Genomic DNA, 144179 nt, shown 5'->3' with positions numbered 1-144179 from the left:
TGGAGTTTGATCATTAAGTATGTAAGATCATTTAGTGTATGTAAAATTATATACATCCTAGAGAAGTGAGTGCAAGTCATCCAAGATATCAATGAGATCTATTCGTATTGACATTTTCAGTGTATTTTGCATAGATCCCCCCCCCCCGATTGAACAGCTGGAGATACTAAATTCCCTTTTAGAAAAAGACGGCTCAATAATGATTTTTTACAGTGAAATCTAAGGATAAAGACGTTATTGTACTACTGGATTTATTTTCCAGAAACAAAATGTAACTAACTGACAGGATGGCACTAACCACATATTATGGTTGCCAAGTGGCACCATAATGTTGGCTGTTGAAAGCAGCTTTGCTTAATCTTTTCGACCACAAGTATAGGTGGGGCTTTTCCTCCCCCCAAGCAGTTCCAAAGTGGCTGAGACTTGGGACACTGTAGGAAATCCAGGCAGGCAAGGCAGCTGCAAGGCTTTGGGAACCTCCAGAAGAGCTGAGGTCAGCAGTTTTCCTTGGACTGATCTGCCCCTGAAATTGTGTTTTGGCAGGGATATGAAGAAAGGACCTCCTCAGCAGACTTGGAAACTCTGGCCTGAGGTTTTTGTTTTTTTTTTTCTCCCCAATCTGCTCCCCTTCCCTCAATCACCCAGCAAGTTAACTGTGGAGGAGGCTGATTATTTAACCAGCTTCTGAGGCTGGGTTGGAAGAGGGAGGAAATGAATCACCTCTGTATCCCTGATACCAAAGGTTAACGTAAAGCTGGTTGTTAGGGAGGACTAGGTATTTACTGAACTGTAGAGCCCTAGAGGGAGGGAGGGTTTGCTGTTGGCTGACTTTACTGAGGTCTTGCTTACTGCAGCTGTGAATGTGAGTGTCCTGGACGGCTGAGAAATTATCCACTACAGCTTGAGACAGTTTTCCACTTGGTCAAAATTATTGCTCAAGATTGGGAAATAATACTTGCACATAATTTTGGGGGGTATTAAATGATAACATACAACCAGAATGAGATTTACAAATTGGCCACAGTGTAGGGTTTTATTTTAAGCCTGGAAGAAGTCACCCCCAACCTATATGTCTCCTAGATTTAACTGTGTGTCTGCCTCCAACCAGAAATGAAACTATTAGTAATCTATTACCAGAAATTACTTACTGCCTCTCTAAATTTTTAGTTTTTCAAACTATAAACGTTCCTGGGAGTGGTAAAGGCTAAGATAAAGACAATTCAGCAAATGAGTTTATGAGCTTGATTTATCAGCCAGCTGCTAAGATTTTCTCAAACAGGGAAGGCTGGCACTTCAGAAGGTACTAGGTTATTGAAAAGTGGACAATGGGAGGAAAAGGGAAGACAATCAAGGGTAATGGAAAGGGAAGTTTGCTGACTTCACACACCATGACCACTTCTTGACTAGAAGTGTGTAATGCACATGTTCCATACCTAAGCGACAATCTACAAACATAGCTATGCACAGCCCACAGAGTGAGAAGTGCCAATCAGGTTAACTTTTCTGGCTTTGAACTAGAGCAATGTTGCTGCATCTCTGCAGGCTACAGGGTTGGTTGGGATTTACCATCACTTTTCCTGAATGTCTTGCCTGAGAGGTGGCTCTGATGGGAGATTCAGTTCAATGGTTGCAGAATAAGCACGTTTTTTTTGTTTTTTTTTTTTTACCACCCCGCCCCCAAGGCTTCTGAAGGATTTGTAGTCCTATTTGCCAAAGCCAGAGAGCAATTTGTATATCAAGCAGAAACCTATTTTTTAATTGTGGATCACCATTCATGAGAATGAATAGCATGGACAGTCCGAATTTGGTAGTTCATAAGATGATTTTCTCCAAAATGTATAATATACGAAAAAAAATGAGGTAAGTTCTTCTTGACTGGTTTCCTCATGGAGCTAGCCAATCATGTTTCAACACATCTCAAGAGGAAGTCTTTTTAAAAAAACTTCTTGTTTTGAAATATTTTTATATTCACGAGAAGTTATAAAAATAGTATAGCACATCTGTGTGTACCCTTTCCCCAGCTTTCCCCAATGATAAGATCTTTTGAAACTCTAGCACAGGATCACAAACACAAAACTGACATTGGCATAATACTATTAACTAAACTACAGACCTTACTTAGATTCTGACAAATGTTACATGCACTAACTTGTGTATGTTTAATTCTGTGACATTTTATGACATGTATATATTTGTGTAACCACCACCAAAATGAAGATTCAAAATTATTCCATGGTATGTCACAAAAAAGAAAAAATGCTTTTGGGCTACATCTTTACTTCGCAATTCCTCCCATCCCTAACACTCTGACAACTACTGATATGCTGTTCTCCATCTCTACAATTCTGTTATTTTGAGGATATTACATAAATACTACCTTTTCAGATTGGCTTTTTTATAAAATAATTTTACTTTCTTGCTGTTTTAAAATTTTTGTCTTTGATTTGTACTGTTTTACTGTAATGTTTCTTGGAAGAGATCTTTTGGGCTTCAAATTTAGGGTGACCTATTAACTTTTTAAACTCAATTTTCAAACTTTTTCCACATACATGAAGTTCACAGCCATCACTTCTTTAAATAAGCCTTCGACAAAATAGCAGAAAAATGATTCTCCTTCTCCTTCTGTGATGCCAATTTATGCATAGATTGTTTCTTTTAATGATATCCAATAATTCACAAAGGTTTTTTTTTTTTTTTTAAACTCTTATATATTTATTTTTGCTCCCTTCTCAGGGTGATTTCAACTGTTGTGTCTCATAGTTCACTAATTCTTTATTCTGATTGATCATGATTGGTACTGAAGCTCCCTATTGAATTCTTTAGTTTAGTCAGTTCTTCAAATCTTGCATTGCTGTTTTGTTTTTTAATTTTTTGTTTAATTTCCTTTGGCTGATGCATTTTTAAAAGTGTCATATAGTTCACTGAATTTCCCTAAGGGGATTATTCTGAATACTTTTTCAGAAGTAGGCAGTTCATAGATCTCCATTTCTTTACAGGCATTCATTGACGTTTTGATTAGGTTTTTTGTGTGTGTGTGCAGTCATGTTTCATTGATCATTCATGATCTTTGAGGATGTAGGCACCTCTTTGATTCTTTATAGACTGGCTTTGGCAGACAAATTGCTTTACCAATCAGCCAATCCAGAGATTATAGTGGGCTGTCTGGTAGTGTCTATGGGTGGCCTTGCTACTGATGTTTTTGAGCCTGTAATTCTGGTTATTGTGTCAGTAAGTAGTTAGGCTTGAAGTATGGGTACACGGGAACCAGTCTGGTAACTGAGTCTGGCGGATGGGGTACAGCAGAGCAGGCCTAGCTCTCCAGTCTATAGTGATGGGCTTGAGCCTAGTGTCTGTGCAGGTGATCCTGGATCCTGGGTACGAAGGAGTCTAATGCTAGGGACCACAAGGGTGGGCCCCATGTCTGAGTGCAGGGATCAGTCCAGTACTGAAATGGGCTTATGGGGAATTACTGAGAGCCTAGGTATGCACAATGGGTTATGGGAACTGGCTGGTCCTGGAATGTAGTGGGATCCTGGATTCATACCTCTGGTTTTATTTTGTTTGTCAGTTTATTTTGTTCATTAGATTCCATATATGAGTGAGATCATATGATATAGTCTTTGATTGGTTTATTTTGCTTCTGCACTGCAGGTGGGAATGCAGATTGGTGCATCCACTGTGACCTAATATGGAGTTTCCTCAAACAATTTGAAATGGTCCCCTTTTTTTCCACATCTTACTAGCACTTGCTGTTTATTGATTTATTGATGATGGCCATTGTAGCAGGGGTGAGGTAATATCTTACTGTGGTTTTAATTCTCATGTCATTGATGATTAGTGTCATTGAGCACCTTTTCATATGTCTATTGGCCATCTGTATGTCCTCTTTGGAGAGCTGTCTATTTAGGTCCTTTGTCCATTTTTTAAATCAGATGGTTCGTCTTCCTGATGTTGAGTTGCGTAAGTTGTTTATAGAGTTTGGAGATTAACCCCTTGTCATATGTATCATTGGTAAATATGTTCAGCAATCCCACTTCTGAAAATATATTTTAAAAATCCTGAAATGCTAATCAGAAAAAATATATGCACACCTATGTTTATAGCAGCATTATTTCCAATATCCAAGATTTGGAAGCAGCCCAAGTACCCATCAGTAGACAAGTGGATAAAAAAAAGCTGTGGTACATTTACACAATGGAGTATTACACAGCCATAAAAAGAATGAAATCTTACCTTCTGCTACCGCACGGATGGACCTGGAGAGCATTATGCTAAGTGAAACAAGTCAGTCAGAGAAAGACAAACACCATATGATCTTATATATGTAACAGATAGACACAGCAGTGTGGTGATAGCCAGAGGGAAAGGGTGCAGGGGGTAGAAGGAGGTGAGCAAAGTGGGGGTGGCAAATAGGAACAGAACAAAACTTTGCTTGGGCTGATGCAGTGGTGTACAATGCAGTGTGCAGGTGATGTTTTATTGAGTTTGTACACTTGAAACCTGTATGGTTTTCAAACCAATGTTACTCTAAGAAATTCAGTTTTAAAAAAAGCTAATGAAAAAAATATTAACTGAATGTTTTGTTTGAACTTAACTGTTTTTGTTTTTGACCACAAAGGAGAACATTGGGATTCTGAGAGGACACATTTACTTTTCTATAAAACGTTTTTTAGAAACATTGTTTATGTAAGCCATAAATCAGTGGTTCTTCTGAAAATTAATGATGATTTTTAAATTGAATCAGTTAAATATGAATGTTTCAGGTAAGTTTATTAAGTGTTTCTTAAAGGTCAATTGTGGTAGAAAAAACTATTAAGAGCTCAACTTTTCATTATAGCATTAAGAGAACTGCAAATTTTGTAAAAAAATCCTTATCTTTTTCTAAAACCAAAATACAATGGAATATTTTTATCTTAATTTTTGTTTTGTCTTATTTTTTTATTCCATGTGATCAACACAGGAGAAATAATGGAATGTAGGTAAATAGACCAGATTGTACTACACAGTTATGAAAATTAGGTCACAAAGACTTTGTGTGAGTTTCCTCATTCACAGCGGACAAAAATATATTAATGGCCTTAGTCTATTTGGGCTGAGATAACAAAAATACCATAGACGGAGTTGTTTTAATAAAATTTATTTCTCACAGTTCTGGAAGCTGGGAAGTCTCAGATAAAGATGCCATCAGATGTAGTGTCTGGTAAAAGTTCACTTCCTGGTTCATAGACTGTGGTCTGCTCACTGGTGGGAGGAGCAAGGGAGCTTTCTGTGGTCTCATTTTTAGAACGGCACTAATCCCCTGATGACCCAATCACCTCCCAGAGGCCCTACCTCAAAATACCATCACAGTAGGGATTATGTTTCAACCCGTGAATCTGAGGGGAACGTAAACATTCAAACATTTAGTTTATGGCATTAATTAAATGATTCACAATATTTGTTAGGAGATAATACATGGTTTCTCAGATAACACACACGCCTTGCTGGTCTAAACAGTGCATTAGGCAAGTGGTTTTCAACACATGGTCCCAGTATAAATTCTTGGGCCCTAACTTAGACCTACTAAATCAGAAACTCTGTGGGTGGGACAGCCCTCCAAATGATTCTAAAACATGCTCAAGTTGTAGAACCATTGTATTAAAAGTGGGAATAATAAGTTCTGTCTGGACTGATTTGTGACTAGGTAGAGGAAGTTGCTTTGAGATGGACCTTAAAGAATGAGTCAGAATTTTATATGCCATACTTCTTCCTCTAGCTAACAAGAACGTATTTAGAAAACCAATAGATCTGACATTGTGGTGTTATGGGGAAGAGTATCAGCTTTGGAATTTCATGTAGGATGCCTACCTGAAGGCATTATACATCAAAAGCTTAGATATTTCACTTTCAAGAGCTTACTGAAAGGAAATAGTTCCTCAAATGTAAAAATATGTGTGTACAAGAATGTTTATTGAGGCATCGTTTCTAAGAGTGGAAAAATGAGTATAAAGCTCAGTGTGCACTAGGTAAATAAATTATGATACATAATTCTGGTAGAATTCTAAGAATGCATTAAAATGATTTTTTTGATAACCTATTTAATGACAAGACACTATATTCATAATTATGATAAAATACAAACTGATTATAAAATGTATTGAATGAGTCAAGTTTAGTCAAAATATCTACACATGCATTTATTTATAGATCTATAGGCTTAAAAATAAAGTAGAGTGTTATCCACCAAAATGTTAGCAATGGAAATACTGGTGATAGATATGTATATATTTTGGTTTGCTTGTACTTATCTATTTTCTAATGTGAAACCCTATTTCTTGTGTGAAAGATATAAAGAAGGTTCAAAACAACCTAATCTAAGATGTTTAATCAGATTTTGCACAATCTTATCTTTAGGGACTAGAAATACTCTGTTTTTTAAAAACACTGCATTTGTCTTAGAATATTTGGAAAGAACTAATCCTTCTTGTAACAGTTCACTGTCAAGGTTAGTATTTGAAATCTGGCATAGGTTTATTTCTGAAAGTTGTATTATTATTATATAATTACAAAAATATGGTTTTCATATTACAATTTCTTGGAAAAATAAAAATTGCTCTGTGGCTTTGCCAGTAATTTTCTATGTGAATTTGGAAAATTTAATTTCCCTGTTTTTTTGGCCTTTGTTTTCTCATCTGTAAAAAGTTGCAAGATCAGAAGATCCTGATGGGCTTTAACAGCTCTACTATTCTAAGAATATGTAATAAATTTAGGAACCAACCTTAGAGAACCATATAAGAAAGTATGGAGGCTGAAAAGAATCCAAACTCTTTAAAATACCCTTTAAAGAATTCTTCTTCAGGGGTTACACTGGAGATTATTGATACTTCTCTCTTGTAGTATGGTTTCTCCCTTAATTGAATTTTAAAACAAATTATGTGTTAAATATCAAGATATTTGAATGTTGGTATACTTATGACACCTGGTGGTCAAATCAAACATCACAGCTAAATTCTAATTCCCCAGATACTCATCCACTTCCTCTCGATGGGACGATTTCCCTCTTCTTTATCCATTCATCATGCATCCAGTTATTCACTCAACAAACACTTGGTGGATATCAGCTATGTTTAAGACACTTACTGTGGAGGAAAGGAAGAAGTAATAATGAGGTTTTGGTATGTATGAGATTGCAATCTATTTAGGGTAACAGAATAGACTCCATGGAATTAGAAGTCAGGGAGGGCTTCTTGGAGGAAGTGGACCTTGCTTTTCTTGGGGCTTTTGTTTCCCCACCTGTAAAAAGGTGGTACTATTTTATTGTTACATGGGATGGCTGTGAGTGACTAACTACCAGATTGTGCATAAAGTACTAAGTATAGCACCTTGCCTGGAGTAGACACTCAGTGATTAACTGTTATTATAATAAAACCAAAAATAATCACGGATGACTTCATGTATATTAACTGTTCTCTAAACTTTATTTCAAAAATAATTCAGATCCAACCTTATATAATATTTTTAAAACTGACTGTATAGAACATGAGATCAATTATTTTAGTTAGTTCAGTGGATAAACAAACCACAAAAGAGATAGTCACAATTTGCTAGACGAAGTTGTCAATTCAGCAAAATGTTCAACTCAGTTAAAATAGCATTAAAAGTTGTTTACTGAAATGAGCTGATTGCTTGATTTTAATGAAATGTCTGCTATTAAAAACGGTCTATTTGAAAATCCCTTATAGTCAGTGCAAAAGCATCAGACACGCTGTCTGGCATTATGTGAGCTGTGTGGGGGTTAGCTGAATCTTAATGCTTTTTAATTGGTTGAGTTTGGGGTGAAGCAGGCACTTCCTGAGACCCTCTGTTGCTTTCAGTTGTCAAGGTTGAGTCTGTCTCATTTTCCCTTCAATTACATGAAATGTGAAGCACACTAACTGTCTTTGTGAGCACTAAAAAGTACAAGGAAACATTGAAATCTCGTTTACTTATTTTTTCTACAATGAAACACATAAGTCGTGTTTCCTAAAAATATCAAACTTTTGGGTAGTTAAACTGCCATTTTCAAGGTTAAAATAAAGAGGAGTGTCGTGGCTTTTTGCCAAAAGTAATAATGTTCTGATAAAAAAACAAAACAAAAACAAAAAACAAGAACAAGGACGATGCCATTTTAGAAATGAATGTCTTACCTGAATAAAGGGAAGATTTGAGAGAGGACAGGATTACTGTCTTCAGATATTTGTTGTGTTTCATGTATAACAGGACTTTATTTGGCTCTGGTAAGCAGAACTAGGTTGAAATGACAGCGATACAGATGTTCACTTATTAGAGAAAATAACTTATGAACAACTACGATTGTTAAAAACTGACATTTCTCCAGAGAAGACATGCAGATGGCCAACAGAAATGAAAAGATGCTCATTATCACTAATCATAACAAAAATGAAAATCAAACCCACAATGAGATATCACCTCACACCTGTCAGAATGGCCATTTATGAAAAAGTCAACAAATGACAAGCATGTGGTGAAGATGTGGAGAAAAGGGAACCCTTGTGCATTTTAAGTTGGTGCAGCTACTATTGGGAAATGTATGGTGGGTCCTAAAAAATGTGGAGAAAAGGGAAGTCTCACGCACTGTTGGTTGGATTGTAATTTGGAGTAGCCATCATTGGAAAAAAGTATGGAGTTCCTAAAATTATTAAAATATTAAAAATAGTTATTCTATTTCTGGGTATTTATTTAAAAAAATGCTAATTCAAAAAGTTACATGCACCTTGATGCTCCTTTCAGCATTATTGACAATAGCCAAGATAGGAAAAGCAGCCTTGGTGTCCACTGGTTGATGAGTGATTCAGGAAAGTCTGATACAGACACAGACGCACACACACTGGCATATACTCAGCCATGCAAAGAATGAAATCTTGCTATTTGCAACAATATGAATGGACCTAGAAGGTATAATGCTAAGGGAAATAAGTCAAATAGAGAAAGAAAAATACCATATGATTTCACTATGTGGAATCTAATAAATGAAATAAATAAATGAACAAACAAAATATAAACAAACTCACAGATACAGAGAATAGACTGATGGTTGCCAGATGGGAGAAGGATTTGGGGGGCTGGGTGAAAGGGTTAAGAAGTACAGATTGGTAGTTGCAAAATTTTCATGGGGATGTAAAGTACAGCATAGGGAATAGGGAATAGTATTCTAATAACTATGTATAGTGCCAGGAGAGTATTGGACTTATTGAGGTGCGTAAATATCTAATCACTATGTTGTACACCTGAAATTAATATAATATTGCATGTCAAGCATGCTTCTAAAATATTTTAAAAATGTAACTATCTACATTAATAAATGTTCACTGAACTTGTCCTGAGAGCTGAAGTAGAAATAGCTCCTTTTGTTGAATCTACCACAAGATACGCTCTAGTACTTCCCATACTCTGGTAGTTTCTTTTGAAATGGTTGCAAGGATAGTCTCATTTATGTGAATGTCTGAAGCCACTATAGTTCTGTAAATAAACACAGATCATTAAAGTTACAGAAGCTTCTAGAATCTGCCATGTTATGAGCAGAACTAATTTTCCCCTCAGCTGAATTCTGAGAGAGGCCAAGGTAATGTGAGTTTCACCTTCTTTTCCAAAGCCCCTATCCTTCTAAAACTGATGACCTGACAGCCATTTTCCAGGCTCTTATCCTATGCTTCATTTCCAGAGGTTTATATACACTTGCCCTGGTAATCACTTGATCCTTGATGGAATTGAATTTAAAAATGGATTAAATTTTCTCTTGCTCAGAGTTGATGATAGGGAAATCAACTAGATTTCAAATTTACAATAAAGATTGAGACAACTGTAAAGCTGAAATGTGGAATTCCACAAGAGTGTTGGAATGTTTGTTTGGGGCTATGTTTTAATGAGGTTTTGTTTGTTGATTATCTCTACAAGTTTGGTACTCCCTTGACTGAAAAAGGGAAAACCTGACTGAGGTTATTGCCAAAAGAGTGATTTTTTTTTTTCATTCCTAAAAATATTTCCCAAAACATTGTTATCCATTTATAGATTGTCATGACATTTTTAGTTTACATGCAAAAGGCTGTCTGAACTTATGAAAGTTCGTAGTTGCCTACTTCTTTAGTAGGAAGCAAATATATTTGTATATCCAAATATAGACTGACATGCCCTTGATGCTACTTTTACTCTGTTTCGTGCAGAAGTCATCACTCTGATGCTTTTCTTAAGAAAGGAACATAAATCCTCAAGATGAGAAGTAACAGCACGAACAGTACAAGAGCAAAGTGCACTGACCTCCAAATGCCATTTCAGTACACCCTCTATGCCACCACCTACATCCTTATATTCATCCCTGGTCTTCTGGCCAACACCGCAGCCTTGTGGGTTCTGTGCCGCTTCATCAGCAAGAAGAATAAAGCCATCATTTTCATGATCAACCTCTCCGTGGCTGACCTGGCTCATGTGCTGTCCCTACCGCTCCGGATTTACTACTACATCAGCCACCAGTGGCCCTTCCAGAGGACCCTCTGCCTGCTGTGCTTCTACCTGAAGTATCTCAACATGTACGCCAGCATTTGCTTCCTGACCTGCATCAGCCTTCAGAGGTGCTTCTTCCTCCTGAAGCCCTTCAGGGCCAGAGACTGGAAGCGTAGGTACGATGTGGGCATCAGCGCTGCCATCTGGGTCGTCGTGGGCACTGCCTGCTTGCCACTTCCAATTCTGAGAAGTACTGGCTTAGCCAACAACACTGTGTTCTGCTTTGCCGATTTAGGGCTTCAACACATTAGCATGGCTTCCTCCATTGCCATGGTAACTGTAGCTGAACTTGGAGGGTTTGTGTTACCTGTTATAATTATTACCTATTGCACATGGAAAATGAGAAAATCTTTACAGGAAATCCAAGTTCCCCTTCAGAATACCAAAGAGAGAAAAAGGGCTTTGTGGATGGTCCTTATGTGTGCAGTGGTGTTCATTGTGTGTTTTACACCTTACCACCTCAACTTCCCACTTTTTATGATGGTGAAGCAACATGTCTTTTCAAACTGCTCCTTTATCAAGGGTACGCTATGTTTCCATATCATTTCCCTGTGTCTTGCGAATCTGAATTGCTGTCTTGATCCAGTTGTATATTATTTTATGACCTCAGAATTTCGTGATAGATTTTCGGAACACGGTGGCCCGGTTTTCCAGTCATGTGTGAGATGCAAAGACAGTGTTTTTGAAATTCATCACAGAAAGGAGGATCTTCAAACTATCTCTCTTGAATTTTTGGATGATTCCAAGACAACGTAATCAAATAATTAGTAAGAATGACCTATATGCTCTATCAGTTTAGCTATGTCACCCTCAACATTTTTCTTTAAAAATGGTGTTGTTGACTGCTTTAACAAAACATGGCCCCCTTTCCTTCATTCTCAAAATTACTCTTTTGAAAGAGCTATTCATGACTATATTTTATGTTCAAATGCAAACATATTGTCCTATGGAACACATAAGAAAACACAGAAACTGACAAACAACAGAATGAGTTGTCCACTTGTTCCTCAGCAATGGGTCCAGTCTTTTCACCTTCTCTTACAAAAAAAAAAAAAAAATGTACGCTGAAAACAAGTAGATATAGGTGAATTTTTGGAATGTTTTAAAATGTCTATGAGAGTAATTGATTCTAGCTTTATTTAGAAACAACACACTACTTGAACAACGTAGACAAGAGGAAAGATTTATTAAATTAGTAGGAATTATGAGAATTAATATTCTTATAACTTAAAATGTCTGAGACTTTTTCTTTCTCCCCTTGGAGAAACAGTTCAGATTCATCCCAAATATCTCAAAAATATCAAGAGATTCACACACGATACATACACCTTAAGCACAAAATAAAATTGTGTTCTAACTTATTCCACAAAGTTTAAGGTTTCAGGGTTTGCAATAAAAACTCTTTGCTTGAGTGTCTCTGAGTATATATGATGTAATGAATGCTTTTATATATTGGCACTCATTCAGAAAATATTTTGTTTATTTGTTCATTAAAATCAATTGTGACATGGTCTGCCTAGATTAATTCACCTACATACAACTTCAGTTACAATTATGCTTGATAGATTTAAACAATGAAGACTCACACACATGCATATAGTTTTTCAGGTGGACCTCATTTCTCACTGGTAAAGATATATGTAAAGAGAACATTGGTGAATAGAATCTTACTGTAATTGGAAAATTAAAAAATATGTTAAAATTACTGTGGTTAAATCATTTTGTAATACAAATCACTGCCACTGGAAAATTAGAAACTTAAATTTTCATATATCAGTTTTTATTAAAATAGTATTTTAAAAAGCAGTGGTTAGTTTTATAAAATTACAATCCTGCACTGAATAACAATGTTTCAGTCAATGATGGACCAGCTATAATGGTGTTCCCATAAGATTATAATGGGGTTGAAAAGTTCTTATTGCCCAGTAACATCATAACCATCACAATGTCATAGTGCAACACATTACTCACGTTTCTTGTGATGCTGGTATAAACACACCTATGTGCTTCCAGTCATATAACAGTATCATCCATATAATTATATATAGTACATAATACTTAATAATGATAATAAATGACTGTATTACTGGTTTATGTATTCACTACACTACTTTTATTATTGTTTTACAGTGTACTCTTTCTACTTATGAAAAAAATGTTTGCTATAAAGCAGCATACTCTGTTACCTGGCAGCATGCTTATATATCTCATGTTTACCATGTCTCTTGATTGCATTATTTTCGCTTACACTTGACTTAAACATGTGTTGTTCTGTGTTGTGTTGTGACATGCTATATAGGCTTGTAACCTAGCAGCAATAGGCTATACCATATAGCCTAGGTGTGTAGTAGGCTCTATCATATAGATTTATGTAAGTGCACTCTATGATGTCCCCACAATAACAAAATTGCCCAATGATGCATTTCTGAGAATATTTTCTTATCTTTATATGATTGGAAATTCACAAAATATTTTATTTGTGTGAATTTATTTTGCACTAGTGATTGCCTTTCCAAACAAAAAGGGTAACATTTACCACAGGGAGATTAAAGAAAACAGGAGAACTCAAGTTCTCTGAGGTCCTTTAGGTATCTAGATTTTAGACAGTTGTGTCCCATAGAAACGATCGAGTATCTCTTTACATACCTAAATATTTAAAACACCATTGTAGGTGGAAATGTTTCTAAAATATATTATTTCCTACCCACTTAGGCAGTTTGTTTTCAACAAGAGGACATGGTGTATGACAGAAGTAGTCATCCAGATTCAGAGGACCAAGATCTTAATTTCAGGTCTGCCGCTGATAAGCTATGTGACTTTGAGCATGTTACTTCTCTTTGGTTTTCATTTTTATTACCTGTTCATGAGGGAGCTGGACTAGATGACCTTACTATGAGACATAGTAGAATGTGCTTTCTAAAGTTCTAAGAGCTTTACAAACGATTATTTTTGTAATTATTAGTATTAACGTTGTTGTTACTATTTAAGAAGAGCTTCAACTCTAACACTTAATGTAATCTTTTCAGGATGACTGAGGGTCATTATTATAAACATCAATTATTGTAATTGTCCACATTTGCTTCTCTCAGGGCTATTGAAACCTGTAGAATTGCTCGTACCTACACTAACTTGGCCCTATGAATTTTTCATTCTTATATATTTGATTTATTTTTCCACCATTTTAGGCTATCTGTTCTTACTTGTTGTCATTGCCAATAGTATTCTCTAATAAAGTCCTTATAATTTTAATTAGCACTTCCTAGCATTTTATAGCTCTGAAAATACAATAATCAAGCTAGTTATAAAAGAGCTTAACAAAAATGAGTAAAAGTCTGCTTATTTTATTTTATTTACAGAGGGTGAGCATGGAAAAGGGAACATCTCCTATGGAACAAAGTGTATGGGTTTTAGTTTATGGACTTTATGACATCTATTTTGGCTATGTAGAAATATTTTGCTTCCTTCCTGGTCCTGTCAGCTGTGTTTGGATAGCTGAGGTTGCCACATATTTTAGTTCCACTTCACTGAGGTGTGACTAGCTGTTTATAACATCAAAAATTTCTTGGAACATAAATATCACCAGCTTTATATATATATTATATATATGGTGTATATATAGTTCATCTATATTATAAAAATTTCCAAAACCATTACTTGTTTCCCTTATAGAAGTTTTACATTTTCTATAAATGTCTTAATAAAATATCTGCCCTCTCTCTTTAAGGCCACTTGGTAGAAATTCCTATATATTTGAAACTTTATTTGAGACACATTAATTCTTTCTTTTTTTTTTTTTTTTTTTGAAATTGGTCTGTTGTTATCATTAGTAATAAAAACTATACAAAATATTTGGAGACATACATAAAACAGACTGACTTACCAACTCACTTCAAGTTACCAAAATTCTCCAATTTACTCCTCCTTCCATAGGAGGGGTGGAGGTGCTACATACACTCATGTTGATGCAGTATTTCCAGGGCTAGGCAACTACCCAACTGAATCTCTCTACTTCTTGTTCCCCGAATGTTGTAGGGCAGAAGTTCCAAGAATGAAAACCTTGAATTGGCAGCTGATTGATAATAATTAGGTATACTTGGGTTCTAGTACTATCTCTGCCCTTTATTAACTGTGTGACCTTGAGCAAAACATTTCACCATTCTGCAGCTGTTTCCTGATCTGCAGTATGGTGATAATAATCTCTGCCTTTTCAGCTTCACAAGACTCTTGTAAGAAGATCCAATAAGAAATATAGAAGAGAATTATTTTTAAACTATAATGACTATTTAAACATAAGGAGACAGGGAGAGGTAACACTGAGAAAAGAATCAGGCAAGGGAGATAAAGTGTCCCCTTCAATTCATAATAACACAGTGGTTATTAATAAAGATTAAAAAAAACATGTTAGCATAGAAAAAATGAAGGTTTGAACTAGTTCCCAGGGTTAAGACAATAGTGGCTGAGGCCCCTGAGGGTAACAGAAGAAGCCATTTACCCAGTCTCCCAGCATGAGTTAGTTAGATCCAAACTTTCATAGAAGTGAATTGGGATTACAGTTAAGTGTCTCTGAAGAAATCAAATACCAGAGATTGACAATAGTCTTGAGGAAACAATGAAGATAGAATAGGGCACAGGAAATGTCTCCTTTGAATGAATTCTGTAGATGAAAGGGAAGGTCTCCAGAACTTTGGGAAGGAATGCATTAGAAACACATCTAGAGAAACCTACAGTTGTCAAAGGGAGGCCTGAAGACAGGACTAGGTTGCCTAGCAGCATTGTTTGGACATAGATATATTTGTTGTGGGGCATTTAAATGTTCAAATAAGTTCATTTATTGCAGATCTACAATCACTGATTTGGCTAAGCATATTACTTAATCAAATCTGCATAAATAGTAAATAAAAAAAAAAACTCAGCCTCTTAAAAATGTTAAACATACACGCTTCTGCCTTTGCTCACACTGTTTCTCTGTCATGTATGCCTTTGGTTCTCTTGTCTCTCTAGCCTCACAAATTATTTGATATTCAGCTTAAAATCTTTACTGTAAAAACCACATCATCTCCTCTATACAATAAAGTCCTTAAGGGTACCAATCAAGGACAGTATAATAAATATGTTGTGTTCTATAAGATAGTGAAATTGAACCTAATTGCTTATATGGATGTTAAAGCTTTCGTAGTTATTTCCTTTTGTTAGCTTAATTAAGGCTTGCATATTTCTTTCTGTATGGGAGAATGCATTCTGAATATAAACTATGGTTAATCTAATTCTATCAGCATCATGCAAATAGTGAACGCTCAATAAATGCTTGTTGCATTATTTAAAAGAAAATATGTAGTGATTAGCTAGATGTCCAAAAGAATAGTTTCTATAAACTTGACATCAATAAATGCCACAAGGTTTATACTCTTCCTCTGTCTTTAATTACCATGATAAATACTAGAAGCTCACGGCCTGAGAGATTATTTTCCCCAATTTTATTGAGAAGTAACTAACAAATATAATTATGTATATTTAAATTATATAACATGATGATTTGAAATACATATCCAATGCATATATACCACTGGGGTCACTGTATGTTGCAGGGTCATTGAATTTGTTGAATACAAATGAGACCAAAGTCTGGCTGGCTCTCAGTTAACTAGGTAACCATATTACAGTACTCTGACTTTGTAGCTCTGTAAAATATGTTTGCAAGTTGTTTATTAAATATTAAAATATTTAAAATGTTTCTGGAAATTCGATTCCTTTTTGTTTTGATGTTGTGGTTGTTGCTATTAACAAAGATCCTGCTCTTTTCTCAGTAGGGAATTGAAGATTTGAAGGAATAGAATGTCACAAGATCAGTTACTCTTTCCCTCTCTCATCTATAGTCCCAATTCATTCTTTTACTTCCAATGGATTCAATAAGTTGTTGATAAAGTCAGACCTAGTGAACCTCATCCAAATTTTTTTTATAGTGCCAGAAACCTGCTCCTGCTCTTGCTACCACCGCAGCTTGGCATTCTCTAGTTGTTCTGTCTTCTCTGGGCCATACTTCTTGGCCAGTGGTGGTTCTTCACTTAGGGTCTCATGGTATATCTATTGGTTTTTCCCAACTGGAAGTCAATGAGATTTACTGCCTTGACCATTTCTGAAATGGGGCTAAATAGAAGAGCCACTCTGGGAAAGAGGAAAAGGCCATAAAAGACCACATCACCCTAGCACCGGAATGAGAGAGGAAACTTAACCTTTGTTATTGGTTATCACTAGCTTATAGTCTGGTTGCATATGGACCTCAAATTGCATTTAGTATCATCTCTTAGTTCTCTACCTCAATATATCTTCTGTGGTATCCATTGCCAATGGCATAAAAACCCAGACTTCTTTACCCAAGCTCACCTTCTTTCATTTCTCCACTCCAGACAAATTAGGTTTTTCACTCTTTCCAAGGTATTTCCATTTATTTGCCTCCTGACTCCTTTTCCCAGAAGATACCTTCTACTCTTCAGCTTCCCTTACTTTACATCCCGCCTGATTCAAGAATGTATATCTGTTCTTATCACAGTAAATAATGTCTCTTCCCTTTGTGCCCCTGCAGCAGCAATTGGCTAGGCCACACCCATTATTCTCGCATACTTGGCATAGACTCTACTCAGAAAGGACACTTAGAAATTGCTCCTATGTAACAAGAGTTTAAGAGTGACAATGCAGGTGGAAAGAGTCAGAGACTGGAGGGGAGTTTCTTAGGACCCTGACATTTGCAGAATCAAGAAAATACTGTTTGTCAATATTATAAAATGAGGGAATAAAAACTAATGAAAAGAGAGAGAACTGAGAAACCCCCTCTCCCACCCCACCCCATACCATTCCTTGATGTAGCCACTGTCAAATGTCCTTATTTCAGAGGAAGAGACAGCCAAAGTATTGTCAGAGCCTTGTAGTAAGTGATCTCACAGTAAGTGATGTTAGAATAGGAACTCAAATCCAGATATCCAGATTCCTACTCCTTTTCTTTTCCCACTGCCTTATGGTAACTTTTGAGTTTTTAAATTCAACTTTATGCATATACTATTATTATTTTAATTAATTGTCATTTTTCTATTACAGTTGTCCCATTTTTTTTCCTGATTGTTCTCCCCTACTCTGCCCACCCCCTTCCACAGTCAATCCCCACCCTGTTGTCCATGCCTATGCGTCATTCATACTAGTTCCTTGACTAGACCCTTCCACTTCCTTCTTCTTCTTTCCCCTCTTCCCTCCCCCCTTGTCACTGTAAGTCTATTTCTTGTTTACATGCCTCTGGTTCTATTTTGCTCATTGATTTGTTTTGTTAATTAATGTCCTGTATTAGATAAGATCATATGGTATTTGTCTTTTGCTGCCTGGCTTATTTCACCAAGCATAATACTCCCCAGTTTCATCTATGGTGTTGCAAAAGGCTGATGAGTGTTAGAATGCTCAACAAGATACTGGCAAACCAGATCCAGTAACACATTGAAAAGATCATGCACTGTGATCAAATGGGATTCATCCCAGGGATGCAAGGATGGTTTAATATTCTCAAATCAATCAACATAATACACCACATAAACAAAATGAAAGACAAAAATCACATGTCATATCAGTAGATGCTGAAAAGCATTTGATAAAGTACAACACCCATTTATGATGAAAAAAATAAGCAAAATGGGAATAGAGGGAACATACCTCAACATAAAAAAGGCCATATATGAGAAGCCTGCAACCAACGACATACTCAATGGGCAAAAACTGAAAGCTTTCCCATTAGATCAGGAACAAGACAAGGATGTCTACGCACTCCACTTCTATTCAACATAGTTTTGGAAGTTATAGCCATAGCAATCAGACAAGAAAAAGAAATAAAAGGCATCCAAACTGGAAAAGAGGAAGCAAAACTCTCATTATTTGCAGATGACATGATAGTATATGTAGAAAACCCTGTAGACTCCACCAAAAAACTACTCAACCTAATAAGTGAATTTGGCAAAATATCGGGATACAAAGTCAACATTCAGAAATTGAAGGCATTTCTTTACACCAACAATAAAATTGCAAAGATAGAAGCTAGAAAAAAAGTACCATTTACTATAGCAACAGGAGAAATAAAATACTTAGGAATAAACTTAACTGAGGAGGTAAAAGACCTATACTCGGAAAATTACAGAACACTGAGAAAGAAATTAAGGAGGATACAAATAAAAGGAAGCATATTTTCATTTTTTTACTTAAATTCTGAGTTCCCCATTGGAAGGATCTGAGTCATATTCATTTCTATTTCTTACAACATAGTTTAGTACAGGACTTGGGCACTAAGTAAGTGATCTATAAATACTTGCTGATTGGTTTATTTGTTTTTCAAGTATTTAAATGATTTATTTATTTTTTTGCTTTATAATTATTCAGCTTCTAGTAATTAAAACATATGAAAAAACTCTAGGAGGCAAAATAGGGTGTTCTTCAATATATCTATACCAGCATCGTGAAGCAAAGATCATCACTTAACTATCTTTGAAACAATGGGTTAGTCACTATTCCTCTCTAGGCTTTGATTTCTTCATTTTGAAAACCGTGGGGTTGAGTTCATGCTTTCTAAGCTCCCTTTCAGTCCTAACATTCTAATAAAGCTAATTTATCATTTTAAATTGTTTTTAAAATATCATATTTAATACTTCAAATTACCAAGATATGGCATAATTGCTATCTTAACAATATGCAAATTACAAAGTTCACATTAGATCGGGTTTAGCTGATCAAACACTCAAATGATGAATCAAACCTCTCTCTGCCAAACAGGTTAATTTCACTTTATCTCTACTATTTTTGTTTCCTAATACTGAGGGATTATTTATGTCTACTGTTCCTTGGGCATTCAATTTGGTCAGTCCTGAGCTTAAACATCAGCTTCACCATTAATGATTGGACTTCAGGCGAGTTAGTTGATCTCTCTATGATTTGGTTTCCTCACTAGGAATTGAAGCTAAATATTCATACCTTGCAGGATTGTCATGAAGATAAAAACATATATACATGAAAACCCATGATACAATGTGTGGCACCTAGTAGTTGTACAAAACATCTAGTGATGGCAATCTATATCATGTGTAGTTGGTACTACTAAACAGTTGGCTTTTTATTGCACCTTTCTTGTGTGATTCTAAGACTGCATCTCATCAATCTTCAGTTAAGTTTGCAGGTTGGAACCTGGAAAAACCTCTTTCCCTGTCATCACCCTTGAGCCTCCTAACTCCCAGGCCAGTGTTCTTTCTTTTATAGCAGCAATACTTTCTCTCATACTTATCAGCAAATTCAGCTGCCAGAACATGCTCATCAGTAAAAAGTCAGGACCAGAGAGGACACAGAAAGAGGTTAGAACACAGATTTGGAGGACCATAAACAATTTATATTGTCACTGGGTTAATTTATTGCCATTTATCTAGCTCAAGATTATTTTGGGCTCGTGTGAGTTGGTTTCTTTCTACAGCCAGGCCTCCTTATTCATCCTCCATTGATTTGGACCATATAGATCATAGGAGAAGTGCTGCAATGGAGGGAAAGCTAGTGAGATGCAAAAAGGGACCAGACTCGTGTCCAGTTAAATTAGGAAGTAGAAAATGCATACCTATCCTCTTCCTTTTCTCTTTCCAGAAAGTTCTATTAAAATTAGCTTCAAAACATTAATACAAAAGGCAGGTTGCAAAACAATGTCCATATTATAACTTTATTTTTGTATATATAAGAAATAAGAAGCAAACACACTAGAGTCATAATAGTAATTATATCAGAGCAAATATAATTTTCATTTCTTTTCTGTGCTTTTATACACTTTTCAAATTGTTTTACCATAACTTTTGTAATGGATTTCTCTCTCTATTCTTGATCACTAGAACTGATTATTCATTAAGATCTCAAAATGTCTTTTTCTACAATTATGAATCAGGTCATGTAAATCTATAACTTGTAAGTCATCAGTTTATTCCTAGCACACTTGTAACACAATTCAAGTTCTTTCTTTACTACAGTAAAAAAATGGGCAGGGGACATGAGTTGACATTTCTCCAAAGAAGACATACAGGTGGTCAACATATACATGAAAAGGTGCTCAACATTACTAATCATCAGGAAAATAAAAATCAAAACCACAATGAGATATCACCTCACACTGTCAGAATGGCTATTGTCAATAAATCAACAAACAACAATTGTTGATGAGGATGTAAAGAAAAGGGAAACATTGTGCATGGTTGGTGGGATTTTAAAATGGTGCAGCCGCTGTGGAAAAAATTAAAAATGGAACTTCCTTATGACCCAGCAATTTCACTTCTTGTTATTTATCCAAAGAAAATAAAAACACTGTTTTGAAAAAAAACAGACTCCTACGTTTATTGCAGTATTATTTATAATAGCCATGATATGGAAGCAATCTAGTTGTTCATTGGTAGATAAGTGGATAAAAAAGGTGTCACACACATATGCACACGCACACACACATGGAATATTACTCAGCAATAAAAAATGAAATCTTACCATTTGTGACAACATGGATAGACATGGTGAAATAAGTCAGAGGAAGATGAATACCATATGATTTTACTTATATAAACAAAACAAACAAGCAAAACAAAAACAGACTCATAGAAACAGACATCAATTTGATGATTGCCAGAGGGGAAGGTGTGGGAAGATTGGTTAAAAAGGTGAAGCGAGTTATTGTCAATGATATTATAATAGCTATGCACGGTATCTGATGAGTACTACATTTGTTGGGTGATCACTTTGTAAGTTACATAAATGTCTAATCACTATGTTGTACATGTGCACCTGAAACTAATATAATATTCAACATCAGTTGTAATTGAAAAATAAAAATTATTTTAAAAAATGTGAAGGAGAACATAGTTAATAATATTATGGTAGCATTGCATGGTGACAGATGATAATATAAATGTTGAATCACTATACTGTACACTAAAAACTACTATAATATTGTATGTCAGCTATACTTTAAAATAAAGACCCCATGCCCTGACTGAGCTGCTCCGTTGGTTGAAGTGTAGTCCCATACATCGAAAGGTTGCAGGGAACATGCCTGTCTCTCTCTCTCTCTCTCTTTCTCTCTCTCAAATCAATAAATATATCCTCAGGTGAAGATTAAAAAAGAAAAAACACTCCATGATGCAGCCCTTTCTTCTAGGAAGTAAATTTCCTATCACTTTGTCTTCCTGCCTACTCTATTTAAGTTCTTCTTTGAACTGAAGCCCACTTCCACCTCAAGACCTTTGCCTACAATGCTCTTCCTGCAAGTTTTCACATACTTTATTTTCATTCTTATTTTCAGTTTCAAAGTGAATGAAACACAGAGGATGCCCCTGACCGCCCTCCCCAATTTTAATTAATGTCACTTGTTCTACTACACAGTATGCTATACTCTTCCTATATAACATTTGCATAATTTATAATTCTATTCAAATATAAATTTATTTTATTTCTCTATTCCCCCCTACATGGGTAGGGGCCATGTCTCTCTTGTCCACCCTTATATTTCAGTGTGTAGCACTATACATGGAACATATTAGGTCCTCAATAATGTTGAATAAACAGCTGAATAACTCAATGAATCAATATGTATTACTTTTTCAAGAACAAAAATAAAAAACACAAATGTGTTGAGGATTCCAGTTCTACAGTGCATCCTTGGTAGTTTTTGTCCCCAGTATATAGGACAAAACCATTTCTGACAAAGAACTGAATTCAGATAACAGATTTTTTCTTAACAGTGTAGTTGTTATATTTTTGTGCATCCTCCGTGTCTAGATCCTCTGAAGAATTGTTGCTGGATTCATTGATTCTAACTACCTATTATACCTATTTCTTTTTTAAAAAAAGATTTTATTTATTTATTTTTAGAGAAAGGAGAAGGGAGGGAGAAAAGAGGGAGAGAAACATCAATATGTGGTTGTCTCTTGCACACCCCCGACTGGAGATCCAGCCCACAACCCAAGCATGTGCCCCGACTGGGAACTGAACCAGTGACCCTTTGGTTCACAGGCTGGCACTCAGTCCACTGAACCACATCAGCCACGGTTATACCTATTTCTTAATTTTATCTTTCCTTTTTATTAAATTTATTAGGGGTAACACTGGTTAACAAAATTATACAGGTTTCAGGTGTACAACTTACCATACTAATCAGTGAGCGGGCCATACTTTTGTTGAGTTTCTGACAAAGTGAATTAATTGGATAGGAAGAATTGAAGTTAAGAACCCTGTGAACTGGACTTACGTTATTTTTTGTTACAACAAATGGCAAAGAGGTTAGCAATGCCAGCCAGGCTGTTTAAGAAGAGCCCCAAGGTCCCACAATGCCTTTGCCTTGCTCTCTATACTCAAAGTCACACTGGAAAGAAAATTGATTATCTGGATTTGATGATAAGAAAATGTCTTTTAAGAAAGCCTTTCTCTGAAAGACAAGGAACCCATTAGCATTTACTCACTTCAGAGGAGGGAAGTACATTTTTGTGATACCTGAAGCCAACATGGATAGGATGCACAATGAAGTGCCACTTGTGGAAAGCACAGATATTGTGACTCATGAGAGGGATAGGTTAATGTGACCCTTGCAAGGGTACTTGCTTCTGTTAAGGACAGTAGTAATTTCTCGTTTTGGAGGCTTTCCAAGCAAGAGGCACTACCACTGGGGAGGGAAGGCCTTGGCTAAGAAAGCTATCCTAATAGGTAATGTTTTTAAAAACACTCCCTTCTGCTCTTATAATTCTGCACAACTAAACTGTGCACCCCCACTCCTGGGGAGCCTCTATTTTGATATAGATAAATACTTTCAGAATTGTAGGGGTAGAATCATTTGAGGAAAGAATTACAAGAAGGTTATATTTGAGAGGGATAGGATATCTATTTCATGTTCCTAAGGTTATTTTAAAAGTTTAACCTTTTATCCTCACAACAGATTTTAAGATAAAGAGCCAGGGATCAGAGAGGGTAACTCACCAATTTTCATACAGAAATTAGTTGGTAAACCTGGATTATGAAATTAATTTTTCTGACTTCAGAGCCTGCATGTTTGGCCATAAAAATTATTCTGGTAAAGGGGCTTTTCAGTGGCCCTGATATGAGTGGACAATGAGAGTCCCATCGAGTATGTGTCTGGTACATTGTTGTCTTCAAATAAGGAATGAATATAAACACTTGTACACAGAAGGAAAAAGGAGGTGAATATGAACTACGTTCTGTCCGTCTTTGACAGAAGAATGTAGTGGAAACAATGACATTTTAATACCAGCATGTCTGACAAAATAATCCCTTGTAAAACACTGATTACAGCATTTCTCTTACATTCTGTAACCAGCTGTCATGTAAAGTGCACACAGCAACTCCCTGTGCCAGAAGAGTTCATCTGTTGACCAAGTACTGAGGGACACTGTATGCTTATAGTCTTTGAATTATAGTATGAATTCAACAATGCCAAAGAGCACATGTTTTAAAGTCTTATTTTGTTTTTTACTTCCTCTATCACACTGTTTGTTTTGATGTAATATCTCCCTATATGGAAAAATATCTAGAGGTTGGGTGATTAATCGTATTATCAGCTTTAAAATCATTTACAGATGTCATCTAAAGATCCATTTTACCCCTCAGATCTTCAAGTCAAAGTGGTTATTAACTCTGGATGCCTCTTTACAATTATTTGATAAATTGTTTCATTTCATTTTTTTATTTATATAGTTTTATTTTTTTTAATTGAGCTTTGGCCTTCCAAGCTCAGGCATTCTGATATAAATAGCCTTGAGTAGAGCCCAATAATAGGGTTTAGTAAATATAAATATTATTACATAATATAAAATTAACAATTCTAATCTGTACAATTTGAAGGCATTTAGTGTATTTACAATATCATGCAACCATTCCCTCGATCAAGTCCTAAAATTTTTTATTACTCACAAGGAAAACCCATACCCATTAAGCAGTGACTCTCTCTTCCTCGCAGTCCCCAGCTCTGGCAACCACTTAATCTTCTTTGTGTCTCTATGTCACATACATAGAATCACACAATATGTGACTTTTCGTGTTTGGTTATACTCATTTGCCATAAGGTTTGCTATGTCCATCTATGTTGTAGCATTTTATTCTTTAAAAAAATTTATTGATTGATTTTAGAGAGAGAGAGTGGAAGAGAAAGAGAGATCTTCCACTTATTCATGCATTCATTGGTTGATTCTTGTATGTACCCTGACCAAGCATATGGGGACAATGCTCTAACCAACTTAGCTACCCAGCACCTGGCCAAGGCTAGTATTTTATTCTGTTTAATAGTCAAATAATATTCCATTGTAAAAATATACCCTCATAGATTGTTTATTCATCAATTGATGACATTTGGGCTGTTTCTATTTGGGGGTTATTGTTAATATGCTGGTATAGACACTCTTGTGTAAGTTTTTGTTTGAACACCAATTTTCCGTTTTGGTAGTGTATAATAAGGGTAAAATTTCTGGGTCATATGAGGTTCTATGTTAAACTTTTTTGAGAAACAGCCAAACTATTTTCCTTAGTAACTGCATCATTTTATTTCCCCACCAACAGCCTCTGAGGGTTTCTATTCTCCACATCCTTCTCAACACATTTTTAAAAATATAATCATTAGTGGATATCAAGTAACTTCTTATTGTGTTTTTGGTTTCCATTTCCCTGATGCCTAATGGTGTTGTGCATTATTTCATGTCTTTATTGGCTATTTATATATGTACATCACAGAAATGTTTATTCAGATCGTTGGTCACTTTTTACTTGACTTTTGGTGTGTAATTGAGATATACATGGTCTTCATGTATTCTACAGTAAAGTTCCTTATCAGATATTATTCATGAATACTTTATCCCCTTCTTTCACTCTCTTGACAGTGTTCTTTGCTGCCCCCCAAAATTTTAAGTTTGATGAAGTTCCATTTATCTATTTTCTTTTGTTCCATGTGCCTTTGGTGCCATATATAGGAATCTGTTGTTAATTCTAATGCCATGAAGGTTTACTCAATGTTTTCTTCTAAGAGGTTTAACTCTTACATTTAATACTTTGATTCATTTTGAGTTAACTTTTATATATGGTATAAGGTAGAAATTTAACTTCATTTTTTTTCATGTGTATTGCACATTTCCTAGAACCATTTGTTGAAGAGACTATTTTTCCCCTATTGAATGGTCTTGGCATCCTTTTCAAGGATCAATTGACCAGACACAAAGTTTTATTTATTCATTTTTAAGTATATTTTATTGATTATGCTGTTACACTTGTCCCAATTTTTTCCCTTTGCCCCGCCTCCCCAGTACCCCCCTTTTGTCCAGCAATCCCTTCCTTTAGTTCATGTCCATCAGTTGCATATGTTAAGTTCTTTCCTATACTATTCATAACATCCCCCTGTCTATTTTGTTCCTACCAATTATGCTTCTTGATCCCTGCATCATTTCTTCCCTTCTCCCCTGCCCTCATCCCAGCTGATAACCCTTCAAATGATCCACATACCTATGATTCTGCTCCTGTTCTGATTGTTTGCTTAGTTTATTTTTGTTTTTGTGTTTTAGATTCATTTGTTGATATTTGTGAGTTCATTGTCATCTTAATGTTCATAGTTTTGATATTCTTTTTCTTAAGTAACTCCCTTTAACATTTCATGAAATAATGCCTTGGTGATAATGAACTCCTTTAGCTTTACCTTGTCTGGGAAGCACTTTATCTGCCCCTCTCTTCTAAATGATAGCTTTGCTGGATAGAGTCATCTTGGATGTAGGCCCTTGCTTTTCATCACTTTGAATACTTCCTGTCAGCCCCTTCTTGCCTACAAAGTTTTTTTTGAGAAATCGGCAAATAGTCTCATGGGAACTTCTTTGTAGGTAACTCTGCTTTACTCTTGCTGCTTTTAAGATTCTCTCTTTACTGTTATCCTTTAGCGTTTTAATTATTATGTGTCTTGATGTGGTCTTCTTTGGGTCTAACTCATTTGGAACTCTCTGTACTTCCTGGACTTGTATGTCTATTTCCTTCACCAAATTAAAGGAGTTTTCTTTCATTAGTTTTTCAAATAAATTTTCAATTTCTTGCTCTTCTTCCCCCTCTCGCACCCCTATGATTCAGATGTTGGTATGTTTAAAGTTGTCCCAGGGGGTTCCTAAGCCTCTCCTCAATTTTTTCAACTCTTGTTTCTTCTTTCTGTTCCAGGTGAATGTTCATTTCTTCCTTTTGTTCTAAATCATTGATTTGAATCCTGGCTTCCTTCACTATCACTGTTGGTTCCCTGCACATTTTTCTTTATTTCACTTTGTATAACCTTCACTTCTTCCTTTATTTTGTGGCTGTACTCAATAATTTCTCTGAGCATCCTGATTACCAGTGTTTTGAACTCTGCATCTGATAGGTTGGCTATCTCTATTTGACTTAGTTCTTTTCCTGGGGTTTTGATCTGTTCTTTCATCTGGGCCATATTTCTTTGCCTCCTTGATTTGGCAGCCTCCTTGTGTTTGTTTCTGTGTATTGGGTAGAGCTTCTTTGATTCCATGTCTTGGCAGTGTGGCCTAATGTAGTAGGTCTCCTATAGGGCCCTGTGGCACAGCCTTCCCTATCACCCAAGCTGGGTACTCAAGGTGTGATACTCATGTGGGCTGAATACACCCTCTTCTTGTAGTTGAGTCTTGTTTGCTGTTGGCAGATAAATGGGAGGGATTTACACAGGCCAGTCAGCTGCAAGGACTGGCTGTGACCACTGACCACCAACTTCCACCTTCTGTGGAGGATTTGCTATGCAGGGGCAGGGTGGTGTTCCAACGTGGTCTGTAGCTGTCCACTGGCTGTGCTGGCCCTGGAGTTTCCCCAGTGGTGCAGGCCAAGGTCATCCCCCACCTATGTTTTCCCTGGGGCACCCTACCTGAGCTACTAAGCAATCTGAAGTGGCTGCTAGTTGTGCTGGGCTTGGAGATCCCTAGGCAAAACCAAGCTGTGAATCTAAGCTGGCTGCTGGTAGTGCCAGGCCTGGGGCTCACTGAGGCCAGCTGTTGCTTATTTGAGAAGATTTAGGAAGTTGTGTAGCACGAGCAGCTTGGGTGGACCCATAAATTGGGTGAGGCGGAGTATCTGGGGATCTCCAAGACAGGTCAAACAGAGTTAGCCAGGTTGATGGAGTCTCAGACACAGCACCAGCCTGCTGGCTTTGTTGGGGGAGGGCCCATAAAAGAGACAATGGCCTCTGCTCTCCTTGATGCCAGACACTTCAGTTTCTCCCTGTATACCACTATTGCCTTTCAAGCTGCTACCCCGGTGCTGGAGCTCAGAGGGAGTGAGTCTGAGGTGAGTTCCTATGTGGGTTCTTAAGATGAACTGCTTAGGGCTCCAGCATTTTCTTCCACTGACTCAATGCCCCCTGGCTTTTCCAGCTAGAAATTGTGGGGTCTTATCTTTGTAGCACTGGAACCCTGGGCTGAGTGAGTGGCCTGATGTGGGGCTGGGACTCCTCATTCCTGAGATATCCCTCCAGAATTTTTACCCACCACGTGTGGGTGAGGGACCAGCCTGTTCCGTGTCTGCACCCCTCCTACCTGTCTCAATGGATGTGGTTTCTTTAATTCCATAGTTGTCAGACTTCCATTCAAGTTTATTTCTGATGGTTCTCGCTGATGGTTGTTCCATATTTTAGCTGTAATTTTGATGTGATTGTGTGAAGAGGCAAGCCATCTCTGCCTACACTGCCATCTTGGCTGGATTTCCAGAGTGTTACTTTTGAATGCTCAATTCTGTGCCATTGATATATGTGTGTATCCTTACGCAAATACTACACTGTTTGATGGCTGTAGACTTATTATAAGTTTGGAAATTGAGAAGTGTGAGTCCTCTGAATTTGTTGCTCTTTTTCAACTTTGCTTTAACTATTCAGTGTCCCTTGCAAGACCATACAAATTTTATGGAATACTACTCAGCCATAAAAAAGGAAGGAATCTTACATTTTGTGACAACACGGATGGACCTGGAGACTATTATGCTAAGTGAAATAAGCCAATCAGAGAAAGACAAATACCATATAATCTCACTCATATGTAGAATCTGATGAACAAAATAAACTAACAAACAAAACAGAAATAGATGATATATAGAGAATAGACTGACAGCTGTCAGAGAGGATGAAAGTTGTGGATCTGAATGGAAAAGGTGAAGGGATTAAACAAAAAAATATCTATTTGTGTATATATGTATATATACATAAAATACATAGACACACACCAATATATGTATATATACACATACAGACAACAGTATGGTGATAGCCAGAGGGAAAGGGTATAGGGGTAGGAGGAAGTGGACAAAATGAGGGGAAATGGGGATGGAAGGAAATGTTGCTTGGGGTGATGGTTACACATTGCAGTGTGCAGATGATGTTTTATTAAGTTGTACACTTGAAACCTGTATGGTTTTGCAAACCAATGTCACCTCAATAAATTCAATAAAATAAAATAAAATGATGATAGCATAATATCTACCTCAAAAACTGAATGGAGCAATGCATATAATCTATCAAGCAGAGTGACCAATACATTGTAATGAAGTTATTATAAAGTTCAGTTATCAATAAAGGCATGATTGATTAATCTAACTCAAACATTCTAAGATATGAATGTTTTGAAGCAAAGATTTTTATATCTTTGTTTTTAATTATGATTTAATAATTATTGCCATTACAACATTGTTAGGATGACAACCAATCTTTGAATATTTTATTTCGCATTATTTCAAATCTTTTGGCAGCCGGGTGGCTAGTATGCTGCCTTATAATTAAGTCAGTGGTACTATATGGAAAAAGTTCTAAATCAATCATCTTGCTTGTTTCAGGTTACAGACTCATTACTTGGCTGAGCAATAAACTTTGGTTGCTATTCATAAACCACTGGCAAAAACAGGATATAACATCACTTCCTTGGGTTTAAAACAAAAATCCCCTACAAGAGTAACTGGTACAATCAAAGGGAATATGTGAGATCAGACTCTTAAAACTCATTAGTATTTAGCTGTTAATGAAGAAGAGTACAGGTTTGTGAATTTGTCAGGTAATAAATTTATCAGAGGCATGACATTATGAAGAGATTAATCCAGATCTCTCAAGCCTATCCTACTTGGACTACCGTGCCCTATTTAAAGTAAGACTTTGTCTCAACTTTTGATAGAGTGGGTAAAGTTAAAAGGGAAGGCAAAGCAAATCCTCACTATATACATTAAAGCTTAAAATATACAAGTTAGCATGCAGGCCACTGGGATAAACCCATGCTATGCTATTTGGAGCCTGTAACTCCACAAAGTGCGTCTTCTTGCTTTTTACACATTTTGACCATGTTTGTTTGTTCAGTAATTTAGTTAACCAATAGACTTTGAGTTTATTACGGCCTGTGCATGTTCTTCAAGATCTACTTGCCATCTAATTAGGAAAGAAAGTATACCCAGAAAAATAATAGTGAACACTACAAACATTGTATATGTGGATAAAATAATCCTAAGGTCTAGGAGATTGATAATTATTGGACTCAATGGAAATTAGGAAGTATCTTTAAAGGATAAAGGACAATTACGCTTTGGATAAGCAGAAGAATGTATATTTTCCCATTTCACAGACTATTAGAATTAGTTGATCAATGTGTTGCGCATACACTAACTGTTTTTTGTTGTTGTTTGTTTTTCCCTTATGCCTCTTCATTTACATGGTATATGCACTACATGAATCTAAACATACAAGCCTGATAGACAAATAAAAAAAATGTTATTTTCTAAGTCGCAAAGTTTTGCGAACTAAAATGAACTTATGTTAAACTCTAAACACATACAAAACTAAACAAAGAAACCTTGCCTACTCTCTCCAAACCGGAGTTTAATTTTTTATGCTTTAATCCTTGATATGGAACTCCTTGAAAACATTCTCTATAGCACTCATCACCACCTGCATTTTACCAGTCTCTTCCTCAAGCACAGATGGGCACTCCACTAAACAATCTTCAACCTTGGCAAATAGCTTAAACACAGAAACAATTGCCTCTTTAATTTTAAAATTAGCAATAGATTGAGCACTCACAGAGACCTAATTGCAATTTGAGAAGCTGCAACACTTCAAACTGTTTCCCAGAGGCTCAAGCCTGCAATTAGAGAACTCTGAGCAATCAACCAACTGAGCTCTCCCAGAGAGACTATGAGAGTTCAGGCCAAAATATGAAACTCAGTAAGTGTCTTACATATCAATTTTAAAACCTTGAAATTTCAAGGTTTCCAGTGCAGTAACTCAGAAAAATTTTATGTCTGGGTAAACAAGATAAACCAAGTAAATTCCGTGATAATGGACTTTCTGGAAATTCCTGAAAATTATTTTAAGAAGTTTAAGAAAAAAATTATCCTAATGGTTACAATCACCCTGACAGGAATTTCATTCCCTTCAATGAGCCATCACACGACACAAAGGAATCTTTAGAAAAACAAAGTCAGAATATTTTCTCTAAGCTCCATCTCCCTTCCAAAAACAAACAAACAAAAAAAAAAAACAAAAAACAAAAAAACAAACGAACAAACAAAAAAAACCTCAGAAAATATGCATTTACATTAATTCTATTTTGCTTGCAAAAAGCCTGATATTTGAGGTATGTTACCTTCCCAGTCACTACCTAATTTCAGAAGGCTACAGTTGTATCTTTGCTCTGGTCAATGCTCTAGAAAACCATGCAAAAATATGGTTTTCCCTTCCCTCAATTTTCAGATTTTTATCCCATCTTCCCTGTTCCCATTAAGTTACTCTTGCCCTCCTGTTCTTAATCACTTAAGAAAATCTTGCCCATCAAAGGGGATTGTCATTTCAATGCACACACACACACACACACACACACAATTTCTATTTAACATTATTGTATGTATTATTGTATGTAAGGTCTATTGCTTCATTTGCACTGAGATGAAGGCTTTAAACAAAGGCATAGACATTGTGTGTGTGTGTGTGTGTGTGTACACATATGCAGGCACATGTGGGCACACACACACAGAATGTCTTACTTGGGTATGTTTCAAGTACTGAAAGCAAGTTGAAGAAATATTTGTGGTGTCTTTTTGGTGAATCTGGCCACACACCTTGGTAGTTCTAAAAGAGGTCTACACTGAAAAGATGGAAATCCAAAATTTGTGTTTCTGAGAATTAAGGTTTTTCTCTTATCATTCACTGTGAGATTAAAAAAATAAGCTTTTTCTTTGTACTGATACATTGAGTGGCTTCTCCAACTAAAAGGATTCCTCTCTCCATTATCCCGATTAGTAACGGCTTGAGGTGCCAAAGTTATTTGTGCTATCCTAGATATACAATACAGGTCAAGACGATCCCTTTAAAATATTGTCAGAACAATAGTGACAATCCATTTTATTGCCGTTTGTAATCATGTTGAAAGCATTTACTACACACACGGTACAGTAGCGAATACTTTTAAATTTGCATTCACACCATTAACTAAGGTTAGCACACATAATTATGGAGTGAAAATAAAACGGGTATTATTTTCTGCATTTGATGGATGAGAAAATCTCATTGATATTTTCCACTGCAGAAATTAAGTGTGTTGTATCTGAGACTATTACACATACTTCAATAGCTTAGCCCTTTACATAGGATCTTGAATAAGACTTGTATTAGAATTAACTGTATGTATCGTCTATAGTTTCTGCAGTTACTTGATAAGCAAGACCCCCAAACCACATACTCTGCTTTAAAGGAATGCTTGGTGTACAGTTGAAGCAGGAAGATGCTGATCTAGACATATACGTGAGGCTTTCAGCTTCCAAAAAGTGTAAATCCTGAAGTAAAAATGAAGGGCCTATGAGGACTTGCAAGAGTGGAAAAAGAAAGCAGCTCACAGCTGTGGGAGAAATGTAAGGTTATGCATCAAGCTTGGAATTTCACAGCTCTGGGGCCAAATTTGCAGACTGGCTCCAACTGGGTAATGGGAGTGGAACATGGTGAATGTATGCTTTGGGATCTACGTGCTTCTGGAAAAATTTGCCCCAGGTGGGAAGCCCTTCCAAACAAAACTCACCCAAAGGACACAGATGAAAAAAACCTCAAAGATTTAGTATACCTCAGAAACTTGTGTAAGTTGAAAGTGGCCTCAGAAATCATGTAATCTAATGCTTTCTTTTTGCAGAGAAATAAACAGGCCTAGGAGGATGTAGGTAGGGGTAACTGAGTTCGTGGGACAGCTGGGGAAAGAGTCCAGCTCAGCACTCCTTGTCTGTAGTTATTTCTATTCACCCTACATCAAAGAGAGGTACAGCCTGGTGGCAAGAAAACAGCAGTCTGAGCAGAGGTCCTCTGAAGGTGAGGGGAGACTCCATTAGAAAAGACTACTGTCAGATTTCTGATTTATAGAGTATCTACAAAATATGCTTCCCTACTTTTCAGTTGCCTGGTGAACCTGAAAACTACACGTAAATGACATAGGTGTGCCTGAATGCAGAGGCGAAGAGTACAAATACCTAGGAGAGGATAAGAGAGACTGCTGTAACAAGGGAAACAGCAGTGTACAGCTGTGGGATAACAGAAGAGTTACAGATCATGCTTGGAATTTCACAGCTTTGGGTGCAAATTTGCAAGAGCTGTATCCTACCCTGGGAACAGTGAGCAGCATGTGGGAAACATACCCCTGTGTGCCTGAAGCATCAAGGAGGAGAGAGGGCTATGAGGTTGGTTGGAGGGCACCTACCGAAAGCTAATAAATATCTGACTCTTCAGTGGTCAATATTCTACGAGTCTCAGATAAAAATGTGCATTTTCTTGTAAATTGCCTGAAGGCAGGAAGCATTATGTTGAAAATATAAAAGTCAGCAAGCAAGGGTGCAGGTACCTCTCAACATGCTTTTAGCTCTTCAGTGAATCTCTTCCATCACTCCACTTACACTTCATATCCTCATGTTGCCCTTTCACAAGCCAAACTTTCCTTCTTCAGCCCTTTATCCATTTTGTCCTTCTGTAAAATGCCCAGAATTCCTAGGTACTTCTCAGATCATAGCTATAAGCTCCCAGATCAGAATTCCCATTCTTTCACAGCAGCTGATTATAGTAATCTATAACAACAGGATTTGGATCACTGGTCAAACAAACAATACCCCCGCAGCCCTCTAACTGGCTTGCATCTTAAATGTGAAGGCTTATTGATTCAAAGGAATGTCTCTTTAAGTGAGAAGTTGACAAATAAGACCTGATGGTCACAGATTTCACCAGTTTAGTAAAAAACATTAGTCTTCACATCCAAAAAAAAAAAAAAAAAATTAAACCCTCAAGATAAGGTTAACACAAAGAAATCCACAACCAGACACATAGTTAAAAAATTCAAAGCCAGAGATAAAGAGAGTATCATGAAAGCAGCAAGTGAAAAGCCATCATGTATAGGGAGCCACACTATGGTTAACAACTGGCTGCACATGAAATACGACGAAAGCCACAAAGCAGTGAGATGATATAGGCAAAATGTTCATCCTTTCTATTTCGATGATGTCTGTGGAAACTTCTTTCATTTCTGATATTTTTTTATTTGAGTCTTTTTTTTCCTTAGAGAGTCTAGCCAGCAATTTGTCAAGTTTACTAATATTTTCAGAGAACTAGCTTTTTGTTGCATTAATATTTTAGATAGTGTTTTTTTTGGTTGTTCTCTGTTTCATTCAATTCTGCTCTGATTTTTTATTATTTTCTTCTGCTGAGGAGGAGCATCTTTTGCTCTTCTTTTTCTAATGTTTACTTGAGGTTTCTCTTGTTTTTTGAGATAGACCTATAATGATATAAACTTCTCTTCTATTATTGCTTTTGCTACATCCAAAAAATTTTGATATGTCAGATTGTTATTCATATTTCTCTCCATATATATCTTGAGCTCACCTTTTATTTATTCTTTAAGTCAGCAATTTTTTAGTAGCATGTTGTTTAATCTCTACATATGTGCAGGTTTTTAAACTTCTTTTTGCAGTCAATTTCCTTTTAAAAATATTTTAAATATTTTTCCCCCATTGCTCTCTGCTGCCCCCCTCTCACAGTCAATCCCTGCCCTGTTGTGCACGTCCATGGGTCATTTATACTAGTTCCTTCACTAGAATCTTCCCCACTTATCCCCCCCCCATTTTCCCGCTCCTAGAGCCCTCCCCTCTGGCCACTGTCAGTCTGTTCCTTGTCTTCACGCCTCTGGTTCTATTTTGCTTATTTGTTTGTTTTGGTTATTAGGTTCCTGTCCTAATTTCTAAGCATTTTTGTCAGAAAATATGCTTGGTGTGATTTTGTTGCCAATGGGAATGGGGTCCTTCCATGGAGACACAAGAAAAGCATTTCCAGGAACCCATGCATGGGAAGATATAGTGTAGTGGTGAGATTTATTGGGTAGAAATAAAAGACTGTCCCCAGGTTCCTGCTGTCTCATCTCCTTCTGTCCCACTGTGGAAGAAGTTCAAACTTGTCTTCATCAAGCCCGGAAGGAGGGCCATGGTCCAGAAATTCTGTGCTATTAGTTCATAGTCCAGTTCAATCTTTGTCCCCATCTGACTGGCCCAGCCTCTGTTCCCAGCTGCACTCTGGCTGGCCCAGTCCACTGGGAGCTTGTATGGCTGCTGCCGAGAGAGAATGTGTGAGTGTATGAACATGTGTTCCCAAGCAAGAAGCCTTTGTTAGGCTCTGATTATATTATCTAGGGTTTGGGAGGGACCAGACACTCTTTCAAACTAACCAACCAATCTTCCAATCTTTTGTTGGCTTGTTCTGGGCCCTCCTCCTAACCAATTCGTTTCCTGGACCTTCTGGGGTTCTGTGTCCTTTATCCGATCTGATTCTTTTCCCAGGCTACAGACTTTCCCCTAATGGTCATCATCTTGGCTCCTACTATGTATGCCTCATAGTAGAAGAGGCAAATGACCTCCCCCTGTGCCATCTTGGCTTCTACTACACATGCACCCAGTGGAGGAATTGCCCCTGCTGTTTTATATCTTTCTCTTGGTAATCCCTGCTAATGGCTAAGTAACAAATCCTTTCTGTCCACTTCAGAGATTAGGTCCTGAAGGTGGAGGATAAAAGAGTCCCCCAGAGAGCTTATGAATGCTGCAACTTCATAGCGAAGCAGGATTATTGTGCAACCCATCTCCTTATTGTGTTTATTATGTTTAATGTTTGATTCCTGTTGCTCTCTTCCTTTATAACTAACTACTTATGCTAACAATTTCAATCCTCTCAAATTTGTTGAGACTATTTCGTGTCCCAACATGTGGTCATATGGTCTATCCTTGAGAATGTTCCATGTGCACTGGAGAAGATGTATAATCTTATGTTCTTGGATGAAAGGGCTCTGTTAATGTCAATGATGTCCATTTGGTCTAAGGTGTCACTTAAGGACAATATTTCTTTATTGATTTTCTGTTTGGGTGATTTATCTATAGTTGTAAATGGGGTATTTAGGACCCCAATATGATTGCATTTTTGTCAGTTTCTGCCTTTTGTTCTGTTAATAGTTGCTTTATATATGTCAGAGCTCACTGGCTAGGTGCATATATATCAAGAAGCGTTAGGTATCCTTGATGTAGTTTCCCCTTTATCATTATAAAATATCGATCTTTGTCTCTTGATATTTTTGTTATCTTGAAATCTATTTTATTATAATTTAAGTATGGCTACACCTGCTTTTCTGTGGATGTTGTTCGTATGGGGAATCATTTCCTACCCTTTTACTCTGAGTTTATATTTCTCTTTGCAGCTTAGATGTGTCCCCTGAAGGCAGCATATGGTTGGGCTTCATTTTTGAAATCAATGTGCAGCTCTGTACCTTTTTCTTAGTGAATTCGGTGCATTTACATTTTGGGTAATTATTGATATATGAGGATTTCCTACAGTCATTTTATCTTTGATTTTCTGGTAGTTCTGTGCCTCCATTGGTTCTTTTCCTTTGTGTTTCTGTCTGTTTTGTGTTTGGTGGTATTCCATACTTCTTTCCTCTGTTTCCTCTTTTTTTTAAAGTTATGTGTCTCAGATTTAGTGTTTTGTTGGTGTGTGGTTATCATTAGATTTATGAAAAAGAAAGTTTCATACATACAGTAGCCCTTTTTCTTTTGAATGCATGTGATCTCCAGCCCCCTTTGCAAACTCAGACATTTACTGCCTTCTCTTTTATGTTTTTGTTGTCACAGATTATTTCTATTTACTGTGTGAGTTTTTTGGTGATCTTAATCATAGTTTTGTGACCTTCTGTTCTTTGTTTCTGGTAGATTAACCCCCTTGAGTATTTTCTGCAATGGGGTTCTCCTAGTGGTAAGTTCTCTCAGTTTCTATATGTCTTGTAGAGCCTTTATTTCTCCCTCATATCTAAAGGATAACATTTCAGAGACTTCCAGCCAAGACGGAGGCTTAGGCTGACAGGCTCGGTCTCCCGCTACAACTAAGAAGGAATACAACTACCTCAAAACAAAAGATAACTAGAAATTCCAGAAAATAAAACTACATGGAAGCCCAACGTATGAAGTTATAAACCAGCGGTGCTCATCTGGATGGGTAGGAGGGGCGAGATCAGAATCGGAATGGAAGGGTCGGGATGAGCTGTCTGCAGTAGCCTCGGGAATAGCGGTGGGACTGTGAGAAACTCCAGGGGAGCAATCCTGGCTGCAGTCGAAACCCGGCAGCTTGCGATTCCAATGCTGGGGAAGGCAAACCCCCCATTGCCTTGAACCCTGAGGCTGTGGGGAAGGAGCCACCCGATCTCTTGGCGGAAAGTAATGGCAGGAACCCATCTTGGACCCCCGCCCCAACACAAAGCTCCACAGAGTGGCGAAAAAGGTTGCCAATCGCCACCAGCTGCTGATCGCTGCCCATTGCTGGGCAGTGATGAGTGCTCGGGGCTCCGCCCCCTATAGCCTGCCGGGAAAGAAAGCTAAACACAAATCTGTTAGAATGAAGCAGACAACTATTGAAATCCCGGTGGCACAGCTCACCAGGCAGCAGATGAGAGACCTCACAGATGAATAAATAGGAAAACTTTCGGAGGCTCAGTTCAGAGCTATAGTTATAAGGTGGCTTACAGAATTAACAAAAGATTTGGAACAAGACAGGGAAGGAATGAAAGCTACTCATACTGAAATTAACGAAAACACATATGAGGCAAGTGGTGAGGAAAGGAAAGTCAGAGATCAAATCGACAAACTGGAACATAGGGAAGGAACAAACAGTCAACCAGTCATCTACTTTTTAAAATAATTTATTTATTTGTTTATTTGTTTATTTTTAGAGAGAGGGGAAAGGAGAAAGAGAGGGAGAGAAACATCACTGTGTAGTTGCCTCTCACTCGCGCCCCCAACTGGGGACCTGATGTGCAACCTAGTCATGTGCCCTGACTGGGAATCGAACCAGCGACACTTGGCTCGCAGGCCAACGCTCAATCCACTGAGCCACAGCAGCCAGGGCTTGGATAGTAAATTCATGGATCTTGTAAATTGCTTTAGGAGTATGGTTATTTTAACAGTTTGATCTTTTCAATCATTATGCACAATTTATTCTTTAATTTTCTCTTGTGTCTAATTTTCTCAATGTCTTAAAATTCTGAGAGTACATGTCTTTTCCTTCTCTGGACACATTAATTCCTAAATATATAATTATTTTTCATGCAATTGTAAATGGAATTATTTCCTTTATTTTTTTCTGATTTTAAAAATTAGTGTATACAGATGTGACAGATATCTAGATATTAATTTTGTATTTTACTGCTTTACTAAATTCTCATATTAATTCTGTTGAATAATAGTGATGAGAATGTGTATTCTTGTCTTTTATTGATCTTTAAAAAAATCTTTCATTTTTTCACAATTGAGTAAAATGTTAGCTGTGTGGTTGTCCTATATACCCTTTATCAATTTGAGGTATGTTCCTATATCAGCACTTTATTTAAGGGTTTACATCATAAGTGGATATTAAATTTTTTCCAGTGTTTTTCTGCTTATTTTGGATAATCATATGACTGTTATCTTTGGTTTTTTTGATTTGATGCATTATAATAGTTTTTTGGATGTTGAACCATGCTTGCGTCCCTGGTTTAATTTTTAATTAATCATAAAATATAATCCTTTTAATATACAGTTGAATTCCTTTTGCTAGTATTTCATTGAGAATTCTGGCCTCTGTGTTCTCTTCTTTTTTTAAATAAAGGGAGGTACACATTTGTAACATTGTCATGAATTTGTATGGTGACAAGAACTGAATAAACTTTGTGGGGTGATTTCATTGTAAGCAAGGTAAAAGTTGGATTGCTGAATTGTACACCTGATAGTAGCAAGCTGTTGTATACCAGGTGTACTTAGAAAAACAATTTTTTTTCCTACACTAGAAAAAAACTTTTTAAATGTTGAAAAAAAAAAAACCCTACAAGGCAACCAATTGGAAGATATTTGCTAATAACAGCTCTAACAAGGGGTTAATATCCAAAATATATAAAGAACTCCTATAACTCAATGCCAAAATCGCCCCAATTAAAAAAATAGGCAGAGGACCTGAACAGACACTTCTTCCAAGAAGATATGTGATATATATGATATATATTTGTGGCCAACAGATATATGATGAGATGCTGAACTTCGCTAGCTTTTAGTGAAATACAAATCAAAACTATAATAAGACCCCATCTCACACCTGTTAGAATGGCTATTGTCAACAAGGCAAGTAGTAACAAATTGTGGAGAAAAGGGAACCCTCATTCACTGCCGGTGGGAATGTAAACTGGTACAGCTACTATGGAAAACAGTATGAAGTTCCCTCAAAAAACTATGACTATAGTTACCATTTGATACAGCAACCTCTCTTCTGGGTATTTACCTGAAAAATTTGAAAACAGGTTTTTTTTTGCAAGGATATATGCACAACTATGTTCATTTTAGCATTATTCATGGTGGCCAAGACATGATAACAACTGAAGTGTCCTATAAATCATTGGATAGACAAGATGTGGTACATCTATACAATATAATACTACTCAGCCATATGAAAAGATGAAATACTGCCATTTGAGACAACACGGACAGACTTTGAGACTATTAGGCCAGAACAAATAAGTTAGATGGAAAAAGTACCATATGGTTTTACTGATGTGTGGGATATAATACTGAAATTAACAAATGAATAAACCAGAAAAAAGGACGAAAATTATAGACACATACAATAGTATGGTGGTTATCATAGGGAAGGGGGTTAGGGGATAGTAAAGGTAAAGAGGTCAAATATATGGTGATGGAAGATAATTGACTTTGGGTTATGTGTACACAATGCAATATATATTTTATGTATCACAGAAATGTACACTGGAAACTTATGTGATCTTATTAAATTATATTAAGTCCTTTAAAGAGAGAGCACTCTGATGTGTCTTCTTCCTCTCCTTATAAGGGCACTGGCTGTATAGGGTTAAGGCCCCTTTCTTATGACTTCATTTAACTTTTATTGCCCCTTTGAAGTCCTCATTAAACAACAACAACAATATGTCACATTGAGGATTCAGGATTGAACATATTAATTGTAGGGAGGATGCAATTTAGTTCACAATAATTCTCATTATGAATAGTCCAACTTCTGCTATTGTACCTCCACAGTGGCAGAAAACTCATTTGGTTGTCTAGGCTGTCTTTTTTTAACTTTTGACATCAATAATTGCTTGAATGTTTTTTTCTTACATTCAGCAAGCATATGTCTCTTGGAAGTTTGTATCAACTGCTTCCAGTTCTCCCTTTAGGGTTGTGTTTCATGTAAAGGGTTTGGGTCTGTAGCTGGTGCATAGTCGTCGTCGGCAGCCGTCCGTCTCGAGAGACGATGGTGTAGCTTCTTAAGAGTCTATCTGCACCGCCGAGAATGGCTGTGCAGTCCGACTCGGGAGTGACACGGTATCTGTCTCCTCCCGTGTTGAATCGACATCATGCGATGACGCTGAAGCTACAGAGCCTGGGCAGGGTGATATGGAGGGTCTGCTGTTGCCCATGCAGCAGACCCCCCCTCTCTTCGCAGCTGAAGGGTCCAAGGGAAAGACGGAGTCAATACAGCTTGGCTTCAGGTGCGCCGCAGGAGTTGCCGGTGTTGACTACAACGTCAAACCGCCTTAGGGACTCCGGCTCCGGATTTTCTGTCGGGGTTTACTCCCTTAGCCTTTCCCCTGAAGAGGTATGCCGCAAGGCAGCGGAGGTTTTTTGGAGTCAGAGTTTTCCTTCTCTGATGTGCCCTGACTGGAAGATCGAACCAGCGACACTTAGCTCGCAGGCCGACGCTCAATCCACTGAGCTAAACCAGCCAGGGCCTGGTGCATAGTAATTACTGAATAATATATTATTATTATTTTAACAATTATCATATTATTATAATAATATAGTGTTATTATTTGTATAACAACCACTGACTTATTTAAAGGTAAAAAAGATCATGTGCTCCATTCCAAACTCCCAGGTTTTTCATACTAACATCCTCAGTTTTTTCAATCATTTTTATCTTGTAAATAGTTTTTAAAAATTTTAGATGTTCTCTTTTCATTGTATTCTCTCCTCAAATACAACTGCCTAAATATCATAAACTATATTAGCAGTTGTCTGACTAGCTCATATTAGAATATAACTATCACCTCCCTCATTCTAGACACTATATTTCCATTAATTCAGCCTATATTTTGTTGGTGGTGGTGATTTTTGCTCACTCTTTACTGATCCTGAGCTGTCAACTGAAATTTCTCAGTCTTTTCTATATGGGATACTGCTTAGCCACAGTGCTCCTGTTTTTTAAGTGGCTGATCACCTTTTCTTTTGAATATAAGAGTAAAGCAAGGCATTTTTCCTATTTAAAACTGATTGGATTAGAGCCAACCCTGTTTATGATCCTCCTGGGTCTAAAATGATTAATCTTTCCGAAGCTCTGACACAGTTCCTAGTTTGCCATTCGGGATCTAATGCATCACAGAGAACTCCTTAGCCAAAAATAAGATATATATGGTGTGACCAAGGCATGATACTGCCTAACGCTAATTGCTTTAGCAACAATTGAAGTAAAATATATGTCTGAAAGGATGTAAGGTATCTGATATTATCCATCCAAACCAGCTATGTGTCCTTTAGCAGTCCTCTCAAGTATATAAATCCCGTGTTTCACTTTCTTCATGTATAGGAAGAGTATAATAATACCTGCTTCACTTATCTTGCAGGCATATTGGGAGTACAGCTTATCCTCACTTGTGGAAAAGCCTACCTAAGAATGAAGCCAAACCAGAAAAAATTAGAGACAAAATATGACAAGGAACATATTTCTGCTTCCATTGTCTAAACACCTAGATCTGGTGATGCTTGAAGTCCTAGCAATTTCAAGTACTTGAGTAAATACATGTTTGTTTGTTTTCCCCTAAACTTAGTTTGAATTGGGTTTTAGTCACTTTCATATGAAAGAGTCCTGACCAAAACACCTGGGGGAGAGAAGAGGGTGATTTAGTTAATGCAATGGTAATCCTTGAGGATTAAAATGTCTATAGTTCTTTCACTTACTCAAGGATTATGAAAGACAAAGAGAAAGGAACAGTAATGAGACACATGGGGAGGCTCCACAATTGGGCAGATGACTCAGCTCTAACCTACTGAGTATTTGATTAATTACTTGGTATGGAGTATGGCCTTTTTGGATGAGTGACTAGAGACTCAGCTGCACCATACATAGCTGCAGGTAGAGCAACTTAGTCGCTACTACCTCACTTGGGTCTTGCTGGGCTAACAGAGAACTAGATTGGTGCTATCCTTGTTAACAGTTCAGTTGATGCTTATGATGAGCTGAAGATGTGACCTTTGTTTAATGAGTGATATACAGGAGATTTTTTTTTAAGGCACTGAAACTTCTATATGATACACTAATGGTGCATACATGACTCTATACATTTGTCAAAACCCACAAGACTTTACAGCACAAAGAGTGAACCCTTACATATACACACTTAAAAAATTATTTAGAAGATTGAGGGATCCCAGAATGGAATGCAGAGTGTGGCAAATGAATGTCAGTGTATTACAAATATATAATGAAAAATTATATATGTCACTGTATGGAAAATATAAAAGTATTATATTTTAACTCAAACTAAAAAAAATGATGACAAGCAAAAATAAATAGGCAATTGCTGATAAGTATTTTCAGGTACTTTTGATCTAACACAAACTAGAAATCAGGTCAACATTAAAGAGTCTGTTCATTTGAAAATAAACTAATGAGCAAAACAGAACCAGGCATATGGCAACAGGCAACAGACTGACAGCTACCAGAGGAAAGAGGGTGAGGAGAATGGTGGAAAGAAGGAGAAGGGACTAGACAAAGAACATGTATGAATGACCCATGCACATGGACAACTGTGTGGATGGACTGTGGGAGTGGGGGATGGGGCTGAATGGAGGAGGGCAAAGGTGGAAAAGTTGGGACAACTGTAACAGAATAAACAAGAATAAAAATTTTACAAAGAGTTTGTTCTTTGTTGCTGAGCGTAATTTCCAGAGCAAAACAATTGGAAAAATGCACTCAAAACATGCAGGCACATTCTTGATGGGAGAATGGTAGTGTGGCACATGAAATCTACCCAGCCTAATTAAGAAATATTGATAGCTCATGTGGGTGTGGATATTCTGCTCTGATAGATTATTTCAGATTAACTTCCGCTTCCCCATTCAAAAAACAATTTCAGCAAACCCTTCATAATAGAAATGAGTGATGAAACCAATTTAGTCCAGTTCCCTACAGGGAAAAATTCCTCCTTATTGATCATTCTTGATTTTCTACTGTATGCGAGTAGTCTATGGAGACTACACCTATAAAAAACTTTTCCATATTTCCTTACAAAGAGAAGCATCTTCATAATCTACCAGCCTCTGTCTTTTTAAGTCAGAATTGGGGTACAGGGCAGGAAAATAAATATACTGTGTCCTCTAGCTGACTCCATTTCCCTGGTCCCGCAAGACCACTGTCTTTTTCAGAGTTCAGCCCAAACACAGAGAATGAGGCCTATGAAATTCTCATACTTTACTCTGGCTGAAACATGTCTCCTCAACACCTTCACCTTTAATCCATCTTTTGTTCTTTATTTCTCCTAAGCTTCTAGCCTGTTTGTATTCCTTTTATACCTAGAATCCAATGATCTATTTCCATTCTATTTACTCTGCTGTTAATTTATTTTTACCTCACTGTGCTCTTGAACCAGCAACCGGCATTCCTGAGCTGGCAGGGTCCCACCCATTAGTTTCTTCCATATCCTGTTATAGCTAATTCTCTATGGGAACATGCAGGAAGGAGCACAGACTGTTTCTAAAATAGTAATTCCAGTTTAAGGGTTGGAGACATGGCTTTAGAGTATTTCACTTCTTTGAATATTTATCTTCTTAATTTATTTGGCCTAAAGTAAAATTTCAGAGTTTTATACTTACACCAATTCACTATTAAGTTAAATGGTTTAGGAGTGTCCTAAGGGGTTTCAACGTGTCATTTTTGGTTTTAGGTTATTCTTTGAGTGACTCTTATTTTCCAACCTAATCTAGCCCCCTTGCGGGCTGTGAGAAAAAAAAAATAGTTCACCAATCTTACCCCTCCTTGGAAGATATTCTATATTGGGCCACCTAATACCCATTCTAACCCTTTTCTAGTTTGGTTTCCTGTACTCCTAAGTGTGGAAAACTAACATCTAACTAAAACTAATAAATATATGGCAGCTGGAATACAGGCCTGTGACCCAGGTTTGGTTAAGCAAATGAAACTAAATAATACTTAAAAGTAGAAGAAAGCAATATATGAGGCTACAGCCATATTTGGGAGTAGGTCTTCTGAAAATCATATGCCAGAGGCATCTGATTCTTTAGAGAATATGGACAAAGTGCCATATCCATCTAGTCCTTAATGTCATAAAAACAGAGTGGTGGATGGTGACCACACTGGTGTCTCTGATAGAATATGCTCATGGTGTGACTGGGCATTGCCTGTCACCACTCTTGGCTGAATTGCCCCTGGCTGTGTCGTATCTATGTCTGGTTCTGTGTCTCTCCTGCAGATCTCATGATTTATCTAATAATCTAATATATTTTTAGGTTTTTTTCTGTTTAAGTGGACTTAATTTCAATTTTGTTTATTTAATGGTTCTAGAGAGAGAAAGGAAGGAAGGGAGAGAAGGAGAAGGGGGGAGAGAGAGAGAGAGAGAGAGAGAGAGAGAGAGAGAGAGACTGAGAGATTAAGAGAAATTTGTTGTTCCACTTATTCATGCACTCACTGGCTGATTCTTGTGTGTGCCCTGACCAGAGATCAAACCTGCAGCCTTGGTGTAACCAACTGAGCTACCTGATCAAGGCACGGAGAGTTAATTGTAGAGTGTCTATAACTAAAAACTTAATCTATGTATCTAAAATTTGTTACCCCAACCATAGTAGCTAGATCTATTTGAAAATATCTTAGTTGAATGATTTAGGGCTCAGAAGACTTCCTTGCACTCATTTAAAAGACCCTTTCATTATTGGGTCTACAGTGTTCTTAGTCTTGATTATATCTGACCAGGTATTTCCCATAGGTATTAAAGTGGGGAAAGACAAAAATGCATCTTATTTGGAAAGATATGGTGGAGAAAGAGATTGCATGGGACAGTGGTAGTGGTGATGGTTGCAAAAACAACGTGAATGTACTTAATGTTAGTGAACTTTTTGAACTGTACACTTAAAAATTGGCTAAATGGTAAATTTCATGTTAGGTATATTTTTCTTCAACTAAAAAATAATAAAAATTTTTAAAAATCACTAAACCAGAATTGAGAGGTTCCATTCTGCTTTTGGCTTTTCTACTTTCTAGTTATAAGTCCCTTACCGTCTCTGGGCCTTCGTTTTCTTCACTGAAAAAATGAGGTCAGTGATTTTTAACTTTTGTGGGGGGAGTTGTGGACTCTTAAGAAGCTTCTGGAAACTTTTCCAAGTAAAATGTATCCGCAGAGTCACACATACACACGTGCTAAAAAAAATCATACAGTTTCAAAGATTCTCTAAGCTGAAGAACTTGCGCTTTAATATCTCATCAAATATCTTGGTAAAAGCCCTGTTAGTCAACATTTCCTTACCCTTTTTACTACTCCTCCTCTTCTGTCATTACTGAAAATACCAACATAAGCCTGCATTCAACACACTTAGCACCTTCTTTCCCACCCACCCACGATGAAACATCAAGGAAAATAGAAATGGGATAAGAGAAGAACATCATCTCGGCCCTGGCCAGATAGGTCGATCACTTGGTTAGAGCATCCTCCCGATGGGCAGAGCTCATGGGATCCATGCCGGCACATACACGAATCAACCGGTGAGCATGAGTGGTTGGAGCAGCAGGTCGATGATTCTCTCTCTCTCCCTTTCTCCCTCTCTCTAAAAACCAAGCAATAAAAAAAAAAAATTTTTTTAAGAGATCATCCATCTTCAGATTCAAAATAATTTATACTGAACTCATTCTGATTATACTGTATTGGACACTCTCTGGACTTCAATTTTCTCACCTGTAAAATGAGGAAGTTGGACAGATCAGTGGTTTGTAGCCATTTGGGTAAACACTATCTAAAAACCCTCACTTGCTTTACCTTTCCTGCCAGATCGTACTTCCTGATAGCTCGCTGAAGTGGCAATACTCATTAGTCCAGGGGTTCTTAGCACTGTTTGTTTCCAGTCCCTTTCAATAAACAAATTACAATGTAGACTTTCTCCCCTCAAAAGTGCACACAGAAAATATAAATATTTCAGATATTCCAAGACCTTCTGAAGTCCATGCATTGCTCACCAGTAAAACCTGATGCACAGGAAGATGTCTAAGAATCCTTTTATTTAAAAACTGTGACTCTATGCGGTCAGCATGTTTGGCGCAAGGCAAAGGTTTTGGTAGATACTTTCTCACATTCTTCCCATTCCTCTTCATTCTTTTCCTGTCACTTGTCTTGAAACTTCCAGGATCTCTACGGAGAGTAGATTTGCCTGGTAAATTCACACTAAGTAAGGAATTGAGCCTTCTCAAAACAGTTTGCTTTTGCAAAAAGGACACAAAAGGGCAAGAACCAAAAAGAACACACATGAAATACTGACTTTTCAAACCTGGTGTCAGGTATGTGAGCGGGCTTTTGAGGGATGTAACACTTGCCCCTAGTATTATATTGTATGAGATAAGTGACCCTCTAGTTTGTGTTTGGAAAAGGGTATTTCTCTGTAGGGATTTGCCCACACACGTATACCTGAATAAGACTGTATAATGTGACATTTGTGGGTTCTAGCTGAATCCCCTATCACCAAGACTCTAGTAAAGTATATATCTGCACTAAATGTTTATTGCTAATGATCACTTAAAATTGGTAAAAATGAATCAGTAACAATAAAACCACTCTAGCATTAGATTCTGATCTGAGCATATAGATCCAAATAGCACCCCTTTTCTCTAGTCCCTTGAGTCCTATTTTTTTATTGGGAAATCCAGTGCTCGTTTTTACATTGTGATTTTATATAATGTTCTCTGGACATTTCTGAAATAACAAATTAAGCTCCTTTCAGGACCCAAACGTGTTCCAATACATAATAACACAATTATTTCATATTTTGGACACTGTGTGCTGGACCATTTAATTTTTCCTTTATTTTCTAGATAAAGAATAAAAAGTCAATGAACAAATTCAACTTCTTCACTATATTGCTTTTGCAAATGAACATGGTTTTGTGTGAACTGGCTTTTTGTGTTTGACCACGAGGCCATTTGTCAGGGATAGAAAAACAACTTTTCACCAATTCCCCTGTACTTTCTTTCTGAATTCAGTGAATTTCTGTAAAGTGAATTCTGTCATTCCATTTTCTTCCATGATCAAGTCAGAGGCTCACCTTGAAAGAAAGACAAAACATGCAGATGGATATAATAAAATGGTCAAAGAAAGGAAGGGAGCAGTTTATCTACCCTGAGACTACTTGACATTTTGGTAGTGAGAGATATTTTGTAGTCTATTTGGGACTATGTGGAAGGTCCCTAAATATAAAATCTCTCTTATGTTATATTATCATAATCCCAATGCTGTGAGGATTTTTCTCTTGAATCTACATTTACAAGTTCTTATTTTAGTATCTGTATAATGATTAATATAATTTGGTTGCAATATTATACTATATACTTTACCAATAGGTCAACAATAATAGTTTCTGTCTTGAAATCTTTTTTTTTTTACTTTATTTTTATTGTTGACACTATTACAAATGTCCCCATTTTCCCGTCTTTGCTGCATACACCCAGTCCCCGCCCTTCCCCTTCCTCTGGCTGTCATCACACCACTTGTCTGTGTCTATGGGTTATGTATATATGTTCTTTGGCTGATCCCTTCCCCTTCTGTCATTCAGTGCCCTCTCACCCCCTCCCTTACGACAGCTTCAATCTGTTCTATGTATTCATGCCTCTGTTTCTATTTTGTCCCACAGTTAACTTTGTTAATTAGGTTTCGTATATCAGTGAGATCTTTCTTGAAATCTCAATTTCAAAAGTTCAAATCAATCGTCAGCATTCCTTGACTGTCAAAGCTGTATAACTTGGGAGAAGTTACTTAACAAATCTGAGCTTCATTTTTCAACTATAAAATGGGAACAAGTAGTACTTAAAACACAGGGTTATTCTGAGGAATAAAGAAGATTAAAAATGCAAAACTGGTAGTACAATAACTAGCACATTGCCAACTCACAGGCCATAAAATATTCTCCTCTTCCACAAGAAAAGTAATTTACTTACAAAAAGGATGAGTACAATTAGTGCTTTAAGTAGTAACTACTCAAAGAAAATAATTTAGATAACCTATTTTTTAAAATGTTTTTAATCCGTTAATTGCAACACTGTGATATTTTATTGATGACGAAGTGTTAATTCTGTACAATTACATAACAAGGCATAAAAGACTTTGCAGATTATACAGTGTTAAACAAATGCTAAACATGATTAAATCATGACCGATAAAACTACAGAAAATTCTTGGAAAGGGAAAATCCATGGTATTTACTTATTTGTATTTTTTTCATGTTTACTTGTCTCTTACATCTGTAAAAATGTCTTAAAGTATTTCTCTCAATTCAGGATTTCAGAGTCACACATCCTAAATTACAAATTAAAATTAGTTCACTTGTACTTATAACTTTGCCCAAAATTTAATGTAAAATAATTTTACTGAATACTAGAACAGCTTATTTTAGAAAGACACTGTTGAATATTTGTTCAACACAAGAAATATTGTTTTTTTCTCAGCATCGCCTTGAAATATCCTTTCATATTATTTAGTTTTTTTATGTATCTTATCCTATGGGCAAACGAACTGTTTATCTGAAGGCTATTAATTCATGAATCCTGTGGGGCAAATTGTAGGTCTGATGGGGTCAATATGTTTACAAACACTATATTAATGATAATCTGTATTGTACCATGTAATATTTTATGTACAACACAACAAAGAAACTAGGTTGAAAAAGCAATTTTGGAATCATACGTAAACATTAAGTGATCGTGCAACATTTATTAAAAAGATAATTATCTCCTCAAACCAATAATAGATTCTCAAATTTTTCCTTCATTTCCATTTTAACACTACTGAAACAAGATAAGGAATCATCTTGGTCTGTATCCTTAATTTGAATGGGCTTCACATTTTCCTTTTTAAGTAGATCTAAATGAGACAAAATGTTCATTCCTTTTATGTGTAAAGACAGAAACATAGACCTTAGCTCTTGAGTCTATTGGTATTTGACCTTTCCTCTGTATCTAAGATGAAGTCTTGTCAGCAATGATAATAACTGCAAATAAATCATCCATTTCATAGATGTTAAGATACTGCTCAGATGGAAATGACTTTGGTGAGGGTATTCTTAAAAGTAAAGAAAGCTGGATTTAGATCCCGGCTTTATCATTAATTCACTGTGATACATAAACCCAGTTCCTTCTCGCTTATCTTCCTCATCAGCTCTGATGTACTATTATTATCTAGCCAGTTTGCAGTGGAATTTAACACTATTGCTATAGGGGTATTCCTTTGATTTTAATCAGGCTAACGTTCCTTGACCTAAAAAGGAAAGATAAATGCAGTCTAGCTCAGGAAATTTCACCATGGGGTGTTTTATTTCAAAATACGTGATCATTGTCTCCTAAAGCAATTTGGGGAAGCAGAAAGGAAGAAAAGGAGAATACTAAAACGTGAGCTTGTACAAAGCAGCAACACTTATGGGTTCTTAGAAATCTGAATAATGTTGCTTCCTTTATGTATTAAAATCCTGCTATTCTTAACAGGTTCAGTGCAAACTCTTCTCCTAGAAGACTTGCTTGACTTTCATCCCAAAATTTCATTCCTTATCTCAGTCCTCCAGGATCTCTGACTTCCTTTGTGAAATCTTGTAGCACTAAGGGCCTAACATTATTAGGCCCTTATCGTATAGATGTTGCCTTATATTTGAGATAATTGCACAATGTCTTCTCTGCTTATCTAGATTCTGAAAAGCCGCTGGGAGGTGACACCCTTTGTTTCACCATCGGCCCCCTCCCACAGTTTTTCCTACGGCCTCTCCTCCCCAGTTGTATTTGACTCACTCATCTGCTTTTAGCAGTTATTCATAGGGTTTGCTGAATGGAGCTAAGGCTGTGTGAGGGGAGAGAACATCACAATAAACTCTAGACACAGCAAAGGCAAGTAGGAAAAAATATTTAAATAAACAAAACATCACCCACATATTCTGCCAGAACTTGGGCTACAGAATAAAAAGACAAAGCTCAGGCATTATCATTTAGTCTATTGTCAACATATCTGACCTGATGTAAATTAAGATTAATTGAAGTTTTCCCCATATGTTTTACCCCACTTGCTCAGCATAATGTGCCTAATACAAAATTATTAAAGGTTGCTTTGGCAGTTCAGTTTTCCTATCCTAGGATCTCTTCAATGTTCCTTTATATCTGCTCCCACCGTCTACTCCCATCTTTCCAATTTTTAATAAACCCAATCACACCAAGGTTTTCAAGTAAGTATATTTCTAGGAGCATCAGGATTTGAGAGTCAAGATTTCAGGAAGAAGGGAATGCTTACCTCCAGATCACTGATGTTTCAGGTATTAGTGAAGGAAGTATTTTGAGGCAGAGAGCCTTACAGATGTTCTCTATAACATACAACACAGATATTTCCTGGCATGAGGCTGGATATACATTGACACATACTTCTTTGTTCCATGGCCTATTTGAAAAATACTTTTGTTCTAATCTAGAGATACTACTCAAGTCTTGACGATTGCCTTCGGCTGCCTTCTGCTCATCTTCTAGCAGTGCTGGTGGTGGTAATGGTGGTGGGGTGTTAGGTGGCTTAATACAGTGTAGCGCTGGACTCTGGGTCTCAGAGGTTGCTTGGAACACCATCTTCAAGAGGCTGTGGTCTAAGCTACAGGAAACCAGCTTATTTTCACTCAATCCTCCCTAACCACTGAGAGGAAATGGGAGCTTACCTACACTTCCTTGTCACAGGGACTCTGAGGGGAACGCAGAGTGAATGAACAGGAAGTGGGAGGTGAGTTTTTTTAGTATCTCAAAATTCCTTTAAAAAAGTAAGGTATTAAAAAAAGTAGGGTATTTATTTCAATGTTAGGAACTTGAAGGTCTGTACATACAAGAATGCCCTAGGCAGAGCTCTATCCCGCCTTGACTTCTTGTAGTGGAAACTACCTAAGGAACATCCTTAAATAAGGAATGTCCAGTTTGCTACCTAAGCACAACAGAGGAGCTGTGAAGAAAGATCACAGTGAAGATTGCAGTGGTTCACTATGGAAGGGGCCAGAGGGTACTTAGCTTAAACAAAGGGCTCCACAAATAAATATAGGCTGTGTATTATTACAAACTCACTGCTGAGTGCAACCACAAGATTGGAAGACAATATACTGTAGCCCTATAAATAGAAATGAGACTTTCTTTGCTAACTGTGAAGATTTTCAGGCTCAACGTACAGCCCATAATGTAGCCCTGCACCCTGAATCATTAATGAGGGAGAGGGGGAGAGAGAGAGAGAGAGAGAGAGAGAGAGAGAGAGAGAGAGAGAGAGAGAGAGAGAGAGAGAGAGAGAGAGAGAGAGAGAGAGACAACGAGAGAGCGAGCTGCCCTCTGGAAAACGGAAATGTTCAGTGTGCACAGAGTGGCTTGCATATTTCACTCTGACATCTCACTACCATGTTTTCCAACATGGTAGTGGTTAGGTAATGCTGAGAATTGTATTTATTTTTTTCCCTTTTGTTTTCTTTATTTTTCTTTTGGCTTCCTTTTTTGTTTTATTTTGCTTTGTTTTGTTTTACTCTTTCCTCACTTCCTCTTTTTCTCCCTTGTTCACTCCTTTCTTTCTCCCCGCTTTCTTTCTTTCTTTTTTTCCCCTCTGGTAGTAAAGGGGGATTGGATTGATTGTTCTCAGAACAGGGAGCTGGAACTGATGCACAGATCAGTTGCATCCTTGTTGCAGTGGCTGTCAAATGAATTCTTCAGAGATCTGTGGAGAAAACAGAAAAAAAAAACTAAAACGGTAGGTTCCAGTTTTCAAATGCATAATTACCACTTTCTGTGCTTTTTACCTTTGTTATCTTGAATTGGGCTCTTCACACCAGGTTCTGGGTAACCTGACAGATCTACGGGTGGTGCGAATATATTGAACGCGGACCATCCCCGTATGTCATTTCCTTGGCATTTGCACAAACAAACATAATTATATGGTTGGCTGCCTGAGATGGCAGAGGGGAGGTAACTTTGAACTTGGAAAAATGTAAGTTTGATACGAAGAGGTTTTTCGTGATGTTTCGCTCAATTGATATTAAATAAAATAGTCCTGTGAACATTTGTAATTTAACCAACTCTATTAAGTAGACTTACTTGCATGAATGTGCAGGATGTTATTTATCTACTGTTTGCTGTAATTCTTTAATGTTAATATTTTTATTTGTGATGTGATTAAAATGGTTAATTTTATACTGTGTTATTTTAAAAATAAGCTCTGATTTTAAACAATAAGAAAGCTCTAATATCCCAGGACCTTTATGAACATGAATGCATGTTCTTAACAGCCTGCATAAGTTACATATTTTTACTGTAAAAGTGAATTGTGATTAATGTTAGCTGTACAAAATCTGCTTTCAAAGAAAGAAATCCAGAAAAAAATATATTAAGATAGAGAAGAAATAAGAAAAACGGCAGACATAGTTGCTCTGTTTTTCATTGATAAGCTGTATCAGAATAAATAATTACTATATTAAAATGCTATTAGATTAAATTCACATTTTTAGATAGTTATAACTGACTTAGATTACTTTATTAAAATGTAAGTGAAATAATTTCCTGGTTTTCATGTTGTTTCTCTTTTGTGCTCAAAGAGAAAATATTAAGGAAGGTGCCTCCTAACTTTAAACCAAAAGATGAGGTTACCAATGTCATGTACCTGCTAAGGGCTGCATTCGGAGATTAGGAAAGGAAAGAATGGATTTCCATGGTACAACATGACCAAAGATTAAATCTAAAAGGATTTTCCTGCTCCTTTCTCTGCTGTCAACAGTGGTGTGCATGAACTTTATTTTATACTGCTCTAATCTTTCTAGGGAAGAAAAAGTTACAATATTATGCAATTAGCAGAGTTACTATTTGTTAGAGAGCTTTGGGTCATTCAGCAAGGGGTATTTCTTTCCTGTAATCTCAAGTGTGGTGGCAAAGGCATCGATCTTATAGATAGGATTCAAGTTTTTAAGCCCAGAGAAAGATTCCACCAGCCACACTAGCAAATATTTAGATTACATAAAAGCCATCTTCCAAGAAGTTTGTGTAAGAGGGAGGATTTTTCCTTTAATTATAGAAAATGTTCTTTCTTTGTACTTGTGAGCACATGCACTGCTCTGCCTTGCTAAATGCTTACAGTAATATTTCTGTGAGACAGGAATCATCTAGTGTATCTACTCCATTGGGTCCAGTGTAATATGGTCCTAAATGTTGTAAAGGTGAATAAACACAAAGTAGGACATTGACTCCTACAAAAAACTAATTGAATTGCCACCTAGAGACTCTTAGGAATGAACCAACTCAATCATCACCATTTGCACTAGGTAACTGAAATGCTTTTTGACTAATCACATAGACACTTCAGGCACAATAGGATGCCCTGAACCAAAAAAGAGAATTTAACTCCTCTGACCACTACCTATTCCTAGGAGAAGAGACCACAAATAGTCCTTTTTCCCTTGCCCATTAAAGTGACTTCCCAAAAGTGTTCCTCTTGTGCCCCAAGTCTCAAGAATCAGTCTCCAGACCCCTAGTCAGAGAATAAAAAATGATTAGAAACAGACTCAACTCCTGCCACTCAGAGGAGCAATGGCAAAAAGAGTCTGAGACTCTTTCTTCTATGCTTTGGGAAGTGACATAGATTGACAATTTTTATTTTACAATTGGAAAAACTGAGGCTCAGAGAGCAGAAGTGACTACATCAAGTACCTCCATGAATCTGTGGCAGAGAAAAGGCTAGAACCTAGATATCTTGATGCCTCATCCCGTGCTTCTTTCATTTCTCCTTATTGAATAACAGTGCTTGAGGATTAAGGGAGACATGCATTATTCATTGGGAAATGTTAAAAGATGTGATTTTGAAATAACTCAAGAACCTCTCAATACCAGGGCATACTTCAGGCTGTTCCTAAGGGCCCTGATAATGTAGCAAATTGTGATTTGGAGATTTCAGCACTGTTTCCTTGAAAGAATAGGAGAGAATTATTCCTACTGTGCCTGCAGAAAAAAAAAATTCCCAAATGCAAATCAATCCACATGAAGTGCTGTAATACAACCATAATACAGACCTGGCCATATACTGGATGCTTATGTGTTCTGTTGAGTGACAGGGCAATAGTTTGGCCAAGCTGTAAGAGAAGGGATAGTATTCCGGAAATCCTGAGGTGTACGAGATTTCAGACTTCAGAAGGCAGTCAGGATTACAGGGTATGGGCCTAGCACAAACCGGGATATTGGGCTTAAGATAAAGTTTGAGGAAACTTGATATTATAATAATTGGTGCTATGCTATGTGAATCCCAAAGAGGATGCAGTAGTTAGTGGCTTGATTCTTTTTAATGTTTATATGACAGGGTAATATCTGGGATTAGAAAGTTAAACTGGCTTCTCTTAGTATAGTCACTGGAAAGCAATTGGGAGTGGTGAGTGTCCTTCGGGGCATCACTTTCATTTGCAGCAATGGTTGCATTAGCATCAATCAGGAGCTAAGATGCAGACAGTGTTCCTGAGAAATAATCAAAAGTGCGGGATATTAACCAAAATTAACTTTGTATAGATTCTGGATACTTGGGTATGGACCAGAAACTTCACTAACTCTAATTAGCTACTGAGGGAACCAGAGTTTAAACTATTGGCCATAATCAGTATGTAGGTCACATAGAGGCATGTCTTGTGCCCAGAACGTGAGCCAGAGCTGCCCATTCAGGCTTAGTCATATTTCAAACAGCGTGATTACTACTATCTCACTAGGTATCTAAAATGTATGCAAATGTCTGCCAGCAAGTCTAAAGCCCCTGAACTCATTTCTTACTTTTTGGCAATATATGTGTTTCTTCCAAAACACTTTTGTTCACTCTCACACTATTTATGGCAGAGAATGGAAAGATTTTCTCTACATTTTCAGCAACAGAAGGAATACTTTAATATTGTTATAATTTAAATAACTTATCTAAAATTACTTTTAGCTTTACCTGGCAGATCAGATTTGAGTATTTCTCTTAAGTTAATAAACATGTTACCAGATATTTTTAATACACTGATGACTTACTTTTATATGATAAAATGATTTTTACAAGTATTTTATACGGTAACAGTAGTGATACTTTTTTAATGTTTGGAGTACTTAATATTTTTAATTGACAGAAGGTAACCTATAAATTGGTTCCTTAAAACTAAAAATGTGTTACCCTGTGTGACAGCTCTATTTGATTTAAACAATTTTTAAATATATGCTTATCTTTTAAAAATTTTTTTGATTTATGTAATGTTTTTCTATTACAGTTGTCCCACTTTTTCTCCCATTGCTCCCTCCTACCCAGCCCACCCCCTCTCCCATAGTCAATCCCCACCTTGTTGTACATGTCCATGGGTTATTTATACTAAATATATACTTATCTTTTTACATTTAATATTATTTTGTATTAGATTCAGGGGTACAGCATACCTGTTAGAAAATCATATACTTCACAAAGGGTTCCCCCCAGTATTTCCAGTGGCTACTCTATTTTGAAGTGTCAAACCAAATAATGTGCTAAAAAATGAATGACATACAGAAGACAGACTGATTTATTATTTATCAGGTGTGTGTGTTTTAAAGACATTTGCTTTGAAAACTGAAAAAGAAAATGTGCTCTTTGTTATGATTAATATCACATCAATAAATATAATAAAACCAATCTGATTAGACGCAAATAAAGTAGTAAGAAGATGAACCACTTTAGAATAGAAATATTTGTTTTTTATCAAGAGCAGGCCCAGTTCCTACTGATTAGTTTCTCATTGGTGGATATAAAAAAGTTACCTCGATAATGATCTACCTACCTGAAGCAGAGTTTGAATATGGCAGACTATGAAGTGGCCAGTCTTGATAACCAATCCAGATTAATCAGGGAAAAAGGATTTGGGGCCCAAGTTATCCAGAGTGGCGAGTCATCCATTGAATTTTGGGCTATTCAACTTTGCTCTGGCCACTTGCTTAAAGGTCCTTTTGGTTACAGAGTATACAGTAAATGTCCCTCTGTTTTGGACTCTGAAATTTGATTAGTCAAAACACTATGAAGACATTTTTCAATCTGCAAAGAGAAAAGTGCTGTTTCTCAGAATTCACAGAGTATGAGCTGCATCATATTTGACATAGAAGTACTTGTTAATAACCATTTTGGTTCTAAGTTAAAAATGTAAGAATTAAACATTGAAAAATATCATCTGTGTGTCTGATTCTTTCCTAGGAGAAAAATCACTCAGGAAATTTAAAACTGCCTGACCTCTGGGAATCAGTAAATTTGAAAATCCCTCTGACATGGTTCAATAGGGAAAAGATATTAAGGTTGATTACCCTGGGTTCTAAGTTACTCCCTTCCTGGGACTTGGGCCAAGCATATATAATCGGAGTAAAAACCTCGGTTAAACCAATATCTGGGGAATATGGGCATGCTGACTTCTTCTCAAATGCTGTTGGATCTCCAATATGCACGTTGCTTTAATATAGTGGCTAGAGGTGCAGTCTTTTCACGTAGCGCTACATTTGCAAAATTTTGGAAATATTTCACATATACATAAAATGCAAATTGATGCTGAACCACCCTTATACACTCCCTTCCAAAAACTGTATGATGTTGCTTGGGACATTTTAAATCTAATGTAACAATATTTTCATGCATTAACCTCCTTGTCATATTGGGCCAAAAATATTAAGTACTTTTAAGAAGTGGTGATCAGTTTATTACCTTCTGTAAAATTTCAGCATACTTATTAAAAAAATGAAATTGATTTATTGATTCATTTTCATATCCAATATGTGTTTTCAAAATAAACTTTTAATTTGCATAGCCCTTTGTGAGTATGGAATTATTTTTAGATTTTAAACATTTATTTTGGAATCTAAATTAGTTTGATTTGTTCAGTCTTACTCCTAAGCATGCTGACTTCATTTTCATCATTCAGAACCTTTGGCCTTGTTCTATTCTCACAGCTCTGGGAGGCCAGTCTGCTTTTTTGTAGCTCAGGGAAAATAACTAGAATTCTCCAATGTGACTCAGGGGTTTAGAGATACATAGAGTGGTTCTCAAATCCTCCTTAAATCTCAAGGTGTGAACTTTAACCAGGGCCGAATTCCTCCCATGGGCTGCAGGTCAATGTTAGGTTTTAGGCCATCCCTGAGCTGTTGATTTTCTCCCCCAAAAGAACTTATGCCTTATTCTAAATTGAGTATCTTCCTAGTAAGGACTCCAGAAAAAGCTCTTAAATATCTAGTCAGCTGTAATAACATAATCAATAAATTATAATTTAAAAATCAATAAATAAATGTCTAATGAGCTACAGAGAATTTAGGATTCACCGGGTTTTTGGAGCATATTGAATATTGGCTCTAACTTTGATTTTGGATTTCCTAACATTCAAAGATAATAATGATTCTTATCTATTGTACACGTATGAAGTACTAAGCATTTGGTGAGATCTCATATTGTGACAATAACTGTATTTAATTTCCTCATTTTATAGATGATAGATGAGGAAACCAATGTTAAGTGAATGAATAACTTTCCCAAAGGTGCACAACTGCCTTTGTTGACTTTCAAAACCAGTTCTGTTTTTGCCAAGGCTCATTCCATCATGCTATGCTGTCTCAATATGATAAAGCCGTATTTCACTATTTTGTCCTTTTCCATTTGAGAATCAAGAGATTTTATAACAGAAGGAGTCAAAATGCACTGATTTAAAAATAAGTTTTGTTTTTATCAGATTTAGTCTGGGTGACCTAGGAAATGAGGGGGTGATAAAAAACATACAATACAGGGTAAAATGGATAAAATGGGGAATCATAGAAAGCATAGATAAAACATTTTAATTTTTTTAACCAATATTTATAGTATTTTTATTACTTTCCAGTACAGAATGGGTAATATTAGGAATTATATAATGTATAGCTCCAGCCCTCATGGGACTTATTCACTTGGGTAGGACAAAGTAGAACATATTAAATCTGACTATAAAATAGAGATTTAGAAGAAGAATGTGACTTAATAACATCTTTTGTCTTAGAGAGTCACTATCCCCATTTACAATAAGTTGATGTGATGCAAAAGTTGAGCTTTTGCAAAAACAGTTTTCATATTTCTAATCTCATATATATTATGCTAAGATTAAAACAAACTTTCTGAATTCTACATATACGTCTATAGCAGAGACTAGAACAGAGTATGTAATTTTAGATGAAGGTTAAATTCAACACCAAGCAATGACTACAAGAAAGTGTGTGTAAAGACTCTCCTAAACAGATCTGGGGAAATAGATTTACATGTATACTTATCAACTGGCCACCTACTGCACTCTATATTGGCTCTATGGCATCAGAATTGGAGGGTAAATAATGAGATCCTTTATAAACAAAATTGATGTCACACACCAAGCGTAAGAAGAGAGGAGAGCTGTATTTATATTTGTGTCATTTTTTTTCATTAGGACCAAGAACTTGGAGATATGGGATGCCTGTCCCAGGTTCAGAGTACAATCCATGGGTATATTGCAGAGGCGATTAACTTGAATCTATCTTACATACTTAAGTTTAGGAGCTCAGTGTTATGACTATCTGACCCAGCCAGATACAGAAATCTGTGTTAAAAACTAAAACAAACATAAGAATAAGCTTTTAAGATTGTTTATCTCCTTGTAATGTGAGTTATTCCCCACATCCTCCAGCTCTACAATCTCCCCACCCCTATCTATCTTCCTTGTCCAAGAGGAAATAGAGGAGGGCCCTTGGGACGTCCATTTCTGAACTCTGTTTTAAATTATACTTTTAGCAGGCACCAGTCACAAGCTTGAGCTTCAAGTTGTGCTTTTCTGGGACTGGCTAGGGGCATAAACCTGAACAAGGCAGTAAGTCTCCTCATTGTGCAGTTTCTCTAGAAGTGAAAATGGTGGGATTGAGGACATCTCTCTATCAAGGGTATGGATCACCGTGCTAATGCCTAATAGTTGCTTTGCATTCCTTTGGTCACAGTTTCTCTATACGATTTGCAAAATGCCATTGGCAATTGTATTTCAATCACACTGGGAAAGTTAAGTTGCACCTGCCTCACACCTGCCAGATTTCCTTCAGCACATTGGAGCATTAAGCTTGGTCAAGCTTGCAGCTTAAATGCATATAAGAAGCATAATAGTTATAAGGCTTACAGCTAAATAAATGAGAAAGAGAAGTATGAGTTTTATGGATTAGTGAAATCACTGCCTTTAGAAATGCCAGATGGACTGTCCCAGCCACATTAAGGTTTGTATCTTAAATATATAGCAGCTTTCTATAGAGCTTAACATTTGACTTTCTCAATTTAGAAATTGATTTTACTCATTTCTCTCTTGCTTTTTGCGTTGTGCCACTGCTGCTAGTCTGCAAGTTTTCTAGGAGAGAGGTCATATCTCCTGTCTTTTTATCTCCAGTGATATCCAGCAGAGTGACTTGATTTACAACAAGGTATTACTCATCTCATCACTTCATTCCACCCCCCCCCAGATTGATTGTTTAAAAAACTGTAGCAGCAGGAAAGGGGCCAAAGAGGAAAAAGAACATTTGTCCCATTTTGTTATTTTCTCCCAGTCTTGCATGCCAGTGGAAATGAATGTCTGTGTGTTTGTGTTTCTGTATGTAAGGGAGGGTGGTTAGGAAGAGAGATGGGAAAGAGGCAGAAATAGATGTTGATTTCTTTTTTTTCTGCACATAGTAAAAACACTGGCTTATATGCCATTGCAGAAAGAAAAATGAAGGCCACTTGTTTCTAGGGATTTGTACACTGGTGTTGTCTTAGGAACTCGATAGCACTTAGTAACATAAATAAAGCTTAAATCCAAATGGTATGACTATAGGTGGGAAAGAGAAATATCCACATACATTATTAGAGAATGTGTAGTTGGGAGGAAGTGTGATGTGGACAAAGGAGCACAAGGCTTTTGAGTTAGTACTTAGATTCTAGTCCTCCATCTGACATTCACTTGATATGTAACTCAGGATGAATTCCTTACTTTCTCAAGACCTCAGTTACCTTGATTGTAAAGACTAAGACATCAAAATAGATTAATAGATTATTAATAAAGGTTTAATAAATACTAATGGAGTCTAATATTTGTTTAAAATACTCAGTTATGCCAGCAATTGAAACATTATAAAAAAGCTCATTGAATCATTATCAATGCCAATTTTGGGCTCACCAATGAAAACAGCATTTTGTTCCAGGTATTCAATAGGCATGCTCTAACTGAACTTTTCTATGTGTAGAATGCTGAGCAGGCTTGTGTATATGAAATGAAAGATCCAACCTGTTTATAATATCTCCCCTACTCTCCTCCCATAGTACTGTGATCCTTTTTGTTTGGGTCTGCAAGGGTCCCCATGAATTCTTAAATAAGGCTTCTGGGAATATGCCTGCACACTGTCTTTAAAGGTCTTGGCCAGTACCTTCTACTTCTCTGTCAGTAATGCATTAGCTTGAACGCACTTACTAAACCAGCAGTTTTGAGCTTAAAAGTACACACGTTGGCTCTAAGGAATGTTTTAATGGGGACGTGACAGGAACAAATCTGTACCAACCAGGAAGGGCTTCCTGACACTATGGGTCTTGGATTGGATATGGAGACTAGGCATTTCAGGTTGTGGTGTGAGAATCTCTCGTCAGACCTGAGATGATAAAGCATTGGAAAGGAAAGATGCAGGATTTCGTTATATCTTTTCCACATTTTATCTATAATTGTGCCTATTTACCTGTTCAAAATTTCTACTAGACTTAGAACTTAAAGGAAACTCGGGGAAGGCTTAGTCCAGTGTCGTTTTGCAAGTGGAGGACTGATGCCCAGAGATAGAAGGGACTTTCCCAAGGTAGCACCACTAATTAATGATAAGGCCAAGAGTAGAAGCTTATGTATTTGACCAGTGCTCATTCCCCCACAGCCTGCTTTCTATCTGCTTTCTACTAAGTGGCCTGTCTTGGGAGTTGGGAAAAACAAAACAAAAACGCAAGTAAAACACAATGGGTTTAGTAAGTGTATTGGCTGTTCCAGAAGAAATTGGTAAAGTGACCCTCTAAACCAAATACCAGTTTTTGAACTTGCCTGACTCCTATCCATGAAATACAATAAATAAAATGACTTATAGGTTATTGACAGGACAGCTTGAAGCACCTTTATTTAGATGACAACTGTTATGTTTGTTGCTTGCCTTCTATTCTATTTGCCTTCTCCTCCCCTTTCTAGAACTCCCTGCCAACACTGATGATAAAATCTGGCTTTTCAGGTAATCTTACTATGTTGTACCACTTGAGATTGTTCCACTCAAGGGTCCTCTACTTCCCTCATTTTACCAAGTAAAATGTATCAGTGTAAAAATCATCCTTGTGGTATTTTCATTTTATTAAAAGATAGACAAAGTGCCTTACAGTATTGTATTTATAATGGAATCTTTCAGGCAAGCTGGCAAGCCTGGAAAAGAGATCATTGGGTAGAGTGGAGCAGAGAGGAGTGAGGTGTAGTTTTTTGATGCCCCTAAATGACCGCACATAGGAAGCCATCTATAAGCATTACAGGAGTACCTACAAGGCAGTTTCATGTAGAAGATAGTTAACCTCTTAGCACCAGCTTTGCTGAGAGCCAGTGGCCAGCTGAGTCTCTATCCATGTATATTCACTAACCAATGAAACAGCTGAGGTCATGAGAACTCAGAAAAGATCTCCAACTGAGAAAAAGTCAATTTCTACCTTCCAGTTGTGCTATGAATTTGATTAGAACTGTGAGATTTTTCTCAAATAGCTCATCATAGTTAAGAGCTCCTGGTCACCAGGGAGTGATTTGTGAACCCTGCCATTGACATTCCTACTTTCTCTCACCCTTTCCAAAGGCTGACAAATCAAAAAAGAAATGTCAAATGGTAAAGGAATTTCCACTCATTCTACTTTGCTACTGCTAAGGGCTAAATGTAACTCTCTCCATACTCTCTTTTGCCCATGGTATTACATTTGGTGGATCTCAGCTTCCACCTGTTGTAATTTCCCAGCCCTCTACAAAAATCTCCTTCAAGATTCAATTGGTCACTGTTCTTCTATTTGTTATGCTCTTTCAGGCATGAATAAATTGATCCAGCCAGATTCCCCATGGCTTCCTCAGGAATCCCTATCGCTCTGATTAAGGAATTCTACCAGTACTGGAGAAAACAGTAAGTAGTCAAATATATGGTCTTGACCTCTGTTTTGGTATCGTCCCTGAGAGAGTGCTCTTTCACTCTGTGGGCCCTGGGAAGATACTAAGAACCCTCACTGGCTACTGGTCACACATTTGCTTGTCTACTTGATGAATTCCCAGGTAATGGCCAAATTTTCACAGCCTATGAATATCATCCTATAGAATACAAAAGCCTGTTATTTCTGGAATATTTGGTAGAATGTGGTATTTATTTAATACTGTCCTGTCAGTTGTATTAGAGCACAGGGGAAAAGGAAAAATTAGTCCTACTGACCTTATCTTTATTTACTGTATTGATATTATGTCCGTTATAGATTTACATTAATTTTGGTTTAAAAATACGGCAACTCCTTAAAATTTTGTGCCACATATCTCGCCCTAATTCTTTATTCCCATTTTGAAAGTAAGTCTATGTACAGATTATAGTCATTTCAGTGTTAAACTTACACACACACACACACACACACACACACACATTGACCACTCTAGTCATACAGTAGAGAATAACGTGTGTGTGTGTGTGTGTGTCTGTGTGTGTGTTGAGGAAGGAATGCCATTTGCTGAGAAGGAAGATTACAGTAGTTATAGATGAATCACATGAATTTTAGGCAAGTGTCTATCTATTGATTAGTAAGCTAAAAAGTCAATGAGTCTTAGGTTAAGTACAGATTGGAAAGATGTAGATTTTGGAGAAGGAGAATTGTTTGTTATGTTTACTTTTGGTTCCATTGTATGGGTGCCTATTACTTAGAAGAAATATATTACTGTTGCATCAACCTAGATATCTAACCATTGAAAGGGGACATTTCTAATACTTAAGCTTAGTTTTAAAATTCATAAACAAAATGACTGCAGAGAGCACTTAAACCTGGAGAAAATAATCACATTCAGTTATATCCCTAATCAGGAGGTCAGGGCTTTAATAATTAATACACTTCCTTATAGTGCAATGCTCCCTGTATGTGAATATGGAGCATTCATGTTTAAATTAAGTATTTAGTATAAGGGCTCATGCATATCTGGAAGCCAAATTAAAGCTACTTCATCCTTTCTTTCTGCTTGCATTTTCTCATAAAAATGAAAAGAGCCTCTGTTCAAGACCACTTGAGATATTTCCCCCCTGATGTAATCAGGATGAGTGTAGTTGGAGAGCTCAGTGAAACAAGGAGAAAAAGATCAGGCACCTGTTTAAAGCATATTATGCTTGCAACAGTCATAAATTAGTGATTAATAATAGATGGAATAGACTACAGAGCTAATAACATACTTCTATTGTCAAAAGTAATTATAGGTTAGCTCAAGTAAAGTACTATACTGCCTTTAGAGGTATTAACAAATGGAACTGCTGATTGAGCCTGAATTGCTGTTGTGATATGAAATTCAAATTAATTGGGGGAAATTCAAATTCATTTTAATTTATCGGTAGCCATGAAAGTTCCTAATTAAGATACAACCTCTAACTTAAGAGAAAGAGAAATACTCCTCCACTACTACTACCAAACAAATAAAAAAGCTAAGCAAAATAAAACAATAAAAACATTTTATTAATAAAAATGTAAATATACCTCTGTAATTTGTTTAAATGATTTCCTCCAGGAACATTAGCAGGAACATTTGGCCACAGAATTTATGTATGCATATAATAATTTTACACTGTTTAAAATGCTGAGAATGCATTCATTTTAGTTAATATATTTATATAATGCTAGAGAAACTTAGAAATATTAACTTATTAAAAATTTAATGCTTATAGAAGTAGGCACTGCTATCTCATTTTGCAGATGAGGCAGTTGAGATATAGAAATGTTTATTTTATTATATTTTATTTTTCAATTACAGTTGACATTCACTATTATTTTATATTAGTTTCAGGTATATGACATAGTGATTAGACAACTATATGATTTAAAAACTAAGCTCCCCAGTAATTCAAGTACCTCCTGACACTATACATAGTTCTTAAAATATGATTGACCGTATTTCCAATGCTGTACTTTACATCCTTGTGACTATTCTGTAACTATTGATTTGTACCAAGTAGCTTGCTCAAAGTCACACAGGCAGTCAGAGTCAGAGCCTGAATTTGAATCCAGATAGACTGGCTCCAGAGTTCATGTACTTGCCAATTACAAATGAGGTGTTATTATTTATAAAATATTTGCATATTATCCTATAATTATATATATATGTAAATAGAAACATATATACAGTATGAAATACCAGGGCTATTTAAAACTCAAAGAAAAATGACAAAATATGGGAGCTAAAACAGCCCTTAAAGGTTATTTGGTTTAATCTATATATTTTAAAGCAGAAATGGGTGACCATGGAAATTGACTTGCCCAAGGTCATAAGGCAGTCAATGGCAGAGGTGGAGCATCTCAAGATTTCTCTCTCTCAATCTCATATTTTCTTTACACCAAGTTGCCTTTGTTACAACTAATTTAAATAAATACATCAAAATTTTTACTTTAAGTACATTTTAACTTCAAATGGTCACTTTCCAAAGATATGTGCTTACCCTAGTGATGCTGTGTTTCACCAAATGTTGCCATAACTTGTTATTTGAAGTTATCTTTGAAACCGGCTTGAGCTTATCAAGTTAAATGAGTCGACACAGTATAGCCCTACCTTAACATACCTTGCTTTTGACCAAAAATGGTATTTTAAAATTGATCCTTAACTTTATCATTCAGACTTAGTTTTAAATGTCATTTGATTATTTCCCAAAATCCAACTTCCCTTAAAATACAAAAATTTGTCAGCATGGTGCTTTTTGTGAACTATGTGATGCAGGCATTGAGTACAATTTTAAAGGAGAATTATGAAATGTTTCTGAACAATAAGAGTATGATTGAAATAAGCATGTAGCTTTCAAAGTGACATCTTAAGGAGGCCAACTTATTTGAATGCTTGCTTTCTGATGTTTATTTAAAAATATTATCACTGTGAGCAATTTCATAGTTACATGTGGAATCTAATAAACAAAATAAACAGATGAATAATATAGAAACAGAGGCAAGGATACGTGGAACAGACCGACAGCTGCAGGAGAGGGCAGAGAAGAGAGGGGTTGGATGAAAGAAGGTGAAGTATTAGCTAAAGAACATATATGCATAATCCACAGGCACAGACAACAGGGTGGTGATGGCCTGAGGGAAGGGAGTGGTCAGGCTGGGTAGAGGTGGGCAAAGGGGGATATAGGAACATCTTTAATAGTGTCAACAATAAAAACTTAAAGAGAGAAAAATAATACAATTTCAACTCATCAATGGATAATATGTTTGTATATGTGTGTTATGCTGCATTGTTTCTTGGGTGATTTTTCCCAGATGTAAAGTTTGCAAATAAAGAATACCATTCATTCTCCCAGATGAAGAAAATTGTTTTGGTGATGAATAACTTGGTGAGGTATATAGGATATGTTGATGGCATAGTTAGAATGGTTGTGAGGATAATTAAAGAAGTCAAATAGAGCTAGAACTAAGACAAAAATAATGTAAATCAGAACAATGTACAGAGAAGATCGTATGCAACAAGTAGCAGTCTACATAGGAGACAGAGAAGAGAAGCAGGGCAAGGAAATTAAAGAAGATTTTAAGTTTGAAACTTTAAGTTATTACTGATATCAGTGATATTCCTAATATTGGGAAAGACAGAGAAAGAATAAGGGTCTCAGTTTTAGATAAATTTACCTTTAAGATTGCTAGTCATTTGTTTTAACCTTCTTATAATCCCATCTGTGAAGCCTTGTCTAAATGACCAATAGATGGATAGATAGAAAGATTATAGATAGATAGATAGGAGGTCAGTCACAGGACAAATAATGGAAGGACATTAACAGTGATAGTCATCTTAAAATAAAAATAACCGGACTTCACTTATCTTCAATTACTCTGTCACTGTTGTCAATAACTGTAACAAACACTTGGCTCTGCAAACTGTCAATGTGTTATTTCTCCTGTCTCTTCGTATCTGACATACATTTAAGTGGGTAAGTACACGGGGTGGGGGCATTTAAATTTGAGTTTTTGTCATCTCTTAGAGCTAAATGTCATTGTTATAACACTTGATAAAGTCACTAAAAAAACAGGAGGAGGGGTGGGTTGGGTGGGGGAGAGAAATTGGGGGAAAAGGGGACAACTGTAATTGAAAAACCAAAAAAGAAAAACAAAAACCCAAGAGGAAAATGCAATGAATTCAATCTAAATGAATTTTGAGAAGTGGCTAGTCATTTAGTTATTCCAGTGAAATAAAAAGCCATCAAAAACCAAGCAAATATTTCAGATAATTCTATTTTATCCAGATGTGCAATATACACAGGAATATTACTTAGCCACTAAAAAGAATGAACACTTGCCATTTGCTACTACATGGATGGACCTAGAGGGTATTATGATAAGTGAAATAGTCATACAAAGACAAATACCATATGATCTCATTTATGTATATGGAATCTAAGAAACAAAATAAATGAACAAACAGAACACAAACAAACTCATAGTTGCAGAGAACAAACTGATGGTCACCAGATAAGAGAATAGTTGGAGATATGGCCAAAAAAGGTAAACGGGATTAAGAAGTACAGATTGCCAGTTAAAAAATAGTCATGGGGATATAAAATACAGCACAGGAAATATGTTCAATAATATTGTAGTAATTATGTATGGTGCCAGAAGGGTACTAAATTTATCATGGTGATCACTTTGAAAGATACACGAATGTCTAAAACTAATACGATATCGTATGTCAAGGATAATTGCAAAATAGTAGTGTTGTTCTCTGAAAAAATCCTTTTATTTAATGTCACCAGTTTGGGGTTAGAAGTACCTTTTTTCTTTAGCCTTTCAGAAGATGCATTTAAGGGAAAGGAATTAGAAATAAATAAATAGCAAGCTTATGCTTAAGTTATGTCTAAACTTACCCTAGGCCAAATTAATTCCCTGGGCCTAAAGGTATCCAGAAGTCCAGCTTTGCTCTGTGATCTGAGTAGATAATGACATAGAGATGCAGGACTGTGTCAGAAATAAAAGTGGGCAAAACAGCAGGTAAATTTAATAAGAAATACTTATTACCTTTTTACAACTGCAGGTTTGGGGGACCAGAGCCTGTTCAACATATTTTCAGGTACTTTCTCAGTCTCCTGGCTATGGTGGGGGAAGGACTTGTCATTTCCTGCCATAAGAAGTCAGCAGGCTGTGGCAGAGAAAGTAAAAATAACACCACATTGCCACAGAGAAGTGTGCTGTACTCCATTTTGACACGTACGTGTATGTTGTGTGTGTATGTGTGTGTGTGTATGTGTGTGTGTGTGTATGTGTGTGGTGGGAAGGTGATCTGTTTTAAAACTGGTCTTTATTTGTACTTCTTTTGATCATAATATGATGTGGCTATGTGAAGTATATTCTCAACAGTTCAGAGTTTTTAAAAGGCAAGGAGTGTGTTTTGAGTCTTGTACTATGCCTTAGATCATTGAATGCAGATAAATATGGGGAATTTGTAGTTGGTAATTTTTAAAATGTTTAATGGACATTAAGCTTGTTCCCACTGCTACTGTGAAGGCTGTGTTTTCTCTTTGACTGTTTCTGAAGTTTCTTCAATTTTATTCCCAAACACTTAAATGAATATATTGTGATTATTTGGGGTAAACATGGAGGAAATCCTAATTAGTTCAATGGGATGGCATTCGGAGCACTTATTTTATTCTTTGGCAGATTACCAATAAGGAAGAGCAAATTTTTGTGTTGAGAAAAAAGAGAATCTTATAAAGAAAAAAAATAGATGTAATTCTGAAAAAATAAAAAAAGAAAACGTTCTTTAAAAAGTGCCCTCCATAATCTGCTAACGTTTTGCAGTGGTCAAGATCAATGATTAAAACAATAGCTAGAAATTACCAAATATGTGTTTAGATTTTATAACTTGAAAAGTCTTTAAATGACATGCTGCAAAAATTACACATAACTGAATCATTTAGAAAATGGTTTTGAAAACATGCTGGGCCATTTGTATTTTCTATTTAACAGATATTTTCTACATTTCTGCTAATGAACATTTATTTAGTACAGGTCTGTTTTAAGTGTTCTGAGTGATACACAGATGATTATGGCAGAGTCCCTACTCTCAGGGAGCTAAAAATTTAGTGGATATGTAGACAATTAATTACACCATCGGAGAGGATGATACACATCAGGCTCTAATAGAGGTGCAAGCAATATGCTGTAGGAAGTCAAAGGAAAGGAAGGTCATTTCAATTTGAATGACTTAAAGAAGTCTTGGAGGAGGATATGAGACAGTCAAAATTCTCCTTTTTATCAAGAATTTTCCTACCCAAGGAGGAAGGCGGGGATGGGGTAACAGAACATAAAAAACATTCAGGCTAAAGTAAAACACAGAAACATAAAGGTACATGATATATTCAAGGACAGCCTGGCATTGTGAAGCCTAGAGCATTTGGAAGAGTATAGGAGACCTGGCTAGAAAGAGAAAATAGAGGTTTGACTATCAGACTTTTAGTCCATCACAATGTGGACACTTGGAGAATTTTGCACAAGTGCATGATATGTTTCAGCCTGTTATCTGATAAAGACATCTGCAGAAATATGTTAGTCTAAAATAAGAAAAGTTATGCTATTTAATATACTAAAAAGGAAGTAGGGTTATCACTTGTGTCAGAAGGTTGTAAACAGAGATAAAATATAAATGTTTGTTCCTCCTTCTGAAATACTGCTGGGTGTTACTAATACTGTTCTGTAAAAGGTATAAACACTTTTTATTTGCCCAATGAAATTTCTTATTTGCTTGCTCGTCTATTTTAGCTAGAAGGTGCACTCTGTTTTTTGAGTCAACCCAGAGTAAAAAGCTCTTAGTTTTTCTGTAAGAGCACCTGAAAAAAATTTTATAAAAAGGGAATTTACAAGATTCATACATACTTTTCAACTCATACTATAGGTTGAAAAAGCACAAGAATGGATATATATATGCTGCTTTTAAATACAAAACGAAACCACACAACAGTGGCATGTCCAGTCCTCCTTCATTATATCCCAATCTTGAATTGTATTACTGTTCACTCCAGTAAAATAAGGAGTTATCAAAAATGAACTAAATCTTGCAAATAATGTCACTCGCTGAAAAATTACTTTAGTAACAGAGCATTATGCAGTGAACACAAGTATTCAAAATTCCTGTCAAATACTGCCCATGCACCAAGCTCCAGGCTCTGACATGATCCTAGGTTTGACTTGAGATTGGGACTGTGATTTGTTCTGTGATTTTTTAAAAGATTTGAGCCTTGTCCTAGAGGAGACTAAAATTTCCCGGTCTTTGAGAATATATTACCTATAACATAGGTATAGGAAGAAGAGAGAGTGTCATAAGAAAGGGTCCCATTAGACTCAATTTTTACCCTCCCCTTTCTTTCAATCAATATATTTGATGTCATCTCATAGAAATGTGCTAACAGTTCCAATGGGAACCTACAAAATAATTTGATGTTTGATGTTTCATGCCTGGAGCATTCTTATTTCAGACTTGGGCTATAGAGACTTTCAAGTAAATATGTCATGACATGGGCTCTTGGGTCATGAGTACAGTAGATTTGGCACTATGTTCTTTGAGGTTAGTCCAGGACACTTCCCATTTTATCCCTGTAACCCTCCTTTTGGAAACAGATCCAGGGCAACAGACATCTACCCCTTTAACACTTTACCGTTATAACTCCTTTCTCAAATATGGTGGCATACAAAGGAAGGAGAGACTGTGTTTAAAATGATGTGCCGCTCTATCTACTTCCACCTAAGCCAGGAGGCATGTACCTGTCATAGAGTTTCCATCACTGGTGGAAGATTATTCAAGGAATCCATCCATTCATCTTTTTTTTTTGATGACACTTTAGTGTCAGTAACCAAAAAGATACCTCTAAGAAGCAACAGTTTTCAGAAGATTCAGTTTGCTTCTACTCATCAGGAGGGTTGTAGTGCTGGAAGAAGAGTAGGACCTCAGTAATGGTTCCTGGCATGTGGTCACCCCTTGAGCAGTGACTCAAGGACTTGGGAGGCTTATATTGTGAAGAGACAAAGAAAACTCTGCCTAATTTATAGGATAACTTTCCAAGCACAGAAAACATGGCAGAAGTACCCAACCAGAATCCTGTTTGGTTGGAGTACCAGATAAGCCATGCTGCAAAGAACCAGAAAACAAGACAGGTCCAGTAAAGGCAAAACTTCTACTAGGGGAGGCTTATATTCAATCACCTGGGATAGCGTTGTTCAGTGTCTTGTACCCCTCTCCCACATCTGACTCAAAGCCTGATCTAAGGACAGAATCTTTTATCTGTCATTTAAAATCCAAGAATGAGATCCTCATATTGTAGATTAATTACCTTGCTCTTGAAATATGAAATGTTCTATGGGCATTTATGGAGTAATTATTGAGGGTTCCATGGGTAGTTTTTATGGTAATCACTAAGAGCTAAATAATTCTTTTTGTCACTTGCATTTTAGTATTTAAATTTTAAATCTTAAATCATTTTCATCAGGATTATGCAGTTTCTGAAGATCCCAGTGTCTGCTGTTTCCATATTACCTTTTTGTTCTAAAATGCTATAGGTTTCGGGTAAATAGTGTGGAGAAAATGGCCCCAAAATATAAGTAAACCACAAATGACTATGGCAGGCGAACTATTAAGCACCAAGGACAGAAAAGGTTGGTGCACTAATGGAGCTGAGAGGCAAAGTACACAGAAGCTCTGGGATCTACTGCACATGATCCAGAAAGTCTGAGTATGTGGGGGATACTGACATAACCCAGGAAAAGAGTCCAAGATTAAGTTCCCGTGCTCCAGCTTTAAAAGTGGCAGTCTGTCCTGGTTGGTGTGGCCCAGTCGATTGGGGTTTGTCCTGCAAACCGAAAGGTCAATGATTCGATTCCTGATCGGAGCGAATGCCTGGGTTGTAGGCCAGGTCCCCAACTGGGGATGTGTGTGAGAGGCAATGGATCAATATTTCTCTCTCACATCAATGTTTTTCTCCCTGTCTTTCTCCCTCCCTCCCTTCCCTCTCTAAAAAATAGATAAAGTCTTAAAAAAGAAAGCGGGAGTCTGGCATTCCAAGCCTATACTCTCTCTCTAGAGCAAAAACCTTATCCATAAAAAAAAAAAAAAAAAAAAAAAAAGAGTTTAAGCCCTAGTCAACAAGTGGAAAGAAACTTCCTGTCTTTTTTCTTAAATGAGGGTTTTTTGACAACTCTTGAAATCACACCATGTTAAGTAGCTACCTACACCCAAATTCCAGAACAACACTGAGGTGAGGCCCCAGAGACTGGTTTAATTTTCCAATCCACTCTTGCTATTTTTACCAGAACCCATAAGGTTGGTTTATATATCCACTTTTGTGGCCCATTAATCCTATGAAGCAGTGGATAAGGCTCACTCTTAAAGAAAAAAATATTGCAAGAAAAGGACTGCAAAACAGTATAAAGGGCCAGAAAGACCTAATTATCTTGGACCTTAGTTTATTTGATGTAATCTTGGAAGCTTGTAACTTTTGTAAAAACCCCTTTTCTTTTTCACATGCTCGTTTCTGGTCGGAGACACAGGTTAACATTCAGAAAAACTGAGGAAAATTCCCACAACCATGTTAGCACTGAGAACAGGAAATACTACATACAGTTTTCCTATCGTAACATAATTTATAATCTTCTCATCACTTCTACCAAGTGAAAATACTTGAAATTTAAGGTGTAGAATGGAACTTTGTAAATGGTGACTTTTGTTTTACACAAAAATTAAAATACACATACCCAGAGTGGTAAAAACAGGAGACACTGACATCCAGATCTCTGGCTACATGTAATTCTAAAACTGTGTGCTATCAAAAGTTATTTACTATTTTTTCTAGTATTTTAACTATGTATAAATAAATGTTTGAGATCCACTATGAATCATATGTTAAACAATAGTAAACAAAATGGAGCTATATTAAAATTGTTTACAAAAAGGGATCTGCCTGTTAGATTGAGCTCTGCTCTAGATGTTAAAAACACTTAGTTGCATCTACTTGAGTTCGTACTACATGGAAAGCTGGGCGTTTTAGGGCTAGAAGATTATTAAAGTCTGTAAGGCCTAAAACACAGTCTTAGTGGGTAAGGAGCTCATGATTTTGTGGGATGTAGTATAGGAAGGGAGCATACTTCTAATATAAAGTGCTATGGAAAACAATGAAGGAAGGATAGATCAGTTAATCAGTTTTCTTTAACAAATAGTCAACTAATAGAAAAATACCAATTAAGATCCTTTTTTAAAAAAGTTTTACATTTTATTTTTCAATCACAGTTTACATTCAAAGCTATTTTGTATTAGTTTAAGATGTACAGCATAGTGGCCAGACAATCATATACTGTGCTTTACACAGTGGTCCCTCTGGTATTACCAGTACCAACCTGGCACCATATACAATTATTGCAATATTATTGACCATACTCCCTATGCTGTACTCTACATTCTCATGACTATTTTGTAACTACCAATCAGTTCTTCTTAATTCTTTCATCCAACCCCTACTCCCTCCTGGCAACCATCAGTCTCTTCTCTGTAGGCATCTCCCGTGTTCTCTTCATTGCATATTCCTTTATGTAAACTAACTCCTTTATGTAAATTTGCCCCAAATTATTTGATTTCTGCTTGTTTGTTTATGAAGATTGTAATTATTTTTTTCAAATGAAGGAAATTTTATTATGTTAAAAAATAGTGTGGCAAGAATTCCAAATCTGTATATTTTGTATTCTTATCCAAAAAATAGTGCATGGTTTTTAATTTATTGAACTATTCTTTATGGTTTTCAGGAAGTTTGTAGTTTATTTTATATAGATCTCATATATTTCTTGTTCATTTCTTTACTAAGTACCTTATATTTGATACTAGTATATATTTTTCAATTATACTTCAATTAATACTAGTATACAGGAAATTTATGTCACTTTGTTTATAGGCACCTCATTGAATTTTCTTATTAATTTTACTGATGTTTCTCTTCATTCTTTTGAATTTACTAGATATGCAATCATATTATTCATAAAATTGATTTTATTTCTTTCCTTATATCTTTACTTTTATTCTTTACTTCTATTTTTGATTAAATTATATTGGTTAGATCTTCCAAAAAAAGTGCTATGGGAGTTCATAGGTAGATATGATGAAAACTAAGCAAAGGATGATGAAAACCTTCATGAAGAAGGTAACTTTTTCTTATAGTAACTTTGAAAGATAAGCAGGATTTCAATAGGTAAAGATGAGGTAGAACATTTAAAGCATAAGAAAAATTAAGAACACAGGCAATGGAGATAGGAAAGCACATGGAATGTCTGCAAGGATCTAGTTTGACTATGAAGTTTGAAAAAATGACTGATTTGATATTGATCTTGCCCTTTATAACTCGAGTAAGACTCTCAGATTTCAATGCCTTCTGACTTGGTTCTCTGGGAAAATTGTTATAATGTAGACACCTTGGCTCCTCTCTTTGGTAAATAAAATTCAGTGCATCTTGAATTTTCATTTTAATATGCACTCCAGTCATCCCAGGGACCACATTTTGAGAAACCCTGCTTTAGAAAAAGGGAAATAATAAAAATAGAAGCCTCTCAATCATGTGCATAACATCAAAACCCTGAGAGATGGGAGATGTGAAAGAACAAACTGATTAACATCTTTTTAAACAAATGGCAAGAGCAAGGAAGTAGGTAGTTACTAAAGTACTTGTTAATTATCAGTACAGATTTCAATACCCTCTGGATTTACCCATCCCCAAAACCCATTGGTGTGCCCTTGTCTCCAGGATATGAAATAATTGCAGACTAGGTAAGATATATGAGGAAAGGCAGCGTGACTGGGTATTATTGACTGGGGATGTGAGGTTGAGTGATGACCCTCTTGGTGTCTCCAAGTAATTAAGAGTACTACTCAGAGCAGAGGAACAAGATGCACTACTTGCTGGAAAGGAAACAAGCTTCAGGTCTCAGCAGAGATATTTAAGCTCAGCTAAATGAAAGAATTTCCTGGAACAATGCCACTGCTCACAATAACTACATTGCCTGTCCGCACATAAGTATTTTCTTCCTTCATGAAGTTGGCCTATGGGGGAATAATAGAAGGTGTCAAAAGAAGGAAAAGTTGGGAGCCTAAATAAATGTGGTATCCAGGTAGACCACCCCTTTAAAATAAAAAACAATTCTGATGGAACATTCAGTGGGTTAGAACTGCTGAATTCCCTAGAAGAATTAACGAGGCAAAGACTTTCTGAACTATTTTATTACCATGCTATAGTCAGCTCTTTACTTTGATGCAGTTGCTGGACATGTTTACTGGCAATATTGTAAGCTAATGGACTTTGAAAATTTTCAAAACTGAAAAAGAAGTTTTGAAATTTGTTATGTATACTGATCAGAATCAGGAAGAAGTTGTTCTACTCTTTTCTCTCCAATATAGACACACCTTATTCAGCCTCACATGATTTCAGTCACTTGTAGCACTAACTCTATTTTTTCTTGGCTTACTAAAGTGTTTACCTAACCAGAACTCTAAAATAAAGTTGGATTTTGAGCAAGTGGTTGTCTATGACCTGTGATTGGTTGGTTGCTTGGCAGGGCTCCAAATCCAAAAATATACTCTCTACTTGCGATTACTATGACTCAAAGACCACCATTAGAAATTAGGTCATTTGACGATCTAGCATTTTTAATAATTTACTTTCCTTTTTTAAAATGCAAAAACACAGTTTGATGGGGGAAATTCTAACATCTTCATAGATAATAATATTTTTCTCAGAGGAGATCTCAGAAAAATAACACAGAAAGCTATACTCGATCATCATTTGAACCAAGTTTTCCCTAGATAAGCAACCAAAGACATAATATTGCTGTAAAATACTCTGGAACCATGTTAAAAGTAAATTTTAGTAAAGTTTTGTGTTTGGATAACCAGATAAATATTCATAAGTAAAAATAAACCTTCCCATGAGAACTCCAAATGAAATAGTTTCTGACCTGTAGATTATTGGAAATCAGGCTAAATTCAGGCCCTCAGTTTCATTTTGTTCTCTTATTTTTTCCTCTTCCCAAGGAAGTAAGTAAAATTAAGGAAGAATAGGATCTTGAAGCAAAATAAAATGTTCAAGGAATCTGGCATGTTTCTTCAAATGAATATCTCATTCAAAACGGGAGTTTATTCCAATGGCTATTACAATATGGCTTCTTTTCTGAAAAAGGAACATCTCAAAAAACAGTGGTATGCTTTAAAAATCATGCCTCCTTCACTTTTTGTCTTTATCACTCTTAGATAAAGGAGTATTTATAGTCATTGCATCACAGCTAACTAAGGCTTTTTTCATGTTTGAAAGCCTTTCCAATCATCCCAAGAAAAATTTTCTATTAGAAAATGTTATATAAACAAAGGGAAATTATCATCAGATCTCCCAGGAGGAAGACAGAGATGCTGTATTTAGGAGCATTTCAAGGTTACATGCCAGGATATACTAATGAAAATGCATTGAAATGTGGCCAATGAGGTAACAGCCAACAGGAAAAGTGCAGACTTCAAGAATGTAGTATTGAATTTAAATTTACTTCACTAAAGCAAAAATGTTCTTAATATTTTAGTTGGTTCCCCTCTTTTATGCTTATAGAGTATACTTTATATTACCTATGATCATATTTTTTCATATTGTGTGGCAATTATCATTTTCCCTCGCTGGACTATAAGGTTCAAGAAGACAGAGACCATGTGCCTTTTTCCACTGTCTATATCCCCATTACCAAACATGGTGCCTAGCAAATAGTAGATGCTGAATAAATATTTGCTGAATAAATACTAGATAAACCCATCCCATTCCAAACATGTCTTTAGGTGCTCTAGGTGATATGGAGGTATATAAGGCCCAGTTGCTGACTTCAAGGAATTTCTGGTCTAGTTGTTGTGAGGTGGAGCAGAGGGCATAAACACATAGACACAAATTACTAACAAAAGAATAGGAAGGTAGGTGCTTTAAGAGAGGTATATCCATAAAAGAATTGGAAATCTGAGAAAGACCTTTACAAATAATTGGTATGGCTGATATTTATATATATTCCAGGCTGAGACAGCAGAATGAGAAAATTCTGTTTGTGAAAGAATTCCATTAGCACACTAAAAAGCTCGCTTTGGCTGGAGTGCTGGGCATGTTAGGGGTGTAGTAGGATCCAAAGCTCTAAAAGTAGATTTAGCTGTATTTAAGGAAGCTGTTGACTGTCAGATTATGTACTTTGTGATTTGTTGTGCAATAGGAAGTCATTAATGCTTTTAAAGAGCTCATCTTAGAAAAATAAATCTAACAGCATTATGTAGAATGAAGTATAAAAAGATAAGGGATAGGGAGACAAATTAAGTAATGAAGGCCTGAACTAGAATATAAACAGTGAAACATTTAAAAAATGAGATCGTCATGAGAAATAATGCAGTGGTACAAATAGTAATAATAATTATAATAACTAATGTTTATTGAGCACTTATTATATATACTGTACGAAATGGATTGCATAAGCAGCTCAATTAATTCTCACAATGACCATAGGTTAGATACTATGATCAGCCTCATTTTATCAATGAGAAAATTAAGGATCAGAGAGAGGTTTAGTGATATACCCAAAATCACACAGCTATTAATTGAAAGAGCAAGAATTTAAGCCTAGGTTATTCTGATTCCTAAACATACCACCCTCCCCTAGTATGCTATCATGCCCATAGGAACTTGTTTGGAAGTGGAGAATAAGTGACAGGGAGTCAATATCTCCAACACTGAGATGACTTGAGAAAATAGTGGTAAACTTAAGAGCAAAAAGGAAGTCAAGAGCAGAATCTAGCTTGAAGTTTTGAGAGATGATGATTTTTTTTTGAGATGTGTTGACTTTTATAGCCAAACCATTTTTATTTACTAAAATTATTTTATTTAACGTATACTGAACAGTTGATATCTTAAACAGTACTCTGTTCTGTTATACAGCAAGGGAACAAAACATACAAGAGGCACTATTGACTTCCGGCGAAATGGAGGTGTAGGAAGCTATGCTTCGTCTCCTTCCACAATCATAAGGATTATATTTACCTCCAAAATGAAAACAACCAGAATTACCAGAAAATTGAACTGCATGAAAGTCCGACAAACAAAGATATAAAGAAGTAATACTCATCCAGATTGGTAGGAGGGACGAGCCTGGGGTGGAGAAGATGTGGTGAGGTAGCGGTGGTGGTGGTGGCAGCAAGTCAGTGACTGTGGCTGGCTGGTGGAAAGTGCAGTCACACATTATAACAGTCACGAGGGACACCTGGGGAGCAATCCTAGACCCAGACCAGACTGTGCAGCTCACAGTTCCAGTGCTGGGGAAAATAACGCCTAAGGACTTCTGACTGTGAAAATCATTATGAGTTGGGGTGGTGGGAGAAACTAGAAACTGCCACTCTCTTAGCAGAGTCTGTTTTGAAGGCCCCCATTGTCCTAGAATGTCCGCAGACCCACCCACTCTGGGAACAACAGGCAGGACAACAGCTAGAGGGGCGCCAGTCTGGTGTGGAAGCAGGAGAGGTGCCTGGAAAAGGGGAGGGTGCTGGGAAGGCAGCATTGTTTCCTCTCTGACCCCTCCCCCACATACAGCACCACAACGTGATGAAACGGGTTGCCCCGTAATGATGAATCCCTAAGGCTCCGCCCCTTATAATGTAACAGCTGTGAAAGCTCTACCTAAGACACAGAGGCAAACACAGGAGTCTGTCAAGATGAGGAGACAGGAAAGTATGGCCCAAAAGAGGGAGCAGGTCAAGGTTCCAGTGGAATGATGAGTGACAAGGTGATAGCTAACCTAGCCTATCTGGTGATAACGACGCTCACAGACTTGATAGACATGATCGAGTACGGCAAACGCAGAAGGGAAGAAGTGAAGGCTATGCTAAGTGAAATGAAAGAAAATCCACACAAAACCAATGGGGAAGGGAAGAAAGCTGGGGTTCAATTCAGTGATTTGGAACATAAGGAAGAAATAAGCAGTCAACCAGTCCAGAATGAAGAAACAGAATTGAAAAAAAATGAGGAGAGGCTTAGAAACCTTGGAACAACTTTAAATGTACCAATATTCAAATCATAGGGGTGCCAGAAGGAGAAGAGGAAGAGCAAGAAATTGAAAGCTTATGTGAAAAAATAATGAAGAAAACCTTCCCAAATTTAGTGAAGGAAATAGACATACAAGTCCAGGAAGCACAGAGAGTCCCAAACAAGATAGACCCAAAGAGACCACACCAAGATACATCCTAATTAAAATGCCAAAGGTTCAAGATAAGAGAGAATCTTAAAAGCAGCAAGAGAAGAGAGTTACCTACAAAGGGATTCCTATGAGACTCTCAGCTGATTTCTCAGAAAAAACTTTCCAGGAAAGAAGGGGCTGGCAGGAAGGATTCAAAGTGATGAAAAGCAAGGACCTACAATGAAGATTACTCTATCCAGCAAAACTATCATTTAGAATGGAAGGGCAGATAAAGTGCTTCCCAGACAAGGTAAAGCTAAAGGGGTTCTTCATCACTGAGCCATTATTAAATGAAATGTTAAAGGGACTTATTTAAGAAAAAGAAGATCAAAACTATGAACATTAAAATGACAACAAACTCACAACTATCAACAACTGAATCTAAAAAGTAAAACAAAAACAAGCTAAGCAAACAACCAGAATAGGAACAGAATCATAACAGCGTCAGAGAAAAGTATGCTACTGTTGCCATCACCACGTCTGCTGTGGAAAAGCCAGCCTTATTTCAACTCCCCAAGATTCTTTGGAAAGAATAATCACTCTGGGCCTCTTTGGTTTCCTTTCAGAAACAATCACTGTCATTCTCACTGTGACTTTGCTGCTGTGTAAGATTGAAGATGTAAATGAATATCATTGTGATGGGAAGTTGGTGGAAAATTTGTTGATGACACCTCAAAACGTTATCTTTGCTTGTACTAGATTTTTTACTTTGAATTTTTAAAAATAATTTTTTGTTTAAAGTTTTTTTAATGGAGATATTTGTTTAAAATTAGCAAACTGATTTTACATTCTATTGTAATTAATAAACATTTAGATATTCATTATTATTAAGAAATATTTAGACCTTCGAAAAACACATACAAGGGTCCCTGTCCTCATGAAATTAACATTCTAGTAAGGAACATATATAAAAACAAAATAAGTAAGTGAAAACCATAGAGTATGCTAGTTATGACTGATAATGGATAAAATAAATTCTGATGGGTAATGGGGAAAATTGGGGCAGAGTTGCAGTTTTGTAAATAGGAAGATCAAGGAAAGCCTTAAGGAAAGGGGACATCTGGGTAAAGATCTGAAGGAAGTAAGGGAATAAAATGGGAGAATAACTTGGCTAACACATTTTAGGCAACAGGAGCTGCCAATTCAAAGGTTTTGAAGCAGAAGTGTGCCTGGTCCATTCACCTAACAGCAAGAATGGCAAAGTGGCTGGAGCGGAGTGCAAGGTAGCGAGTCTTAGGAGGTGACGTTGGAGGAGTAACAGGGGCCAGATCATGTAGAATGATGTAGGGCATTGTAAGGACTTTGACTTTTTTTTTTCCAAGTGACATAAAAAGTCATTAGGTGTCCTAGCCAGAGTGGCTTAGTGAGTTAGGCCTTGTCCTACAATCCGAAAGTTCATGGGTTTGATTCTTGGTCAAGGCACATGTCTAGGTTGCAGGTTTGATCCCTGGTCTGGGTGTGTACAGAAGGCAGCCAGTCAATGTTTCTCTCTTACATCAGTGTTTCTCTCCTTCACTTTCTTCCTCCCTTTCCCTCTCTCTGAAAAATAAATAAATATTTAAAGCAAAGTTATCATGAGATTTTAAAGAGATAACATGATTTGACAAGATATGGCATTTTAAATAAATGTAAAAGATAACTTCACTTTAATAGTTATAGTGAATTTGAGATGATAATGAAACCTCTAAGAGAAGAGGTCTTATAAACAATAGGGAAGAGATCTATAGCTTAGATGAGATAATATAAATTTAAGATTCATTGGGAATTGAACAGATGTTCAGTAGAGGTTGAATGAATGAATATTTGTAAAGTTCTAATGTCTAATCGGTGACATTAGTTGGCAGTGCCTTTTATATAAACAGTTAAAAGGAAGTTCAAAATCCAGGGCTTTTCACTTTTTGATATGCAACTAACTTCTCCTGTCACTTGATAATAATCACTACCTCTGAAAATGTTTTAAAGAAGTATTTCAGTCTGGCATCTTAAGGGCCTCTGTTTTTAACCACACTTTCAATAATGAAGTTCTTTACAATTGTCCATCTCTCTACTTCCTTTACTTCCTTATCTGAGAAATCTCAAATACTTAATCTCTTTAACCTTAATACATAGTTCATGGTATTCATCAGACTTTTAATTAATGTGGACACCATATCTTTGAACAAAAAATTGCTCTTTTACTTAACAGGCAAATGAGTCAAAATAATAACAATAATTCCTTCAGAGTCTGAATCACGCACACTTCAAACCACATGGATTTTATAATCCAAAGCAGGATGTTTCATAATTTCTATTTCATTTTTGTTCTTCCCACATATCTTTAAAGTCAGTTAAATCCTCCTGGATTTCAGCGGCCTTGAGGCAACTCTCCAAGTCCCTATGCTTAAATTTGTTTACCTCAGAACAAAGGTCATGGACCCAGCTGAGTCAGCTTTCTGGGGATTTTTACTCTCTTACTGGTGCTATGGTTTGTTGTCTTGGATAATTGAGAGGTGACTAAATGACCCATGTAAATAGAAGTATTTAAAGAGAGGCTGGTTGCCCACTTCTCAGACATCTGGGAAGGATATGGATCAAATCAGTGCCCCCTCATTAATGGCTCAAAGACAAATGCTGGGTTGGCTGTATTTGAATCCTATGGGGCAGCTTTTTAAAAAATACAAATTTCAGGCCCTAAATATTGGATCAGAATCTCTGGAGGAGACACCAAGAAAGCTATGGAAAACTTTGTTTTTTTTTTTTTTTAAAGTCCCCAGATGAGTGATGATTGGTGAGGTTTGTGAAGCAATGGTCTAAAGCAGAGCCTCGCAGATGCAATAATGCAAAGGAATAACTTGTAGTTATAGCTAAACTGCAGATCCTGATTCAGCAGGTATCAGGTGGGGCGGTAGATTCTTCTGTATTTCTAACAAGCTCTCAAGTAATGCTGGTTCAGGATCACATTTTGAGTGGCAAGAGGCTACATTACCTCTCAGAATCCTCCTAGCTATACTTTCCTATGATTCTGAAGGGCCTTGTAGAAACAGTGGAATATCACTCTCACTCACATCAGAACTTCCTATTCAAACTAATAGATTTTTCTACACATAAGATTTTTTCTTTTGCAAAAAGTGTCAGACAATAATTTTTTTTCTTCACTTGCAGCTTTGCCTTTGTTTCCCACTTTTTAGCTTTCAACACGTAACTGAAAAACTCCCAGGAAAGCTGGTGTATCTACATTGATCATCTCTGAAGAGCTGCAGATCCACTGAGTACTAAAGCAAACCTTTCTTCTATGTGAGCCATAAAAGGAAAAAACAGCCTGCCAAACACCTGTAAAGTGACGGCTATCATCATACGGGAATTAGAAGGACTGCTATATGGCATATTCATGATTCAAATGGGAGAGAAGCAACTGTCCTGATGTCCCAGAAGGCCTTATGATGGAGTAAACAAAAAGGGAAAATCATAACGGCTTGTCATCTGTACTTGCACACTAGACTTCCATGTAGTTACTGTAGACAAATCGAAGCAAACATGCAGATAGTTCTTTGAAAATCATGTGTAGGGGCTGAGACCTATATAGTAAGAAGGAGGTTATTTTATATTCAATCTGTCAAACTCATCAATAATTCATCTTTAAGAAAGAGCAGCATTTGGTTGTGAATTTAAGTTTTGAGCCACCATTTGGCAAAGACAGTTTCTGTGGGAAGAAAAATGCCTACTAATGCCACATGTATTGGGCCAGATGGAGACAATACAGATTTTCGATACTTTATCTATGCTGTGACATACACTGTCATCCTTGTGCCAGGTCTCATAGGGAACATATTAGCCTTGTGGGTATTTTATGGCTATATGAAAGAAACCAAACGAGCTGTGATATTCATGATAAACTTAGCCATTGCTGACTTACTACAAGTTCTCTCCCTGCCTCTGAGGATCTTTTACTACCTGAATCATGACTGGCCATTTGGGCCTGGCCTCTGCATGTTCTGTTTCTACCTGAAGTACGTCAACATGTATGCAAGCATCTATTTCTTGGTCTGCATCAGTGTGCGGCGATTTTGGTTTCTCATATACCCCTTTCGCTTCCGTGACTGCAAACAGAAATATGACTTATACATCAGCATTGCTGGATGGATAATCATCTGCCTTGCCTGTATGCTCTTTCCTCTCCTGAGAACCAGTGATGATACTTCAGGCAACAGAGCCAAATGCTTTGTAGATCTTCCTACCAGAAATGTCAATCTGGCCCAGTCTGTTGCCATGATGACCATTGGAGAGTTGATTGGGTTTGTCACTCCTCTTCTGATTGTCCTATATTGTACCTGGAAAGCTGTTTTATCACTGAAAGATAAGTATCCTGTGGCCCAAGACCTTGGAGAGAAGAAGAAAGCCTTGAAGATGATTCTAACTTGTGCGGGAGTATTCTTAATTTGCTTTGCACCTTATCATTTAAGTTTTCCTTTAGATTTCCTGGTCAAGTCCAACAAAATTAAAAGCTGCCTAGCTAGAAGGGTGATTCTGATATTTCATTCTGTTGCCCTGTGTCTTGCTAGTTTGAATTCCTGCCTTGACCCAGTCATATATTACTTCACCACTAATGAGTTCAGAAGACGGCTTTCAAGACAAGACTTGCATGATAGCATCCAACTCCATGTGAAATCCTTTGTAAGCAAAGATACTACTTCTGCTACAACAACTGAATTATGATAAACAAAAAACTGAATGTGGCCTGAAATGAAAATATATTAGAATACAATTGTAATGCCCCAAGCTACTGGGAAGTAATCATAGGAAGTACTCACAGCTTTTTTGTTATGTTCTATCTTACCTGTATGAGGAATTCACATCCTTATAACAGAACCTATTTAGAGCATTATACTCTACCATCATTGATGTCCATGCAGTAATTTATCACCAAGTCCTTAAGACTTGAACTATAAAATTTAGTGACAGCCTATACACATATGCTCTCAATTAGAGTCAGCAGTTTTAACTGTGAAGCTAAGACACAAAGAGACAATTACCTTGGTGTCATCATAAGCACTTAGTTTGTTACAATAGACACTGAGTATTTAGAGGCAATGAAGTCATCTATTTATATTAGTAATTACAGTTTACATTCCAATATCATATTTTGGTTATATATTAAGTAGCATGGACAATATATTATTCTGTGAAAGTAAAATGTTATAAACATGGGATCATTTTAATCTCCCATGTGTGATTACACTCTAGGGTTTGAAGACTCAAATAGTTATTTCCTTCATTTCAGTGTCAATATGAAACATCATCTGTCACACCTATTCATAGAATGAAAATCTGAACTTGGGCCTTTAGTATGTGAAAAGTAAGGACAAGAAACAGATTCACATAAAATAACTTTCTATGACTGTATAAGCTACCATATCGAATCTATCCAGGGCAGTGGCTTGTCAAAGTCCATACAACGTGACCCAAATTGCCTGTATAGATTAGGAGACAGTAGATAGATCACAATCACAATGTGGTTCCCTTAAATTATTTCCAAAGAACGCCTTTGGAGGTGCATGAACCTGCCTTGTAAAGTGGGTTTCCACCATGCTTCCAGAGTGATGTTGAGGTACCTCTGGCAGGTCGCTGTATTTTCTGACCCTATGAAAGAAGTAGTGCACTAATTAATCACCAAGCTTAGGCTGGAGGAAAAAGATGAAGTAGAGTTGGGTACACCTTTTAAAAACCTCACCATATTGTATTTCTTACTTTAAGTTAGGTGGCAACTATCATGCCACATTCATAAGCCAGAGTCGGGTTTGAAAGCAACTAGGCATGTGGGCCCTAGTCTTCAGTAATTTGTCTCATCTAGCTTTGCCTCAGTGGTACCATTCTGAGGTCAGTAAAGCTTGCCTCCCACAGCTGGAGAAATCAAATTTTCACCTTTTAAAAATAGTGCATAAGATTAATTTTGGCAGCATCGGACACTCCTTACAATGCCTCACCTGCTACTTGTTTGGTACTAGTATCAGAAAATAGAACCAGAATGTGAATAGTAATTAAACCCGAGGTCTTAAATATTGCAATACTTTAAAACACGTTTTAGCAAAAAGCTCTAACTTAAAAAATGCTCTACTCAAAATAAGTGTGCTATATAATAAAGACACATGCTACTTCTAATCTGGAAGGAATGTGGAAATCAACCCACGGTTCCATCATATTTAGAAGAAAGGAGTTGTTTTAGGCACACAGTTATGTTACTAATATGTTTTTTGGGGAAAGTGGTGGAATCAAAATGAATTCTAATATCTAAAATGAATAGAAATTTTTCCAATTTTTTTTTCTGAACAAGTGTTGATTTTGTTTGTACTTTGTTAGTAAAATAATACCCTATTAGAAGACTGACTTTGTGCTGCTAGCAATAGTGTGTCTATCTCCTAATTATTAATTGTAAGGTACATATTTTGACGTGTTAAATAAGTGTTAAATTGTCATTTCAGAAAGAGTAAGTAACTATGTCTGGTCTATTTGCCTTAAAGTGATCTGTGTTTGGATAGAATTTAGTGTTGTAATGGGTTCACAAGAATTTGTGGGTACTTGTAATGGAAGAGCCCTAGTGTGTACTACATGTTTTTATTATTTTCTACATACACATGAATTATTCTTCTTATGGTCATTTTGTGAGACCAGTGACCCAATTTTATTAAAATATTAATTTCTCTTTAAACATATCTTTTTTTTAAAGGGGAGGGGAAATATTTTCAGGGGCTTATTAAACTTTTTAGAGAAATGGTTGAGGTTAGAGCCCACTTAATAGGCAGCCCAAAAGCCCTGGCAGGTCATTTACATCAAGCAAGGAGATGACAAGTATCCAATATTCTTATTCTGGTTAGTTAGGACCACCCTTTCTCCCCAAATCTGTCTTTCTGAATTTGTGTTCAGTGCTGTGATTTACTTTACCTACCCCTACTCCCATCAGTATGTTTTATCTTCTGTCTTATTCTTTTGTTCTTTAAATCAGTAATCTTGTCAGTTTATTCACACTAAGATGCTAATGTGCTAATGTTAGCTTAATATTAATTTTCCTTGACATATCTAAATTTTAGGCCTTAGGAATAAGCCTTAACTCAAAGTATTAATCCCTAACTTTTAATGGAGGAAATTAAAGATACCAAAACAGACTAGAGGAGAACATACTTTGAAGAAGTGGGTTTTACAGCAGTGTTTTTCAGATTATATATGTAATAAGTGAACACCTACTTGACTTACCATAATGGGGTTGCTAAATGCTAAGACATGTATCTATAAACATGGCTATCAGTTACTCAGATCTCTGCTTGCTTTCTTTTTAACTTTTCCCTTTCTGACTCTGGACCTGATTTTCAGGGAAAAAATCTAAACTAAGAGAGAAGTACTGCTGCAGCTGCTATCCAGACAGCAGCTCCCTCTCTGAGCTTCTCCTTTAGTTGGAGAATCTTTTCTCCCAAACTCCCATTTATCATTGTCTGGGTTCAATAAAATCAGGGTCCAAAAAGTAAACACCCTTAACTAAAGTAATATACAAGTCAAGATAAATAAGCTCCCATTTTCTATATAAAGTTATTTGAGTTCTGATTCCAAAAAATATATAATTATTTCAACAAGACAGATTTTGAATATGGGGGATTTCCATGTTGTTATTACTCCCATTATTGTTATTATTATTCTATTCATATGTTTTATATGTTTTCATTTTTATTCAGTTAAGCAGCTAATTCTATTAACCTGTAATTCCACGAAAAGAACCACCTGCCATAGGAACAACAAATCAAGCTACCATGGTCTGAAAGGGCACATAAGCAGAACTCTGTACAACTTCATTTTTATCTTTTTGTTTTTACTGCCAAGACACTGTAAAAATGTTGCACTTGGGATCTATTTATGATGTCTATAATTAAAAAATATATTTTTAATAATAAAGATGGTCTCTGTAATTACAGAACTTTTCTGCCTCCAGAAGTCAATTTATACTTAGTCACTTTTTAAGTAAACTGATATACCTGAGGATCTTGGTCGGTGTTCTCACACACATGGATAAGAATACTATGAGGCTCTACTCTCCTTTTCTCTCCCTGAAGAGGTGCATGCTTCCCTCCAATGGAAAGATAAGCCATTTCCCCCATCTGATACTACCCTTTATCCATGCCTTCCATAGATAAATTCTTTACCATCCCTACCCTACTAAGATTATTCTCCATCCTCATGTTTTGACCAAGTTTATTTGAATGACTTAAAACCCTGTATTTGCTAGAGTATATAATCTGTGGGTAGAAAAAAAAAATGAGACAGAAGACATGTTTTTTCTTTAGTCGTGAAGGTTGTTAACAACTGAGTGTCTGATTTTTGTTGTGCATTGGCAGAAAAAAAATATATATCCCCACTGTTCCCATCTGTTCTTCGCAAAACAGATCTACTTTAAAAAAAAAAAAAAAGTCAAAACAATCATCTCTGATCCTCCTTTGATCTTCGCAATCTTTTTGGCACTTTAAGCAACATCCTGGTCATCTCATCTATATCCCAAGTACTTTCAGGTATAGTCTGTAAAAACCAGTATGTTAGGAATTACACATGTTGGCTGTTGCAGAAAGATTTTCCTAGGAAGTGGTAAATGCTTTTCTAAGGAGAAATTGCTGATGTTTCAGTAGACCTGAAAAAAATAGTGGGATATAAATACAGAATCTGCTCCATGCTTCAAGTGTCATATATATGCCTCCTCTGTGCCTTCCCAAAAGTAAATTCACTGTATTCACTAACATATTGGGAGGGGGTGAGCGAGAGATAAACTGTCAAGTAAACGTGGCTATTTTAACTCACATATTCCTCACTTATTAAAGAATGTAATGTGTGTTTGGAGGGCAGGCAGTTATAACTTTCTTGAATTTCACAGACCATTTCCTCAGCAGAATTTCCTCAGCCTTAACCACCTATTTCACTTGGCCAAGATCATATTTCTTCTATTTGTTGACTAAGTTTTCTTCATATAACCCCTTACTGCACTTCTGCTGACTCATCTATAAGCACAGCCCTTACTTAAGGCCTTACATTTTCCTTCTTGGATTTTCTTCAAAGAATAATAGAGAAACTGCTCCTTGGAGGGTGATGTCTGTCATGAGGCCTATGTCCCTGACCCCAGGGACTTCTTTTTTGCAGGAGCTTTAGAAGCAGAGCTGAGAGGCAGACCTAGGATCTTTCTTTGGTCTTCAAGTTTGACTCTGGCAAATAACAGAGAGGTTTTTCTTCCCAGACATTTCTAAACAATGTTGATTATCCATAACTTGTACAAAGATTTATTTCATACCTTTGAAATGTTAATCTAATCAGATTAAAAATTAACATAAACAACTTGAAATAATAATACCCTGAATTTTAAACTCAAGGAATAAAAAAAAGCATGAAGTAATTGGTCTTTGTTTTTTCAATTAGAGTTTACATTCAATATTATTTTGTATTAATTTCAGGTGTACAGCATAGTGGCTCAACAATCATATACTTTAGAAAGTTTCCCTCTCCCAATATTTCCAATACCCACCTGAGACCATACATCATTATCACAATATTATTGACTATATTCCCTATGTACTTTACATCCCTGTGACTATTTCGTAACTACCAATTTGTACATCTTAGTACCTTCACCTTTTCATCCAGTCCCTCAAACCCCCGCCCCTCTGGCATTCATCAATCTGTTCTCTGTATCTATCTATGAGTCTGTTTCAATTTTGTTTGATTTTGTTCTTTATATTCCATATATAAGTGAACTAATATGGTATCTGCCTTTCTCTGACTGACTTATTTCACTTACCATAATACCCTCTAGGTCCATTCATGCTGTCACAAATGGTAACATTTTATTCTCTTTTATGGTTGAGTAATATTCCATTGTATATATGCATGACAGTGTTTTTTATCCACTCATCTATTAATGGGCATTGGAGTTGCTTCCATATCTTAGCGATTGTAAATTATGTTGCAATGAACATAGGAGTGCATATATTCTTTCAAATTAGTGTTTTGAATTTATTCACATATATATCCAGAAGTAGAATTGCTAGGTGATATGACAGTTCCATTTTTAATATTTTGAAGACTGTTCATTCTGTTTTTCATAGTGTCTGTATCATTCTGCATTCCCAACAACAGTGCCCAAGGGTTCCCTTTTCTCCACATCTTCACCAACACTTGTTGTTTGTCTATTTATTGGTGGTAGCCACTCTGGCAGATGTGAGGTGATTTTCCATTGTGGTTTTACTTTTCATCTCTCTGATGATTAGTCATGCTGGGCATATTAGCACGCGTCTATTGGCCATCTGCATATCCTCTTTGGAGAAGTTTTTATTCAGGTTCCTTGGCCATCATTTTTTGCAAATTTTTAATTGGATTTTGGAGGGTTTTTGGTGTTGAGTTATGTGCATTTTTAAATAAATTTTACGTATAAAACCCTTGTCTAATGTATCATTAGCCAATATCTTCTTCCATTCCATAGGTTTTCTTTTCATTTTGTCAAAGGTTTCCTTTGCTGTGTAAAATTTTTTAGTTTGATGTAGTCTCGTTTGTTTATTTTTCCATTTGTTTCCCTAGCTTGAAGAGATACATCAGAAAAAATAATGCTATGAGAAATGTCAGAGATTTTACTGTCCATGTTTTTTTCTAGGAGTTTAATGGTTTTGAGTCTTACATTTAAGTCTATAATCCATTGTGCACATATAGTGTAAGGGGGTGGTCTAGTTTCACTTTTTTCATGTATCTGTCCAGTCTTCCCAATACCATTTTTTGAATAGCCTGTTTTTACCCCATTGTGTGTGCTTGACTCCTTTGTCAAACATTAATTGACCACATAGGCGTGGATTTCTTTCTGGGCTCTCTGTTCACTTCTATTGATATATATGTCTGTTTTTATGCCAGTACCATGCTGTTTTCAGTACTATAGGCTTGTAGCAGTTTGATATCAAGTAGCATGATACCTTCAACTTTGTTGTTCTTTCTCATTATGGTTATGACTATTCAGGATCTTTTGTGGTTCCATATAAATATTTGGATTATTTGTTTTATTTCTGTGAAATACACCATTGGTATTTTGACAAAATGGCCTGAAATTTATAGATTGTTTTGGGTGGTATGGACATTTTAATGATGTTAATTCTTACCTGTGGGCATGGTATATGCTTTTATTTATTTGTATCTTCTTCAATTTCTTTGTTCAGTATCTTATTATTTTTCTGAGTACAGACATTTTACATCCTTGGTTAGATTTATTTCTAGGTATTTTTTGACGCAGTTGTAAATGGGATTGTTTTCTTAGTTTCTCTTTCTGATAGTTTGTTAGTGGTGTATAAATGCAATCAATTTCTGAATAATAATTTATATTCTGCGACTTTACTGATTTTTATCAGTTTTAGCAGTTTTTCTGTGAAATCTTTCGGGTCCTCAATATACAGTGTCATGTCATTTGCAAGTAATGACAGTTTTACTTCTTTATTTATAATTTTAAAGCCTTTTGTTTCTTCTTCTTTTCTAATTGTGGCTAAGACTTCTACTATTTTGTCCAATTAGAGTGGCAAAGCAGACACCCCTGTTTTGTTCCTGATTTAAGGAAAACACTTAGTTTTCCCTAGTTGAGTATGATGCTAGCTCTAGGTTTTTAATATAGGGCCTATATCATGTTGATTTATGTTCTCTCTATTCTCACTTTGCTGGGAGGATTTAAAAATCATAAATGGGTGCTGAATTTTGTGAATGTATTTTCTGCATCTATTGATATGATCATATAATTTCTATCCATCATTTTGTTTATGTTTTATCACTATCATGTTAATAGATTTGCAGATATTGTGCCAACCTTACATCTAAAATATGAATACCACTCAGTCATGGTGTATGATATTTCAAATGTATTGCAGAATTTTGTTTGCTAAAATTTTGTTGGGTATTTTTGCATCTGTTTATCAGGGATTTTGGCATATCATTTTCTTTCTTTATAGTGTCTTTCTCTGGCTATGGAATTAGGATAAGATGGTCCGTATAAAAAGGGCTTGAGAGTATTCCCTCTTGAAATTTTTGGAATAGTTTGAGAAGGACAGCTGTTAGTTTTTTGAATGTTTGGTAAAATTCAGCTGTGAAGCCATCTGGTCCAGGACTTCTGTTTGTTAAGTTATTTGATTGCAGCCTCAATTTCATTCGTTGTAATCAGTCTATTTGGGTTTTCTGACTCTTTCTGATTCAATTTTGGAATTTTAATTTTTTCTAGAAATTTATCCATTTCTCCCAGGTTCTAATTTGTTGCCATACAGTGGTTTGTGATATTATATTATATTGTAAACCTTTGAATTGCTGTAGTCAGTTGTTACTTCTCCTCTTTCATTTATGATATTATTTATGCGAGGCTCCTCTGTTTTCTTAATGAGTCCGTTAAAGGTTTTCAATATTGTTTATATTTACAAAGAAACAGCTGTTAGTTTCATTGATCTTTTGAATCGTTTTTATAGACTTTATTTTGTTTATTTCTGATCTGGTCTTAGTAGTTTCTTTTCTTCTACTCTGGGCTTTGCTTGCTATTCTTTTTCTAGTTACTTTAGATGTAAGTTTAGATTTTTTTTTTGACATATTTCTTGTTTTCTGGGGTAAGCCTGTAATGCTATGAATTCTTCTCTCAAGTCTGATTTCACTATGTCTTAAAATGTTATTGTATTTTCCTTTTCATTTCTTTCAAGGTAACTTTTACTTTTTTTCTTGGTCTTATTTTTAACTCATTCATTGCTTAGAAAGATGTCATTTAGCCTCCATGTCTTTGTGTGTTTTTCAGTTTTTTTAATTGTAATTTATTTTTACTTTCATACCATCATGGTTGGAGAATTTTTTTAATTGTTTTTCTATTATAGTTGTCCCACTTTTCCCCCCATTGACCCCCCTCCACCCCGCCCACCCCTTCTCCCACATTTAATCCCCACCCCCTTGTCCATGTCCATGGGTCATTTATACTAGTTTCTTTACTAGACCCTTCACCTACTTACCCCTCTTTTCTCATCTCCCCTCCCTCCTAGTCACTGTTAGTCTGCTTTTTGTTTACATGCCTCTGGTTCTATTTTGCCCATTTGTTTGCGTTTTTCATTTGTTTCCTATATTAGGTGATATCATATGGTATTTGTCTTTCATTGTCCAGCTTATTTTGCTAAGCATAATTCTCTCTAGTTCCACCCATGTTGTAGCAAATGGTAGGAGTTCCTTCTTTCTCTCTGCTGCATAGTATTCCATTGTGTAAATGTACCACCATTTTTTGATCCACTCATCTACAGATGGGCACTTAGGCTGTTTCCAGCACTTGGCTATTGTAAATAGTGCTGCTATGAACATAGGGGTGCATAGGTTCTTCTGAATTGGGGTTTCAGGATTCTTCAGATATAATCCTAGCAGTGGAATCGCTGGATCAAAAGGCAGTCCCATTTTAGTTTCTTGAGGTAATTCCATACTGTTTTCCAGAGTGGCTGCACCAGTCTGCATTCCCACCAACAGTGCAGTAGAGTTCCCATTTCTCCACATCCTCGCCAGCACTTGTTGTTTGTTGAATTGTTGATGATGGCCATTCTGACAGATGTAAAGTGGTATCTCATTGTGGTTTTAATTTGCATCTCTCTGATGGCTAGTGATGTTGAGCATTCTTTCATGTGCCCATGGGCCTTCTATATGTCCTACTTGGAGAAGTGTTTGTTCAGGTCCTTTGCCCATTTTTTAATTGGGTTGTCTGTCTTCTTGGTGTTGAGATGTGTAAGTTCTTTATATATTTTAGAGATCAATCCTTTGTCTGAAGTATCATTAGCAAATATACTTTCCCATATGGTTGGTTCCCTTTTCATCTTGCGGATGTTTTCTTTTGGTGGGCAGAAACTCTCTAGTTTGATGTAGTCCCATTTGTTTATTTTTTCACTTATTTTCTTTGCATTTGGAGATGTATCCATGAAAATATTGTTACGTGGGATATCTGAAATTTTCCTGCCTATGTTTTCCTCTAGGACTCTTATGGTGTCACGGCTTACATTTAAGTCTTTGATCCATCTTGAGTTTATTCTTGTGTGTGGTGTAAATTGGTGGTCTAGTTTCATCTTTTTGCACGTCCCTGTCCAGTTCTCCCAGCACCATTTGTTGAAGAGGCTCTTCTCACTCCATCTTATGTTCCTTCCTCCTTTATCAAATATTAGTTGACCATACAGTCCTGGATTTATTTCTGGGCTCTCTATTCTGTTCCACTGATCTATATGTCTGTTCTTATGCCAGTACCAGACTGTTTTGATCACAGTGGCTTCGTAGTATTGTTTGATGTGTGGTATTGTGATTCCTTCTGCTGTGTTTTTCTGTCTGAAGATTGCTTTTGCTATTCGGGGTCTACTTTGGTTCCATATGAATTTTTGAAGCATTTGTTCTAGTTCTGTGAAATATGTCATTGGTATTTTAATAGGGATTGCATTGAATCTATAAATTGCTTTGGGTAGTATGGCCATTTAGATGATGTTGATTCTTCCCATCCAAGAACATGGTATTTGCTTCCATTTATTTGTATCTTCCTTAATTTCTTTCTTCATTGTTATGTAGTTTTCTGAGAATTGGTCTTTTATATCTTTGGTTAAGTTTACTCCTAAGTAGTTTATTTTTCTTGTTGTTATAGTAAATGGGATTATTGTTCTAGTTTCTATCTCTGATACTTTATTGTTGGTGTACAGAAATGCCTCCGATTTCTGAATATTGACTTTGTACCCTGCTATTTTGCCAAATTCACTTATTATGTCGAGTAGTTTTTTACTGGAGTCTATAGGGTTTTCTATGTACACTATCATGTAATCTACAAATAATGTCAGCTTTACTTCCCCTTTATCAATTTAGATGCCTTTTATTTCTTTTTCTTGTCTGATTGCTGTGGCTAGAACCTCCAAGTCTATGTTGAGTAGAAGTGGAGAGAGCGGACATCCTTGTCTTGTTCCTGATCTCAGGGGGAATGCTTTCAGTTTTTGTCCATTGAGTATGATGTTGGCTTTAGGTTTCTCGTATATGGCCTTAATTATGTTGAGGTATACACCCTCTATTCCAGTTTTGCTGAGTGTTTTCATTATAAGTGGGTGTTGTACTTTATCAAATGCTTTTTCTACATCTATGGATATGATCATGTGGTTTTTGTCTTTCATTTTTGTTTAGGTGATGTATTATGTGACTTGATTTGTGAATATTAAAACATCCTTGCATCCCTGGGATGAATCTCACTTGATCGTGGTGTATGATCTTTTTAATGTGTTGCTGGATCTGGTTTGCCAATATTTTGTTGAGGATTTTAGCATTTATGTTCATCAGCGATGTTGGCATTTAGTTTTATTTCTTTGTTGTGTCTTGTCATGGTTTTGGAATTAGGGTAATACTGGCTTCATAGAAAGAGTTTGGGAGTCTTCCCTTTTTTTGGATTTTTTGGAATAGTTTGAGAAGGGTTGGCATTACTTCTTCCCTAAATGTTTTGTAAAATTCACCTGTGAAGCCATCTGGTCCAGGGCTTTTTTGTATCAGGAATTTTTTTATTACTGCTTCAATTTCCTTCTTTGTTATTGGTCTATTGAGACTTTCTACTTCGCCTTGATTCAGTTTTGGAAAATTATATGTTTCTAGAAATTTGTCCATTTTATCTAGGTTGTCAAGTTTCTTGCCATGCAGTTGTTTGTAGTAATTTCTTACAATTCTTTGTATTTCTGTGATATCAGTCATGATTTCTCCTCTTTCATTTCTGATTTTGTTTATTTGGGTCCTCTTTTTGTCTTGATGAGCCTGGCTAAAGGCTTGTCGATTTTCTTTATCTTTTCAAAGAACCAGCTCCTAGTTTTATTGATTTTTTGAATTATTTGTTTAGTCTCTATGTCATTTAATTCTGCTCTGATCTTGATGATTTCCTTCCTTCATCTCTCCCTGGGCTTTGTTTGTTGTTGTTCCTCTAGTTCTTGTAGCTGTAGGGTTAGATTTTTTATTTGAGATTCTTTTATCCTTTTTAGGTAAGCCTGTATTGCTATGGACTTTCTTCTCAGGACTGCTTTTGCTGTGTCCCATGGGTTTTGGGCTGTTGTGTGTTCATTATCATTTGTTTCCAGAAACTTTTTGATTTCTATCTTGATGTCATTATTAATCCATTCATTATTTAATAGTATGTTATTCATTCTCCATCAGTTTGAATGTTTTTGAGTTTTTTTCCTTAAGGTTGATTTCCAGTTTCAAGCCATTGTGATCTGAGACGATACTTGATATAATTTCAGTTTTCTTAAATTTATTGAAACTTGTTTTGTGCCCTACCTTGTGGTCTATCTTTGAAAATGTCCCATGTGCATTTGAAAAGAATGTATATTTTGCTTCTTTGGGGTGAAAAGTTCTACATATATCGACTAAGTCCATTTGATCTAGAGTGTTGTTCAGTGCCTCAATATCCTTGGTGTTTCTCTGCTTGGAAGAGCTGTTCATTGTTGACAACGGGGTGTTAAAGTCCCCTACTATGAGTGTGTTACTCTTGATATCCTTTTTGTAGTCCTCCAAGATTTTTCTTATATATCAGGGTGCTCCTACGTTGGGTGCATATATGTTTACCAGGGTTATATCTTCTTGGTGGATTGTTCCCTTAAGTGTTATGAAATGTTCTTCTTTGTTTATTTTTATAGATTTTGCTGTGAATTTCATTTTGTCTGATATAAATATTGCTACTCCATTTTTTTTCACGTCCATTTGCTTGGAATACTTTTTTCCGCCCTTTCACTTTCAGTCTGTCTGATCTTTTGTTTTGAGGTGTGTCTCTTGTAGACAGCATGTTTTTGTATCCATTCCACTACCCTATGTCTTTTAATTGGAACATTTAATCCACTTACATTTAAGGTTATTATTGACAAGTATTTATTCATTGTGACTTTTCCCCTTTGCACCTGTGTTCCTCTCCCTTTCTCTTCTTCTTCTTCTTCTTCTTCAAACATTCCCTTTAGCATTTCTTGCAATGCTGGTTTGGTGGAGATTTATTCTTTTAGTCTTCCTTTGTCTGGGAAACTCCTTATTTCACCTTCCATTTTGAAGGAGAGCCTTGCTGGGTAGATTATTTTTGGTTGTAGGCCTTTGCTTTTAATTGCTTGGAATATTTTTTGCCATTCCCATCTGGCTTGTAGAGTTTCTGTTGAAAATCAGATGATAGCCTTATTGGAGCTCCCTTGTATGTTATTAGTTGCTTCTCTCTTGCTGCTTTTAGGATTCTCTCTTTGTCTTTCAATGTTGCCATTTTAATTATGATGTGCCTTGGAGTGGGTACTCTGGGGTTCTTTGGCGTGACTCTTTGTCTCATCATGTTAGGGAACTTTTCTGTCATTATTTTCTCAAACAGATTTTCTATCCTTTGTTCCTCTTCTTCTTCTTCTTGTATTCCTATGATACAGATATTATTTTGTTTCATGTTGTCCTGCAGCTCTCTTAAACCCTCTTCATTCTTTTTAAGCCCTTTTTCATTTTGTTGCACTGTCTGGGAATTTTTTTCTATGTTGTCCTCTCACTCACTGATCTGATTCTCTGCTTCATTTAGCCTGCTTTTGATCGCTTCTGCTGTGTTCTTAAGTTCAGAAATTGTATTCTTCATTTTCTCCTGGTTCTTATTGATAATTTCTTTGTCCTTTTTCATGCTGGTGTTGTCTCAGTAAGTTCCTTGTAGTTTCCCTGGAGTTCTTTGTAGTTCCCCTGGAGTTTGTTGTAGTTTTCTTTGAGTTTGTTAAGTTCATTGGGCTTCCTCATTATCATTATTTTGAATTTCATGTCTGATAGTTTACTTGCCTCTATTTAATCTATTCCTCCTTCTGGGAATTCCTCCTTTTCTTTTGATGGGTTGTTGTTTCCTTGTCTCCCCATTCTAGGTGTCTGTTCTTGCTTTTTTCTGCTTCTGGGATTGATCTGCTTTTATTTTCTGCCTTTGTGGTATGACCTTCTCTGGTAGGAATCCTGTGTGATTCAGTGGTGCAGGCTCATTGATCTGAACTTGATGGTCTTGGGATGCCTTTTATGCCTTTTATTTTGACTCTGGCAGTATTTTGGTTTGGTTGTTGTTGTGTAGCTCTTTGGTGGGCCCTTCCCTCCAATTAGCTGACTGAGAGTCACTCTTCCCACCTCGTCTTGTAGACAGTTGTTGTGCTGCTGCCTCTGGGTGATGCCATTTGGAGGGGAGTAGTCTGCTTAAGAGATTTCTCCCATAACACTGGGGAGGAGTCTGTACTGGGATCTGGTCCACTGCACCCCCAGCTCTTTCTCCAAAACCAGTGCCCAGAACTTTTCCTAAGCTCCTCTAGTTCACTTCATCTTCCTTTGTCCGTAGCTCAAGTCAAGCAGGGTGGGCTGGGGGTACCCCTGTACACATGGCCTAGGGTAGGAGGTGCAGGAGGTGTGGGGTGGAGGGGGCGAGTGTGCTCCTGCACATGCGCTCCTCAAGAATCTCACCCGCCCCTAGCCTTTCCTCCCCAATCCACAAAAAACAGCGCGCGCGCGCGCGCGCGCGCGCACACACACACACACACACACACACACACACACACAATACACTGCTTCGTGCCTCTCAGAGCCAGATGCCACCTGGCCAACTCCTGGCTCTGTCAGTGGGCACAACCTCAATCTCCACCCCTGACTCCTCTCAGTGGAAACCTAGGGGCATTGAAAAATCTTTGTTCACTGCCAGCTGCTGCCCAGGGAGCCAAGTCAGTTAGAACTTGCATCTCTCCTGGGTTTCCTCCATGATCGTCACTTGACAGGTCTTTCTGAGGCAGCCTCCTCTGCCACCAGCAGTGACAAGACTCAAGTCCCGCCAGTATCCAGATGTTAACTGAGGTGCTCTGTCCACAATTAGCTAAAACTACAGACCAGTCTCGGGAGCAAGCAAGTGCAGCCTCCTCTCACTCCTCTGCCATCTCCCCTCATCTCTCTTCTTTTTTTGATACTTCTATGATGCAGATGTTATGCTTGATGATGTCCCAGAGGTCTCTTAGTTTATCCTCAATTTTTAAAAATTCTTTTTTCTTTTTGCTGCTGTATTTGGATGTCTTCTGCTTTCTTGTCTTCCAAACTGGTGATTTGATCCTCTGCTTTATCTAATCTGCTGTTGATTCCTTCTAGTATATATATTTTTATTTCAAATATTATACTTTCTTTCTAGACTAATTCTTATATAATGGTTTCTATGTTCTTTTTATCCTTACTGTCTTTTTCTTTAAATTCTCTCTTAGTTCATGTATTCTTCCTCTAAGTTCTTTGTGCATTCTTATAACCATTGTTTTGAACCCCGTATCCAGTAGATTGCTTGCCTCTATTTTATTTAGTTCTTTTGGAATGGAATTTCTACTATACTTTTATTTGGGTCATGTTTCTTTGTCTCTCCATTTTGGCTGCCTCTCTATACATTTCTGTTTGTTAGGTCAATCTGCTATGTATCCCAGTCCTGGTATGATGGGCAACGTAGTCTCACTGACCACCTGAGCTAGGTGCCCATCGAATGCCCCTTGTGTGAGTTATATGAGCTATTTTGTTTTAGTTGATTCTTGATTGCTGTTGGGCCATCCATGGGTGGGGTTGACCTTCAGCCTAGCTGACTATGAAGATCAACTACAAACATAGTATATGCATGATTTTCTGTGTAGGGGCTGACCCAACCAAGCAAATTTGCCCCAGAAGTGTCTGGTGTCTGATTAGATCTTTCTTTGGGTATGTTGCTTCTGGAGATATTTAGGTAGTGCTCTAATGTGGTCTGAAGTCCACCACCACGTATGTTGTTCTGGGGCCTCTTGGAAAAAATGCTTGTGTAGTTCAATGTCAGGCACTGCCTGTGACTGACCTTGAATTACCTGTTTTTAGCTACAAAGTGATCCACAGTTTGTGACTAACTCTGATGAGTCTGAGTGTGTGTGGGAAGAGCTAAGATACACTCTAATGCCAGCTTCCACCAGCACTGATCCCAAGAACATGTCAGCAAAAGGTGCAGGTCACACCAAGATCTGCTATTGCTTGTTTCCACCTACCAGCTGCCTGTTAGGTTCAGTCACTAAAAAGGCCTCTGGTGCTACACAGGTTTGGTGAGATAGGTTCTCAGTGAATCACCAGGTAGGGGTGTGTGATGTTCACCAGGTTAATGCACATTCAATCTTGATGTCCATGCTGTGTTTGAGGCCACTCAGCAGAAGTCTCAGGATGCACTAAAGCTAGCTTCCACCTGCCGGGTGCCCACAGGGAGTTGTTTGAGTGAGGCCATCAGAATGTATCACGCCCAAACAGACTAGTATTTGGCTGTGAGAAGGATGGGCTCTGCACAGGAATGGTGGCACTCACTGGTCATGTGTGTGAGGGAAAAATAACCCCAGCCATAGAGACACACAACGCAGTCTCAACTTGTCTTACCAGACCTCTTTGAGATCCTTCCAAGAAAGTCTGCATCATGCGCCCAGGCTGGAAACAACAAGCTGACTCCTCTGCAAGGTGTGAGCTCAACAGGGTGGGACTACTGGACTTCCTATGGTAGGTGGCACTCATCAGGTTTGCCAGAGTGGGGATCAGGAAATGTCTCCTACCCCAGAGCTACACAAATTCATCTGTCACCCCCTGAGTTTTCCCATGCCTCCTCAAGATCCCTCCAAGAAAGTGTACACCCTGGGATCAGGAAGCTGACTCCCCCTCAAGGTGTGAGTTCTGCAGGGTGGGGCAACATGGAGATGGGAGGGTGGGCTTAGTAGATACTTCAATGCTGATGCTGTGTGAAGAGGCATACTTGACCCAGCAAAGGTGGCATCTTTGGGCCATGTGAGTGAGGGACTCAGCAAGAGACCCTGGTAGCTGTCCCTTCAGCTCTCTCCCTGGGGCCACAAAGCCCAGTGTATTCTCACACAACTGCAGTCTGCTCCAAGCTGCCTTCCCTCTGCAGGAACTCAGAGTCAGTGGCTGTGAACAAGATTTTGTGTGTTGCCTATTTAAGAGGGTCCCTGAGTTTCTAGCAGACTTCTACTTCTCCCTGGTGAACCCAATTTCTGCTGATTTTCACGGCCAGATATCATGTGGGCTCCTCTTCCCATTTCTCATGCTATGGGTTGGGAACTTTGGCATGTGGTTGAGACCTCATGCTAGTCAAGATCTTTACAGCTGAGATATCTCTGTGGATTCTCAACCACTGCAAGTGGGTACTGGGCCAGACATTTTCAGTCTCCACCCTTTATACCAGTCTAAATGTGGCTTCTATAAATCCTTGGTTATAAGATTTCTGTTCAGAGGACAGGGAGTGAGGCTGTGTGAAAAAGTTGAAGGGATTAAGCAAAGAAAAAAACCCTCATAGATGCAGGCAACAGTATGATGGTTACCAGAGGGAAAAGGAGTGGGAATAGGTAGAAGAGGGTAAAGAAGGGCATGTGCCCTAACCAGTGTAGCTCAATTGCATGGGTGTCATCCTGCAAAGTGAAAGGTCAATAGTTCAATTTCCAGTCAGGGCACATGCCTGGTTTACAGTTTTGGTTCCCAGTCAGGGCACATACAAGAGGCAACTGATCGATATTTCTCTCACATATTGAGGTTCCTTTCCCTTTCTTCCTCCTTCCCTTCCCCTCTCCCTAAAAATAAGTAAATAAAATCTTCCTTTAAAAAGGGGGGATAAAGGGTGACATAAAGAGACTTGACTTTGGATGGTGAACACATAATAAAATATACAGATAATGTACGATAACATTGTACACTTTATTGTCACCCCAATAAATTCAATAAAAATTAAAGTAACTTCTGTTCAGCTAGTGTTCAGTTGTTTATTCAGGGAAATTATTCTATGATTTAGTTGTAATTGCAGTTTGGTTGTGTGGAAAGGTGAATGAAACTTCCACCTGCTGCACCACCATTTTAGATCGGAAGTAATTGATCTTACTATAAATGTCCACACCATGCCTACTTAAATTAAAACATGTAATACTGGGTTTAAAATGGTAGGCAGTTTCCTCTGTCATTAAATAAGTTTAACTTTTTCACTTAGATGCATATATGAGTAACATATACATATATATGCAAAAGCCATATATATTCAAAAGAAGAGCAATTAGTATTATGAACCCCATACTCATTATTCATCTTTGACTAACAGCAACACGTAGCCAATATTTTTCGTCTACATCTGCCCCAATCTTTTTACCCCAGATTATATTAAAGTATATTACACACATTATATAATCCCATCTTTAAATATTTTAATAAATAATAGAACCACTTAAATGAATTATTTAATAAATTATCCAAACAGGTTAAGGAATAAGAAGTGATTTTACATGTTTTTTTTAAATAATGACATCAAACTCTAAATTCCAAGTATAAACACTTTCTTTTGATCACTATGAACAAGTTATAACTTACATAAATCATCTATTACCCTGATTCTGTTTTCCTTAGCTGAGCCTTCCTTCTATTGCAGAAGTGTAATAAAGACTAATGTTGAATTCAGTTCAGGGATTTCTTGGCCCACATTTATTATGGCTCCCACGGGAAGAAGTCCAGTACATTCAGCTCTATTAAATGTAAAAATTCCACTTCTGACAGCTTGAATGTCTACACTTTGGTAAAAATGCTCCAGTAAAGAATACTTGTAGAGCAGTAACAGAATGCATTTATGTAAATGTACACTATGAAATTTTCTAAGACCTTTGTCATAATTTTTTGAACTCTGAACACTGTCCTTAGTGAGTTGGTTAGATTTCTCTAAAATTTCCCTTGGACATTTCACATTTTTCCCCTTTGAATCTGTCCTGAGAAGCTGTATTCATTAGGCTATGGGTTCAGCATTGATTAATAACACTGTGACTAAAACTAGAAATAAATGTAATTCTCTTTCATGTAAGAGTCTTAACCAGTTGGTGGATTTTTTTTGCAAGATGTTTGAATATCCAGGTTGTTGTCTTGTAACTATAACATCTATTGGGTGTTTCCTTAATCTGACTGGTTGATTTTATCACATCAACATTGTTGCTAGTAGGATTAGGGAAATGGGGAAGGGGACACGTGACTTTTAGTATTAAGAGGATGACTGGAAATTCTGATGTCCTTTCTGCTTACGACTCACGGTCTAAAAATTAGTTACATGTCCCTGATACAGAGTTTGGCTCCACATATTTTCCTTCCCACTTTCTTTTCTAAATCCACTAGGGGAATATGGAGAGTTGAATCAGAACACCTAAGACTCATCCCTCCACCTTTGCCACATTCCACATGCAATGACATTTGTTTTATACTCTTCTCTCTCTGGTCTAGAGGTCTTACACATGCAGGAAGCCAAAAATGTCAGAGTTGTATAGGTCCTTAAAGGTTGACTAGTTTCACCCAACATGCCTTAATGGGGAACCTAGGGCCTAGGAAAAAAATGTAATATTTGTAAATAAATTATCTTTGCTATAATTTTCCACACTTGTTTGGATTTTATTTTCACCCCATGTATACAATAATTTAAGCAATACTTGCTCTCCTCTGTGTTGAGACAGTATATTTGTGAACATGCATGTGTGCATGCAAGGAAGACATCAGAATTATCATTCAAGGTCAAGGCATTATTAGTGATCTCACTCAAACATGAATAAAGTTTTGGCAATTTAAGGGGATTTTTAATGGTAAGAGTTCCACAGGGCAGCACTCCATGGACATAGCACAGATGTGTTAAACAAAGAAAGAAACAAAAAAAAAAAAAAACAAGACTTAAAAAACAAAAACAAAAAACACCATGGGGGCCTTCTGAAGATCCATGCAGTACATCTGCTGACCCCCTCTGCTGGTTAGCTGAAAAGGGTTGGATAACAAGAAATGGTGGTAAGTGTTGCTTAGCTCGGGAGTGTTAGCAGTAAAGCCTTATATAAGATGTAAGGACTGCAAGTACTATGAGGATGATAGGTGGCATTTTTCAAGAATTTTAAGCAACTTAAGATCCACTTAAACATTGAAACATAACTCCACATACATCAAGCTAATTCTGCATTGGAGAAAGAAAGGTATATTAGAAACAAACGAAGAAAAATAGAAAGCTGATATTCTTCAAACTCACCAGCAGACTGTAGAAAGATATGATATTAGAGTTTAATTTTAGGGCTGTTTAAAGCTGTCACCTAACTATGCTGGTACAGAAATGCTATAGAGAAAAAGCTAAAATTATATTAAAAGACAACTGAGAAGAACATCACAAATTTTCTAATTCCTTTGTGATCCCACAGAAAATATAGGTTTAGCTAATCAAAGGACATGAAGAACAATCCATCCAAATTTCTGTTAATATGTCTTGCCAGGAACCAAAAGATCTGTTATTCAAGTCCTGTATTCTGATACTCTTGAAAGCATCACTATTTCTGGAATAGAGTGAGTAAGTATGCAAGAATTATGCAGTATGCAGTATGAAGAAATGCTAGTGAAGGGGACAACTAAGATTAATATATCCTGTAACAGCTGGGAATCAGTGCCTGTCTTTTCACTTTTAGAATTAACTTAACCCTAGAAAAGGGGCCTCAAATGAGGCATGTAGTCACTTGCTAGTTATATATTTGATAATTATCAGTAAACAAGTATTATTACCCTTTAATACATGTGGTACTTCAGAGTCTACCATGTTTGCTTAGAATTAGTAAATATTGGGATTTTTCTCAATACTCCTACATCATTATTGTCAAGTTATAGATAAGTCCATTAAGGAAAAACAAGGTTATTTGGTTTTCCCTGAATAGTAACATAGAGTTGATGATGATGAAGATGGTGGTGGTGACATAACATTTATTAAAATTGTACTATCTTTCTTTAGATCAGCTATATGTGTTATTACATTGAATTTTCACGTGGCTTTGTGAGATATAGGATATTGCTATAACCATTTCATAAGTGAGAAAATTGAGGTTAAAAATAGGTTAAGTCATTTTCCCCAGGTTACACAACTACAAAATTGCAGAGTTTAAATTAATATCCCAGGCATTCTAAAAAAAAAAAAATATATATATATATATACATATATATATATATATGTATATATATATCTCCCAGGCATTCTGACTCCCCAAAGCTGTAGAACCTCCTTGATTACTGCTAATAATTTGGTGAGCAGGACTTGAGAACAAGTTCATAACTATAATGTTAATGTTCTTTCCACCCTCTCATATGGCCCAGTACAGAAAGCTCCTTGCACCATAAAAGAAGCCGGGAGGCCACACTTATAAAAGATGATAGTCAAAAAGATTGAGTGTTTGTGGAAATCATTGGGCAGCTAGAGACTGCAGCCAAAAAAACGGGCTTATAGCCCAAATACTCAGAGGCACCTTTTTAAGCCACGAAAAAGGTTGTAGCTCAGCAGCTGAGTCTGTTGGAAGGAAAATTTGAAAAAGTGGCCCTCATAGCCCCAGTTGCAATTTGACAAATGCAAAGAGTTATCACTTGCCACTGCTGGAGGAGGCTGGAGTTAGCACACCCCCTTTACAAGTTAGTTTCTTTATGCCTCATCTCATAATCACTTGGGTGGCTGTTTCCATAGACACCCACACTTCAGTTTCCCAGCTTAACCACATTCAAACAAAAAGGTAGACCTTGGGTGCAGCAGCTGTGAACTGTTTCACCATGTATCTAACAGGCACGCCTTATCTACTTTCCTCTACATGTGCAGCAGGACAGTGGGGAGGGTGTTCAAACAACAGTAATAAAAAATTGTCTGAAAAACTCTGGGGAGTTTCAAAGCTAAAGAAACATATTTTGATCTATATTAAAGAAGGCAAAATCAGAAAAGAAAGGAGGAACAACTTTTTTCTGCCCTTGGCTTTTCGGTACAGGGTGGGGCAATAAAGGCTTTTGCTAGCCTGTGTCGCACATTCAAGATAAAAGTGCACTCCTTTCCATCTATGAATCAGAGATGTGGGCCCTTGGGGACTCATAGGGGATAGTAGTGGGGTGTGGAAATCTGTGTCAGCACTGAAGAAAACATAAAAATAAGCTAATAATATTTATAGGCCATTGGATATGTTTAATTTTGAACTTATACTAACCACAGGCAAAGAAGATAATGGAATGAAATTATATTTAAAAGCATTGCCTGCAAAGAATCTGGAAAAAGAACATTGTAGTAGAAGATCCCATAGAGAGAAAAAATGATAAGAACCATATTAACTATTTACTCTTATGAAAAAGATAAATAACAAACTTTGTCAATTGGTCTAGAAATTTTAGGTATAGATGCACTCAGAGAGTGAACATTCATATACACAAAACAAACACATACACATTTCTACATGAAGTCTTTCTATACACACAGTACACAAAGCTTTCTGGTTTGTGCACATCCCACTTGAACAAAATATACATACAAACATGCCTCACATAAAGGAGTAGTTTGAAGTTCATTATAGTCAACCAGACAAATAAATATTCTGGGCTTAGATGAAAATGATAGCAAAGAGGGCAGGATGAGCAATTCTGTGTCTTAAAATAATGTTAACACAAGTATTTCACATCTCTTAATCACTGCAAGAACCCTATGATACAGATTCTACTATTACATTATATGAATGAGGAAACTAAGACAAAAAAAAGCATCAAATGACTTGCTAAAAGTCACAATGCTAATGAGAGGTCGAGCCAAGATTTGACCTTAGGCAGTCTGGTGTCAAACTCTGTGCTCTTCACCGCTGTAGTAAGCAAGTGGAAAGAAGTGCTCTTAGTCCAGTAGGAAAAAGTGAGTGCTGACCCACCCCTACTCTTTCCCTCTTCCAAGCATCTAGGTATTTTTTGTGAGTTGCTGTTCTTTGTTAGTGGGTGGGTGGGTGGGAATTTAAATCGTAGAGATATTTTAGATGGGGAGGGATGTGTGGCTTGAAAAGTAATTGCTATTTGATGAGAAAATGAACTCAGCAGTGACTCTTCCTCTCCCTGTTAACCTCTTACTGTTAAAACTGTGCATGATCTACATCTTGCCTTAGATTTCATTTCCTTGAAAAGAGAAAAGACATGTTCAGGATGATTTTTGGTCAACAGTATTTCAAGCAGATATTCAAAGCCCCTCTCCCCAACCTCATCTATTATTTCCTGGTTCATGAAGAGAACTGGACATCCAGCACCTTCTGTTATAGTTTTCTGGAACTGGCTTTTTTTCTGTAATATTTATATTCTGTAGTTGAAGTGGTTGGTGCATCACCATACATGTAGACAAATTAAATAAGTCTTTTAGCCAGTGTGTTTCTTATTCTTCTGTGCTCAAGAAAGCTTTTTTCCAGCTAGTCGAATCTTTACAAATGGTCATATCTTTCCACTTGTAAGTAAGGCTTTTGACAAGAAAACGTTTTTCGCCATCCTTTAGACTCATCTTCTGGAGAGATCTGATTTCACAAAGCAGACTGTGGACCATTAGAAGTGAGTGAACTAAGCACACAGATGTTTTCTTTAAATACCCATGTACATAAATGCAGTAGAATAATGGGTTAGACAAAAATATTCTAAAAATAGGCAATTCTGGTAGTTCTCTCACTTGCGTTAATTACAGATGTTATGCACAAAGCAGTTAGATTAAGTTGGCTTTGCTAAGGGCCAAATATATTATTATTATTAATTCTTTGTTCATATTGTTTTATTTCATTATAAGGAGTAAAGATAACTAAGAAACTGTGGAGGCATTGTTTGTTTTCATATATTCATAGGATTTTAATTGAGATCTAAGAGGAAGAATTTTAAAGGTAGTATGACCCAAATGTTGGTTAAACATAGAGCTAAATAATAGGCACATCCAAGTCAATAGAGTTGAGCCATGACTTTAGTACAGGGAGGCAAAGGAATTTTTTCTGAGTGTAGTCCTGAGCCTGCTTATAGGTGCTGAGGATTAGTAGGTGAGATATAATCCTGGTTTAGCAGATTTAAAAGCCTTGCAGTTACCAAGGAGATTTGGCTTTGGGATACTTAATGCATGGAAGTGGATACAAAGACACTTACTGAACAATTTAAATTTCCCAGATAAAGTGTTAAGCATGTTTCCTGTAAAAGATAGTGACGACTTGAAATCCTTGAATGGCAAAGTAATGTAATAAGGTTGGAGTTAACTAAGCAATAACACAGAAGTTATTTTAAGTCAAAAGTTACCACTTAAAAATACCTAGACATAAAGCAGAATTATTGCAAATATCAGGACTTAGGACCAGTAGCTTACAGATGGTTGGAAATTCGAAATTTAAATTAAATAATTGAGGTCCTTGAATAGCAAGTGAATTTCAACAAACAGGTGCCAATAAATTGCATTTGAGGATTACGAGTGATGTGAAACATACATTTCTAATGAAAAGGAAAAAAAGCCATGAAATTCCTGGAGGATCCACTTATAAAACTCAAGCTAAGATGAAGTTAGCCTCTTTGTGAATGCATCACATTCTCTGACACTACCCACTGCTGCTGATGAAATATGACCCGATCAACTGCTCGGGCCATGGACACGTTTCACCCCAGGTTGGGGGATTCTATAGATTCATATTTCAGCCACACTTAGGAAAGGAATGGGAACTGGCAACCATTGAAAGGCTATGATTCAACTTGGGGATTAAGCCTGAAAAAGAAGACAGGGAACTGCAAGGAGGAGAAAAGGGAAGGTGTGAGATGGGCGGGGAATTTGAGACCTCGCCAACAGTGTTAGTCAGACTTTCCCTGGATCCTCATAATGAACAGGTTGCTATTTTGAGATCCCCACCACTGAGTACTACAGAGAGAAGCTGCTATGAAAATATTGTAAAAAATAAAGACACACACTGTATATGTATAAACATGCAAAGGCATGGATTTATAAAGCAATTGAAAATATTGAGTCCCAGTTGGAAATGACTATTTGTGTCTCTGGACTATTCATTAGTCTCATCAGCACTTACTATTTCTTTCCCTGAGCCACCTGTTTTCACTGAAACTTATAAACAGAGGCAAATAGAGGGTCTTTAAGAGGCGATATAAATAGCTAGAACATTCACAAAGTTTTTTTTTTTTTTTAAATGGTACCATTTGAACTATGAAAATATTTTTCCAGAGTCAGGAAGCAGAATGGGTGGCATTACTTTGTCTTAGTGGAAAATGAGGGGGAAAATACTGGGATGTATAGCGGCATGCTATGCTAAGGGGCCAATGAGCTCACTTCTCTTTTCCCCTATGTTATAGGCAAATACAAAAGTAGACACTTGGGTGTTTTTGTCTACTGACTTAAATTTTCTAACTTAAAGATAGACTAATATAAGCTATATGAACCCTGTTGCTTCATCTAACAACCATTCTGTTTTGATCTTTAAGGTACAAAATATTTATATATTAGTAGAGATAGCAGAATTCTTCTTCACTAAATTAAAAATTCTGTATTTATACTTTTTCACGCTCAAATTTTTACTAAAAATGAGCTTTACCTGTTGTATCCATATCCTTATCACCGAATCGCTCTTAAAACCCAAATTCCCCATTTTCTAATGAAAATACTCTCTTGAATGCCACTAGTGACCACCAATCAATACATGAAATGATATTCTCTTGAGTCTTTATTGTCATTGACTCTTTAAAGTGTTTGCCATGCTTCACCACCACTTTTTGAAATTTTTTCCTTTAGTTTTCTTAAGCTAATAGCTACCCTGATTTTCTTCCTACCTCTATGTGTATTTACTTTTGTTCTCCTTTTGCTACAACTCTGCCCTTGCTCAGGCATTAAATATTGTTCTTCACCAAGTTACATCCAAGACTCATTGCTTTTCGCCTCATGCTTCCCAGTCATGCTAGGCAAGCACATCTACTTTTATGGTTTTGACTACCACCTCCACTGATTATTCCTAAACCTCTAGTTCTGGACTCCTCTTCTCTTCACTTTTATTACTAATGTTCTTCAGAAATATGTCATAATCAGAGACAGACGAGTAGCTACGGATACCCCGTTCTTAGCTTTGTTGCCTTTTTCAGTGTTTAGAGGAAATTTATTGCCAAGTAAATCCTATTTTAAAGTGAAAATCAGAAGTTCAGTCACCTGAAGACAAAAGAAAAAATCTGTGTAATGGCTAATTCAATTGCTCTCAGACTGGATACATCAAAGTTATGCTTATATAAACATACCTCAGAATGCTTCCTTCTATACATTTGCACCAGGGCACTAGAGCATATTCTCCAGGGATGCTCAGGTCTTGGGGTAAGTTAGGAATGTGGGTTGATGCCTGCTTTTCAAGATTTTTCTGAACATTGAAGGGAGAGCTTAGAACCGTCACCCCTATCTTTGCCTCATCATATAAAACCCTTTATCACTTCTACCTCCAATGACAACCTAGTCTATATAGAGGCCAAAATGCCTTGGTTATATAATTATGCTGCCTACTCTGCCACTAATGTACAGTGTAGAGCATATGAATCCAAAATGCCTTCTCTGCTAGTTCTAATGATCTCTCCTCTAAAGTGGAGCCATGCCATCTGCTCTGCCTACTTTCTTAGGTTGTCTGAAATTCAAGACCTTATTGAAAGTGTAGGTGCTATTTACATAAAAGACAACTTTATTAATCGCTACAGCATATAATCCTGCTATGTTGCTTCCTTTGAAGGAAATTTGAAATTGCTTTTCCATGGTTATCATAGAGATCTTCCATTCTTTTGGTTTTATTCTGAGTTGCGAATGCTCAAATCGCTCCTTGCCATTCATAATGCACATGTCCCACAGCAGTATAGAACCAGCATGTAAAACAACCTTGCAGCTCAAAAGTCTAGTCTGTCGTTTGAAGCTTATTCTTACCATCAGCTACAGATGAAATTTTTTATGAATGTTTATGGTGAAATAAAAATCTATGGCTTATCTCTCTCATTGTTCTGATAGCTTTTGAAAAATGTGTGTGTTTATAGACTTATAGTGATTTCCGAGAAGAACAATGTGGTAAGACAGCCTTTCATAGTAGGCAGGTTGCTCTTGCTGAAGATGACCTAGGCAGTGCTTATGCTTTTGGAATAACTGAGCACTCAGCAGATGCCAAATACTAAAACACGTGACACTGACTGGAAGGAGGAGGATAAGGAGGTGGAGAGAAAATAATTTCATAATTTAATTCTTCTTTTAGTGACCACTGATGAAATCACAGAATTAAAAGGCTGACAGCAATTTTGAGGTTATCTGGTCCTGTGCTTCCCAAATTTCAATCATTCTTTTACCTACTGCATTACTTTCCCTCTATACCTGCTTTTCAACATGATATAAAATATATATTCATATATAATATTATATATTATAGTTTGTATTCTTTCTTTAATTTATTTAAATTTACTTTTATTTAAAGTTAACTACTTCTTATTTAATAAGAAATGTTACATTGATATATGTTTGGAAAGCAAGTCACGTCCTACACAAAAATATGGTAATTACAAAAAATAAAGAATAATCCATTATAAATAGTAATTAATTCATTAGTTATTAGAATAAAATAATTGTCCATAAATCTCCAAAAATTATCTTGTATGATACTTGTAGCCAATGGGTTCAGTTCTATACCTGCTTTGTATCCATAGAATATGTAGCAAATAATTTCTCTTTCCCAGAAAGGCTGGCTCCTGTCTGAGGTCACAGAACAAAGCCTTAGCAAAAATGAGACTGATCTAGTTACAAGAATGTTTCACTATCTGAGAAAGGTTTCCTTTTCTCTGTATACTTCATGGACACAAGTTTTATGTTAAATTGTCCCTTGAAAGAAGAGCTATTACTTGAGTCTTAATAGGTTGTCAGATAACTTTTTCTTCCTAAATTTACTGGCACTACCAATTATGAGAGTTAAAGAGAAGAATTGAAATAGGGCAAAGAACATCCCTAGAGTTGGATGAAAAAAAAATCTTGATATAGATGGATTCAGATGGTCAAAGCCTCAATCTCTACAGAAAGAAGGAAAAATTAAACACTGATTATGTCTCCTAGCAGCTGCATAACACTCAACAGCCAACTAAGATAAGAACAGCAGGTTTAACTGGAAATCCTAGTGGCCAAGGATGTATGTGGAATGAACACACACACAGACATGCGCGCGCGTGCGCACACACACACACACACACACACACACACACATGGTCTGTCCATAAAGTATCCAGCCATGTAATATGAAAAAATAGAGGCATTTATTGAAGAAGATACAAGATACAAGAAACACTGTACATAAGACAATGACACCTCAGTCCCCTTCAAAGCAGGCACCTTGGGACCTCACACAGTTCTCCTAATCACCATCAGCTGCCACGTCGTATTTTCCTGAATCTCACTGATGGTCTGAAATCTCTTCCCTCTCAAAGGTGATTTTAGTTTTGGGAAAAGCCAGACGTCACAAGACACCAAATATGGGCTGTAGGGGGGCTGAGTCACCTGGGTGACTTGATGTTGCGCCAAAAAACTCTGCACTAGACGTGATGCGTGAGTGGGTGTGTTGTCATGATGAAGCTGCCAATCACCAGGTGCCCGTAGCTGCGGCCTTCTGAGTCATCTGAATAGTTTCCACAGAGGAATGTTCAAGCTTAACACAAACTTTGATGCAGATTCGTTGTTTTACTCGCTCAGTCACTTTGAATGCAATGGCCACACAGGACACATGCTCACTCAATAGTGTCTACTGCCCCCACTGACTACTGCAGTGAAGTTGTCATTGTCCATACACACAAATTCCAGACCACTCTTCTTAGCTGTGAGGTCACATTATTATCATGCAAACCATTCTCATTTTATTAGCAATGGCCATTTTCCAGACGGACTATATGTATACACACATACACATACATATGAGCTGGTGTCAGAGAGTTCTTCAAATAAGCCACTTCCAGAATGTATTTTAGTGGATTTAGTAAATAGGCAGCCCAATTCCCTATACTTTCTCTGTTTTTATCTGTAGACAATAGTCGGTGAGAATTGGTGCTCATTATAGTGCTTTAAAACCAAGTATTCCCCTTCCTTATCAACATGATTACAATGGTAGCAAGAGTCTTCAATTAAAATTAATACAAATGTGTTCACTTATTTAGCTTTATTAGTTATGATTAGCTAGAAATGAACGCTAGTAAAAACCTAACACATATGAAGTAAATGATTGATTCTAAATAACTTTAACTAGAAATGCAACATTATAAAGGACCTGGGAGGCCATTTCTTATAATCATCTTAAATAATCAGATGAAGAAACTAAGACCCAGAAAGAGATGAAACTTGCCTGCAGTAGCAAGTTAACATTATAAATCGGGTTAAAATCCAGGTATCCTGAATTCAAGTATAATCCTATTTCTAAATAGCATATTCTGTTTGGACATCAGATTTTTCCTCTCTTTCTTTCACTTCCCACTTCCACCCTTGCTTTAGAAAACATTTATTCTTGCAAGTACAGGTCAGTTTTAAGTATAAATCCTCTCTTTTAAAATTGAAATTGTAGTGTTCCATTAAAAAAGTTACTGTGAGTTTTTACTCAAAGTAAAACTCAGTCCCTAAGTTCATCAAACTCATTTAGCTTTTGCCCAGCCAGAACTTCATATTTTGGCCCTCTTCCCTCATACCAACTCAAATCTAAACCAGGCTCCCAAATGGGTAACTCGACTCTAACCCAGATCTGACATCTGTCTTTCTTTCATGCACCTGGCTTCATTTATCTTTGTACATTTCAACGTTTTTCCACTGCCTGCATAAGCTAGGTTTTCTAAAGCCCTGTGCTCCCCATGACCTTTACTTTCCCATATCTAGACATTTTTCTTAAAATGTTTTCAAAATGTCAATTATTTGCCCAGAAACTTCCTTCAAGGGGAGAGAGCAAGCCTTTATAAGAAGAACTATTGTTTGCAAATGCTCCATACTAAGCTAGCGCCTTTCTTGGCAAATTGCCCCTTATGCCTCATGAGACAGAAATAAAAATTTACAGTATATGAAAGTTGAAATAAAATCTCAGAGTTAAGTAGTAGAATCTCAGGTAAATTTGGAGAAAAAACAGTGTCAGTATGTTTGAATGTTAGTATATTTAGGCCAAATTATCTATTTATCTTAGGAAAGTGAAAGTGAAAAGTACATTGCATTTCATGAAGTGGAAGCCATTCTTGGTTACTCTCCTATCCAGTTGTCTTATGGAGCAGAAACATCACAGAAAAATAGTTCCAAAAGTGATTTGGAAAGTATGATCCTCTCTCACCTCTAAATTTCCGCCTTTTATTTATTTATTCTCTGTTTGCTAGCTTCTTTAATTTACCAAATAACAAAGGAGGTTTGCTTATTTATTAGTTTGTATTTATTTATCTATGGTTTTTCTCGAGGGGCTTCTGTATATTACATTAGCTTTTTGATTAGTTGCCATTTGTGCTATGCAAATGGAAGCTACGGATGATCCTTATTTGCAGGTATTAAAAGGTATCATCTCTTCCAAGAAAATCCAGTATATTTATAGGTAGCCAGAGTCTCAAATCCCCTCCCCTTGATCCATTTCATGGACACTCCCCTGGTTCTTCTCCCCTGCTAATGATTCAACAACACTCTGTATCTGTGTATCTATAGAGTGGGTGATGATAGAGAAATTGTTTTTTTAAGTGATTTTTTCCCCTTGAAAATTGAAGTTTTAATGCACAGATTATCAAGTTGTTTTGGAATGTTCTTTTGAATCAGTCATTGCAGAATCAAATTGTATTGAGAAGAATCCTGCTCCTCCTGTCCCCAAATTTACAAACATACATACTGTACCATGGATTTGTTGGTTTTGATGAATATAACCAATGGAACCACCAGGTGAAATTTGGTACAGATAATAAAATTATAGTCTCTGCAATTGTGAGTTTAACATATTTATCTTAAAAGCAAAAGCCCCTATTTTAGCACATGATAACAGTATCATAAAAAGGCACACTATCTTATTGGTGGTAAAATATCATTTACAAGAAATTCTTGATCATGATAATGGATCATTTATATCTATAGATTATACACAGTGATTTAATTTTATGTTATATAGGCTTCCCCCAACATGTTACTTTTGTTTTCTTATTTTTTAAAGATTTCACTTATTTATTTTTAGAGAGAGAAGAAGGGAGAGAGAAGGAGAGGGAGAGAAACAGCAGTGTGAGGTTGGTAGCCTCTCACAACCCGCCCCCAACTGGGTACCTGGCCTGCAACCCAGGCATGTGCCCTAACCGGGAATCAAACTGGCAACCTTCTGATTCACAGGCAGGTGCTCAGTCCCCTGAGCCACACCAACCAAAATGTTACTTCTAAAAATACTCATAGAAATATTCAAACATAAACACAGAAAGACTAGTGTGATGCACCCTAATGCACCCAATACACGGCTTTAACAATTAAGAACGTTTTATAAATTTTATTGTATTTATCTTCCTTCCTTCACAATATTTACTAACACATTTTAAAGCATATCCCACATGTAATGTCATTTTATCCATAAATGCTTTAGTAAGCATTCCTAACGGATGAGGACAGTTTTTGTTTTAGAATCCCACCTATACATAACTTTTTTACTGGACTTGTTAGCTTGCTACGTTAGAGAGGGCCCCATGGAACACTTGGAATCATGGAATCATATCCCAACTCTGTCAGTTCCAATGGTGTGCCTCCTCAGGACCTCAAGTTTTTTTTTTTTTTTTTTTTTCCTGTCAAGTAAGAGAGTTAGAGATCTTTAAGACCTAATTAATCTCCATGATTCTGGATATAAATAGCAAAAAATGATTAAGTTTGAGACCCTATCTTTTGTTATTCCTTTATTAGGTAGGCATACAGAAAAGAAAAGAACCTGGTATCTTGAAACATTAACTGCATTAAGAATTTGAGTTCAGGATAGAAAGTTTTTTTAAATTAAAGAGATAAGTTTCAAGCATGATTATTTCTATCTTCTGAGGAAATGTTCCCTTTAACTGCTTACACAGAAACACGGATAGTTATTTGGAAACAATAATAACGTAGTTTCATGATTCTAACTAACTTCCTCTTTAAAGGGCTAACACCAGCTTAACAGAAGTGCTCCTAAAGCCTGTGGCGCCCTCTTCTGACCCCTCCCCCAACAAGGTAAGTCATGGGTTTTGTTTCTGAAGTGCCCTTGGGCTTTCGACTTTCTCCTTATCTCACCTGTTACTTTACCGTTCAAATATCATGCAAAAATTCATATCTAACTGGTGGAACATGCAGGCCCTATGATAGAACTCTGGCTACAACTTTTTTTTTCCTGTGGATGCCACTGGACTGAGAAGAGTATGGCCTCTCCTCTCCACGCCATGGCATATGCTGGTCCACTAATATCAGTATATTCTGGAAAGGGGGAATCGTCTGGCAAAAATGTTACTTTGCCTTCTGTGTTCAAGGCTCCCATTCAACCATATATTGTGAACTTTGTTTACACCAACTTGTGCAAAAACAATAGACAGCCCTGTGCTGTCAGTGAATTGGCAGGACATCAAACCAGTGCTGAGTCCTGGGGTGCTGGCAGAGCTGTGGCTTGAATTCCCAGAGTTCAAGGTGGTGGAACTCATCATTCTGGCCAGGGTGCTTTTGGAAATATGTATCATGGGAGCCACATGTTTGCACCAACCAAAACCTGGTACCATTGGCTCTGCAGAGTGAACGAAACACAGAAGTGATTTACCATCTGCTCTGCCCTGGCTGCCTTGACCTTACCAGCACTAGTCCTGCCTAAAGGTCATCGTATTAAGGAGGTTTCTGAATTTCCCTTGGTGGTTGAAGATAAAGTTGAAAGCTACAAGAAAACCAAGAAGACTGTTTTGCTTCTTAAGTGTAAGGCCTGGAATGATATCAAAAAGGTCTATGCTGCTCAGTGAATGAGAGCTGGCAAGGACAAGATGAGAAACCGTCATCAGATCCAGTGCAGGGGGCCCTGCATCATCTGTAATTAGGACAATGGTATCATCAAACACTTCAGAAACATTCCTGCTATTACTCCGCTTAATGTAAGCAAACTGAACATTTTGAAACTTACTCCTGGTGGGCATGTGGGCTGTTTCTGCATTTGCAGTGAAGATACTTTCTGCCATTTAGATAATCTGTACGGCACTTGGCATAAAGCAGCCGCCCTCAAGAGTCACTACAACCTTCCCATGCACAAAATGCTCAATAGAGACCTTAGCAGAATCTTGAAAAGCCTAGAGATCCAAAGAGCCTGTTGGGAACTATGCAAGAAGATTTATCGCTGAGTCCTGAAAAACAATCCTCTAAAAAACCTGAGAATCGTGTTGGAACTAAACCAGTATGCAAAGACCATGAGCAGGAACAGCATTCTTTGCGAGGCCAAGAACCACAAGCTCCTGGTGGATAGAGCACAGCACTAGAAGCCAAATCAGATGAGAAGGGGGTTCCAGGCAAGAAGCCTGTGGTAGGAAAGAAAGGAAAGAAGGTTGTTGGCTTTAAGTAGCAGAAGCCTTTGGTGGGAAAACAGGCTGAAGCTACCAAGAAACCAGCAGCTCAGAAGAAGCCCGCAGGAAAGAAACCCACCATGGAAGAAAAGAAGCCTGCGGCATAAACTCAAATTTGTTTATTCCATAAAGGTCAAATCACTGTGGACAGCTAGTTTTGAATAAAAAACATGTCAAAGGCAGTGGAAAAAAAAAAAAAGAAATCTGGCTACAGCTCCATGGTGATTGCTTTGCATATTCTTCTAGGATTTCATTTTGAAATTTGAGAATAGCTCCAGAGGAGACGGTTAACTTTGAAATTTGCAGTATAGAAGTCTCACTGAAGCAACAAGCTTGTATAAAAATATTATGAAAAAAGAAACGAGAATTTTCTACTAAAACATCTAAAAGAGTTATAAAAAAGTAATTACTTATTAAAATACAAACTTCATGCCATTAACTGTCTGCCTTATAGCGGAGAATAGAGACTGGGTGCTCTGAACCACATATGCTCTGTACTTTAAAATTACTTTATGATTCTTCATTCAGAAATATATGTTCTCTTTGGAAACTTCTAATATCCTGTCTTACTCCTCTTTATTATCCACTCCTGCTAGTTTCCTTTCCTATCCCTCATAAATGTTGTTTAAAGGGGCTTTCTAACAAAATGTCCTCCTCTCCACTTGACATTCATCCAAGCAACTGTCATCCTCATTGTTTTCAGGACCTTCACAACTCTTGTCTGTTAAGCAAATCTTTCTTGAATATTTCACTTAAAATGACCTTTCCTCTCCTCTCAATGTCTGTACCTAGAATCACACTATTAAGAACTTCATTTATGCTGTGATACAATGAGACTGATTTTACAATATAGTCCTGAAAAATCTTTTTATAAATCTCACTATAATAATCACTTGATATTCTCTACTTTATAATGGCTACCATGATTAAATGTTTATTTGTTCTTCTATTTGGAGTTTGAGCTTTATAAATACAGAAGCATAGTGGCCTGATTGAAAGTTTCTCACAGGACTGGGCTCACAGTTTTATCTCTAAAGTCTCAAGTTCTCTTGCTGTTGGATATTCTAGTGATGAATCTAGATCAGATTGAGGATCAAAACTTCTCAGTGAACTAGAACACTCAACTAGCCAAAGTAACTAGCTTCCTGATCACCTCTATTAGATGGATTCCATTTCCATGTCCCAGCAATCTTTTGCTGGCTGGCTTCAAACTTCACAATAAAACAATGAGTACTTTTGGCTGTACATTTACTTTATTATAAGAACTTCCAACAAAAGCAAGCATTAAAGACTATAGAAAAGGACCATTTCATTTCTTGAAAGCCATTTGTATTTGCCGAAAGAGCCACCTCCTGGTTGAATTTTGCACTGGAGCCAACAGAATCTTTCACCAATTTGCTTAGAAAGATTAAATGGAATTGTCAGGATAGCTTCAAATAGAGGCTGTAAAGTATAAAATTGAAAATTAATGCTAAATTATTAATTTACAATGAATTTGGATACAGGATGACACTGGATAGGTCCCTGCTATGCATCTGCCATTTTTGTGGAAAATTTATCTTTAGTATCCTGGCTATGGTCTTGACCCTTGCTGTTAAAAATAGTACAAAAAGTGTTCAGACACACTGAACTTTTATACAAATTAAAGACTATGACAGCAGGTGGAATATTTTGCCACTTGAGAAGAGATACATATGGGAAAAATTATTTTAAATTGATCATTGATGCTTATAAAAAGCATGTGTTTGTATGATTGGCATTTTTATGTTAGAGCATGAGGCCCAGGTGATCTATTTTGATCCCTTTCCCTCCCTTGAATGGTTCTTTTGTTTCACCTACCCCTGTGGCCCTACTGCCTCAGTGCCATGCACCTTATTTTCTTTCTGCTCTGTGATATGCTTGCATTCCAGGCATCTATACTGATGCCCTGCTCCTTGTTTATTTTTATTATTGACACTATTATAGATGGCCCCCATTTTCCTCCCCTTTGCTCACCTCCACCCAGCCCTCACCCCCTTCCCTTTGCCCGTCACCATAATCCCTTCACCTTCTTTTATCCAGTCACCCCCACCTTCTGAGATCTGTCTTTCTGTTTTATGTATTTATGCCTCTGGTTCTGTTTTGTTTATTATTATATTTTGTTTATTAGATTATACATATAAGTAAGATCATATGCATGTTTTTCCTGACTGGTTTATTTCACTTGGCACAATAATCTCCAGGTCCATCCATGCTGTTGTAAAAAGTAAGAGTTTCTTTTTTTTTAAAATGGTCATGTGTTATTCCATTGTGTAAATGTACCACAGCTTTTTTATCCACTCACCTACTGATGGGAACTTAGGGTGTTTCCAGATCTTGGCCATTACAAATAACACAGCAATGGACACAGGAGTGTATATATTCTTTCAAATTGGTGTTTCGGCATTCTTAGGATATATTCCCAGAAGTGCAATCACTAAGTCAAAAGGCAGTTCCATTTTTAGTTTTTTGAGGAAACTCCATATTGTTTTCCACAGTGGCTGCCCCAGTCCGCATTCCCACCAACAGTACATGAGGGTTCCCCTTTTTCCACATCCTTGCCAGCACTTGTTGTGTGTTCATTTATTTATGATAGTCATCTGATAGGTGTGAGGTGATATCTCATTGTGGTTTTAATTTGTATTTCTCTGATGATTAGTGACATTGAGCATCTTTTCATATGTCTATGGGCCCTCTGTATGTCCTCTTTGGAGAAGTGCCTGTTCAAGTCCTCTGAGCATTATTTAATTAGATTGTCTGGGTTTTTTTGTGTGTGTATGTGTGGTTGAATGCCCCAAGTAGATATTCAGTTCAGTTTTAACTTATGTTTGGTGCTTTTTATATTCTATCTCTTTATTGAAGTTCTCACTGTGTTCATTCATTCCTCACCTGAATTGGAGTGAGCGACGGAACACACCCATACAAAGCAGCAAAATTAAACCAAAAAAGTAATAAAAATGTAGCTCCCAACTTCTGAGACAGCATCAAGCAGAATAACATTTACATTATAGGAGTTCCAGAAGGAGAAGAGAGAATGGGCCGGAAAAAAAATATTTGAAGACATAAATGCTAAAAACTTTCCTAAACTGTGTAATGAAACAGACATGCAGTTACATGAAGTCTAGAGAGTTCCATTTAGATAACATGAACCAAAGAGAACTACATCAAGACACAGTATAATTAAAATGGTAAAAGTGGAGGACAGAGAATCTTAAAAGCAACAAGAGGGGAAAAAATGTATTACATACATGGGAAACCCTATGGGAATCAGCAGATTTTCAGCAGAAAAATTGCAGGCCAGAAGTGAATGGCACGACATATTCAAAATGTTGAAATAAACTAAGAATTGTCCACTTGGCAAAATTATCATTAAGAATTGAAGGAAAGATAAAGGATTTTCCAGATAAGCAAAAGCTAAAGAAGTATAAGAAATGTTGAAAGGCCTTTTTATAAGCTGAAAAAGGCACTAAATAACAATAAGAACATATACAAAAATAAATTTTTCACTGGAAAAGGCAAATACATAGTAAAAGTAGTGAATAAATCACTTATAAAGCAAGCATAATTGTTAAATGACAAAAATAAGATGAATTAAAACTACAATAATTAGTTAAGGGTAACATAAAATTTAAAAAATGTAAAATATGTAATTAAAAATATAAGGTGGGGGAAGTAAAAATGTAAAGCTTTGGAATGTATTCAAATCTAAGTTACTGTCAACTTAAAAGAGACTGTTGTATACATAAGATGTTATATGTGACCCTCACAGTAACTATAAAGAAAAAAACTTGTAGTTAACATGCAAAAAATTAGAAAGAAATATTCACATAACACTAAAGAAATCCATCAAATCACCAGGGAATATATAAAAGAAGAAGATAGGAACAGAGAAAAGTTATCGAAAAAGCCAGAAAGCAATGAACAAATTTGATAATAAGTAAATACATGTCAATGATTACTTTAAATATAAATGGAATAAACTAATCAATTAAAACACAGAACAGTTGGATGGATTTAAAAAATGAGCTATCTATATGCTGCCTACAAGAGACTTACTTCAAAAGTAAGGACACAAACAGATTAAATATAAAAATATGGAAAAATATATTCCATGCAAATAGGAACAAAAAGAATGCTGGTGTGGCTATACTCATAAAAAATAGACTTTGTTTGTTTGTTTCTTTTTTTTAAAAAATATGCTTTATTGATTATGCTGTTACAGTTGTCCCAATTTCTTTTCCCTTTGTTCCCCTCCACCCAGTGACATCCCTTCCTCCAGTTGTCCCCCACTTAGTTCATGCCCATTGGTTGTGCGTATAGTTCTTCTCAACATCTTCCTGTCTACTCCACTCCCTCCTACTATGCTTCTTAATTCCTGTACCATCTCCCTCCCTTTCCCCCTTTCCCCCTCCCTTCTGACCTCCCCCCATAATGTTCCCCATACCTATATTTCTTTTCTCCCTCTCGTTGCCTACTTAGTCTGCCTTTCTTTTGGTTCCCTAGCTTCTGTTGTTGGTTGCTGTGATACAGTTTTCATTTTAATGTTCATAGTTTTGATCCTCCTTCTCCTAAACAAGTCCCTTTAACATTTCGTATAACAGTGGTTTGGATCTGATGAACTCCTTCAGTTTTACTTTGTCCAGGAAGCACTTTCTCTGCCCTCCTATTCTGAACGACAGCTTTGCTGGATAGAGCCATTGTGATTGTAGGTTTTTGCTTTTCACTACTTTGAATATTTCTTGCCAGTCCCTTCTTGCCTGCAGAGTGTCTTTAGAGAACTCAGCTGACAGTCTTATTGGGACCCCTTTGTATGTAATTCTCTTCTTCTGTCTTGCTGCTTTTAAGATTCTCTCCTTATCCTTCATTTTTGACATTTTGAGTATAATGTGTCTTGGTGTGGTTCTCCCTGGGTCCAGTTTTTTTTTGGAACTCTCTGTGCTTCCTGGACCCATAAGTCTATTTCCTTCCCCAAGTTTGGGAAGTTCTGCTTCATTATTTTTTTACATAGTTTTTTCATGTCTAGATCTTCTTCTTCACCTTCTGGCAACCCTATGATTCGGATGTTGGCCCGCTTATAGCTGTCCCATAGGTTTCTGAGCCTCTCCTCATTTTCCTCACTTCTCGTTTCTTCTTTCTGTACTGGTTGACTGTTTGTTCCTTCCCTACGTTCCAATTTGTTGATTTGATCCCTGGTCTTATTTCCCTCACCACTTGTTTCGTATGTGTTTTTGTTCATTTCAGCAGGACTAACCTTCATTCCTTCCCTGTCTTGTTTAAGATCTGCTGTCAGGTCTGTAAGCACTTCTATAAGCAAAGCTCTGAACTGTGCCTCAGAAAGATTTCCTGCCTGCTGCTTCGTTAGATTAGAAATTTGCTGTCTGGTCAACTGCATCACTGGGATCTCTATCATGATCTGTGCCATCCTGACAGTTTTGTGTTTACCTTTGCTTCCTGGGCAGGGCTGTGATACCTCCTACACTATAGAGGGGAGGGAGCCCTGTGCATTTGTCACAATGGGGCGTTTTCTGCAGGGGTGGGGGTCCAAGATGAATTTCTGCTGTTCAATCTCTGCTGAGAGACCGGCAGAATCCTCCTCCATCCTCACCCCCATGGGGACTCACAGTCCAAGGCAATGGGGGTCTGCCTTCCCCAGCTTTGGAATCATAAGCTGATGGGTCTGGTCTGTAGCCGGGGTGCTCCCTAGGTGCTTCTTGCCTCCCCTTAAATACGGGTGTCTGTGCTTAACGCTGTTCTGCCGCCATCACTGCTGCTGCCGTGGACAGCACAGCTTGACCTCTCCTCCCCAGCTTCGCCCCTCCTACCTGTCCAGATGAGCACCACTTGTTTATAACTTCATACATTGGACTTCCCTTTATTTTCTAGAACTTCTGGTTATTTTTGGTTTTGCAGTAGTTGTATTCCTTCTTAGTTGTGGAGGGAGATGGGGCGTGTCAGTCTAGGTCTCCATCTTGGTCGGAAATCTCCTGTGTTTGTTTGCTTCCGTGTCCCAGGCAGAGCTGTCGCTCCTACTACGTTGCAAGGGGTGGAGCCTTAGGGATTCGTCAGTAACGGGCGACCTGTTTCACTATGTTGTGGCGCTGTATGTGGGGAGGGGTCTGAGAGGGAACAATTCCACCTGCCCAGCATTCACCCCTTTTCCAGGCACCTCTCCTGCTTCCACACCGGACTGGCGCCCCTCTAGCTGCTTCCCTTGCCATCTTTCCCACAGTGGGTGGGTCTGTGGATGTTCTAGGTCTGTGGGGGCCCTTTAAACAAGTGGACTCAGCTGCTGAGACACTGGCAGTTTCTGCCTCCGTCTCAACCCCCACTGGTTTGCACAGTCAGAAGCAATGAGGCTTGATTTTCCCCAGAGCTGGGATAGTGAGCTACTTTGGTGAGGAGCTGGGAATGCTCCCCAGGTGTCCCTCCTGAGTTTTTAAAATGTGTAACTGCACTTTCCGCCAGCCTGCTTCTGTTGCCACTGCTGCCACCACCACACCGTGTCCTCTCTGCCTGGGTTCTGCCCCTCCTACCTGTCTGGGTATTTGTTCTTTATATCCTTGTTTGCTGGACTTCCATGCACTTTGATTTTCTGGAACTTGTGGTTGTTTCTAGTTTTGAGGTAGTTGTATTCCTTCTTAGTTGTGGAGGGAGATGCAGCATGTTTGTCTACACCTCCATCTTGGCCAGAAGTCCAAAAAAAATAGACTTTGAAAAAGACTAGTAAAAGACAAAGAAAAGCAGTACATAATGATAAAAGGGCCAATCCAAAAAGAAGATATAAAATTCATTTTATATATATATATATATATATATATATATATATATATATATATATATGCACCCCAACTAAGAGCACCTAAATATATAAAACAAATATTCACTGGCCTAAATAAGGTAATTAAAATTAATATAATAAGGCACAGAATACAGTCAAACTTGTGATGTGGTTTAATAGAAGGTTTATAGCACTCAGAAGTGGTCAACATGGGTGACTCCACCATGTTTTCAATTGTTGGACAATGACCTCTGCACATCTGTTTTCTCAACAATAATCATACCATGCCACAATTTTGTTGAGAAGATTAAATGTAGTGAAATTACCTTGTTAATGTAACCTATAAAATAGTATGCTAAAGTGCAGAGATAGAATCTTCTTTATCCTAGTGTGTACATTGTTATACAAAGAAACATTTGTTGACTGAAAAATTCTTTTTTCCCCAAACCTGAATAAAGAAAATCATTTAATGCTAAGCCCTGACAACACATGCATTGCAATGCCAGAATCGTGAATAGTGATATGAACCTAACCCGATAACTTCCATTAAATGCACACAAAATGGCATAAACCTCCCTCCTCCCAACAATGAACAACAATAAGCAAGTTAGGCAAATTCAGTGCTTCACAAAAATTCAACTTGTAATTTTCTACATATTGACAGTTGAAGAGAGGGACTAGAAGGGGGAGGGCATGGGTAGAGTTGCTCAGGTAAAAATTGTGCTGTGCACATATGTCAAATTCAGGTTTAAAAGTTGAACCAGAATTGTAAAGTATCTATTTATTTATTTTTAAGAAAATAATACACAGTAATAAAAAAAAAAGTAATACACTAATAGGAGGGGATTTTACCACCCCACTGACAGCAATGAATAGATAACTCAAATAGAAGATTAATAAGAAAACATGTGCCTTAAAGGACACATTTTTCAGCTGGTTTAGTATATATATACACACAACATCCCATCCAAAAGCAAAGGAATACACATTCTTCTCAACAAATCGTGAAATATTCTCCAAGACAGAGCACATGTTAGGACACAAAACAAGTCTTGGTAAATTTAAGAAGATTGAACTGATATCAAGCACCTTTTCTGACTACAATGTTATGAAACAAATCAATTGCAAGAAGAAAACTGGAAAAATCCACAAAAAAACATGGAGAATTAACAACATATTACTGAACAACTAATATTTCATTGAAGAAATCAAAGAAAAAATTTAAAAAATACACCTACAGGCAAATGAAAACATAAAAACTCCATAATTAAGATAGCAATCCCATTTACAATATCATCAAAAAGAGCAAAATACCTAACAACAAATTTAACTAAGGAGGTAAAAAAATTGATACACTGAAAATTGTAAGATACTAATGAAAGTATCAGAAGAAGATAAAAATAAATGGAGAAAATATTCTGTGTTCATTAATTGGAAGAATTAATGTTGTTAAAATGTCAATAGTACCCAAAGCTAGGCCTATCAAATTTCCAATGGCACATTTCACATAACTAGAATAAATAAATCTAAAATTTGTACTGAACAGCAAAAGATCCTGAATAACCAAAACGATCTTAAGAAAGAAGAACAGAGTTTCAGGTATCATGCTCCCTGATTTCAAATTATACTATGAGACTATAGTAATCAAAGCAGTATGGTATTTTCACAGAGACAAGGACACAGAAAAACGGAGCTGATTTGAGAGCCCAGAAATGAACCCACACCTATATGGACATTTAATTTGCAACAAAGGAGTCAAAGATATACAATGACCAAAGGATAATTTCTTTAGTAAATGGAAAAACTGGGCAGTCACATGCAAATGTATCAAAATAGACCACAGTCTTACATCATACACAAAATTTAACTCAAAATAAAGACTTGTAAGATATGAAATCATAAAATTCATAGAAGAAAACATAGACAGTAAGCTCCTTGACATCAGTCTTGGTGATGTTTTTGTGGATCTGACCTCAATGTCAAGGAAATAAAAGCCAGGAATGAATAGATGGAGGTAGGAGTTATATCTCTCACTATTATATCTAACAAAGCACTGAAGGAATGCTTGCTTCCCATTACATCAATATTGGATTTGATGGACTTGGAAGTCCTAATACTCAAGAGTAGAATGCTTCCACCAGGGAACAGAGTTGTTTTTAATAAATTGGAAGTTGAGCCTAATCCTTAGTCATTTGTGGCTCTTCATGAACTAATTAGCACAGACAGAATCATGGTACTTGCTTGGTAATTGATTCTGATTATCAAGGGAAAATTAGGTTGCTGCTGCACAATAAAGCCAAGAAAGATCATTACTGGGACTTAGTGGATTCACTGAGGTGACTCTTTTAGTATCTTGCCAAATATCCATAATCAATGAAAAAACAAAACAACTATAAGACTGTCAAAGACTCAGATCCTGCAGTGATAAAATTTGGGATACTCCACTAGGCAAAACAAAACACACCCAGTAAAGATGCTTAAGATGACAAAGGAGCATAAGGAATTGGTTGTAAAAGAAGAAAAAACTATGATTATCAAACTCAGATCTCAAAGAAGCTAGAAAATTAGGGGCTGAAAAAGCTATGCTTTTGTTTCTTGTTCCCTTCTTTCCACCCCCTTTTAAATAAAGAGTAATGGTGGCAACTGACATTTTATTTTCCAGTGGAAATATCATTGAATTGACACCAACTTGCAATTAGATGGTAGCTGATGGGAATGTGTGTGTTCTCTGCTGGGGACATGAATATTTTATCTGGACAAACAATGATTGGATGTTGAAGAGCAAGAGAATAGGCTGTACTGGACATTCCGTGCCTTGTCCTTCAGAGCCACTCACTCTTCACACTTGTCCATTCTGCATATATCCAGGAGTTTAACTTTAGTGGACCATATCAATGCATTCCTTTCCATCTGGCATGTACTCAAGTTTGGCCCATGGGGGACAACAGCAGGAAGTTCTAAGACAAATTGACTGTGTTCTACCAAAAGCCACTTAGCTAAAATCCTCACTTAGCTAGTCTTTCCAGGTTCTGGGAATCATTCTTTCATCTTGTATCTTCAAAGCTAGGGTTCATGAAGGTTCTTGAGTGTTACTAGTCCCAGTGAGCTTCATTGAGAGTGATTATGTCTAATAACCTTTGTTATACCTTAATAAATTGTCTTCTTATTAACCTTTTTTCATTATCCTGTTTGAGTGCCATGTGTTTTCTGCTGAGATCCTGAGTGACACATCAAGTATTAATTTCCCCCTACCTACCATGAGTAAATTCTTGGATCTGCAGGGCCAAGCAGATGTTACTCTTCACCCAAGTGTATAAACCAAAAACATGGGAGTCATCAATGATGAGTCCTTTGACACGCCTTACTCTACATATCCAATCCATAATCGCTTTCTGTCAATTTTATACCAAAAATATGTCAATTTCCTCCATGTATTTCTTTTATCATTGTCATTTTCCTAGTGCAATCTATTATCATCTTCTGCTTAGACTATTGGAAAAGCCTTGTTCCTTGTCTTACTTTCTTCCCTTTTGTCCTGCTTTAATACCTCTTTCACACTGCAATCACAGTGATCTTTTAAAAATACCTATCTGTTACCTTCTGTGGCCCTGATTAAAACCTTTCAATGGTTTTCTATTAAGAAGTACAAATTAGTAGTTACAAAATAGCCACGGGGATGTAAAATACTGGCTAGGGAATATAGTCAATGATACTGTAATAACTATGTATGGTGCCAGGTGGGTATTTGAAATATTGGGATGAAATATTAGGAGGACCACTCTGTAAAGTATATGACTGTTTTACTGCTATGCTGTACACACGAAATTGATACAAAATAACATTGAATGTAAACTGTAATTGAAAATAAAATTTAAAAATAGTGACATCAATTTTTTCATATTATCTATAAGGTCTCATGTGATCTGGACTCTGTATTTTAAACTTTTCATGCTATTTGCTTTACTCAGTGAGCTCCAGTTTTTTCTTTTCCCTTTCTCTAACAACCACACTTTTTCCTATCTCGGGTCCTTAACTCCCACTTTATTCTGACTGAAATGGTCTCCTTTCATTTGCTTCATTTGTACCACTCATTTTTCAGCTCTCTGCTCAAGTTTTACATTCTTACTTAAGACTTCATTAATAACCTAGGATTGCACGCCTCCTGTTATAAACTCTTATAAGCATTATATATATATATAACAGAATAGTGCCATTATTTGAAAAAATACGATTTTTCCTCCCAGGAGACTAGATGCTCAATGGGTGGTGCCTACGTCTGTTTTGCTCAGAAGTGTACATATCCCGCATGCCTAGAATAACGCATGGCAAACGAGTGAATGAACAAATAAATAAATGAATCCAATGAACAGGTGTGGGTGGCTGAAGAGATAGAACAGAAAAAGAGCATGAGATGGGAAAACCAAAGCTGAACTTCACACATCATCGTTTAGATATATGACTGCCCACTTTTCTGGCTCCTGCCACCTCTGGCTACTGAAAGAGTGGACAAATAATGGGAGAGGTAGTCTCTGTCACGTATCAGTTACTCACAGATTCCAGCATCTAGTTTTTATTCAGTTATACTTTTAGGGCTTCTGAGGGTTTTCTATTTTTTCAAAATATTTATTAATTGTAAAAATTTATAATAGGCTGTACCTGGGGTGCTACCCTTGTGTTATTTCATATTGTAGTAACTGAGACTTTTGCTTTATTTTTTATTTAGCCATTTTTACCAACACAGTTTGATAAACAATGCATCTCACTGCATGGAACTTCCTTTAGGATCCTGTCTTTTACATACTAGGTCTCTTTCTTGATATCATATTCTTGATCATGTGTGAATGTAACCTTTAAAATTATTGTAAATTTGGCTGTGGTTTAAAGTTGTTCATGTAATAAAACCCTGCCTCCAATTACTCTCTTTTTTGTTTGTTTAATTGTTCTCTTTAGCTATTCTTATCTATTTATGCTTCTGGGTGAACCTTCAGATAATTTTGTGGAGTTCAAAAAACAATTATTTTGGTCTCTTGATTGGGATGGGGTTAAACCATTAAGTTTATTTGAATAACTGCTTGTCTATTTGTAATGTTCTTTCTTCCCACTCTGTTTACTCAACTCTTGTAACTCTTAATTAAATTTTGTGGTTCTGTTCATAATAATTCCGTGTATTTCTTGCTGATGTTATTTTATGTCTCTGCTATTATTAGCAGAATAGTTGTTTTACCTGCATTAACTTTTTAATTGGTTTTTAGTGATATAAAGAAAAAGTCATTGGATTTTGCTGATATTAGACTAAATCTTTCTATTGATTTTTTAAAGTTTTCAATTAATCCATTTGTGCTTTTATGTTAAAAAAACTATGATAATAAACATAATTTCACCCCCCTCCTTAAAAAGTGATACTTCTTATTTGTTTCACATTATTACATTGACCGTAATGTTTGAAACAACATTGAACAGCTGCAATATCCAGCTTCCTTTCTTTGGTTTCATCATTATCCATGATGCTGACTACTTAAGATGAATTTGTAAGAACTGTATCTCTAGATCTTGGTCTCAACAATAAATTTGTTGGGAAAATGTCTAATTTTTATACATTTTTCAAAATAAGAAATAGGTATCTAATCTTATCAAATTCCTTCTAAATATTCTCCTTTCTTTCTGAAGAATCAGTTCTTGAATTTTTCAACTATTATTATTTTTTATTGTGTTCTTTTTCATTCAGCTGTTATTTTCTAATTATAGTATCTTTTCCTCATTTTTAAGGTTTGTGTTATTATATTATTTCTAAAATCCTAAAGTTAAATATGTAGTTGATGGAATACATGCATCCCTATGTTCATTGCAGCATTATTTAAACTAGCTAGGTTATGGAAACAACCCAAGTGCTTATCAATGGATGTGTGCATAAAAAAGCAGTGGTATATAGCCCTGGCTGCGTGGCTCAGTGGATTGAGCATCGGCCTGCGAGTCAAGTGTCGCTGGTTCGATTTCCAGTCAGGGCACATTACTAGGTTGCACGTCAGGTCCCCAGTTAGGGGCACGAGTGAGAGGCAACCACACAATAAAAAAAAAAAAAAAGCGGTGGTATGTATACACAATGGAATATTACTCAGCCATAAAAAGCAATGAAATCTTATAATTTTCAACAGCATGGATGGACCTAGAGGTTATTATGCTAAGTGAAATAAGCAGAGAAATGCAAATATCACATTTCACTTATATATGGGATCTAAAGAATAATATAAATGAACAAACAAAACAGAAACAGATTCATAGATACAGATAACAGAGTTATGGTTGCCAGAGGGGAAGAGGGTTGGGAGACTGGGTGAAAAAGGTGAAGGGACTGAGAAGTACAGATTGGTGGTCATAAAATAATCATGGGGATGTAATAATATTGCAATAACTATGTATAGTGCCTGTTGGATACTGGAAATATCAGGGGATCACTTTTTAAAGTACATGATTGTCTAACTACTATGCTATACAACTGAAACTATTACAAAATAATATTGAATGTAAACTGTCATTTTAAATTCAAAAATATTTTTTAAAGAAATAATTCTAAAAATGTAGTTGATGCATTTTCTTTCCTGGAAAAGACTATTTAGGGCTATGGATTTGACTAAGTACAGTTTTGGCTGTTGAGATTAATCAATAGTCACAACTAGCAGGTGGTCAATGATATCAGGAATAAGTTTTAACCTAACACAAGAAAGTCTAACGTATTAGCACCATTTGTATGAAATTTATACTTTTGATCACAGCATATGAAGTTATTAAAAGTCATCAACATCATATCCAAAGATAGTTTTTAGTGGCCTACTATAGGTGTATATGGTTATCTTTGTATGAAGAAATACATTACAAAGTTTGAGCTTTTGGTGGCTGTGAAGTTGGAGAGATCGCAGTCAGGTTGAAGACCTTGGATCTCATCCTCTCAGCTCTTCGACCCCCAATAAAGTGGTTTGATCCCCTCCCCCCTGAAAAAATGTTTGAAATCGCTATGGTCTTGAGGCCCTTAAAAATAGTTTCATTTACATATAAGCCAATTATTGGGTATATAAAAAGAGTACTTGATATAATATCAAAAGAGGCGTAAAATATGTGACTTTATAATTTATATATGGAGGAGGTGGGAGTAAGGGCAGAGTTAAGCTCATAATTTTAGGTCTATTGTGGGTACACCAAAGCTAAATAAGTAATGTTAATTGTTCATAATAAGTATACTTAAAGTGAGAAACAATGGTTGAATGTGGTAAAATTTATTATAGGGTTGTAGAATTCATACAGCTTAAATTCCTTACAGCATTTAGCACTTCTACAGTTTTGTGGATTTCACAATACAGATATCAGAGATAAAGAATCACTGCATTAGTGAAAATTACTTCTTTATGAAAAAATTTCACATTTAAGTCATATCTGTTACTGAGAACCTAGCAGAAATGCAAAGATGCAATTTTTAAATTCATGGAAATTGCACAAAATTTAAAAAACTTAATAACAGATTTGGCATGCTTTACAGAAAAAGTTCAAAAACAAATTTAAATTTATAACATGTTCTACCTTGTAAATGAGTGAAGAACTTACTTAAAAAAGAACACAAAGGATGGAATTTATTGTCAGGATGTTAGGTGACATATTCATGCTGCTTTCAGAAATCTAAACCCTATAAATTCATAAGAAAAACGTAAGAATTATTTAATTTCAGTTTCAAACAAGCAATGCCAGTTGAACTAAAAATTGGCAAGAGCTTGCAGTGGTTAGTAGGGTTACCCCCCTTTTATTTTAGTATAAGTAATAGAGTAAATGCATGAGTAAATATCTTTAGTATCCCATACAATGTAATGTTGAAGTCATATTGTAAATTTCTGACTTCTTCTTACTAAGAATTATCTTTTTCTGTTGCTTCTCACTCTTGGCAGATCTTGGTCTCAACAATAAACTCGTTGGGGAAATGTCTAATCTTCCAGCACTTATCAATGGCGCGTTTGTTGAAACCTGTGAGAGAAGGCACACCAAAAAGCGGCTGTTTAATTTTTGTGTGTTAACTGAAAATACACCTAGACTTGCTCTCTGCTGTTCCCCATGATCCACCCCCACTCTCCTTCAGTGTCCCCATAACACAGGGTGAAGGAAGGAATAAATTGCTTTACCCAGCAAGAGGTCTCTTCGACGAAGGCGGAACGACTTGCGGTTGTTGCAAAGTTGGTAAATAAAGATGCCAAGGTTACTAACATCACGAATCTCCTCCACAGCGACCAGGTCTTCACGAACCACATAAGTATGAGGCAGGTATTTGCCACTCTAAAAATAAAAAAAAAAAGACTTAAATGAGAAATTCTTCAAAACACTATTTAAATCCTTATCAATAGCTGATATACTTTTTGAAATAAACTATTTTTACAGCAGTTTTAGGTTCACAGCATATTTTTATTTGAAAATTATTAAATGAAATGGATTGTTTTGGCTCAAATCATTAATTTTTTAAAATAAGAAAGCAAATTTATTTGGAAATGCTTATATTAAAATTTGACATCCAAAATACATACTGCCAGTTTGCCAAAGAGCTCCACCAGATTTTTTGGAGGCATAACAATGGAGGTATTGAGAGGCATCAGGTAGCAGTTCCCCAGCAGCAAGTCCAGGTAAGCAGTCATGCCCTGTTAGTGGGGGGGGGGGAGGTATAATTAATGTAGAGAGTATCAATGCTGCAGATTTTCCAAATATCATTAAAATAAACAGCTACATCTGTTCAAAATTAACTACTGTATTTTGTAATGGCAAAAGAACAAAAAGTGCTTTGTAGCAAAATGATGTGCATTTATGAACAGATTTAATATTTACCAATGAACTAAGGAAAAATAGAAAATTCACAAATACCTGTAGGGATGAGAAGCTCACCTTTTCGAAGTCGTGAATAATTGCTGCAGGGTCACTATCAGAGAAACTGGGCACAGGCACGTCAATGATGGCAATGTTGTCATCCTCTCTAATGTCAGCCTCCTCGGTCACAGGCAGGAAGTAGGGCTCTCCCCCTTGAAGGGAATTTGCTGGGTCCTCAGAATCAAAGAAGCACATTTCTCCGCGATAGATGGTACTCTAAAAGACAAAGAGGAAGAATTAAAACCTTCTAATATGCACCACCATGACATCTGAGTCATTTATCATGCCAATATGAATTGATTGTGGTATTTGACAAGGAGAGGACTGTTGATTACAGTTATCACAATGAAGACTAGACAGTTTAATAAACTAAAGGTAATTTGAAACCTTCCCCTAAATCTTCATTTCTCTGGTAAGGAACACAGAACGATTTAAGTTGCTGCTAAATGTAAAACAATTAGCAACCCAAATGATAAAAATTGTAATTATTATTACCTTGGGCATGAAGTACTTGTAAATGCAGGCTCCACCAACAATAAGTCCTGCCAAGATGAATGAAAGGCCTAAGAGAGTAAGCATGCATCTCCCAGAGGAGCCCTCCTTTTCCTGGGTAGCAACTCGGAGCTCCTATTTATTAAAAAGCAAAACAAAAATAAAAACCAGATTACACTTTTAGACACATAGAGGCTATTTTGTACAATTTACCTATCTTGAAACCCAAGATACTTTTAAAAGATATCATCTTAGCCTAAAATCATTTCAAGACAATTTCTGCTGTTTAATAGATGTGCAACTCACTAATTATATTTATCTTTCTCCTGGCATTTCCAAACCCAAATATAAATATTAACTTATTTTAAAACACACACTTCTAGAATCAGCTGAAATAACTATTCATTTGTGCAATTTATGCTCTTTAAACAAATGGAAGTTGTTAACTTTTGGGAGTTGTACAGTGATATAGTCACTAACTGTCTGGCATACAATTATTTACTTTATTATTTTTTGTAAATCAACTTGCTTGCCAACTTAAACGTGAATTAATATCCTTTGATCTATCAACTGATTTTCAGAAATCTATTTTTTTAAAGTTAAGTTTTTATAGGAAGAGCTCTATAAGGCAGATATACGCCATTTTCCCCTATTTTACATTTTTAAATATTGAAGGCAAGAAACATTTCATAATGTTCATAATTTTAATGAAAAAGTAGGCTTCCTAATGTCACCCAGTGTTCTATAGCTGTATATTGCATGAAACAATGTTTTCCATGTTCTGGGCAAGACACTCAATTTTAAAATACAGCATCTGCTATAGTGAGACACAAAGTTGTGTGTAATAATGACTGTAAAATTCTGTTAACTTCATTATTTGTTTAAGAATTGGAAGAAGAACCAAAGCAAATGAGTAACTGATTAATTCTATACTTTTCCGAAGAGCAAGAAGTCCTCCAATCCCATTCTTATATGTCACAATATACTCAAGGGCAGAATAAATGAAGTTAGCAAATCTCGTCTCAGGCAATCAGGCTAAATCCTACAGACTGATATGTAAATAGAATTGCTTTAGTTTTTCAGGCCATTAGCTCTATTCCATGACAACTACTATAACATTTATGGGGCCTAACCAACCTTCAATTAATGGTGAAAATAAATGCATGATTCTAAGGAGAGGCAATTATTTGATAACTGGTTTGTCAAAAAAAATGGCTTATCTTTAAAATTCAAAGAAATTTGGTCTCCCCATTTTCTTAGCTAAATTTATTGACAGTCAAACCCTCTATTAATACTCTATAAACCTTGAAAGCTTTTCCTTGTCCCAATAACTTTCAGAAATTTTAAATTACTTTTATTTAAAACCCTAGCCTAAGACTAACACTACAATGACAGAATTATATATTATGATTGCAAATCACTGTAATCTAGAGCTAGAGGCTTAGAAATTATATTTTAGATGATTAAATTGAGGTATAGAAAGATGAAGCGGTTTGTCTGTAGGTAACAAAAGGACAATTTGAAATTCTCAGAGAAAATAATTTTTTTCTTGTCACTGAGATATGAAAAGAGCAATTTGCACTGCTATTTTATATTTCCTTAAGCAAGGTCTAAGTATTAGAGTCTCAAATTCATAAAACTTTCCACCATACAAGAAATAAAGATTTTTTTCATTTAAACTTGTTGGGCTTCAGGGTGGTGGGAAGTGTCACCATAGCTAATTTCTCTCTGAACTATATTTTAAAGTCATTGTACATAACCGTTGACCTACTTATTCTGTTGTGCTCAGTTTCTCATGAGCTGATCAATACACCACAATATAATTTGTCAAATATTAAATCAGTGTCCTATAGTGGCCGGGTCAGAATCCTGTGGGAGCTTCTCCAATACGTAACGAAGAAATATAATCATAGTGCAAATGTTTATTTTTGTTTACTTTTCATGGCACCACAGACCAGGCAGAAGTATTACTTCCATATTAACCGAATCCAACTACAAGTCATGAAGTTTTTGGTGGTGAGGGAAAAAAGAGAGCATTGTGTGGCTGTATTTAACTACTGACATCTAATTAGGCCTCCCAAAAATCTGGCCATGGTTCATTTACAAAGTAAGTAAGACTATTACATATTTGACCTGTCATTTAATCAAAACCTCAACAATGCAAGGGGGTGCAACTTTTGAGTTCTGAAATGTAGAGCAGAAAGGCTAGTTTGAACATTCCATTAAATATTGAAAGTGTCTGGGGTAAAAGTTCTTCATAAGCACGTTACCATTTCAAATTGTGTGCATAATAAGTTTTAGTACGGGGCTTCTGGATTCAGTCAAAACACTTTTCAAATCTCCACTCTGAACACAAAAGTTAAAACTTTATGGCGAGAACACGGCAAGATAGGGCAGATCTGCAAACTCCAACACTGCACAGATTTTATAGGACAAGAATAAAATGCGACTGTGCCTTGTAACATTGAGATTTTACTGAGGAAAATGAGGAACAGTTTACAAACACCGAAAACATGTTAGATTTTTAAAGGAAATAGAAATTCGACTAAATAAATAATGTCTAACATTGGGGGTGGGGGGGATTCCTCCAGTTCCTGGCAATGCTAGAAGCTTAAATTACACAGTTGGACGTGGGACAGATCTCTTTATGGAGGAGTAGGGCTGGAGGGGATTTTGCTCAAAAAGGAAGCACTGAAAGAAGAAACATATACATATTTAAAACTGTCAAAATTGTTTTTTCTGCAAGTGTTTTCTTTAGGAAATGCCATTCAAAACATACGAAAATCGCGCAATCAGAGGGTACTGTGAATATCCCTGATTCTATAACCAAACTCAATTTTAACAGTTCCTTCACCGAATTTTAACACCAGGGAGACACTGAAAATATACACGGTGGGCACAAGCGCACTCCCCTAATCCATATCGCTTTCAGTCATAGCGGCCCTTTGCCTACCCCATCATACCCCCCCCCACAAACACTCATGAATCCTAGAAAGGCAGATACACAGAACTTCATACACGTCACATTCTAAGAAAGAAGAGTTAAATCTCTTGCCCTCGATCACCCTGAGTGTCAGCTCCGCCCCTACGGAGGCTGTGTGGGCCCCTGGAGCTGGGGAACTGGGTGCTGTGCACCTCATTGATCCCCAGACACGCAAATATTCCCTAGGAGAAAGTGACACTGGGCCCCAGAGATTCTCGTCCAACTCGCTCCAGCATAGCCCTTAGATGTACAGCGTGGGCTGGAACCGACGGAACGTGGCACGACGTGCGGGCATGCAAAGGGGCGTGGGGCACGGGCAAGCGGAAGGTGGAGCGACTAGACAGATCAAACTGAGGGACAGCGCAGACGGGACGGCTCGGGAACACAGGGACAGCTTTCATTTCGCCCTCTATCACTTTCCCACTTTCTTCCCCGACCGCCAAACCACCCCTTTCCCAGCTTCCCAACCCCAGCAGGCAGGCAGGAGTGGAGTGGGGACCGCTACCTTGCCAGTCAGGATCTGAGCTCTGACCGTGCGGCTTACAAGGGCCTCCACGTCTTGGCGCGCCTCCTCTTTTTGCACCGCCGTGGGTGTGTTGAAGGCGATTTTCACCATGGTGAATCTTCGGGCTGCGCGGTAAGGCGCGGCTCGAATCAGCGTCCTGGGCTGCAGGTTGGAAGAGAAGATCGCTCTGGCCCTAGCAGCACCTACTTTCTCCCTTCTCCGTCTTCTGCTACTGCAAGCCCAAGTCTGGGGATACTTATGACGCAGTCCCAAGCTGGGTGGGAGACCGTGGGCGGTCCCAGGGAGGGGCCGAGGGAGGAGCGGGAGGGGGTCCAAGTGCTGGGATGGGAGTGGGGGTTGTCAGTGAGGGAAGAGGAGACTCCGTGGCCCGCTGGGGCTGGACATGCCTCACCTGCACTCGACATGCTCCCACCCACTGTCTGCACCCTCAGATAAGAACAAGACAGGAAGGAACCCTGCTGTCGTGTCTTTCTGCCTCTGTCCAGGCCACAATAGCCCCTAACTCTTGATTCTGTTTTCTCAAACTTGGGCCTGGCTTTGCCGCGGGGCCGGGAACTCTAACTTGGCAGAAACCCAAACTTCTTCAGCTCTGCAACCACCCAGGTCCGAAAAGCACAGTTCTATGACTGTTCTGTTTCTTTATAATAATAACTTCCTTTTAAAGAACACACAGAAGCCCGTTTATAGTTACTTGGTTCCTTCTCTCAAAAAAAATTTTTTTTTGTTTCTTGGCGTTTGCTTTGTAATTTTAATTTCCCAAACTACAGCAATCCAGATCAGAAATACAGGGCTCGGGTGTCCTCCACTTCCCATTTTGCAGACAAGACATAATGGGACACAGAAGAGGATGGAAAGCTCACATTAAGGCCCTGAAATAATCCAGATCTTTTCACTCACCTTGGTCAGGGAAACCAGGGGAAGAATTCAGCCCAGAGCTTGTTTCTCTTCAGTCACCAGCTGTGAAATCTGCAGGGGGAAAAAAAAAAGCAGGAGTATGAATGTACCTATGTGTTTAGGGAGGTGGAAGTGTGCATGGAAGGTACAGAATTTAGCTAGATGTTAACCCCGCTCTGGTGAGAAGCAAATAATAATCTCAAAGGAGCTGAGGTATAAATCATTATTGGAACATTTACATGTGCAGCCACTATAATCATGCTATCTCTTCACAATCAATTCTCCCTGGCTGCTGACACTGATAGAGAACCTCACCCTGTAAAATTCATGCTTTGGAGGTTGATGGCTGGAGTCGGTAAAGAGTTTATAAATAGCCCTGCTGCCAAAGACAGTGGAGTGGTCTGTTGTTCGAAAGCAGTAATACTCAACAAAAAAGGAAAGAAAAAAGGGATCCACCTTGTGCTAGACAATCTTGCATTTACTCATATACTTATTAAAGTGACTTGAATATAAGAGTCACCGCTAATCTGTCCAAGAAATGCCAGGTTGGAGTTTTGCCCACTGAGGTTACTCCGAAGCCTATGGCCTGTCTCCACTGTGGGAGCTTTGTGAAGACAGCCTTCATTTTTCTCGGATAGGCCACAGATGAGAAGGTATATGGAGGGCAACAGTGAGAGCCTGTGCTTTACACAGCGCCAGATGTATGAGTTTGCTTAAAAACATTGGCATCTTCTGTTCTTTCACTTATTCCTTGTTCAAATCTGGCCATTATAGTTAACATTTATCAAGCAACCTTTAGTGTAACCTGAGGAAATCTCGGCATCCTAGGATGTTTCTCATTACAGGTACCTTCTGTTTTTCATCGCCTTTGTGACATATCACTTTAGAGTCCGTACTAGTCGAGCTATGTAATCCACATCACACAGGCGGTTGAAGAAACGGTTTCTCTTACACATTTACCTACCAAATGCAAGGTGCCAACTGGGATAGTAATTTCATAATTTAATGTATCTTCCCTAAAATGTGGTCAGGCAGAAGGGCAGGGATTATTTCCATTTATCAGATAAATAGATATAAACTCTAGTAACAATCAAGGGACTATATGATTAATTGCTGTGTATGTGACATTGAGCAAGCCACCTCATCTCCTTGGACTTTAGTTTCTTCCTCAGTAGACTGGCACAATTTTTAAAAATCCTCACCTCAGGGTATATTTCATTGATTTTAGAGCGGGAGCCAGAGACAGAGAAAGAGAGAGAGAAAGAGAGGGGGTGGGGAGAGGGAGAGAGAGAGAGAGACATCGTTGTGAGAGAGAAACATCCATCAGTTGCCTCTCACATGTGCCCTGACCTGGCATTGAACATGCAACCTAGGTATATTCCCTGACTGGGAATCGAACCCACAAACTTTTGGTACATGGGATGATACTGCAACCAACTGAACCACCCGGCCACGGCAAATGCTACAATATTTTCATCCTGTTGTTGTGAGGATCATTTGGAATAATGCAGGAGGAAACATCTTTGCAATTATGAAGGCATACGAGAGTGAAATTGTTGGTTACCCTAGGATTCTTATTTTAGTCTGTAACATACCCATGTTTCAAGATTATAAGAATGATCTATTTGTTTTTTAATTATTCAACTATTCTTTAGCTTCTAGGGCTGCTTAAGACCAGACATCTAAGGTCAGACTTCTGAGAATAGTCACATAAATTGGCATCTCACTTCTCTGTTGGATTTTGAAAAATATGGCCATCTCCTGTTTGCTTATGCCATATGCCCTTTTAGGACTATCACCAATACCTCTCGGCCTTTGCTGCCATTGGACATGTGTGATGCAGGACATAAGTCAGCAGTTATGGCTGGTATCCTCTCAATATAAATAATACTCTATTAGAATCATAAACTAGCAGCAGCACTCATTGTTAGTGTCCATTTCAGGAAGGACAAATAGTTCCTGAATTTTTCTTGAATTTAAAAATATAGTCTTCCTTGGCTGGTGTGGGTCAGTGGATTGAGCACCAGCCTGTGAACCAAAGGGTCACCAGTTTGATTCCCAGCCAGGGCACATGCCTGGGTTGTGGACCAGGTCTACAGTTGGGGGCCTGCAAGAGGCAACCACACATTGATGTTTCTCTGCCTTTCTTTCTCCCTCCCCTCCCCTCTCTCTAAAAATAAATAAATAAAATTAAAAAATATATATATAATCTGCCACTTGCTTATTGGGCTAAAACCAGTAGGGAACATATTTCCACCTACTAAAAAGTGATTTTCATTGGCTAAGCTCTTTCTTGTACTCTCTTTCCCCAGCAACAATTTATTGTCTCTTAGAATCAATTTCTCTCACTTTCTTATATTTCAAAACTGTTGGGTTCTGGCTACCATGCCAATTTCAGCTCATATTGTTAATCATATCTGAATGCTCACCATTCAAGTTTACAAATGACTACTTCCCTGTTGTCACATGCCAAATACAGACTAAGTTATCACAACTTGAGATAAATGGAACATGGCATACAATTGGATACCAAACACTGGTATAAAAACTCTTTGGATAATCTGAAATCACCAAAATTTTAATCATACAAAAATAAGGTTACTAGTGGCATCTGTGATACCAGTCATTCATTAAACCTATTATTTATTCATTAAATATTTACTGAAGATCTACTGCCTGCTTTGTGCTGTGATTAGCCCTGGGAATACAGTGTTGAGCAAAGCAGACACAACTTTGCCCTTGATCACAATACTAAACCTTTGTTGAACATGTCATAAGCTAGACTTCTGTGCTAACCCCATTAAATTGATTATGTCATTTAATCTTTACTACCACTGTGTGCGTTATTATACCAACCCTCATTTTATTGATGAAGAAACGGAATTTCCAAGGGGTTAGATGATTTGCCCAAGATCAAATTCTAACCCAGGTGTTCTGATGCTAGTGTTTACACTTTTAACCACTATATTGCCCAGCTGCTACTAAACAAAATGGAAAAATCAAGAAGGGGCTGGCTTGAAACAGGGAAAATAATGAGCATATACTCTAAGGAAATGAAGCACGATTCCTTATATATATTACAGATTCCTGCCCAGGATTTTGTTCGGGACTAAAAGCATTTGACACCCTCTTCAAACTTTGCTGCCTATAGGCTACTCATCTTAAAGCATGTTTGTCCTGAGTTGTGCAGTCACTTTTATCAGCAGAGAAGCAGACAGGGAGAACTGGCCAGCCATCTGCTTCTGGTATAATTCCAGAAGTTTGGTTTTAATCTTAAAAGAGCCAGGCCATTTCTATATCCACTATTTCCTTGCATATGTAGCTCAGCCCTGGGAGCATAGATAGGGCTCCTCACACAGTTATAGAAAACAACTCACTTTCTGAAACAGATTCTTGTTTCTTGACTCCATTTAAGGGTTTCTTTGTAGGCTAATAAGCTATGATAATAGGAGGATGCAACATTTTCTTAAATATAGGGATAGATCTCAACAGTCATGTGGTCTTATCTTCAAGGTTAAGAGGAAGTTTTACCCCACTTTGATTTATAAAAATCACTTTTTTGTCATTTGGAGGAACTTAAAAATCTACTGAAATTATTTGCACTTTCAAAGCACCTTTTGTAAATTGTGTAAAAAATTCTCATCTTGTTGCAGAATATCTGATAACTTTTAAAAATAGAGCTGTGAATCAATACCTGAACAATTCTTATGTCATCAAATTTTACAGTATTTCAAGTCCTGAGAAATACAAGTTTAGCCCCAGCAGTGCTTTTGAGAATGTCTAATCAGTTCAGTTATACTATAATATATTACTAATTAGATACTATGATGTCTTTTTTGATTTTAGAGTTATGTTCCTATTCAATGAAAACACAAACATTTATATTTTTACTAATGATGGTTAAACCAGATATTCTTTTTACGCACATGTTTAGTTTTGTTAGTGGCTTAACATATTCTGCTCTTAGTCTTAAAAAACACAAAATCACAAATTGTCTTATGACACATGAATCAATTTGATTGTTTTTGAAATGCAGTTTTGTTTTGGATTTTTATTTCACTATTCTTAGGTTAACTCCAATTCATTCACATTCCAAAGCCTTTAATTTTTTTTTAAGTATGATGTCATAGTCTAAATATTGAGGCCAAAAGAGCATACACATTAAAGAATGCTCTAAGTTAGATTGTTGTCAGGTCAATGGCACAGTAAGTCCCAACAAATGAAGTCAGATCATGATTGGAAAATCCTGGTTGACAATTTGCTAACCCAAACCCAAGGTCCATCGAAAGTGTTGCTTATATTTTAGTGAGGTTGCTATGTTTCCATGCTAGTGCAAAAGAGAAATCTTGCATAAAGGAGCACTATAGTGTGTGAGGGTTTCTTTACAGATTTTCATCAACACATCAATTATATTCTTGACTTGCAAGTTAGGGGAATTATCTTCTGACAAGTTTAATATTTTTGTTTCAGCAACTAAAATCTGTAATTGCCTCTACCATATTGAGAAGACTCCTCTGCATAAATATTGTCTACATAGTCTGGGAAGGAAGGGATCACTTCTATGTTTTCTTTATGCTGCAGTTAACACAAAACAAGTGGCTTCTTTCCTCACATTTGGCATTGGGATTTATAATATAAATGATTCTACAAAATGGCAAAGATTAAATTAATGGCATTTATAAGTAGAAATAGCTATTAAACAAAATACCAACATTTATTATACATTTATTATAAATAAAGAGAATCTTTTCCTTCCCACAGTATGATGTTACTCCTTGACCATTAAGCTATAAGAAAAAAAATTGTATTTATCTGAACTATGAAATGCTTAATTCCCCACTTCTGTCAACCTTGCAAGGCAGCTATTGAGTATCTCATCCTGGTATACCCTTATTTAGTCTCTGTTTCAGCACACTTTTTGGGTTGAAACTTTTAGTCCACTGCCATTGATATAGTATTTGGTAGTTTATTTAGAAAGAGCTTGAGAATAAATCAATTCTCAGTTGATGCCAAGAATTGCTATTAAACAACAATGCACAGAAAAGTAAAATGTGTGTATGTGGGTAAGTCTGGGAAGAAGAAGTAATGACTGATTAACAATATCCAACAAATTTTATGATGAATGTCATGAGATTATGTGGGCAGTGTATGATTCTGCCATCTACACAGCAATTTCTTCTAAAGACAACTCTGCCAGGAAAAAAGAAACATCTGAATTCCAGATCTGCATCCCACATACAGCCAGAAATCTTTCCCCAGCAATTCAAAGTAAAGGTAACTATAATTGGTTATATAGGAGATTCAAAGAAGCCAAAAAGTCTCCCAACAAATCAACTAAGCACATAATTTGTTTTCTATGCTTAAGCATCTCCAAAACACATCTATTATACTTTGTGTATTGATGGTGTACAGTGTATGAGAGTAAAGTTCTCTCCATAACACACTGCACCTTAAACTGAAACAATATTGACATTGTTCTTATTCCTTAGTCCTTACTAGTATCATCTTCATTATTGTGTCTTCTATGTGCAAGGGTGTCTTCTATGAGATTCTAACTCACCTTTGAATCCTTGCCAGTGTTTAGTCCTTTGCCTGTTACAAAGAGAAGACTAAATAAAATTGTTGAATTGAACCTGAAGTTCATAGGCAAGCAGTCAAATTGTAAAATCATTCAGCAAACAGATGGGACCAGATCTGCCTCCATTCATGCACTCCTTAAGGTTCCCATATGACTTTTTCTCCTTCAGAGGTGGCTCCAGTTGATACTCATGTCATTCTATGAGTTGGAATTACATTTTAAAACTTGATGAGACAGTGTGTGATATATAGTGTCCCTTGCCTTGGAACCATGTAGTACCCTCAGGAGGTCTTAAGCACAACCTTGAAGATAAGTATCACAGCAAAAATCTGTTCACCCACTAAATCTCACTTCCTCTATGGTTCTTTCCTGTAGCACAGTCGTTCCATTCTTTGACCTCCACTAAAACTGTCTTTGTATATTCTTTCTTCTTTTTTCCCATGACACAGTTTGTGACTGTGTTTCATCTTTGTAACTATATTATATAGTATTTCTAAAAAGCAGGACTTGAGTCTCATGCCTTGTATCTCCACAGTGTCTAGTATGAGTCTGATCAAATACCTAGTCACTGTTCAACCAGACTCATTGATTGTGTTAGTTGTTGACAACTGCTTCTTTTTGGGAAGAAAGAAGGAACAAGAATGCTATCTTCTCTAAAGATGTATAAAGTCTGACTTCTGGCCAAGATGGAGGTGTAGACAGACACATTGCATCTCCCTCCACAACTAAGAAGGAATACGACTACCTCAAAACTAGAAACAACCAGAAATTCCAGAAAATCAAACTGCATGGAAGTCCAGCAAACAAAGATGTAAAGAAGAAATACTCATCCAGACAGGTAGGAGGGGTGGAGCTGGGGCAGAGAGAACGCAGGGTGGTGGTGGCAGCACCGGCGACAGCAGCAGGCTGATGGAAAGCCCAGTCACATTTTTAAAAGTCAGGAGGGACACCTGGGGAGCATTCCCAGCTCCTCATCACACCTTGCAGCTCACGGTCCCAGCATCAGGAAAAATTAAGCCTCATTGCTTCTGACTGTGCAGACCAGTGGGGGTTGGGGTGGAGGCAGAAACTGCTGGTCTCTCAGCAGAGTCCACTTGTTTAAAGGGCCCCCGCAGTCCCAGAACATCCACAGACCCACCCACTCTGGGAGCAATGGCCAGGGCAGCAGCTAGAGGGGCGCCAGTCTGGTGCAGAAGTGGGAGAGGTGCTTGAAAAGGGGGCAAGTGCTGAGCTGGTGGCACTGTTCCCTCTCGGACCCCTCCCCCCCACATACAATACCACAACGTGGTGAAACAGGTTGCCCTGTACTGATGAATCCCTAAGGCTCCACCCCTTACAATGTAACAGGAGCGACAGCTCTACCTGGGACGCAGAGGCAAACAAACACAGGAGCCTGTCAGAATGAGGAGACAGAGAAGTATGGCCCAAAAGAGGAACGGATCAAGGTTCCAGTGGGAGAACTAAGTGATGACAAGATAGCCAACCTAAAAGATGAAGAGATGGGCAACCTAACAGATGCAGAATTTAAAACACTGCTGATAAAGATGCTCAGAGGCTTGACAGATATGCTTGAGTATGGCAAACGCATAAGAGAAGAAGTGAAGGCTATGCTAAGTGAAACAAAGGACAATCCACACAAAACCAATGGTGAAAGGAAGGAAACCAGGGTTCAAATCAATGATTTGGAACATAAGGAAGAAAAAAGTCAATCA

General features: G+C 36.9%; 3 protein-coding genes, 1 long non-coding RNA gene and 1 pseudogene across 6 annotated transcripts; 4 read left to right on the top strand and 1 right to left on the bottom strand.

Moving 5' to 3' along the window:
* The first annotated feature begins 10203 nt into the window (after positions 1-10203).
* On the top strand, positions 10204-12602 carry LOC149990388 (putative P2Y purinoceptor 10). Its single transcript, XM_090264587.1, has one exon. It carries the CDS (start codon positions 10249-10251, stop codon positions 11290-11292), a length of 1044 nt encoding a protein of 347 aa, XP_090120713.1. The 5' UTR covers positions 10204-10248; the 3' UTR covers positions 11293-12602.
* Positions 12603-51995: 39393 nt separating this feature from the next.
* Positions 51996-126091, top strand: LOC149990385 (uncharacterized). 2 transcript variants are annotated; one of them, XR_016508599.1, is made up of 5 exons: positions 51996-52154; positions 62492-62584; positions 114882-114951; positions 122793-122868; positions 125768-126091. It is a non-coding gene; the product is annotated as an uncharacterized LOC149990385 (long non-coding RNA). The 2 variants fall into 2 exon arrangements; XR_016508600.1 differs by lacking the exon at positions 51996-52154 and adding an exon at positions 52338-52391.
* On the top strand, positions 82090-83618 carry GPR174 (G protein-coupled receptor 174). Its single transcript, XM_090264906.1, has one exon. It carries the CDS (start codon positions 82620-82622, stop codon positions 83616-83618), a length of 999 nt encoding a protein of 332 aa, XP_090121032.1. The 5' UTR covers positions 82090-82619.
* LOC149990386 (large ribosomal subunit protein uL4 pseudogene) lies at positions 115158-116416 on the top strand (annotated as a pseudogene).
* A 4266-nt stretch (positions 126092-130357) lies between the features above and the next one.
* Positions 130358-136251, bottom strand: ITM2A (integral membrane protein 2A). 2 transcript variants are annotated; one of them, XM_090264395.1, is made up of 6 exons: positions 135969-136251; positions 132490-132618; positions 132013-132210; positions 131661-131771; positions 131265-131415; positions 130358-131109 (listed from the first exon to the last, which is right to left on the bottom strand). In XM_090264395.1, exons 1-6 carry the CDS (start codon positions 136083-136085, stop codon positions 131021-131023), a joined length of 795 nt encoding a protein of 264 aa, XP_090120521.1. In that variant the 5' UTR covers positions 136086-136251; the 3' UTR covers positions 130358-131020. The 2 variants fall into 2 exon arrangements, with proteins under 2 accessions (XP_090120521.1, XP_090120522.1); XM_090264396.1 differs by having other exon boundaries at positions 132490-132621; positions 135975-136251.
* Positions 136252-144179: the final 7928 nt, after the last annotated feature.

This window comes from Furipterus horrens, unplaced genomic scaffold (genome assembly GCF_987537825.1).
Source record: "Furipterus horrens unplaced genomic scaffold, mFurHor1.1.pri manual_scaffold_17, whole genome shotgun sequence".
Lineage (NCBI taxonomy): Eukaryota > Metazoa > Chordata > Mammalia > Chiroptera > Furipteridae > Furipterus > Furipterus horrens.
This window is presented reverse-complemented; position numbering and strand designations above follow the sequence as displayed.

Coding starts and splice junctions, on each gene's coding strand:
- GPR174 (XM_090264906.1), top strand. CDS start 82,620: ATGCCTACTAATGCCACATGTATTGGGCCAGATGGAGACAATACAGAT.
- ITM2A (XM_090264395.1), bottom strand. CDS start 136,085: ATGGTGAAAATCGCCTTCAACACACCCACGGCGGTGCAAAAAGAGGAG. Junction 131,772..132,012: donor TTATTCACGACTTCGAAAAG/GTGAGCTTCTCA, acceptor CCCCACTAACAG/GGCATGACTGCTTACCTGGA. Junction 131,110..131,264: donor TCGAAGAGACCTCTTGCTGG/GTAAAGCAATTT, acceptor CTTCTCTCACAG/GTTTCAACAAACGCGCCATT.
- LOC149990388 (XM_090264587.1), top strand. CDS start 10,249: ATGAGAAGTAACAGCACGAACAGTACAAGAGCAAAGTGCACTGACCTC.